Source organism: Myotis yumanensis, unplaced genomic scaffold (assembly GCF_028538775.1).
Source record: "Myotis yumanensis isolate MYYU_CA2020_CCGP unplaced genomic scaffold, mMyoYum1.0.hap1 SCAF_5, whole genome shotgun sequence".
NCBI lineage: Eukaryota > Metazoa > Chordata > Mammalia > Chiroptera > Vespertilionidae > Myotis > Myotis yumanensis.
The window spans coordinates 83,915,360-84,051,045 of NW_027223756.1; the positions used below are offsets into that span (position 1 = coordinate 83,915,360).

At 53.9% G+C, this 135,686-nt stretch overlaps 10 protein-coding genes across 20 annotated transcripts in view; 3 read left to right on the plus strand and 7 right to left on the minus strand.

Annotated features, from left to right (window-relative positions):
• The first annotated feature begins 951 nt into the window (after positions 1-951).
• Positions 952-3,404, plus strand: SWSAP1 (SWIM-type zinc finger 7 associated protein 1). The gene is made up of 2 exons (XM_070416085.1): positions 952-1,200; positions 1,874-3,404. Exons 1-2 carry the CDS (start codon positions 952-954, stop codon positions 2,375-2,377), a joined length of 753 nt encoding a protein of 250 aa, XP_070272186.1. The 3' UTR covers positions 2,378-3,404.
• A 451-nt stretch (positions 3,405-3,855) lies between these two features.
• On the minus strand, positions 3,856-8,987 carry EPOR (erythropoietin receptor). 3 transcript variants are annotated; one of them, XM_070416082.1, is made up of 9 exons: positions 8,587-8,987; positions 8,252-8,389; positions 7,660-7,795; positions 7,172-7,350; positions 6,938-7,095; positions 6,397-6,550; positions 6,225-6,312; positions 4,917-5,004; positions 3,856-4,823 (listed from the first exon to the last, which is right to left on the minus strand). In XM_070416082.1, the coding sequence occupies exons 1-9, from the start codon at positions 8,699-8,701 to the stop codon at positions 4,218-4,220; spliced, it is 1,662 nt and encodes a 553-aa protein (XP_070272183.1). In that variant the 5' UTR covers positions 8,702-8,987; the 3' UTR covers positions 3,856-4,217. The 3 variants fall into 3 exon arrangements, with proteins under 3 accessions (XP_070272183.1, XP_070272182.1, XP_070272184.1); XM_070416081.1 differs by having other exon boundaries at positions 8,243-8,389; XM_070416083.1 differs by lacking the exon at positions 8,252-8,389.
• Positions 8,988-15,183: 6,196 nt separating this feature from the next.
• RGL3 (ral guanine nucleotide dissociation stimulator like 3) lies at positions 15,184-32,293 on the minus strand. 3 transcript variants are annotated; one of them, XM_070416087.1, is made up of 19 exons: positions 32,227-32,293; positions 31,749-31,862; positions 31,022-31,245; positions 30,808-30,861; positions 30,481-30,695; positions 23,492-23,634; positions 23,192-23,407; positions 22,415-22,518; positions 22,253-22,337; positions 20,564-20,620; positions 20,368-20,454; positions 20,137-20,169; positions 19,934-20,055; positions 19,185-19,280; positions 19,024-19,092; positions 18,839-18,935; positions 18,055-18,177; positions 17,853-17,967; positions 15,184-17,057 (listed from the first exon to the last, which is right to left on the minus strand). In XM_070416087.1, the coding sequence occupies exons 1-19, from the start codon at positions 32,257-32,259 to the stop codon at positions 16,933-16,935; spliced, it is 2,112 nt and encodes a 703-aa protein (XP_070272188.1). In that variant the 5' UTR covers positions 32,260-32,293; the 3' UTR covers positions 15,184-16,932. The 3 variants fall into 3 exon arrangements, with proteins under 3 accessions (XP_070272188.1, XP_070272189.1, XP_070272187.1); XM_070416088.1 differs by lacking the exon at positions 20,368-20,454; XM_070416086.1 differs by having other exon boundaries at positions 19,934-20,169.
• Positions 32,294-32,484: 191 nt separating this feature from the next.
• Positions 32,485-41,115, minus strand: ODAD3 (outer dynein arm docking complex subunit 3). Of its 2 annotated transcripts, XM_070416089.1 has the most exons (14): positions 40,867-41,115; positions 39,987-40,312; positions 38,446-38,567; positions 38,255-38,332; positions 36,808-36,987; positions 36,598-36,699; positions 36,376-36,501; positions 36,056-36,178; positions 35,695-35,847; positions 34,642-34,802; positions 34,348-34,561; positions 33,651-33,806; positions 33,214-33,298; positions 32,485-33,060 (listed from the first exon to the last, which is right to left on the minus strand). In XM_070416089.1, the coding sequence occupies exons 2-14, from the start codon at positions 40,222-40,224 to the stop codon at positions 32,942-32,944; spliced, it is 1,857 nt and encodes a 618-aa protein (XP_070272190.1). In that variant the 5' UTR covers positions 40,225-40,312; positions 40,867-41,115; the 3' UTR covers positions 32,485-32,941. The 2 variants fall into 2 exon arrangements, with proteins under 2 accessions (XP_070272190.1, XP_070272191.1); XM_070416090.1 differs by having other exon boundaries at positions 32,487-33,060; positions 36,817-36,987; positions 39,987-41,115.
• On the plus strand, positions 40,859-51,356 carry PRKCSH (PRKCSH beta subunit of glucosidase II). Its single transcript, XM_070416091.1, is given in 19 exon segments — positions 40,859-41,061; positions 41,180-41,319; positions 41,517-41,633; positions 42,007-42,102; positions 42,197-42,254; positions 43,113-43,230; positions 45,042-45,171; positions 47,155-47,239; positions 47,937-48,015; positions 48,683-48,769; positions 49,040-49,225; positions 49,296-49,316; positions 49,318-49,390; positions 49,808-49,877; positions 50,092-50,181; positions 50,352-50,429; positions 50,512-50,611; positions 50,706-50,867; positions 51,004-51,356. Coding segments are annotated over 17 exon segments (1,611 nt in total). The 5' UTR covers positions 40,859-41,061; positions 41,180-41,243; the 3' UTR covers positions 50,853-50,867; positions 51,004-51,356.
• Positions 51,357-51,674: 318 nt separating this feature from the next.
• Positions 51,675-70,326, minus strand: ELAVL3 (ELAV like RNA binding protein 3). Of its 3 annotated transcripts, none has more exons than XM_070416093.1 (7): positions 69,947-70,326; positions 61,818-62,034; positions 61,494-61,597; positions 57,568-57,721; positions 57,194-57,419; positions 56,508-56,546; positions 51,675-55,041 (listed from the first exon to the last, which is right to left on the minus strand). In XM_070416093.1, exons 1-7 carry the CDS (start codon positions 69,953-69,955, stop codon positions 54,690-54,692), a joined length of 1,101 nt encoding a protein of 366 aa, XP_070272194.1. In that variant the 5' UTR covers positions 69,956-70,326; the 3' UTR covers positions 51,675-54,689. The 3 variants fall into 3 exon arrangements, with proteins under 3 accessions (XP_070272194.1, XP_070272195.1, XP_070272193.1); XM_070416094.1 differs by having other exon boundaries at positions 51,675-55,020; positions 61,818-62,037; XM_070416092.1 differs by having other exon boundaries at positions 61,818-62,037.
• A 2,301-nt stretch (positions 70,327-72,627) lies between these two features.
• Positions 72,628-89,237, minus strand: ZNF653 (zinc finger protein 653). Of its 2 annotated transcripts, none has more exons than XM_070416096.1 (9): positions 88,945-89,237; positions 83,598-83,641; positions 81,124-81,339; positions 75,881-76,492; positions 75,612-75,753; positions 75,385-75,496; positions 74,083-74,197; positions 73,226-73,325; positions 72,628-73,032 (listed from the first exon to the last, which is right to left on the minus strand). In XM_070416096.1, the coding sequence occupies exons 1-9, from the start codon at positions 89,235-89,237 to the stop codon at positions 72,855-72,857; spliced, it is 1,812 nt and encodes a 603-aa protein (XP_070272197.1). In that variant the 3' UTR covers positions 72,628-72,854. The 2 variants fall into 2 exon arrangements, with proteins under 2 accessions (XP_070272197.1, XP_070272196.1); XM_070416095.1 differs by having other exon boundaries at positions 75,573-75,753.
• Positions 89,238-89,702: 465 nt separating this feature from the next.
• Positions 89,703-107,287, minus strand: ECSIT (ECSIT signaling integrator). 2 transcript variants are annotated; one of them, XM_070416099.1, is made up of 8 exons: positions 107,207-107,287; positions 100,578-100,696; positions 95,788-96,205; positions 95,203-95,426; positions 90,988-91,045; positions 90,730-90,878; positions 90,472-90,577; positions 89,703-90,040 (listed from the first exon to the last, which is right to left on the minus strand). In XM_070416099.1, exons 2-8 carry the CDS (start codon positions 100,671-100,673, stop codon positions 89,790-89,792), a joined length of 1,302 nt encoding a protein of 433 aa, XP_070272200.1. In that variant the 5' UTR covers positions 100,674-100,696; positions 107,207-107,287; the 3' UTR covers positions 89,703-89,789. The 2 variants fall into 2 exon arrangements, with proteins under 2 accessions (XP_070272200.1, XP_070272199.1); XM_070416098.1 differs by having other exon boundaries at positions 107,180-107,260.
• A 14,091-nt stretch (positions 107,288-121,378) lies between these two features.
• Positions 121,379-128,082, plus strand: CNN1 (calponin 1). The gene is made up of 7 exons (XM_070416100.1): positions 121,379-121,520; positions 123,486-123,607; positions 126,085-126,151; positions 126,248-126,385; positions 126,548-126,658; positions 127,101-127,247; positions 127,327-128,082. Exons 1-7 carry the CDS (start codon positions 121,458-121,460, stop codon positions 127,570-127,572), a joined length of 894 nt encoding a protein of 297 aa, XP_070272201.1. The 5' UTR covers positions 121,379-121,457; the 3' UTR covers positions 127,573-128,082.
• Positions 128,083-131,379: 3,297 nt separating this feature from the next.
• The window catches only part of ELOF1 (elongation factor 1), a 6,163-nt gene continuing 1,856 nt past the window's right edge, over positions 131,380-135,686 (minus strand). For both annotated transcript variants that reach the window (XM_070413952.1, XM_070413953.1), the window contains exons 2-4: positions 132,513-132,646; positions 132,317-132,387; positions 131,380-132,011 (exon numbers count right to left, since the gene is read on the minus strand). In XM_070413952.1, the coding sequence (XP_070270053.1) occupies positions 131,947-132,011; positions 132,317-132,387; positions 132,513-132,628 (252 nt within the window). In that variant the 5' untranslated portion in view covers positions 132,629-132,646 and the 3' untranslated portion in view covers positions 131,380-131,946. The remainder of the gene's footprint in view (positions 132,012-132,316; positions 132,388-132,512; positions 132,647-135,686) is intronic.

The window sequence follows — 135,686 nt, forward strand, 5'->3', positions numbered from 1 at the left end:
GTATTTTGAGAATCTACAGCCGAAACCGGTTTGGCTCAGTGGACAGAGCGTCGGCCTGCGGACTGAAGGGTCCCGGGTTCGATTCCGGTCAAGGGCATGTACCTGGGTTGTGGACACATCCCCAGTGGGAGATGTGCAGGAGGCGGCTGATTGATGTTTCTCTCTCATCGGTGTTTCTGACTCTCTATCTCTCTCCCTTCCTCTCTGTGGGAAGTCAATAAAATATATTTAAAAAAAAAAAGAGAGAGAAACTACAATAACCTAGTCACTGTTCTGGGCGCTGGAGTTACCGAGTGAACAAAGCCGCCTTCCCCCTACCCCCTTACCTCTAGCAGGACCCAGGATCCCCCAGGCCAATGGGGAAGCAGTTGGAACTCCTCGCAGACCCTCGGGGACAGCGTCTGAGGTTTTGCACACAAATGTCCCTGAGTCTGCAGCCCCTGACAGACACTGGTGCCAGTACTCAGACCCAGAAAGAGAAGTACACAGCCTCTCCATCTCTCTGCTTCTCAACTGTCATCGGGTGACATCAGCAAAACCACAGACACATGCCCATAGCAATGTTCCTCTGCGACACCATGGGTTCCATTTCACAGGTGAGCAAACCGAGACTAGACCAGTGTGTCACCGATTCCGTAGGGTCTGCTCCCTTCAACTTCAACCTTACATCTGTCTCTTTAGCTGATGGGCTCACAATAATAGTATTCGTGCTGCTCTCCTCAGCAGACTCAACCAAGGGAAGGGCCTTTCCCCCTCAAACGCCCGTATTCCTCCCTCAACTAGGTTAATCATCCCTTCACCAGTGCTGGAGCTAGCAAAGGCGGATCTAACCTTGATGGACAGATCCATAGGCCAATGGGGAAGCGAAGTGCACTGTAACCAAAGAGACCTCGGACTGGGCGGGATTAAGGGCAGGAAGGGGCCGCCGATTGGACAGAGAGGCACTTGTAGATGGCGGAGACGCTGAAGCGGGTGCTAAGCCCCGGTAGGGCGGCCGGGCCCCGGGAGGATATGGCCGCGGAGGTTGGGCCACCTTTGCTGTTGCTCGGCGGTCCAGGGTCCGGAAAGACAGCGCTGCTATTCGCGGCGGCCCTGGAGGCGGCAGGGGAGGGCCGAGGCCCCGTGCTCTTCCTGACGCGGAGGCCTCTGCAAAGCCTACCCCGCCGGACGCCGGCGGCGCTCGACCCCCTGCGGCTACAGGTACTTGAGCCGGACCAGCCAGTGGCAGGGCGGATCGAGGATTGAGTGACAACTAGACAGACCAATGAAGGGGACAAAGGAAGGACGAGCCAGAACGGCCGTTCTAGGGCGGAGTCACGAATGAGTGGGGGGCGGAGCGGGGTGGGACTTGTGAGGTTTGTTAAAATTGAGTGAGAGGCTGTCCAATGAGGGGGCGGAGTTAGCGAAAGGCGGGGCCCAAAGGGTGGGATCGGAGCTGGTTAGGAGCGGGACTAACCCTGGTTGTTGTTAGGACACGAGTTGGCTCCCGGGAAGCCAGAGGCAAGGCTGGGGGTGGGTTTTGCGCAGAAAGATTGACCTAGAGATTTGGCAGGAAGACAATACCTTGCATTGAGGGCGTACGATCTCTTTTCACTGTAATCTTGCCACTATCGCTCAAAAAAAAAAAAAAAAAAAAGATACACCCTGTTCTGAACTAATACCGAACAGTAACGAGTGATAAATAATTTTTTTTAAAAGGGGGGGGGCAATAGAAGAATATATTCGACCACTCTAAGCTGCTTCACTTTGGAATCAGCTGTCTTGGGAGTGGAGGGCCTCCTCCAGGAAAGTATTGCAGGGAAGCAAGGCTGTGGAAGCCGGGAGCCGGGCTTGCTGTGCTGAATCGGGCCCTTTCCTTGTTTTCTTCCTCTAGAAGATCCGTTTCCAATACCCGCCCTCAACCCACGACCTTCTTCAGCTCCTGTGCTCTGCCCATGAGGCCCGGGGACCAGCCCCCTTCCTTCTGCTGCTTGACGGTCTGGAGGAGTACCTCGCTGAAGACCCGGAGCCCCAGGAAGCTGCCTACCTGGCTGCCCTGCTTCTGGACACAGCTGCCCACTTCAGCCACCAGGTTGGGCCTGGCCGAGGCTGTGGGCTCATTGTGGCCCTACAGACCCAGGAGGAAGGAGACAGTGGGGATCCCCTGCAGCTGTCGCTTCTCCAGAGGTATTTCCCTGCCCAGTGCTGGCTGCAGCCAGTGGCACCAGGCTCAGGACAGCGCTGCTTCAGAGCCTGCCTGGAGCCCGGCGGGCTGGGACCCAGGGCAGAGTGGCGTGTGGCTTTCCAACCTGATGGAGAGATGACAATCACCCCGTGGCCTACCCAGGCTGGTGACCCCAGCGCAAACCAGGGTCCAAGCTCTGGAGGCCAGCCTTGAGCTTTGGTTTGTGACCACCTCTCTCTGCCTGTTTCCATGGCTGGAATACTTACCTCAGGGACACATACAGATTTAAAAACCTAAAGAATGTAAAGTGCCTTTTCTCTTTCCAAAATAGCATTATCGTGTATATATTGTACCCTGTCAACATATTGTTTAGTTTTGCTGTTTTTAACTTTATAAAAAGAGTTTTATTAGAAATATAATCTTTGAGACTTCTTCTCCCCCTCAACATTGTTGCTATGAATTGGCCATTTTTAGTCCATTTCTTTTTTCTTTTTTTTTAATTTTCACCCGATGATATTTTTCCCATTGATTTTCAGAGAGTGGTAGGGAGGGAGGGAGGGAGAAACATCTGTGTGAGAGAAACATATCGATTGGTCGCCTCCTACATACACCCTGACCAGAACCAGCCAGGGATTGAACCTGCAACCCAGGTACGTGCCCTTGATCAGAATCAAACTCGGGACCCCTCAGTGGGCGGGCTAACACTCTAACCACTGAACACACCAGCCAGGGCTTTAGCTAATTTCTTTTTTCCTACCGTATATAATTCCAATGTATCTATCAGATTGACTTATTCACTGCTATGGGCATTCTTGCACACAGGTCCTGGTGTATGTGTGAGGGTTTTTACGCTACATACCTAGAAATTGAATTGCTGCAGCAGAAGGTATGCATATGTTCAACTTTTGTAAGTTATGCCAAACTTTTAAAAAACGGTTAAACTTGCCCTGGCCAGTGAGGCTCAGCTGGCTAGAGTATTTTCCTGTGCACCCAAGGGTCTCAGTTCAGGTTCAATTTCAGGTCAGGACAAATATCCAGGTTGTGGGTTTGATCCCTGGTCGGGGTGGGTACAGGAGGCAACTGATCAGTGTTTCTCTCTCACATCGATGTAGCTCTTTCCCACTCCCCTCCTCTCTAAAATCGATGAAAAACATATCCTCGGGTGAGGATTAAAAATAATAATAATAATAATAAAAAGTGTTTAAACTTGAACTCCATTGAGCCCACTTCATAACATTTGTTGTCATCAGAATGCTTCCTTAGAATGGGGCCTGATATAGAATAAAGCCCTGTGAATTAATGTTGTTACTGTTACTGGTAGAGACAAGCTAGCGGCCCATTAAACAGCTTTCCTCTCTGTGGGCACACAGCTAAACTACATTTCCAGCCAGCCATGGCTCTAGCTGAGGTCACGTGACCATTTCTGGCCACTGGAGCCCACTTCTAGGCTAGATCCTTAAAATGGCCCACAGAATCCTTTCTCTCCCTTTACTTGCTGGCTGGTTGGATGCAGAGGAGCTATCTAAAGACCCCAGGGTGACCCTGGATGGTGAAGCTAGAGACCAGAAGAGTCTCAGCTTCTGACTCATCCCAGGGATGGCTGCCCACCTGTTCGAATTGAGATATGAGAGAAACTACTTGTGTTAAGCCACCCAGATTTAGAAGTTGTTTGTTATGGCAGCTAGTGCAACTTACAGTGGTTAGTTCATTTTATTATGATTATTATTCAGACTTCCAAGTCCTGAATTTCAGACGGAGCTCACAGCCTTTTATACTGTTCCCCCTATAGCCCAAGCCGTAAGAACAGCAATATATCTGTCTATATCTATATATCTATACATATATTTATAGATACAGATATATAAAACAAAAAAATACCTGTACATTTACAAATACTGCAAGGCTGTGCCTTCCTGAGGATGGATTAGGCACAGAGCCAGATCAGAAATGCCCCTGGTCCTGAGAGAGGCCTCACCGACCCTGCCAGATAGGCCTTGGCCCTAGACTAGCACTGAGGTCATGCTGGGTCCCCCAGCATCTGAGGCCTAGAGTCCTAGGAGCAGGCCACATAGCTGGGAGGTGAAGGCTCGGGGGCTGGGACAAGGTTATTCTCATAAGGGTTGGAATAGGGGCCACTGGATGAGTCCCCCTTGACGCCCTGGGAGCCCCCTGAGCTGTAGTCAGTTGAGATGCCAGAGTCCGACACCACGAGGTACAGGTACTTTAGGTGGGGTGGGGTGGGGGGCAGCTCAGGGGGCAATGCCCTTGGGCGCAAGAGCTGGGAGCTGGGGTCCAGGATGGTGTACTCAAAGCTAGCCGGCGAGGCCCCCGCTGGTTTCAGGGACAAAACCGATGAGCAGGAGGATGCTTCTGAGCCTTCATCCATGGCTGCTATGTCCAAACTGCCACCAGACTGTGGGGGGTCCTCGCTGGGCGGGCTCCTGGGCAGCAGCCACTTGTCCAGCACCAGGTAGGTGTCCTGGGCATGCTCACGGCCCATTGGCTCCAGCAGGGGCCCCTCATCATCTGTCCCTGGCTCCACTGCTTGTGTCACCCCCCAGCAGCGTTCAGAAAGGACTTCCAGTGGGGTAGGCGGGTCCTCTGCGAAGGGGGTACAGGGGCTCCACCACAGACAGCCGTCATTCTGATACAGCCACAGCTGGGGAAACAGTACCAGCCAGCTCAGAAACCTGGGGTTTGGCCACAGGAGCAGGGACGCCACAGGCCCTGAGGGGACAACCGGACCACCTACCTGGAAGTTACCCTTGTGGGTGGTGAAAAGGCCCTCAAATTCACTCTCGGGGCTTGGGATGCCAGGCCAGATCTTCTGCTTCAGAGCCCTGGTGAGACCAAAAGAAACAAGTACATGGGCATGTGTCGCTGAACACACCTATATCCCCTCTGTATCCAGTCGCAGGGGCATAGATACTCCTCACCCCTGGTGATCCTGATGAAGGTAGAGGAGTGCACAGGGGATGGGGAGCAGGGGCTTTGGCTGAAGCATCTATAGAGACCTACAGGAAGGCAACTGAAACAGAGTTTTGAAGGATGTGTAGGAGTTCAATATACAGTGCCTCATGCCCCTCTAAACCTGGCCCAGCTTGCCTGGAGGTCCATTGTGTCACTTCTCTCACTCCTCCCCCTGGTTCCCCAATGCATTCAGTCTCTTCCCCACAGCCCTGCAGGCAACCCTGCCTACTGTCACCCCTATTACTTCATTCCCCTCATCACCCACCACTCCCTCCTCACACACTCTGTTCTAGCCATAGAGCTCTTGAAGCTGCTTCATTGTCCCAAGCTCATTCCCACCTCAGGGCCTTTGCGCAATTGTTTCTTCTCCCTGCTTTTCATGGCTGCTTCCTTCCAACCTTCAGATTTCTACTCTAAGGTCACCTCCCAGAGGTCTTCCCTATCCATGCTGTCATGTCCCCATATCCCATTTCTGTGATATCACTCATCATAACTTATAATCAAATATCTGTTGGTTCCCTTGTTTGTTGTCTGACTCAACTATGAGATCCACCGGGTCAGGAACATGTCTGGCTTGTTCTCCACTCCTCTTCCCTGTGCCTAATACATAGTTGACACTCAATATGTATTTTCTAACCAGATAAATGAACAGAGCCTTAAAAGGCAACTAGGAGATTGCTAAGCAGACGAGGCAGGAATCGCATGTGCCAAAGCTTGGTGGTGCGAAACCACATGGTATGTGCTTAGAATTACAACAACCCTCAGGAGGAATGGTCATATCATAAAGCGTCCGAAGAGCTTAACATAAGAGAAGAAACAAGGGCTTACCTCTTTCCATTAAGCCCATCTCGTTGACTTTACAAAAGTAAAGGAATTTGCAAAGGAATCTAAAAGGGGAAAACCAGATGGCTGTCCCCCAGCATATTTTAACTAAGAGTCTGAGCCTGGTCTGGCTTGCATCCCAGTCTGCCACTGACTCCTTACTGTTGACCTCGGGCAGGTGCCTGCCTCTCTGAGCCTAGGTTTCCACAAGGAAAGGGGGGACTTAGTGGGGAGGGGTCTGGATCAGGTGCCAGAACGGGGTGCTCACCGGCGGTGGGAGAGGAAGGCGAACACGGCCAGCAGCAGCAGGATGAGCACGAGGATGAGGGAGAGCGTCAGGATGAGCGGGTCCAGGCCTTGGGGAACCAGGAATAGGTCAGGGCAGTGGGCTTGCCCCAGGCTCAGCCCCAGCCCCCCTACACCCCTCCCTGGGGCCTCACCACTAGCTGTCAGCAGCGACGCAGGCTCCGACCAAGCGCTCCAGAAGCCGTCGAAGCTCGGCTCCGCCATACGCGCGCGCACCATGAAGGTGTACCGCGTTCCGCGCCGCAGGTTGCTCAGCACGCACTCGGTGCGGCCGTCCAGGATCTCCACCTGGCCGCGCGAACGGACACGGGCAGGTGGGGCGGACCAATCAGAGGAAGGAAGGACGGCGCCCGAGGAGCAATGAGGGTAGGAGGCGGGGCTCCAGGAGGGCTCGGGGCCAATCAGGATGGGGGCCCGGTAAACAGGGGCCCAGAGCATGGAGGGGGCGGGGCCCTGAAAGTGATCTAGGGTTTGGGACAGGGTTTAGGCGGGCTGGGGAGGCTTGGAGAAAGGGGTCTTGCGGGTGGGCGTGGAGCTGTCAGGGGCCCCAGGGCAATGGGATGTCGGGCGTCAGGGGCGGACCTGGAGGGGCGAGGCCGTGGTGACCGTCTGGGCGGGACTTAGAGGGGCTGTACCTTTGGGAGAGCTGGGGTGGGCAGTAGGGGCGAGTCTCACCTTCTGCGCGCTCCCTGACGCGCTGCCTGCGGAGATGTTCACCTCGTAGCGGATGAGGCTCGCCATGGGGGCCCCAGGAGGTGGGAGCCAGCGTAGTACCACGTGGCCGCCCTCGTCCGCCCGCCGCGCCTCTAGCTCCGCAGGGGGGTCCAGGAGCACTGCCGAGAAGGGCAGCTCCGGTGGGCGGGGACAGAGACCTCCCTCCATCCACTCGCCCATTGCCCGCGAACTTACCCACTTCGTTGATCTGGATGACTCGGCGGTAGCGTGGAGCACCGGACGAGGCCGCTGTGACGCGCAGCTCTAAGGGCACGAAGCTCGACGTGTCGGCCGTAGGCAGCGAGCACCAGAAGCGCACCGCTCCGCGCGCCGCGGGCGCCTGGTGCAGGCGGCACGGCTTCCACTGCTCACCCCTGAGTGAGGCGGGACCCGGGAGGGAAGGGAGCAAGTTGGGGGTGTTGACCGGGCCGGGTTCATTCTGGTCACTACCACGAGGGGGCGCCCCAGACCCAGGTACGCGACACCTTGGACCTGGTTGAGAGGTTGCTGTCCCAGCCCTGAGGTTTGGAGCCGCGCTCCACCGGTGATCACCAGAGTGTTCCAGCCCCGGCCACTAGGGGAGGTGTCAGTGCTGATACCGCGGGCTTCCCACCCGCAGGGGAGGTGCCGACCCCGCCCGCCCCGCCACCCTTGGAGGCGTTCCGCCTGCCCGTCGGACTTACTCGAGCTGGTAGGAGAAGCTGTAGTTGTCGGGGCTGACCCCCGCGCTTGCCGCCTCCTCCCAGAAACACACCAAGTCTTCCAACCGCTCGGTGAAGCACAGGAGCTCTTTGTGCCCGTGGGCCACCAGCAGGGCCGCTGGGAGGGTTGGGGGAAGGGGCAAGGGGAAGGGTCAGGGGAGCCGAGCCCAGTTTTCGGACCACAGCGCCCTCCCCCTCTTTCCCGTCGCCTGTGCAGACCGATAAGACAAAAGCCCCACCCAGCTCTCCACCCAGCAGCGCCCTGGAGGGGTACGCAGAGGTGGTGCCTCCCGAACTCCCGGGCCCAGGATACTTGCCTTATTGTTGCCCCCACACATACCCATCCATCCCGCCACCCGCTGAACTGAGCGCAGCGTTCAAGGCCTCGGTCTCCCGCAGCCCACCCGCCGCCCCGGCCCAGGACCAGCCAGCCCGTGGGTGTGTGTGGAGGAGGCGGGCCCCCCTATCGGACCCGGCAGGCTCCCGGCCTCCAGATAGCGCCAACCGTGCCCCCGCCCCCTCCCTCAACCCGGCGTCGCAGGGGATCTGGTGCCCGCACGCAAACCGTGTTTACAGTCGCCTGCGGCCCGGCCCCTGTGCCTCGAACCCGGGTTTTCCTCCCTCCCTCGCCGGAGGTCCGCTAGGTCCTCTCCCCCCAGGGACTCCAGACCGCGGAGCCCAGGCCCATTAGGGTGGAGCATGTCCCAGCTCCCTGAAAAGATAAAACAGGAGCCGTGCGTTTCTCTCCAGCGGTACCCCCAGAACCCAGCCCGGGGACTTGGCCCCCGCAGAACCGCCCTGGGGCTTCAGACACCAGCTCGGTCCTCAGGACCGAGGCTGACAGTTCCGGCCCCTGCATTGCCCTCCAGGACCGTGTCGGGGTCCATCCACAGCTCCATCCTTCCTTACCTTTGCTTTCAAACTTGGGGCCCGGGGAGTTAGGAGGGGGAGCCAAGGCGGCTCCGGTGAGCAGGAGCCAGAGGGAGCCGACTCCAGGCCAGAGCGGCGCTCCGAGGTGATCCATGATGCAGCCCCCACCGCGGGGGGCCCAGAGCTCCCTCTCCAAACTTCCTCCACCTCTGGCACAGTCCACAGCTGGGTCAGCAGTTGCCTCCACCGGACACAGCTGACCAGGCCCTTCCCGGCCAGGCGCCTCCAAGTGGCAGCTTCCCCGAGGGGGCGGGACCAGCAGGCAGCCTGGACTGAGATAAGGGGAGGCGGCAGCCCTGCCAGGCCCCGCAGGAGGAGGCTGGGGCCCTCTCGCCCCGCTGCCGCTTGGGGGTGGGGGCGGGAACCCCTCGGGGTTTCTGTATCGGAAACACTTTCTTGCTGTGTGACCTTGGGCAGGTGTCTACCTTATCTGAGCGTCAGCATTTTCATCTGTAAGAATTGGCTTGGCGTAGCAAACATTCCAAAAATGCAAGCTATTGATATTATCGCGTGAATTAACATTTCCCGGTCTGGGTAGAAATAAATAATAAAAGCGTCATAGTGACTAGCTCTTGAGTGTTTGCACAATGCTAGGCAGTGCCGCCAGACAGTATGTATGAAATGACTCTGTATTGGTCAAATTGTATATATTCTGGAGTATTAGATTTTGTGATTTTGCTTTTTGTAAAAAATGTACTGTTTACATCAGTATATTCGGCATTTTATAAGGAGTGTGCAGTTCTTTTAATAATGTGGCAAGTAATTCTAGAACAAACCATAAAAACTATTTGCTTGGGCTGAGCTTAAACGGGGGTAAACACCCCACAAAGGTACATGCCTGGGGAGGGGTGATACCTACCTGATTGCTCCTGCCAGCCCCAGATTAGCCCATTAAACGCTCCATTCCGCGGAGCAGGGTGATTGGTTCAGGGCGGGCATGTGATCCAAATGCAATCGATAAGCTCCCATCCTAGGACTTGACCGGGCCTTACTGGGAAAGGGGGTGCTGCTTTCTATTGGGCAACAAGGTGGTCAGATGGAGTAGCCAGGAACACCTTTGCCTGGAGGGAAGAAGTGGGCAGATGGTGAAGATAACATGGGCATTTGCACCAGCTGTTCCCTCTGCCTTGAAGGTTCTTCCTCTAAATATCAGGGATCACCCCTTCACTTTATTCAGGCCTTTGCCCACATGTCACCTTCTCAATGAAGTCCTCTCTGATAACCCTATTTAAAACAGCAGCCCTATCATCCCACACTCCCCACCGCCCTTAAGTGGCTTATTATTATTATTATTATTATTATTATTATTATTACTAGAGTCCCGGTGAACAAAATTCATGCATGGGTAGGGTCCCTAGGCCTGGCAGGTGATCAGGACCAATCGGGCCCTTCTGGCTGCTGGCAGGGGCCTTCCTTCAGGCTATCCTGGGGCCTTCTTTCATTCCACACCACTCCTGGTGGCCAGTGCATGTCATAGTGAGCAATCGAACTCCTGGTCTCCTGGTCGAACTCCTGAGGGGACACTTTGCATATTAGCCTTTTATATATATACTAGTGGCCTGGTGCACAAAATTCGTGCATGGGGTGGGGTGTCCCTCAGCCCGGCCTGCACCCTCTCACAATCTGGGACCACTGGTTCCAACTGCTCACCTGCCTGCCTGCCTGATCACCCCTAACCACTCTGCCTGCCGGCCTTCTCACCCCCAACTGCCTCCCCTTGCTGGCCTGATCACCACCAACTGCCCCCCCCCCCACTGACCTGATTGCCCCCAACGGTCCCCCCAGCCCCCCCAACAGCCTGCTCTCCCCCAACTGCCCCCCCTGCCGGGCTGCTTGCCCCCAACTGCCCCCCCCCCCCCGCTGGCCTGCTCACCCCAACTGCCCCCCCACGCCAGCCTAATTGCCCCCAATGGCCCCCCCACCAGTCCCCCTACCAGCCTGTTCTCCCCCAACTGCCCTCCTGCCAGCCTGCTCACCCCCAACTGCCCTCCCCTCCTGGCCTGATTGCCCCCAATGGCCTCCGCCACCAGCCCCCCCACCAGCCTGCTCACCCCCAACTGCCCTCCCCTCCTGCCCTGATTGCCCCTAACCGCCTCTGCCTCGGCCTTGCCACCATGGCTTTGTCCGGAAGGTCTCCTGGAAGAGCTCCCAGTCTAATTAGCATATTACCCTTTTATTAGTATAGATTTTGCATCCTCTGTGGGTAATATCATCTAATGTATAGGATGTTTTGTTATTGATTCACTGCCCTCGGTCATCTGTTTTGTTCATTTTTGTGTTCCCAGCACATAGAACAAAGACTGGTACACAATAGGAGCTCAAGAAATATTTGTTGGGGGAGGGGCGGAATATTTGTGAAGCAAAGATTAGAGAAAAGCCCCACTAAGAGATGTAAAGATACAGATCTTGTTAGTTATGGGGTAGAGCTATGCCTGAGTACCCTGCACTTATATTTTTTAATGTTTTTATTGATTTTAGAGAGAAAGGGCCAGAGGGAGAATAGGGAGGGAGGGAGGGAGGAACATCAATGTGATGATCAGTTGCCTCCCATACACACCTGGACTGCAGGACCAAGACTGGGCATGTGCTCTGACCTGGAATTGAACCAGCACCCTTTTGGTGCAAGGGAAGACACAACCAACTGAGCCACACTGGCCAGGGCTACCTGTGCACTTTCAAAAAACAAAGTGATTCAGAGAATCTCTTCCTCAGGAAATTGGATTTGGACCGTGTGTGTAAGAAAGACAGAAACTGTAAACTGTGATTCTGAGAAGCTAACCAGCCAGTTGTTAAGTGCACATGTTCTAGCACATCGCACCCCAGCCTTGCCACTTACCATGTCACCTTGAATAGTTTAACCCTCCCTAGTCCCAGTTTTTCGTGTATACAATGGGTAAAATAATAGTGCCTACTCCACAGTGTTATTATAAGGATTAAACGAGATAGATTATTAGAACAGAACCTGGTACATAGTAAGCACTCCATAAGAATAACAATTATTTTATTTTTATTGAGATAAAATGGACATATTACATTATATAGCAACTAGAGGCCAGGTGCATGAAATTCATGCACAGGTAGGGTCCCTAGGCCTGGCTGGCAATCAGGGCTAATCAGGGCCTTCCTTCTGGCTGCCAGCCAGGGCCTTCCTTCATTCCGCGCTGCCCCCTGGTGGTCATAGCGAGCGATCAAACTCCTGGTCTCCCTGTCAAACTCCCGTGGGGACACTTTGCATGTTAGCCTTTTATATATATAGATTATTATTTGCTTAAGCTAGTTCAAGATATTGTTATTTACATCCAATTAGTACTAAGGTCTTAATACTCATAGTAACCCCTCCCCCTTAAAAAGCCTGTAGAGTAGCATGTTGTGTACTGTAATCTGCCTTTTTAAATATATATATATTTTTTATTGATTTCAGGGAGGAAGGGAGAGGGAGCGAGATATAGAAATATCAATGATGAGAATCATTGATCGGGTGCCTCCTGCATGCCTTCTACTGGGGATTGAGCCCACAACCCGGGCATGTGCCTTGACCGAAACATGGATGATAAGTCACCAACCGAGGTACATGCCCTTAACCTAAATGGAACTTGGGACCCTTCTGTCTGAGGACTGATGCTCTTTCCACTGAGCAAAACGGGCCAAAGCTGTTATCTGTCTTTTTGTTTGTTTGTTTTCCGATGTTCTTTTTTTTTTAAATTAAATCTTTATTGTTCAGATTATTACATTTGTTCCTCTTTTTTCCCCCTATAACTCCCCTCCTCTCAGTTCCCACCCCACCCTCCGCCCTCACTCCCCACCCACTGTCCTCATCCATAGGTGCATGATTTTTGTCCAGTCACTTCCCGCATCTCCCACACCCCTTCCCCCCCCCCCCCCAAGCATAGTCAGTCCATTCCCTTTCTATGTCCCTGATTCTATTATAATCACCAGTTCATTCTGTTCATCAGATTATTTATTCACTTGATTCTTAGATTCACTTGTTGATAGATGCGTATTTGTTGTTCATAATTTGTATCTTTACCTTTTTCTTCTTCTTCCTCTTCTTAAAGGATACCTTTCAGCATTTCATATAATACTGGTTTGGTGGTGATGAACTCCTTTAGCTTTTCCTTATCTGTGAAGCTCTTTATCTGACCTTCAATTCTGAATGATAGCTTTGCTGGATAAAGTACTCTTGGTTGTAGGTTCTTGCTATTCATCACTTTGAATATTTCTTGCCACTCCCTTCTGGCCTGCAAAGTTTCTGTTGAGAAATCAGCTGACAGTCGTATGGGTACTCCCTTGTAGGTAACTGATTTTCTTTCTCTTGCTGCTTTTAAGATTCTCTCTTTGTCTTTTGCTCTTGGCATTTTAATTATGATGTTTCTTGGTGTGGTCCTCTTTGGATTCCTTTTGTTTGGGGTTCTCTGCGCTTCCTGGACTTGTAAATCTATTTCTTTCACCAAGTAGGGGAAGTTTTCTGCCATTATTTCTTCAAATAGGTTTTCAATATCTTGCTCTCTCTCTTCTTCTGGCACCCCTATTATTCTGATGTTGGTACGCTTGTAGCTGTCCCAGAGGCTCCTTACACTATCTTCACACTTTCGGATTCTTTTTTCATTTTGCTTTTCCGGTTGGGTGTTTCTGGCTTCCTTGCATTTCAAATCTTTGACTTGATTCTTGCGCTCCTCTGGTCTGCTGTTGGGAGTCTGTATAATATTCTTTATTTCAGTCAGTGTATGCTTACTTTCTAATTGGTCCTTTATCACACCATCGAGGGTCTCATTAGATTTCCTGTACATCTCATCAAGTTTATCGACAGCCTCTAGAAGTCTCTTGAGAGACCTCAAAAGTGTGGTTTTGGCCAAAACCGGTTTGGCTCAGTGGATAGAGCGTCGGCCTGCGGACTGAAGGGTCCCGGGTTCGATTCCGGTCAAGGGCATGTACCTGGGTTGCGGGCACATTCCCAGTAGGGGATGTGCAGGAGGCGGCTGATCGATGTTTCTCTCTCATCGATGTTTCTAACTCTCTATCTCTCTCCCTTCCTCTCTGTAAAAAATCAATAAAATATATTTAAAAAAAAAAAAAAAAAAAAAAAAAAGTGTGGTTTTGAATTCTATATCCAGTAGCCTGCTTTCCTCCGGTTCTGTCCTTTGTGGTCTGTTTCTTTGTCTTGGCATTTTTTTATGCTTCGCTGTGTTGATAGAGTGGCTTTCCGTGTTAAGTGTCCCAATTACCTGAGGTAGACACTCTTGGTGCACCCCCTTGTGGTCTCTGTGAGCAGTCTTGTAGTCAAGCCTTGATTGTTGTAGGTAATTACTACTTGACCTCCAGGCCAACTGGCTGTGAGAATCAGCTGTGTTTGCAGTGGGAGAACTTCTGTCCTCTAGGGAGGTGCTAATCTAGCCTTTGCCTGAGGCTATCCGGCAAATGGCTCTGTGCAGGGCTTGGGCGGGGCGGGTCCCACAGGATCAACAGGGCGGAGGAGGGAGCAGTTATGGCTGCTCTCAGTCCGTCCCCAGGGGCTCTGCCTCTCTGTCCCAGCAACCGCTGCAAACCTCGGAGGGACCGAAACCAGACAGTCCCGCTTCTCCCGTTTGAGTCTGGGTCCCTAGAGACTCGCCCGGGTCTGGAGCTCAGAGTCTGAGGCTCCCTCCGGATTGAAACAGACAACCGCGCCCTCAGCCACCAGCCCGTGCCACGCGCACTCCGCACCTTAGTATTTTACTTCAGCACTGCGCCTCCTCTGATTCTCGGTTCCTCCTAGTTGTAGAACTTCCACTCAGCCAGCCTTCCTGTGGTTCTGGATGATGTCCGTTCTGTCTTTTAGTTGTATTTTTGAAGTGGTTGTTCGAGGCAGCAAACTCCAGTGTTTACCTATGCCGCCATCTTGGTTTCTCCTGTTATCTGTCTTTTAACAGACCCTACATGATGCTTAGATTCTTCTATCTCCTCTCTTACCCCAGACAGGACCTGAGCATCCCCCATTATTGCTCCAAAGACAACGTTTAGAACCCTAGGGATTGTTTTATTGCCCATTTACCAGAATTCTCCCTTCTCCTAGTAACAAAACCCAAATGGAATTCAATTTTTGTGCCCTCCCAGGCTTCACTCCTGTGGTTTGAAATTTCCCTGCCAGCTCAAAGGATGGGCACAGGACCCAGGCCTGGCTAATTAGTATATCATTCCTCTCCAGTGGTTCTCAACCTCCCTAATGCCGCAACCCTTTAATACAGTTCCTCATGTGGTGGTGACCCCAACCATAACATTATTTTCATTGCTACTTCATAACTGTAATTTTGCTACTGTTATGAATTGTAATGTAAATATCTGATATGCAGGATGTATTTTCATTGTTCACGACCCACAGGTTGAGAACCGCTGCTATTGGTTCAATTGGTCCAATGGGCATCTGCTGGGGCCTTTTGCTGGGCCTGATGGGAGAAAGGGGTTTGTTCTCCTTGCATAGGAGGATGGAGATGGTGGGATGTAAGCCTGGCAATGCTCCCAGAAGGTGTGAGCCTGCCTTGGAGTGGAGCTATGTTACTTAAAATGTTCTTCTGGCTACTGTAATAGAAACCCAAATAGTGGTTCAAGTAAAATAGACATTTATTTCTCTCTTATGCAACAATCCAAGTAGCAGCAATACAATATGGCGGCTCCATGCTCCTTTCCTTTTGTCGCTCAGTTATTTAGAGGGTGTGGACCACCTGACCCCACAGGATCCACTCCACACAGCGGGAGGCAGAAGAGGAGGAAGGGGAGGACTACGCCTTTAAGAGCAGGACCTAGCATTTGCCCACATCCTTTCCTTTTACATCTCATTGGCCAGGACTTAGTCACATGATCACATTTTGCTGCAAAGGAGACTGGAAAGGCAGTTTTTACTCTGGGTGACCAGGTAAAAATCACTAGTTCTATCACCATAGACGGTGATTGGATTTGAGGGGACAACAGACAGTCTCATTCTTAGAGCAAAATTGGAGCCAAGAGACAGCAACAAAATCCTGACTTCTCTTCAGTCCCTGGATCCAACTGTACCTGAAGTGGACCACTGAACTTTTTAAATTACACAAGCCATTAATTTCCTTTATGCATACGCCTGTTTGAATTGGATTTTTGACCACTTGAAACATAAAAAATCTTCATTAATACAGTGGGGCCTTGACTTACGAGTTTAATTCGTTCTGAGACCGAGCTCATTAAGGAGCTCGTTAACTCAAATTACTCTATCAACTCAATGCAAAAAATCGGCCAAGAGACAGCTGGTATCTCAAAAAACTCATTAGTCGGAACACTCATAAGTCAAGGCCCCACTGTACAGTGAAATATAAAGCCCCTAGTTATTGTCCAGCACAGAGCAGAGTTCATAAGTGGGCATATTATTGTTCTTGCTGTGACTGTTGTAGATGCCCTATAGCTCACTCCATCTCTGCCTTCTTGACCTGTTTCTTCTTCTTTAAACAAGTAAAAATTACATATATATTTCAGAGAGGAAAGGAGAGGGAGAAATAGAAACTTCAATGATGAGCAAATCATTGATCGGCTGCCTCCTGCACATCCCCTACCTGCAACCCGGGCATTTGCCCTGACGGGAAATCCAACCATGACCTCCTGGTTCATAGGTTGATGCTCAACCACTGAGCCATGCCAGGATGGGCTCTACCTGTCTCTCCTTCCTACCCCAGTACTGAGAGACAAACTCAGCCCCACCTTTTGTCCTCACAGCCCTATTGACTCATGGGTGATGATGTTATTTGTCTCTGATTCCAATGGAATTTCATTTCTTCATCTCCCATACACACAGCAGAAAAGCAGCATATTACCCCAAAAATGTTGGGGGAGGGAGTCCTGAAACCTGTGTGTATGATAGCCACCCTCCCCCAGTGTCTGGTCATGCTTCACCCAATCCTTTCCTTAGGGTTCTTGGTTCTTTTACATTTTTTAATCTTAATGAAGAATGAACATGAGGCACAGGCACCAAACAAAGAAGACTGACTCCTGTTTCATATCTTTGGTCACTGTTTTCGTCTACTTCTGTCCATTGTGATGCATCTCCAACAGTTACAAGATTTCTCTAGGGAAGGGTCTGACCCCCAGTATGCAATAGAGCTCTCCACCAGCCACCCTGTGAGCTGAAGACTTTGGAATAGGGATCCAGTGCCAAGAGGGTCAGTGGGATGGGGCCCAGTGAAGGTGGGGGGAGGGGGCCACAGGGTATGGAGCACAATGGGCTCTACTGGGGAATGGGAGCTTTCTGGGAGAGGAGTGCCCTTCCTGCCCCCATCGTGATAGAAGCTGCCCATGGGACCTGTGTCCTGGAGGCAGGAGAGAGCCAGCTCAGGTCGGGGAGACTGAGGTTGTGTGCTGGGCCTCCTCCTTCTTCCGCCGCCGCAGCATGAAGTCTCCAGGGGCGGCTGGACTCATGGCATAGAAGACATTGGCGTTGTCAGGAATCAGGAGCTCTGGCCAGGTGTGGACATAATCATGAAGGGTCCGTACAACCGCATACTTCCCCCAGAGTCTAGACAACCTGTACTACAAGCTTGGGCAAACTCAGGCCACCCATCCCAAACAACTTCCTTCCTACCCCACCCTCTCCTCATAGCCGATTCCCAGCCAAGTTCATGCTGCTATTACCATGAACTTGGATAACTCTGACTTCCTACTTCCAGCCTGCACAATCTATGGCCCTTGACACCTGAGCCTCATATATTCCTTCCTTCCTAATGTCCGGCCTACTTCATGTCGTGTCCTTTAATATAGCAACCTCTTGACTCTCCCTTGCAAAAATTGAATAAACCTCCTACACTGAACAACCTCATGCTCCCCTACCCTGAATTTCAATACCTTTTGGCCTTCTCCTGTGCCAAGTTCAGACACCTTCAGATTCCCCAGGCTGAGCCTGGACAAACTCGTTTCCCCTTAAATTAAAGCCCAGAGCCCCTTCAGTCTTGCACCCCACCAAGTTAAGCCTGAGCAACCTCGTGATCCTATACATTTAAGCCTAGACAAGCTTCTACAGTCCCTCTTGTCTAACCCTGGGCAATCTCATTTCCCCATAATCCCAGGTGCCCTCTTGCCTTGCACTGAGCCAGGATAACCACATGACTCATATAATTGAGGAACAAATATTTTACTGCCTCTTACCCCCACTCTGTTTCATCTTATCCCTGCCCTGTGCCTGTACCACCTCCTGGCCCTATTAGGGCCATCTCCCAGCTGCCCCCCACCCAAGGCTCCGAGCTGTCCCTGCTCACCCTTTTCCCCAGGAAGGACCTGGAAGAGCTGGTAGTCACGGGCCCAGAACTGGGCCACATTGTGCTTCTGCAAGGCTCTCTGCACCACACTGGGGGCCTTGTCCTGACTCGTGAGCTGGGAAAAGGAAGTGGGAGGTCAGAGGTGACAGTCTGAGCCCCAAGGGCAGGGCTGCCCTCAGCAGGTCCCGGTCCCATTCCTCACCAGAATGCTCCGATACAGGTTCCCATGGTCATTGTCGATGCTAACTCGGATGACCCGGGCCTCTGAGCCCTGCTGCCCCGCGTGGGAGATTCCAGGACAGCTCAGGGTCAAGGCCAGGGGCAGCTGTAAGCAGTGGGGGATGGGAGCTGAGCAGTGGGAGAGCATTAGCCCCCTTCCTTATTAATGCATTCAACACATGCCCCTACACACCCAAAGCCGGGGACACACAATTAGGGCACATACACACAAGTCCACATCTGTGCAATCCCATCACATACAGACCTTCATTTCCTGTTACACACATTTACATGATTGATAAACACACACCCATGTTCACACACAAAATATCCTATGTACACAGAACAGAGAGCACATACATATGCTCACAGTTGCTGCATACATATAAGTGCATATCCATGAACAACAGCCAGCACATGGGCCTGTGGATATGGTGGATATTCATACCCACATTTCCGCTTCAGGAATGCAAATTCCTGGAGACACACCAATTCTAGCAAAATGTGGGATTGCACCATGGGCGAGCAGACACACAGGTCCAGATCTGAGCACAAGCCAGACGGAGGGACAATTTCTCAATCAGGGCCATGAAAATGTACATGGTCCCTTGGACAGACACCCCCAGTGCTGAGCCAAGCATGAGTTCAATCTCCTATGTACATGCCTGGCCTCAAATCACACACACACACACACACACACACACACACACACACACACAGCCCTGGGTGCCCACAGTCCCAAATGCACACACAGGCAGTCCTGGTACCTTGGTGCTGGGGCCTTGGGGCCCTGGAGAGGCTGGGGGACTTCCAGGAGGAGGGTCCCTCATTCTAGGACTGGATGGGGGAGACCCTGGGGACAGACTGGGAGAGACACAGAGCCTGAGGTGGTGTGGCTACCCTGACCTCTGACCCTGCCATCTCCAATTCCTTCACTAAACAGGATGCTCACCTGGAGGTGGGGGATGAGGGGTCCCCAGGACTCCCACCAGGAGAGGAGCCTCTCTCTCTGGATAGCTTCCTGAGGATGGGACAGGGGATGAGGCCAAACTCAGAGCCAGAAGCAGCCCCTGTCTCTGCCCCTATCTCCCCACCCACATTCCCAAGACTCACGCACTGAGACGCTTGGTGAGGCTGATTCGTCGCCGCACACGTGGGGAACTGGGACAGGAGGCGGCTGGTGGCTCAATGACACGGGAGACACGGTAGCTGAGGGGTCAAGGTGCAGATGGGGGCATTGGGAGACGAGAGTTAGAATCAGTTGGGAGCTGGGTTTGGACATTGTGGGGAACAGCCAAGTACTGAGCACCAAATACCAGGGTCAGAATAGTAAATGGGGTCATAAAGAAACTGGGTCTTATTCGGAATGAGATGGGGTGGCTTGGCTGGCAGGTCACACAGGAATTCACAGGTGGGACTGAGGAGTCAAACTGGGTCAAGAATAGAATTCAAGGTCAGGTAATCACTGGAGTCATGGATTCCCCAGAATGAAGGAAATAATTGGGATAGTTGAGTTGGACAGTCAAATATACATCAAAGTCAGAGTCAATTATTCAAAATTGGGGGTCAGTGATTGGGGTCGGAGTCAGATGGGGGTCATGAATGGGATCGCGGGTCAGATAGGGTCAGAGGTGGGAGGAAAACAGAAGGGATGGTTGAGTTGAAGTCAGAAAGTCAGATAGAGTCAAATTTAAGGTTGGAGGTCATTTGGGGCCCTCAATTGGGCTGTAGATAATGCAAGGACACAGGTTGGGGGTCAAGGCTCAGGAAGGGGGTGGCCTTAGAAGGATTTGGAGAGGTGTACAAGGTAAGCAAATCAGGGTCAGTCGAGGCAGGGCTGGGCCAGGCCTCAGGGTGGTCACCTCTGCTCCTCACTGAGCTGGCGCTGGGCTCGCAAGGCAGCCAGGATGGGCGGGCAGGGGCTCAGGCAGTAGCTCCGACAGCGCTTCTGCAACTGCTGGATTCGGGCCAGGATCTCCCACTCCTGAGGGTATGGTTTCTGAGACCTCATCCCTGCCCTGACCCCACCCTGGCCCCCCCCACACCCACCCCAGCGCCCACTCACCTTCCTCCTCTTCTCAAAGTTGATGAGATCCCCCTGGGGGAAAACTTTGTCTGAATTGGAGTCTCCAGGATTAAGGATTGATGGAGGGTCAAGGTCAGGGGTTGGGATGTCAGGAGCCCTACTGCACTAAGGGAGCTGGGGTTGGGTTTGCAGGCAGGGTCAAAGGTGGGATGTCAGGAGGCCACTGTGCTGAGGGCAAGTGGTACTGGGGTCAAGGGTCAGGAGTCAGACCTCTAGCATGTCCGGCAGGGCTGTGTCCAGCATAACCAGGTCCGTGAGAAAGGTGCCAAGGTAGGGAACCGGGCCTGGGGGCAATTTCTGTGGCCCCCAGAGCTCCAGTCACTCTCCACCATCACAGACCCCATCACGCTCCATCCCCTTCCATGAGGGTCCCGCTTGTCCCCCACCCCAAACTACCACCACTCACTGAAGGCAGGCTCCCTGGGGGCGGATTCTCCTCTTGGGGTCCCTCAGTGGCCTCCTCCTGTGGGCAGGAGAAGAACTGAGTAGATCTGGGGTCTCTCGGACCTCTCCTTCAGGGAAGAAGCCTCAATACACACCCATTTTGCTTTTATTTTTATTTATTTATCTTCAAATATATGTTTATTAATTTCAAAGAGGACGGGGGGGGGGGGGGCGGGGAGAGAGAGAGAGAGAGAGAGAGAGAGATATCAAGAATCATTGATCGGCTGCCTCCTGCATGCCCCACACTGGGGATCAAGCCCGCAACCCCAGCATATGCCCTGACCTGGAATTGAACCGTGACCTCCTGGCTCATAGGTAGAAGCTCAACCACTGAGCCATGCAGGCCGGGCCCATTTTGCTTTTAGCAATTACAAACCAGTTGCAAAGGTCACGCTCCAAGGAAAGTGAACAGGGGGAGGGAGGAAGGGAGCAGATCAGTGGTAGGTGGTAGGTCCCACTGAGGATGACTGGAGGTGGGGCTTGTGGGTGCCAGGGCCCCCAGGGACAGCCTCAGCACAGGTGAGAATCTTCGTCCCAGGTCTGAGGGACCAGGCCCTCAGGCAATCTCCTGGGAATGCCCTGAACTTGCCTTCATGGCATCGTTCTGCCTGGTTAATTATATCATTGCAGGGGCAGCTATCATTGCCCTGTGTGTCTCCCCTGTCTGGGCCTGATCCCCCCCGCCGCCCCCCAAGGGCAGGAACTGTATCTCTCTGGTTCCTGGCCAAGCCTCCTGGCATAGTGCCTGGTACACAGTAGGTGCTTAACGCAGAGCTCCTTGTTCCTTGAGATATTCATTCACTCACAGATATTAATTGAGAGCCTGCTCTGGGCCAGGCACTGCTCTGGCTCCTGGGGTAGCAGTAGTGAGTAAAACATACAAAAACACGCCTCATGGAGCAGACATCAGGGAGGAAGAGAGAGCAACAACCAAACTTAACATGTAATTAAGGATACTCAGAGATAAGAAAAGAACAATAGAGCCCAGCCCCATGGCTCAATGGTTGAGCAGCGACCTATGAACCAGGGGGTCACAGTTCGATTCCTAGTCAGGGCACATGCCCAGGTTGGGGGCTTGATCCCTAGTGAGGGGCCTGCAGGAGGCAGCCAATTGATGATTTTCTCTCTCATCATTGATGTTTCTATCTCTCTCTCCCGCTCCCTTCCTCTTGGAAATCAACAAAAATACATCCTTTTAAAAAAAAGAATGAGATGCTGGGGGCACAGGAGGGCACCTCGAGGGAACATCTGGGTAGGGACCTGCAGGAGGTGAATGTGAGGACTGTCCCATCTTCTCTGGACTCAGCCTAACACCCTAACTGCACTTAGAACCTCGGTCTTGCCTACAGTAAGTCTGATCTGTGGGCACACGTTTGCTAGTTTTGCTTATTAAAGTCAACGTTTTTTTTCACACTTCGCTGTGACTCTAGCCTTGAGTGACCTTTTCCTTGTAACTTCTGGTATTTGTTGAATGAATAAATAAGGCGGTTAGCGAGTGTGAACTATCATGAGGGCAGCAGAGGCAGTAAAAACTCGGCCTGCCCACACACAAGGACAAGGTCATTTCTGGGGTGCAGGGAAGGACGCTGAACCTTAGGACAAGGACAGCCTGTGCCTTGCCCACTTCAGGTCCCGGGCGGGGCCTCTGTACCCGGGAAAGAATCTCTCTGCTGCTGAGATGGTTGTTCTCGTCCGAGAAAATCTGCGAAAGTTTCCTGAACGTGGATAACGGTTCCCTGTGGGGGACAGGAGAGGGTCAGGGCTGGGTGGGTAGGGAGGTCTCGCCCCAGCTTCTCTCCCCATCCTTGCTCACCTGCTCACAGCGCCCCAGCTGCTCTTGAGCCGATATATGGGGTTCGACTGCAGGGCGGACAGGATGGCGCGCAGGGAGGAGAAGTTCCGCAGTTCCCTGCAGCGCTGGGGAGGGGGGGGGGGAGCGGGGGGGGGCGGGGCGCTCAGACCCCAAGCCTGAGCAGCTATAATCCGCCTCCGATGGTCTCCTGACTTCCCACCCCAGGTCCGACCACTACGACTGGCCCCACATCGGACAGGCTACCAGGACCATCTCCCGCTCCGGAGTCCCTCCCTCCCCCCTCAGCCCCTACTTCTGACCTTGGCTTCTGTCTCCGACAGTAACTTCTCTGTGGGCACTAGAGGCGCCCGCCGCATCTCTCCGGAGCCCAGACCCCTCCTCTCGGAACCCAAGTCTCAGGCCAGGTCCAACCTTTCCACTCCCTCTTCTGGCCACGCGCCCTCCCTCTCTCCAGGGCCCTCATTTCTGTCTCTTCCTCTCTGACCAGAGGTTCCTGCCCCGCCCCTACCTAGTCTTTACCGGGACCCCTGCCCCCTTCTCTGGGCTTTGGTCCCTCCTCCAGTCCCGTACCCGCCCGATCACACCCATCCCATCCTCTTATCCTAAGGCCTACCCGGCTCCTCGGCGTCCCCGGCCCCCGCCTGGCACAGCCTTGTCCTCGGCTTTTCCCTTGGCACCGTCCAGCCTCAATGCTGTCCACACCCCCAGACCCCAGTCTTGCGCCTTCCGCCCATGCCAGCCTCTCTAGGTACCTGGGCCCCGCCCCCGAACAGGCACCTGGGCAATGCGGATCCACTTTTCCAGCCGCTGCGCCCTCTGCGGGGCAGCCAGGCCCGGCGCCCCGAGCACAGAGCCCAGCACGCAGCCGGTCACCAGGTTGAACTGGGTCACGGTGGCGCGCACAGTTGGGGCGATGCCGGCGGCCCCTGGCCGGTCCCGTTGGGACCAGACGGAGCCCAGGCACTCGCAGGGCCGCACGCGGGAGAAGAGTTCCTGAAAGGGGGTGGGGGAAGGATCTGTGCTCAGCCGGACCTGCCCCTCCTCCCCACCCCCACGGCGCCCCTCCTGCACCCTCACCACGTCCATCAGAGTCAGCTGCTCAGCCACTTGGTCGACACTGAAGTCCAGGAGCTCAGGGCCTTCCTGCGCCAGCCCTTCCTCCTCTTCCAAGTAGCCTTCGGGGGAGTCTGGGCTGGGGGTCCGGGCAGTCCGAGGAGGCCCTAAGGGAACATTAGAGGGGGTTAAACTCTCCAGGGTGAATGCAGGACTGGCTGTGGGACCCAGGGCAAGTCCCTAAGCGTTTCTGAGCCTCACTGTCCTCACCTGGGAAATGGAGACCTCCCTGAATGTCTGTAAGGACTTAAAGCAACAGTAACGTTCACTGAGCACGTAGTGTGGTTTAACCCGATAATTTAGCACACTTACTAGTGAGCCAGGCACTACCTATTACCCACCTTCCTGGGGCGGGGAGGAGCAATTTGCCTTAAGTCAGTTCCGTAAATGACAGGGCAGGGATTTGAAGCCAGGTGCTCAAAGATCAAAGACTAGCGTAGAAAATAGAGCTTTGTGACTTTATTAAGAAAAAAATCATATATATATACCTTTCAGAGAGGAAGGGAGGAGAGAATCATTGATCGGCTGCCTTCTGCAGGCCCCACACTGGGGCTGAGCCCTCAACCTGGGCATGTGCCCTGACCAGGAATCCAGCCATGACTTCCTGCTTCATAGGTTGAAGCTCACACCAGCTGGGTTTGCCCTTTTCTTTTGGTGAGAGATGGTATAACTTTGTGGTTGGGCAAGGTTATTGTCAGAAAATGCCAAGTTCAAATTCAAACTTGTCCACTGGGCTTGCTGTGGGAACTAAAACAAGCCTTTAAACTTCTCTGCGCTTTCTTTTCTTCATCTGCATTCCTTTTTATTTGATCCCCCCTCCCACATTTCTTTTTAAAAAAATCAAATGAGACCATGCATACCAGGCTGCTGTAAAGTACAGGGGACACCTTAGGAGCTGGACTCCCGCTGCATGTGGAGAACTGTGCCACCCAGCCTCCAAATGTCCCTCCAAGGCATTGTTGTCCTTGTTTCTTTTGCTTGTTTTTCTTTTTCGTCTATTCTACTTTTTCTTTTTGTTCATGTGTGTCCTTGAAAACCCTGTTTATAGTAATCTGCACCTTGCACCCAACTATCTTGCTCATAAACACTAATTATTTTGGCTCCAGGAATGCAAGGACTGTGAAAGCCCTAACTTTGTTTTGTTTGCAAATTGCAAGTGTTGCTCAGCATTTTGGGAAATGATGTCACTAACATCTATGCTACTGCGTCTGCGTGGCCAGTGCACTCTCCCGCATTAGTAGGTGTTTGTGCCTCACGTTCACCATGATCTTATGACCGACGAAATTCCACCATGTCTTCTAGTGAGGCATGGCTAAGCACCAGCACAGCAATGAGCATAGTTCCTTGTGTAAATTGCTTTTGTTTCCTTTTTCCTTGGTATTACAGTTACAACATCATATTATTATTTTAAGATTATCTGAATGAGTCTGCTTACTTGTCTTTCATTTCAAATGAGGACAGGTGGCAATGCAAAATATTAGTTTAAAGAGTGGCATTGGGCCCTAACTGGTTTGGCTCAGTAGATAGAGCATCAGCCTGTGGACTAAAGGGTCCCAGGTTTGATTCTGGACAAGGGCATGTACCTTGGTTGCGGGCACATCCCCAGTAGGAGGTGTGCAGGAGGCAGCTGATCGATGTTTCTCTCTGTGATGTTCCTAACTCTCTATCCCTCTCCCCTCCTCTCTGTAAAAAAATCAACAAAATATATATTTTTTTAAAAAGTGGCATTGGGCCTGACTGGCGTGGCTCAGTGGTTGCGCGTCGACTTATGAACCAGGAGGTCACGTTTTGATTCCTGGTCAGGGCACATGCCTGGGTTTCCGGCTCACTCTGGCCGGGCTACATTTTTTTTTTTTTAAGTGGCATTGGGCCCTAGCCGGTTTGGTTCAGTGGATAGAGCATTGGCTTGTGGACTGAAGGGTCCCAGGATCGATTCCAGTCAAGAACACATGCCCAGGAGAAACCAAGATGGCGGCATAGGTAAACACCCGGAAATTGCTGCCTTCGACAACAACTTCAAAAATACTACTAAAAGACAGAACGGTCATCATCCAGAACCACAGGAAGGCTGGCTGAGTGGAAATTCTACAACTAGAAGGAAAGAGAAGAACACAGACTCAGAGGAGCTATGAAAGTAAAGTGCAGAGGGAAGCAGACAAAATGCGAAGACAAAGAAACAGGTCACAAATGACAGAAATGGAGGAAAGCAAACGACTGGATATAGAGTTCAAAACCATGTTTCTAAGATTTTTCAAGAATTTTATGGAAACCGCCAATAAATGTAGTGAGATCCTCAAGAAATCTAGTGAGACCCTCGATGTTGTGATAAAGGACCAACCAGAAATTGAGCATACACTGACTGAAATAAAGAATATTATACAGACTCCCAACAGCAGACCAGAGGATCGCAAGAATCAAGTCAAAGATTTGAAATAGGAAGAGTGCCGAAACCGGTTTGGCTCAGTGGATAGAGCGTCGGCCTGCGGACTGAAGGGTCCCAGGTTCGATTCCAGTCAAGGGTATGTACCTGGGTTGCGGGCACATCCCCAGTGGGAGATGTGCAGGAGGCAGCTGATCGATGTTTCTCTCCCGTCGATGTTTCTGACTCTCTATCCCTCTCCCTTCCTCTCTGTAAAAAAATCAATAAAATATATTTAAAAAAAAAAAAAAAAGAAATACGAAGAAGCAAAAAACACCCAACCGGAAAAGCAAAATGAAAAAAGAATCCAAAAATACGAAGATAGTGTAAGGAGCCTCTGGGACAGCTTCAAGCGTACCAACATCAGAATTATAGGGGTACCAGAAGATGAGAGACAGCAAGATATTGAAAACCTATTTGAAAAAATGACAGAAAACTTCCCATACCTGGTGAAAGAAATAGACTTCCAAGTCCAGGAAGCGCAGAGAACCCCAAACAAAAGGAATCCAAAGAGGACCACACCAAGACACATCATAATTAAAATGCCAAGAGCAAAAGACAAAGAGAGAATCCTAAAAGCAGCAAGAGAAAGACAGTCAGTTACCTACAAGGGAGTACCCATACGACTGTCAGCTGATTTCTCAACAGAAACCATGCAGGCCAGAAGAGAGTGGCAAGAAATATTCAAAGTGATGAATAGCAAGAACCTACAACCAAGAGTACTTTATCCAGCAAAGCTATCATTCAGAATTGAAGGTCAGATAAAGAGCTTCACAGATAAGAAAAAGCTAAAGGAGTTCATCACCACCAAACCAGCATTATATGAAATGCTGAAAGGTATTCTTTAAGAAGAGGAAGAAGAAAAAGGAACTCTTACCATTTGCCACAGCATGGATGGAACTAGAGAGCATTATGCTAAGTGAAATAAGCCAGTCAGAGAAGGATAAATACCACATGATCTCACTCATTTGTGGAATATAATGAACATCATAAACTGATGAACAGGGACTGATCCAGAGACGGAGAGGCATTGATTGGGCTGTCGGGCCTTGGAGGGAAGGTAGGGGAGGGTGGGGGTAAGGGGGGAAGATCAACCAAAGGACTTACATGCAAGCATATAGGTCTAACCAATGGACACGGACAACGGGGGCGGGGGGGGGGGGCGGTGAGGGCATGAGGGGGGGGGCATAGGGGGTAACGTGGGTATAAGGACACATATGTAATATCTTAATCAATAAAAAAATATATTTAAAAAAAAAAAAGAACACATGCCCAGGTTTCAGGCTTGATTCCCAGTAACGGGCATGCAGGAGGCAACTGATCAATGATTCTCTCTCATCATTGATGTTTCTATCTCTCTCCCTCTCTCTTCCTCTCTGAAATCAATATATATATATATACACACACACACACACACATATATATATACATACACACACATATATATATACATACACACACACACACACACATATATATATATACACACACATATATATAAAAGCAAGAGTATGTATGTATATATTTTTTAAGTGGCATTGGGGAAAAAATTGCACCTATATCTAATCAAACCTTCAGATCTTATAGCAAATATGGGGGATAGAGGAACATACCACATGTCACCATGAGAAAGCAAACAGGCAGATGCAGAAGAATGTGAGACACTGCTCAGGACAAATGACCCATTTTTCCCTATTGTCATTACATGAAAGGCAAAGGGGGCCTGTCATAGACTAAAAGAGACCCACGAAACACAACTGAATGCCTTAAATGGATCTTTGGGTTTTAGAGAAACAACTGTAAAAAAGACAATGTAGGGACAAATACGGGATTTGACTACAGACTGGCCATGTTTTGATATTAAGTAATTATTGCTGATTTTGTTGGAAATGATTGTGGGCATGAAGGTTATATATTTTTTATTTTTGTTAATCCTCACCTGAGGATATTTCTTCCATTGATTTTTTAAAATATATTTTATTGATTTTTTACAGAGAGGAAGGGAGAGAGATAGAGAGTTAGAAACATCAATGAGAGAGAAACATCGATCAGCTGCCTCCTGCACATCTCCTACTGGGGATGTGCCTGCAACCCAGGTACATGCCCTTGACCGGAATCGAACCTGGGACCCTTCAGTCCGCAGGCCAACACTCTATCCACTGAGCCAAACCAGTTAGGGCATCTTCCATTGATTTTTTAAAGAGAGAATGGAAGGGAGGGGGAGAGACAGAGAGAGAAACATCAATGCAAGAGAGACACATCGACCAATCAACTCCCACAGGAGCCTCAACTCCTGACCCCCAATTCCCGACCTGGTTGGGGATTGAGCCTGCAACTAAGGCAATTGCCCCTGACTAGAATCAAACCCAGGACCCCTCAGTCCGAGGGCTGACACTCTATCAATTGAGCCAAACCGGCTAAGGCAGCTGGTGAAATATTGAGAGCAGAGGAAGAAAAACACTTAATAACCAGAAGATGGAAGAATAAGATATACAGGGTGTGGTAAAAGTAGGTTTACAGCTGTTCATATGGAAAATAATACAATAATTAATAACACAAGAATAAACTCCATGTTTCATGAACTCACAGCTGTAAACCTACTTTTGCCCAGCCCTGTATATAAATAACTGAGTGTTTCATCAGGAGGGAGAAGGAGCTGCTACTCTGTAAAGGGGAGAGAAATGTGGCCATTACCTGAGGATTACAGGATGGGGATTAGGGATACGGATGCTTTCGTGATAGGGATCAGATGGGACACAGATGGGTGAAAGATGATACTTTATAAGCAGGATATATAATTATTCAGTCAACAAATCTGCATTGTTCCTGCCCCTGGGGACTGAGGTGGGGACAAAACCAATGAGTGCTATGCAGAAAAATAAGGCAGGTTCAAAGGGCACAGCGTGGGAGAATAAATTTGTTGGGAGGGGGCCAGAGAAGGCATGTCTGAAAAGGTGACAACTGAACAAAGACTTGAATGAAGTATATGTTAATCAGCTTAACAATAACCCACAACCGTCGGACCAACTTGAATGAAGTATATGGATCTTTTTCCCTCCTGCCCCTGAAAGCTCTCTACATCAGAAGTTGGTAGATTTTTCTATAAAAGACCAGACAGTTTGCTGACCCCTACTATACAAGAAACTATCAGTATGGCTTCTTGTACATATTTCATTATAAGTGGTACATCCTAATAAGTAAGAGTCATTGATAACAATAATAATGAAAGTATTACTCTTTGCCAGGCCCTCGTTGTTTGTATGTTTACTTGTCTACTGATTGTCTTCCCCAGGGAACTGAGAGCTCCTGCCACTGTTACGTGCATAGAGGCCAATGGCTAACTATCAGCTAAATGAATGAAGAGGCAATCAGGTAAGTTCTGTTATCGCCCCCATTTCACAGGTAGGGAAACTGAGGTTTATAGAAGTGAAGTGACTTATCCAAGGTCACACAGTCAGCAAATGGCAGGACTGGGATTTGAATCCAGATTTCTGTGGCTCCTAAGGTAAGTAGTAATGGAATGATTTGTAGTTAAAATGCAGGGCATTCTGAACCAATGATGGAGCATCTTTGTAGTTAGGCTAGAAGGGGGAGGGAGCTGCTAGATAAGTGCCAGTATGTAAGACAAAGGGTATTTTCCTCATTTTATAGGTTAGGAAACTAAAGCTCAGACAAGATTAAGAACCTTGTTTAGCCCAGCCAGTGTGGCTCAGTGGTTGAGCATCAACCCATGAACCAAGAGTTCACAGTTGATTCCAGGCCAGTACACACGCCCAGGTTGTGCCCAGGTTGTGGGCTCAATCCCCAGTAGGGGGTGTGCAGGAGGCAGCCAACCGATGATTCTATCTCTCTATCCCTCTCCCTTCCTCTCTCTCTAAAAAGCAATAAAAACATATTTTTTAAAAATAAAGAAAAAAAGCTTGGCTGGTGTTTCTCAGTGGTTGAGTGTCGACCTATGAACCAGGAGGTCATGGTTTCCCAGTCAGGGCACATGCCTGGGTTGTGGGCTGAATCCCAGTGGGGGCATGCAGGAGGCAGCTGATCAATGATTCTCTCTTCCTCTCCCTACCACTCTGAAATCAATCCTACATAATAAAAGGGTAATATGCAAATAGACCAAACAGAGACAACTGGTTGTGCAGGAGCTGCCCCCTGGTGGTCAGTGCACTCCCACTGCTCAGCCAGAAGCAGGATGGCGGGCGAGTGGAGCAGGCCGCCTCCCCAGCAGCGCTAAGGATGTCCAGGGATGTCCAACTGTGGCTTAGGCCTGTTCCTGGGCCTAAGGGGTCAGTTGGACATCCCCCGAGGGCTCCGGGACTGCAAAAGGGGGCGGGCCGGGCTAAAGGAGCCCTCCCCCCGCCCAAGTGCATGAATGTTGTGCACTGGGCCTCTAGTAAAAATATATTCTTTAAACAAAGAAAAAGAACCTTGTCTAAGATCTGTAGCTCCCTGAGGGGAGGAGCCCCCTGGGGGAGGTATGAATCAGGAAAGGCCTGCTCTGCTCAGGACACTATCCTTGCCCCAAACCCCTCACCTGCCGAAGCCTGGGGCTGCTCCTCCTCTTCCTGCTCTTGCTCAGCCTCCTCCAGGAAGTCTCTCAGCAGCTTCTCTGCTTCCAGGGCCTCAGCCCCCAGTGGGGCAGCCCAGCCCAGAAAGGTTCGGACTCTGCCCAGGTCTGAGTGGGCAGGGGGGTCCCAGAAGTCCTGAGGGTGGTCCCGCAGCCAGGAGCCCAGCACAGACACCACAGCCCTGGCCAGAGGGGCAAGGCCTCAGAGGCCAGCTGGGAGCTCTGCAGCCCCCACACCTCAGATCCGTCCTTTGACCTCTAGGACCTTCCACAGCTACCCACTGGGAAACCAACCTCAGGTTCTTGTTGAAGCTCAGATCTTGTCCCTCTGTCTTCTTGATCTCTACCCTGGAAGGAGCCCCCCAGTCAGGTGAAGAAGGGTGTCGGGAAGAGGGGGGATGCTTAGGAGAAGGGTTCTGAGGTGGGGAGATTTCCTGATTCTAAACCCAAGGGAGGGCCCAGTGAGGGTCTGGGGTGGGAACGTGGAGGTTTCGCCATTGGTACTGACCAGGGCGGCAGGGGCGGCGGAGGTGGTGGCAGGAGAAGGCCCAAAACCCGAGCGGTGGGCACAAAGGCCTGGTGGGTGGCCAAGAAGGCAGGGACGAAGACCGGGTCCTGCTCACAGTCCACAGACACCAGCTCCCGCACCAGCCGCTCCAGGTGCGCCGCCCTCAACATCCGCACCTTGCTGGTGCGGTAATGGAGGAAGGTGCTGGCATGGGGGCCGGGGGCCTGCGAGGCAGAGGGGTGATGATGCCTCAGAGGAGTGGCCCCTGGAGCACCCCTTTTCCAGCCACACCCGTTGCTAGCAGGGTTCTTGCATCTGACCCCGCCCACTCCTCGGAATCTGGCCCCTAGAGTTACCCTGCACCTCGCACAAATGAGCTGGACACCGCTGGCCGCCCGGGCCCTGGCCGCTGCCCCGCCCCTAGGTTCTCTCAGCTCTCCAGCTCCGCTTCACTGGCCGTCCCGGTCCCTGCCCCCCGCCCCACCCGCGTTCACCCGGCTGCTCCTAGAGACCAGCCCTCCCTCTCCAGCTCCGCCCCACTAACCCGGCTTACCTGGCCGCTGCCCGCAGGTCCCGCTCACGGAGCGGTCGACCTGGCCCACCTCACTCATCTACCCACTCCCTGGCCGCCCAGGCCCCGCCCGCCCCTCGGGCCCCAGCGGGGCTCTCCACTCCACCCGCCCTCCCCGGCTTCACCTGCCCCGCCCCGCCCTCCGGTCCCGCTCACCTGGCCGTCGCCGGGCCCTTCCCTCGGGCTCAGGCGCTGACTGCGCTGCCGCCGTAGGGAGACGCTGTACACCGCGCCGTCCTCGGTCTCCTCGCCCCAGTCCTGCAGCGGCGCCTGGGCGCGGGAGGGGGCTCAGGGCGCGCGGGAGGTCGGTCCGGCCGGGCCCCCCTCTCCCGCTGGGGCTAGGCCGGGCCTCCCCGGAGTGTGTGTAACTCGGGCTGGGCAAGTCCCCCGGCGCTGCGAGCACCCCGCTCCCGGCCCTGGGAGGATGGGGTGGCATGTGGGGGCGCCCCGGAGCCCAGCCTCCATCCCTCGGAGGAGCCACTTCACTGAGCCAGAGGACGCGAGGCCCCGAAGAGAATCTCGGGCGAGTCCGAGGGTCCGGCTCGCCGGGAGATAGGGTCCGGGGCACCGGCTCCTGGAGTCCGCATCGGGGGTCGCCAGGAATGTGGGGTCCCGGGGCCCCTGGTCCCCTTACCAGGGCGAGCTCCTTCCCTGCCGTCCGCAGCATGGCCCGCGCCCGTCCGCTCCGCAGCGCGGCTGAGTGAGGCGGAAGGGCCGCCGGCGGCGGGCAGCGGCGGGGCACTTGGGGGCCGCGGGGCGGGGCGGGGAGGACGGGCCGCGCGGGGGCGGGGCGGGAAGGGGCGGGGGACCTGCGGCTCTCTGATGCCCCCAGCGGGACCCCAGCACCCATCCAGACCCGCGGGCGAGGCCCCGGTTCCCCTACAGGTGTGTGTGAACCTGTGCCAGGGAAAGGCCCCCTCTCCAGGGAGGCCCCTGGCGTGCCCCCGGGGGTGCGGGACTCCGGACAGCCAAGCGGGCGAGGGGCTGTGTGCCCGGCGGGGGGTTCTCGGGGGGAGGGCTGGTCCTCCAGGTGTGGGCCAGTCTCTGGAGCCAGTGTTCCCCGCTGACGGGAGGGGCAGAGCCTGTGGCCCCGAGGTTGAGGAGCGGCTGTCTTTGGGGAGGTGCAGGGTCAAGGAGAGGCGAATACCCAGGAGGCTGGTCGGTGACCTTTATTTTGTGATTCCGAGGCCAGCGCGGCCGCCTGGGGATATTTATTCCGGGCGCCGAAGGCCGGCTCGCTCCCGGTCGGGCCGCTCGGCCCTTGAGCGGCCCCGAGGGCCGGTGGCGGGGCCCAGAGGGCTTGGGAGCTCCGCGGGGCCGGGAGAGGACAGGTGGGTGCGATGGCGAGTCTAGGACCTCCGAGAGCGGTTGCGCTTCTTGCTGCGAAAATCGATTAATTTCTGGGAGCGGATCTTGAGCTCCGCTCGAGAAACCAGGTCGTTGCTATCGTCCTCGGTCTCCTCTTCGTCTGGGGGGGGGGGGGGGGGGGAGTGAGGGGGGGTGTCCAGGTTCCCAGCCCTGCTCAGATTTCCCTGCCCAGCCTTTTAGACCCCACTTCACCTCCCACAGCCCGTTGCTCTGTTGGGCCCCCGCCCCCCCCCTTTCCCCCGCCCGTACTGACCAAAGAACTTGTCCTTGGGAATGGCAAGGGGGAAGGTGATGCGGGTGTTGTGCGCGGGCAGCTTTCCCTCCAGGTTGGAGTAGAACTGAGGAGGAGGGGGCGGGAGAGAAGACTGTGAGTGGGGCAGGGGCTACCGGGATATCCTGTTACCCCTTCCTCCCACTCCATCCCAAGATATACCCTGGTTCCATACAGCCCCTCTGCCAACTCCTGTTTAACTTTACTCGGGCCCAGCTGTGGCCTTCCTTCTCAGCATGCATCCTGATGCCCAGTCCCACCTCCTGTCCTCCCGCCGGGCCCGCCCCTGGTCCCTGGGGCCCCGCCCCTTGGCGTCTCGAGGCTCCCCCCCCCCCCCCCCGCCCCCGCCCTCTGACCTCCCAGTCCCATTCCTGGCCAGCGGCCTTCTCCCGGGAGAAGTGCGCCCTCTCCCTGGGTACCTCGCGATTCGCGATGTGGCGCAGCATCTCCGGAATGTCCTGTCTGTCTAACTGCGCCTGCAGCGCCAGCAGCTTCTCCTCCACCAGGCCCAGCAGCTTGGGCAGATAGTCACTGGCCTTGGGATCCAGCTCTTTCATAGCGGAGCCCCTGGCCTCCTGTGGCGGGGGAGGAGCTGTGTCAGTTCGGAGGGGTCGGGCCTCAGGCAGATTCCACCCGGAAGGGGCTTTTGCTTCCAGGGGTCCAGCCTTTGAAGGTGAGGGGCCACCCACAGGGGTGGTGCTATCCTCTGTAGGGCCGGGCTGCCGCTGTCTAGGGCCTTGGAACTTCAGATGCTGGACAAGGGGTGGGGGAGGTCTTTTTTTGAGGCAAGAGGAAAATAACCAGAGAGAAGCCATTGCAGGGATGACCTGAAGAAATGGCACCCTGCTGCAGACAAGGGGGGGCTTCTCCTGTCTCAGGGTGCTCCAGTATTGCAGCCGGGTCGCTGAGGTTTTGGGTTGGGGGACAAAGTGTGACTTTTCTCTGGGGGTGCGTCTTGAGGCAGCACAGGGTCTCTGAAGTCTTGGGCCACTTCGGAGTAAGGAGGTTACCCCAAGAACATGGGGTAAGGACTCCCTTCTAAGTGGGCTTCTGATGTTCTGGATGGGGCATGGAGGGGGGGTTCCTATCAATGGGGCTATGGGGCGGACACCCCACCTGAGGGGCTAAGTCCTGAGTGGTTCTGGGTAGGTCTTCCTCAGAGCTCTGGCTGCCCGCTGTGAGGTGGTCCAGCTTGCCCGCCAGGTGCTCCAGGCCCTCCCTCAGGATTTGCATCGCCCATACGGCCTGCTTCAGCTCGGCCTGGGCCTTAGCCTTCCGCTGCTGCTCTGCATTGAGGCTACTCTGCAACACGGCCTGCAGCCTCTGTTCACTGCAGAGAATGGAGAGAGAGCTGTGAGAGTGCAGAGGACCCTGGGCCCTCACCCTCTCCCTCCGGCACTGGGACCTCACCTCACTAGCATGGCCTCCCCTGAGTACTTGTGGTCTTCGAGCTCCTGCTGCAGCTGCTCCTTCTCTTGCTTCAGTTTCAGCAGCAGCTCCATGTTCTCATTCTTGAGCATCTCCAACTGCGTGAAGGTGTCACTCTGCGCCAGGAACCGCCGCACCACCGCCTAGGGCCCACCCAACCCCAGTCAGAGCAAGGGCCTGGACAGGTCCAGCTGCCACCCTTCTCCTGAACCCCAGGGCAAGAAGAGCAGGTGGCTGAGCTGACAGCTTCTGCATAGTGATGCGTAGGGACTCTGAATAGGACTCAGGGCTGTCTCACAGGTGGGTAGCCTGGGACAAATATTTGCTGAGCCCTTCCCTCTATCAGGAATTTGAATCAGCCAAAAATCAGTGTGTGAGGCAGGGTAGCAGTGACCATAGCTTCTTTCTAAAATCAAGGTGCCAGCAACATTCTGGGGAGTGGGGGGGAATCTCGCCCAATCCCATGAGGAAATACTGGCCCGCTGTGGGAGCAATCCTGCCACCAGGCCAATTTCTGAAAAGGCACTGGCCACAGTGCCTCAGATGACACCATAGAGCCAAGTCCTGGAACCCTCGGAGGTCATCCCATGAGAAGAATGGAGGGTTGGGGAGTGCCCAAAGTGGGGGAAACAGACTGGGGTCCAGCAGGATCACTGTTTGCCAGCAGGGAACATAGAGTCTTAGAAAATCTCAAGCAAGACATTGCAAAAAGGGGAACCAGGGCAGGGGTTTGGCTTGCCCAGGGCCTAGGGTGGCACTGGGCAGTTTGCTGGGCCCTAGACCGTGTTATAGGTGATGGAGACACAGGAGAGACAAAACTCCCAGCTTTCACAGGGCCTCCAGGCCAAAGAATTCAGTGTCAATGGTGTAAGACTGAACAGAAGGAGAGGAAATGGTGAGTACAGGCAGTGTGCATGGGTTCTGTTGTAAGGGGCAGCAGAGAAATGGAGCGGTAGCTGAAGGGTTGTTTTTTAAGGGAGCACGTTTGTGTGCTGAGGAGTTGATCCAGGGCACAGGGCTGCGGGCAGCACTCACGTGCGTTTCGGCCACGCCAGTGGCGTCCTTGACCTTGCCGAAGAGCATCTCCATCTGGTACATGCTCCAGCGCAGCTGCACATCCTCCTCCTTGGCCTTCCGGTTGTCCTGGATCGTATCTTCGGACTGCAGCAGCACGTGCTCTCGCTGGGTCTGCTCCAGGTTGAGGTCGGGTCCAGGGTCAGGTTGTGGACAAGGGCTTAGGACAGAGGCCAAGAAAGGGTATCTGGACAGGGGTCAGGGAATAGGTGGGGCCCAGTCTGGGGGTCCCGGGCAAAGGCTTAGGTCAGGTAAGGGCAACCAAGCGGGGATCAGGAGTGCGGGACAGGGCCTTGGTCCTGGCACCCCCGGGTGCACCCACCTTGCGCTCCATGCGTTCGTTCTGCAGTTTCTTCTCGTCTGCGAGTTTCTTGAACTCGGTTACATAGTGCTCGCGGTTCTTGCGCTCTCGGAACACAGTCTCCTCCAGATACTGCAGCTGACTCTGGAGGGCAGGCAGGGGGACAGCAGGACCAGTTGGCATCTACCATGGCTCAGGGTCAGAGCCACAGGCCCAACTGGGCCAGGTTGCAGGGTCCTGAGAGACAAATAGGAGTGGCTCTGGGACAGCTGCAATTCAGATGCTGGGGCCAGGAGACCGTGGTGTCTGGGTAGGATTCCCAGGGACCAGTGAGCTGGCACCTTGGCAGTGTTCTGGGTGTTGAGTGCCTCCTGGTTCACCACGCGCATCTCCTCCAGTTGATGTTTTGTCTTCACCACCTCACTCTCCATGGAGTCCAGACGGTTCTCGAAGTGAAGGCTCTCTTCCTGGGGTGTGAGGAGTGGGGTAGGCCTGTAACCACTGTCCCGGGCCAGGCTGGCCCTCCCACTTGCCTCCCCGTCCCCAGCCATTCTGGTCCCTACCTGTAGATAGGCCTTGAGCTGCAGGTACACATTGGTGATGTGTTCCGCCTCCTCCGCCTTCATCCGAGCCTTCTCCAGACGGTTCTCCAGGTTCCGCAAGATCTAGAGGGAAACAAGTCTGGGCTGAGTCCCCTCCACCCTTAGTTCCTCTTCCCCCCTAGATCAGGATCCCCTTCTTACCCGTCCACCTCCCAGCCCTCCACATCTCACCGGCCGCACCTTAGCCATCTCAGTGTTGCTATCTTGCACCTCTTCCATCTCCAGCTCACGTAGGCTGTGCTGCAGCTGGAGCTCCTCCAGCCACTTCTGCCGCAATCCCATCTGGTGCCGCAGACCATTCCGTTGCTTCACCTTCTCACTCAGCCGGTGGTCCAGGAGCTCCAGGGCCTGCTGGAGGGAGGGGAGCGAGAGCAGGGGTCTGAACCCCGCCAGGTCCTTCCTGCAGAGCTTCCTTCTCCCATATTTTGGTTCCCATCTATCTCTCTTGTCTCTGAACAGCGTCTGACCCTCCTCCTGCAGGTTTTCTATTTTGGTGGCTTCCAGAAGGCCATTCCCTGGTTTTCCGTCCACCTCCCTGTTTGCCCGTGCTTGTCTCCTTTGCCTTTGGAGAGACAGCCCCAGGCTCTTCTCTCCTCTGTCTACACCCACCCCCATCATGATCTCTTATCCAGTCTCAGGGCTTTAAAGGTCACCTGTACACTGAAGACGCCCAAATTTAGCCTTCCCCTGAAAGTCAGGCTCATGTATCCATATCTACACTGCCTTCCAGATGTGTCCACAGGCACCTCAAACCATTGTGACCAATTTGAGGACTTGATCTTTCTCCAAACCTGCCCTTCTCAGTCTTCCCATCTCTGCTCATGCTCGCTCTCCTTCCTTCCAAGTGCTCAAGTCTAAAACTGAAAACTGTCACCCCACTTCTTTTTCTTTTCCTTCTACATACAAGTTGTTAGCAGTTATCTGTTCTATTTCCAAGGTTGCCCCCGAGATTCTTTCTTCCTGTCTACAGCTTTCACCCTAGTGCCTCCAACACCATCTTTCACCAAAATGACTTCCTCCTGGCTTCCGCTCTCGCTCTCTCTGTCATTCCCCACTTACCGGAGCCTTAGCATATAAAACCCGCTCTCTTCATCATGGCCTGCTGCAAGATTCGGCTGCTGGTGACTTCCCTGACGCCCCTCCTACCAGGCTCCCCTCCCTCACTCCCATCTAGCCACACTGGCCTCCAACACTTTACACTTGTTCCTACCCCAGGGACTTTGCATTTGTTGTTCCCTCTGCCTGGGGCATTCCACCCCCCCTCCCCGCCGCTCTCCACCCCCTACCCCCAGATCATCTCCTGCCTGGCCCATTTTCAGCTCAAGCATCACATCGGAAAGAGAGGGGTCTTTGCTGACTCCCACCCCACAGTCAAAAGTGCAAATTCCTGTCCCAGTGGGGACTTGGTCTGGTTTTTTTCACTGCACGATCAACAATACCTAATACCATGCCAGGCACATGGCTGACATGTGATAAAAATTAACTGTGTGAATACATGAGTGGGGGATGGTAGGGAGACAGGACTAGAGGGGGAGGGGGAGAAGGGAGGGAGTCCTGTGGGGAGGGGACCCAGGCTGGAAATGAAGGAGATTGTCAGTGGAGAAGGGGTGGGGCAAACCTGTCCTGTCCTGTTCTTCAGGTATGGCTTCTCTGACTTCCAGTCCTGAATCACTGTCTGGACCACTTTCTCTTCTCCCTGCAAGGAGAGGAACCCAGTCACCACTTACCCAGGCCACCTCTACCTGAGGCAGTGCCCTGTGCTGGGAGTGCTGGTGCTGCCCCTGGAACCTCTTTTCCCTGCACCCTCACCTGGAGCAGGTCCCTCAGCTGTAGTTGCAGCACCCTGTTATCCTCATGTAGCTGGTTCATGGTTTCCTGATTCTTCTTGATGTTCCACTGGGTGCTCTCATAAAAGGCCTTCCGATCACTCTCTGGGGTCAAGTGATGTGGGCAGGTACAAGCAGAGCATCATGGGGGTGGGAAAGGCTTCCCAGAGGGATAGCCTTTTTGTAGTCATCAATTTAATATTATAATAATACTTTGCTTGGAGCATTTATTATGTGTTGGATGCTGAACTAAGAACTTTCCAGGTATAAAATACAGTATGCCAATAGGTGCATATCCACATCATACCCATTTTATAGATGAGAAGACTGAGGCTCAGGCTTATTAGATTGTTCAAGGTCACAAACAGTCTGACTCTTGACCTTCAACCACTCTGCAAGATTTCCCCTATTAATAATAAGACAATAATGGTTTACACCAGGATTTCCCAACCTCAGCATGACTGATACTTGGGATGTACAGTTATTTACTGTGGTTAGTTGCCCTGTGCATTTTGGCATGTTGAGCAGCATTCCCGACCTCCACCCTCTAGATACCAGCAGCACCCTCCCACCCCTAATAACGTGACAACTAGAAATGTCTTTAGCTCTGGCCAGTTAGCTTAGTTGGTTAGAGCATTGGCCTAATACACCGCGATTGTGGGTTCGATCCTCGGTCAGGGCACATCCAAGAATCAACCAACAAATGTATAAATAAGTGGAACAACAAATCGATATGATATCTCTCTCTCTCTAAATAATTAATTAATTATAAAAGCCTCCAGACTTTGCCAAATGTCCCCTGGGGAGCAAAATGGACCTCTTCCATTGAGAACCACTGGTTTGCAACTTATAGTGTTACTATGTGCCACTGCTCTAAGCACTTAACACATTTCAACGACCTATGGTGTTGTACTGTTATCCCCATTTTACAGACGGAGAAACTGAAAGCAATTAGGTTACTCTTAGTGCCCAAGATCAAACCATTAGTATATGCAGAGCCAGGGTTTGAGCCCAGAATGTCTGTCCCTAGAATCTATGTTTTTCACCACTCCACACATGATAGAGAGTTGAAATTACACAAAAGTATGAAATACAATCCAGTTGACTTCTGAGTCCAGGAAAAGCTTTTGCTTTTGTTAATCTTCACCCAAGGAAATTTTTTCCATTGATTTTTAGAGAGAGTGGAAAGGAGGGGGAGAGGCCGACAAAAAGAGAAACATGTGAGAGAGACACATCGATTGGTTACCTCCCCCAAATGCCCCGACCCAGGCTGGGGATTCAGCCTGCAACTGAGGTACATGCTCTTGACCTGAATCAAACCCCGGACCCATCAGTCAGAGGGCCGATGCTCTATCCACTGAGCCAACCAGCCAGGGCCAGGAAGTTTTATGAGATGAGTGTTTACCGCCAGCACTGATCACCTGGATGAATCTGTGAAGCACCCTGGCCACACCATGCCTGGTCAGAGGGCTGGGTGGACACTGCTGACTAGGGGCCATTTGATGCCCTTTGGAGCCCTCTTACCTAATACTTGTATCTTCTTTTGTAACTCAGCCATCTGCATTTGGAGAGCGACCTTCCCGGGGCTGGCATAGATGGGTCCCTTGGAATGGACTGGAGGCCAGGCCTGCCCCGCGACCTTGCCTCTAGGGCGGCTTTTGGCCTGATCTTGACTGCGCTTGGACTTGGAAGAAGTCGGAATCTGGTCCTGAGCAGGCACCGTGGCACTGGTGGCGGCCATCCAGCACAGGGGAGACGTCATGATTGGGTAGGGGACAAAGGCTCCAGGGGGCTGGGGGGGCGCCGGGGAATCGCCTCTGTCCGGGATCCGTCGGTTCGGGTTTCTGTGGCTGAAAAGGCACTTTCCTACCGTTTGGCTGAGCCTAGCAGCATCTCCCGATTGCTAGGTAACCTCCACCCCGCCTGCCTATGCGCTCCCATGGAAACCGTCCGCGTACGGCACCACTGCTCTCATTGGCTGGTGCTGCGGAGGGGCGCGCCCAACAGGGGGCGGAGCAGAGTCGCGCCGCCACACGGTGGGGGAGGGTTCTTTAGAGTCACGTGTTTGTCTTTTTTTTTTCCTCCTCCTCCCACCCCAAACCCACCGGGTGTTCGCGCGTTTTTCAGGAACTTTCTTTTGCGATTGTAGAACCCGCCACTCCCAAGATGGAGACACCTTGCGCCGCCATTAAGCGCAAACCTTCAGAACTCTAAGGCTTCGTAGTCCTATCCAAGATGGCCGTCCGGGTTCCGGCATCTCACGTGCCACTCCCAACATGGCGTCCCCGAGCCGCCGTCCTGGCGCTCAGCGTGTCACAGGAAGTGACGCGTCCACAACTTCCGCTTTTTTTCTGCTGGAAGAACTGTGGGCTGCTGGGCTAGGGGGGGCGCGGTGAATACTGACCTTTGCCCTTGCTTCGTGTAAGTGATGAATTAGCGGGCCGGTGGGAACCCCAATTTCCTGTTGAGGTCCCTGAGGGTGTGCGTCGGCAGAGGGGGAGGCTCTTCACTCCTTCGGCCTCTTGGCGGGAATTGGTTGGCTCGCTCTCCCCCCGCTGGGAAGCGGAGGTTTTGAGATCCCACCATTGAGACGGGCCAGGTAGGAAAGGTCTCGTCCGATATATTTTCCCATGAGCCCCCATTGCCCGGAAGCGATGGAGGAATCCAATTGGCTGGAGGGAGCCCTCGGCCGCTGACCGGCAGCTCCCTCCTTGCAGCGCGTCTGCCCGCAGCCGGCTTCCTCCCCCCGGGCCCGCTTCCGGCCCCCGAGCCTCTAGCGAGATGTTGCTGCTGGTGCTGCTGCTCCCCGCGTGCTGGGCCGTGGAGGTCCGGCGGCCTCGGGGCGTCTCCCTCACCAGTGAGTCCGCCGCCGCGTGGGGGGTCGGGTTGGAGGGGCCGCTGTGCTCCTCGGGGGGCACTTACAGCCTCTGGCCTCCGTGTCCCTGCCTCTGGGTGGGGAAGGTGGCAGCGCTCAGCAATGGATGGAAGCAGAGGTGCCCTTAGGTTGGGGGGCCTCTTCCTGCGCTGGGCTGAGTCTCTTGCTCACCCCCCCAGACCATCACTTCTACGATGAGTCCAAGCCTTTCACTTGCCTGGACGGCTCGGTCACCATCCCTTTTGATCAGGTCAACGATGACTACTGTGACTGCAAGGATGGCTCGGATGAGCCGGGTGAGTTTCTCCCCATCCATCCGTCCATCCATCCATTCATTGCACCGGTATTGAGCGCCTGGGCAGTGCCAGGCCCAGCACCCGCAGGTGGGAGAGAAGGCGGGGCCTGTGGGCGACAGGGACAGGTGAAGGCGGGGGAGGGGGGAGTTGGGGGGCCTGTTCTGAGGGTCTTGGTGAAGAGAGTCAGGAGGGGGCCTGGGAGAATTCCGTCTCAGACCTTGGGTGTGCAGCTGTCTCTCTTCCCCTTACTCGGCACCGGTCTACTTCTCTTGTGCCCTCTGTGTGCGTGTGTGTCGGGGCTTCTGTCGGGTGGACGTGAGGGGTAAGGCCTGCACACTCGGAAAACTCCCCTCCCTCTTCCTTCTTCCCCAAGGCACGGCTGCCTGTCCTAACGGCAGCTTCCACTGCACCAACACTGGCTACAAGCCCCTGTACATCTCCTCCAGATGGGTCAACGATGGAGTTTGTGGTGAGTGAGATCCCGCTGGCGTGGGGGAAGGAGGGGTGGGCGGAGGAGGAGGAGACACTGCTACGCCTGACGGTGCCCCCTCCTCTGCCCTAAGACTGCTGTGACGGGACGGACGAGTACAATAGTGGGATCGTCTGTGAGAACACCTGCAGGTACGGGGAACCCCCCCCCCCCCCCAACCCCCAGGACCTTGCCTTGCCCTGCCCGGTGAATCAGGCACCCTCTCTTTTCTGTGTTTGAGCATCGAGCGCTCAGTCTGTGCCAGGTGCCTTGTGAAGGCTCCCTCTGGCCGGGAAGCAGGTGCAGTCATGTGCATGTTCAACAGGTCGAGAAGCTCAAGTTTAGAAGGAGAATGACTTCTTCAGGGTCACGTAGCTAGGAGATAGCAGAGCTGCTTCTCGAACCCAGGACAGCCTGACTTGAGACTCCGTGCTTTTAATTGCTGCACTGGAGCAGGGACTGGAAACTGAAACGGCAGGCAGGTCACCTGAATGCCAGAAGCAGGCTGAGCATAAGGCAGCGGGAGTGGTGGGGACGGTGGCATCTGAAGGGGCAGCTGCCCTCGACTCCTGTCAGTTGAGGGCAGGTGATAAGGACCTGGTTGGTTTTTCAAGGAAAACGAATGTTTATGTATGTAAACGCTTCTGATTGAAGACCTTTTGTGTAAGCAGAGGGTTGATCACACACAGCGTGCTTACGGCCAGATTTCCCAGGAGTCTGTGATTCTGTGCTTTTCTCTCCTTTCTCGGGAGCCAACTTCCAGCCTCACCTCCCAGCATTCCCTACTCCCTTTCCTGACCCTAAGGTGGGCGAACCCTGTCCACTGTCTCCTCCCAAGGACAAGGATTTGGGGCTCCGAGGCCAAGAGCGTCTGGGAGATGGAGGAGGAGGGTTCGCTCTCTGGTCTTTCCCAATATGGTGGCGGCAGGTGGGGTTGAGCCCAGTTGGAAGAGCAGATCTGATGGGTCCTCAGTGCCCCCTGGTGGTGCCTGTGTGTCCTCTCACGCCAGGGAGAAGGGCCGCAAGGAGAGAGAGACGCTGCAGCAGATGGCAGAGGTCACCCGCGAGGGCTTCCGCCTGAAGAAGATCCTCATCGAGGACTGGAAGAAGGCCCGGGAAGAGAAGCAGGTGAGGGGCCCCGGGGCTGACCGGAGGCCTGGGGGCATGGTGTCCGCGGCCAGTTCCTGTCTGCGCCTTCGTTTTCTCGTTTGTCCACTTGGCGTGAAGCTGTTGGTTAGGTCGTTACCAGGTCCACAGTGGTGAGCACAGGCGTGGAGCGTCAGGTGGCAGCCTGAAGGGGGCTGGCGGAGTTCGCTGCCCCCCAGAACAGGAGGGGTGCCTCTGCACCCCGGGTCTGTGGGTCTGTTGTCTGTAAGGTGGGGCTGATGACTGTGTGACTAGGGAGGACTCCAGACCGTGTCAATCAGCCGCAGCTGGGCTAGTTCAGTAGGGTGTGTGCTTTGGGGGCCGGAGGAGAGTGTACCCCCAAGTGTGTGTCTCCCTCCCCTGCCTTCCATTCCCTTGGCTGTTTGATGGGTCAGAGTTCTCAGCACTGCTTCTGGGCTCCTGTTCGGCCTACTGAGCAAGGGTTCCAGCCCAGGGAAGGTTCCAGGTCTTTCTCCGCCATCCCCAGGGCCTGGCTACGGAGGACCCTGGGGCCGTGAGCTCCATCCTAAGCTCAGGGGGTAGTGGGGGAACTATGTGGTGAAGGTGTCTCCAAGCGACCTTTGCCCTCGTGGCGAGTTGGGAGGATCATAGCAGCATTCCACGCTGAGGTGTCAGCCGAGGTCTCAGGAGAACAGTGCTGCTGTGGGTGCTCGGGTAAGACCCTGCAGCTTGGGACCCAGTTCCTAGGCTGGAGCCCATCCCGCACACTCAGTCCTTCTTGAAATATCCACAGAGGCCCAGGATGTGCTGGGCACTGGGCATGAGGCTGGAAGCTCACCAGGAACTGCCTCAAGGGTGCATTGTCCGGTGGGAGGGACAGACGGACAGAACATGATGCCCAGGGTTGCTGGGCAAAAAGAAGACACTCTTGCCTGGTCCCTGGTCTTCGCGGCAGGAAGCAGGGAGACTTCCTGGAGGATGAGGTCTCCAAGCTGAAATCTGTGGGGGATTCATGGCAGCCAGGTAGAGTGCTCCAGATGGAAGGGGCGCACGTGTGAAGAACGAGGCAGAGAGCATTTGCAGTCTGAATGTTGGTTGTTAAGACAGTTGGAGCCTAGAGTTTAAAATTGCCCGGCTGGTGTGGCTCAGTGGTTGAGCGTTGACCTATGAACCGGGAGGTCATGGTTCAGTTCCCGGGCAGGGCACGTGCCTGGGTTGCCAGCTCAATCCCCAGTGAGGGGCGTGCAGGAGGCAGCCAATTGATGATTCTCTCTCATCATTGATATTTCTCTCTCTCTTTCCCTCTCCCTTCCTCTCTGGAATCAATAAGAAATATGTATATTTAGAATAGCAATAGGGCCCTGGCCAGTGTTCCCACTGGTCAGAGCATCGGCTCATGCAACGAAGTGTTATGGGTCCGATTCCTGGGTTGTGGGTTTGATTCCCAGCTGCAGTCAGTGCGGGAGGCAACCAGTTGCAGCGTCTCTCTTACTTCGATGTTTCTCTCTCTCTCCTGCCCTCCCTTTCACTGGCTCTAAAAATCAATGGGAAAAATATCCTTGGGTGAGGATTAACCAAAAAATAAAATAAAAAAAAGATAGCATTGGGGCAGGTGGAGCTGGAGAGGCAGCCGGGGCCTGGTCACACGGGGCCTCGAAGCTACTTTAAGGTGAGTGGGCCGCAGGGAACCACAGCAAGCGGGGGACCCAGGAGGGTGTGAGTTTTGGAAAGGTCCTGCGGTTGCCCCTGGAGTAGAGGCGGGGAGGTAGCAGTCTGTGAGGAAGAAAGTAGAACAGAAGGAAGAGCTGGCCCCTTGCCTTCTCCCCATCCAGCAAAAGCTCACTGAGCTGCAGACCGAAAAGAAGTCCCTGGAGGACCAGGTGGAGATGCTGCGGACGGTGAAGGAGGAGGCTGAGAAGCCAGAGAAGGAGGCCAAAGACCAGCACCAGAAGCTGTGGGAAGGTATGGCACAGGGTGGCCAGGACCAGCCCGGGCCCAGGAGACTTGCTCCTCGTCCATTTGTCTGTTTTTCCTGCTGCCTTTCTGGATCACGCGCCTCGGTGCCCCACGTGCCTAGTTATCTTCGACTGTGTGTTGGCCACCGTACTTGACAGTCATTTACAGGAGCAATTTGTAGCCTGGGATGAGGAGTCCTTCTCCAGAGAGAAGGGACTTTTCCTCCTGCCAGCTACGCAGGATTCCCAAATCCAGGTTCAGGCTGGAGCTCAGATCTGAGCGAAGGCTGGGTGAGTCCCCATCCAGCCTCGCGCCCCCTGAGCGGGCAGCCCCCTGGCGGCCACAGTGGCGTGTCTGCTGTTAGGCTCCCCACCTTGGACTGATTTCCATCTCCTTGGCCCCGCAAGTTCTCATCAAGACAGACACATCCAGAATTGGCAAGTCCTTTAGGGCAAAATCAGCCTCCGCATCTCTCACCCTTCCAAGTGCTTCGTTGCCCTGGCAGTTCCTCCTGCCTTGGTTGGTTTTAAGATGTTTCTATGCTGTGTTCAGCATTTTCTTGCCACTGGCAGGTCATGTCACCATTCCGGGAAATTGGAAGCCTTGGTCCTTGTTCTCAGTCAGCTCCGTGGGGGACACACTGTGGAAGCCGCATAGGAGGGGGCGATGGGACAGACTAGTCAAAGGACAGCACTGCTGGGAGGTTTGGAGGTGCGGCTCCAGCTGTTCCTACGCTGGTAGCCAGGAACTGGCAGCCCCCAAGCTGTTGATGTTCTCCATCTCCCTGGGCGTCTGCTGCGTTCTTCCTTCCCCCTCTCTCAGCCCTGATTTGTCATAATCAATAATTCAGTAGTTTATCGAACAAGTATCTGCTGAGTGCCAGGCACAGCCCAGTGCCAGCAGCACCGCATTGAACAAGATGGAGAGGCCGCTGCCTGCAGGGGAGCAGGTGCAGAGGCCCGAGTGATCGTGTCTGGTTTTTAAGGAGCAGCAGGCCAGCCATGTGGCAGGAGGGAGAGGCAGGGCGGGGACTGATGGGGCGGCCGTACAGGGCCTGAGGGACCGTGGAGAGGACTCGGCTTTTACCCTGAGTGAGGCGGGAGCCAGGAAATCAGGGGAGTGAGGGTCTACAGAGCCCCCTGCCCGAATCCCAGGGCTTGTTGGGTGGAGACGCGTGCAGGGACTCCCCCTCCTCCTCTCCTCAGTGGAGGCCGTGTCCCCACGCTCTGGCCTCCAGTCATCTCCTCTCCTGGGTGGTCTTTGGCTGACACCTTCCCTCTGCTTAGAAATACGCTCAGACCTCTACCGCCCAAGCCCCTCCCCTCCAGTGCCGGGAAGCCAGGCGGCCTCTCCTGCCCCGAGTGAACCTGGCTTCCTTGACTCTGTCCTGGCTTTCCTGTTCCTTAAGTCTGTGCACTCTTCCTCCCCCTCCTCCTCCTCCATGGCAGCCTCTGCTCCAGATGACAGTTTTCCTGCTTTTTCCTGGCGGCCCACACGCTCCTGCTCAGTGGGCCCAAGACCTGGTGCCTCTTCGGGGCTGGGACCCTGACCTCTGGCTTCTTCTCTCTTTGGTTCCCCAACCACAAACCCAGCGGTACCGGATGTAACTGCCCCTAGATGTCTCGGCCCCCAGACTCCCAGGTCACCCCCCTTGCCTGGTCACACTCCACCCCAGCCTCCATTCCCCACCCTCCATGTCGGAGAGAGAGCCTGGTGGCGTGCTGGGGTCTCTATTGTGGGGGCCTCCCAGACATGGCAAACCTGTGGCCTGGTCCCCAGCCGCCCCTTGCGTGGTCTCCAGCCCCTGCTTGTTTAGATCCGCGTCCCAGGGCTGTGCTGGGCTGCCCCCCACAGTGGCCTGGCTCAGGGCCCCAGGGCCCAGCATAGGGCCAGGCACACGGTCAGCTGCGTGGGGTGTGGGGGAGGGCAGGTTTCGGGGTGTGGGGAGCCAGTGGGCAGAGTGGAGGATGACAGCTGGCCCGTCCACAGAGCAGCAGGCCGCCTCCAAGGCCCAGCGGGAGCAGGAGCTGGCGGCCAGTGCCTTCCAGGAGCTGGACGACAACATGGACGGGGTGTGAGTGTCCCCGCCTGCCCCGGCCTGGGTCCCTCCCTCCCACCTGCCCTAGAAACCAGGCAGCCCACCACCTCCTGGCCATGGGCCTGAGCTGGTCCCAGGCTCTCTCACGTGTGAGATGGGCTAGAACAGGCCGGTGGTGGTAGAGATGGGGACACTGACCTCCCAAGGAGCTGAGTGAGGTGACGAGGGATCCCACTATTTCCAGGCCTCTGTGGTCAAAGGCAGACCCTTTGGACCCGGCTGTGCCTTTGACCCCAGGCTAATGGCTCAGTGGAGGGTGGGCTGCCGGGAACCGGGAGGCTGGGCAGGCGCCCTGGTGAGGACCAGGGAAGCAGAATGGGCGGGCGAGCCCTTCCCTGGTTGGTAGTGGTGACTGTGGGGGACAGACTGGCCATCGTGGTTGTGGGCCCCTCTGGGTGGAGGGCCCCGGGCGGAGGGCAGGTGGATGTGCTGGTGCTGAGGGTGGAAGGAATGGATGCTGCTGGTGGTGAGGAGAGGGTCTCGAGAGACACGGGTCCAGGTGTCTTAATCCCACCTCTGTCTGTCCCTCCTCGGAGCCTCTTCAATGTTGGAGAGACTTAAGGAAGGGATGGGAAGCAGGGGAGATCCCAGGGGTGGGGGCTGGAGGGGTCCTCACCCTAGAGCTCACCAACTTCCTGCTGCTCACCCGTGGGCTCTGCCTGCACCCCTGCAGGGTCTCGGTGGCCGAGCTGCAGACCCACCCAGAGCTGGACACAGATGGGGACGGGGTGCTATCCGAAGGGGAAGCCCAGGTACCCCCCTGCCCCCTGGCCTGGGACTCCTGGAGGGGATCGCCTCACGTGACTGAGGGCCAGGGGGGTGGCCAGGCTGGCTGTGGGCTGCTCCCACGGAAGGCTCCCCACTGGCGCCAGGCCAGGACTGCGGGCGCCTGGGCTCGGGTGGGAGCCAGGAGGGCAGCCGCCCAGCATCACTTCTCCCTGCCCTTTGGAGCCTGGGTCACGTGGTGCCACCGGGTGTCCGGTTAGGTCAGAGCCAGCTTTCCCACCCACGTGTCCCACTGGCTCCTCGTGTGTGCCCGGTGTGCACTCCTCACAGTCATGCCCTCGGCTCTGCACAGTGCGGACCTGCTCCTCCGTCCCTCTGTCCACCACGTCCCTGCTGGGTCCCTCTGTCCCTCCTTGGCCTCGGCCTCTCCCTCTGAGGGCCTAGCCCTCTCCTCCCTCCCGAGTCTCCAGTAGGTACCCCTGTCCCTCCCCTGGTGATGGGTTCCTCTTCCCACCGGCCTGTGCTGCCCCCTTCTGGTGGCTGCACTGCACTCATCCTGGCCCAGGCCTGGCCTTGGCAGTCAGCTCGCCCGCCCCTGGCCCTGCAGCCTGAGGTCCCCCTTTATAAGTGGCTGGGGAACAGGAGAGGCTCTGGAGGCCCCCATCTTGATGCCACCTCAACACACGCACACAGACCCTGCTCGGGGGAGACTCACAGACGGACCCTACCTCCTTCCATGACCGCGTCTGGGCCGCCGTCAGGGACAAGTACCGGTCCGAGGTCAGTGGGGGAGGGGATGCGGTCCTGCCCTCGCCCTTCCTCCCCAGCCCCCTGATGCTCACAAAGGAACTGCCTCCAGTTCTGGCACTGGGCCACCTTGGCCAGCTGGCCACCCAACCCCCTCCCAGCTGTCTGTCCCTCCCTCCAGGCCCCTTAGGAGGGGGAGGCACTGAAGCCACCCTTGGGGCAGTGGTGTGAGTGTGGATCCTGCCCCTGGGGTTGGAGGTAGAACCCCAGTCCACAGCACCCAGCACCCTGCACATCCACCAGGTTCTACCCACCACTCCGCCAGCACCTTCGGTGCCTGACCTCACGGACCCCAAGGAGGAGCAGCCCTCGGTACCCTCACAGCCCGTGGAGGAGGAGGAGGAAGAGGAGGAGGAGGAGGGAGAAGGAGAGACGGAGGAGGAAGAGGAAGAGGAGGAGGATTTCCAGGTGCAGGGGGAGCAGCCCAAGGTGTGTGTGTCGGGGAGAAGGGGTGGGGGACTGGAGGCAGGGTCACTCGCTGACCTTGACCCTTCCCCAGGAGGCCCCACCCCCACTCGCGCCCCCCCCAGCCAGCCAGCCCCACGGAGGACAAAATGCCGCCCTATGATGAGCAGACGCAGGCCTTGATTGACGGTGAGTGCTCGCTGGGCCTGGGCGGGAGGGGACGCTGCCCATACCTGTTCCCCTTGCCTTCACCTGTAGGCACCCAAGAACCAGGCCTGGAGGGGGCATCTGGGGCCTGGGGAGGCCAGTACCACCCCGGCCAGCCCCAGGGCCTCTCTGCTTCCTCACCGGGTGCTGCTTACTTGTGCCATCCTCATGGGTGGGGAGCCAGTGGCGCCCCAGGAGCCCTGGCCCTGATCCCTTGGGAGCCACGAGCCTGGGCGGTGGGGTGGGCTCTGCAGCTGGCGAGACCCGCAGGGCCTTCCTGGTGCGGTCTTCCCCAGAGCAGGCCTGGGGGCGGGGAAGCAGGCGTGTCCAGCCACCCCCCCACCCTCTTCCTGGATTTGGGCAGGGGCCCCTGACCTTGCCCCCACTCTACCCCCCCAGCTGCCCAGGAGGCCCGCAACAAGTTTGAGGAGGCCGAGCGGTCCTTGAGGGACATGGAGGAGGCCATCAGGTATGAGCGCGGGCTGGCTCCCCAGAGGTGGTGACGATAGGTGGTTGCCGAGGCAACTGTTGCTACCAGGCTGGGTGGCTCCTGAGGGGTGTCCCCAGGTGGCAGGGAGCCGGAGCCCAGCCCACACGGCCCTCCACTCATCATGGGGACGCCCAGCGCGGCCCTGAGTCGGCGTGGACACTGCTGCCCCTCACCACGTGGCCTTCCCTTGCAGGAACCTGGAGCAGGAGATTTCCTTTGACTTCGGCCCCAGCGGGGAGTTTGCCTACCTGTACAAGCAGTGCTACGAACTCACCACCAATGAGTGCGTCCCCCTCCCATCCCCCAGGGCGGGCGGGCAGGCGGGTGGACTTGGAGGGTCTGAGCCTGAGCAAGGCCACAGGGGGTACACACCCTCCCCCACCCCGTGTGTGGGGGTGTCAGGGGGGCTGGGGTCCTGTGTGCCCCACCCACCAGTCCTGTCCTATATGACAGGTATGTCTACCGACTCTGTCCCTTCAAGCATGTCTCACAGCAACCCAAGCTCGGCGGCGGCTCTCCCACCAACCTCGGGTGAGTGGGCTTAGGCGGAGCCCCCTCCCCCTTGGCACCCCCAAACCCTAGCCAGCCCACCCTCAGCACCCACTCTCCGCAGCACCTGGGGCTCGTGGGCTGGCCCCGAACACGACAAGTTCAGCTCCATGAAGTACGAACAGGGCACTGGCTGCTGGCAGGGCCCCAACCGTTCCACCACTGTGAGTGGGTGGGGGAAGGCGGGAGATGGGGTGAGCGGTGTGGAGGACCAGGCCTGGCAGAGCCCCCCCGAGCCCCACCTGCCCACCCCCCCAGGTGCGCCTGTTGTGTGGGAAGGAGACGATGGTGACCAGCACCACGGAGCCCAGTCGCTGTGAGTACCTCATGGAGCTGATGACGCCTGCTGCCTGCCAAGAGCCACCCCCCGAGCCGCCTGCAGACAGCGACCACGATGAGCTCTAGCCCTGCCCCGCCAAGGTGGACGGGGAGTGGGTCTGCCCGCCTGGACGGGCGGGGGGTGGGGGGGTTCAGTGGCCACGGTCTAAGGAAGACAGATCTGGGTTGGCACCACCTCTGCCCACTTGTGTTCCATCGTCTCTTTCTCTGGCCCCAGAACCTCAAGGCATGGAACGAGCCTCAGTGGTGCCACCTACCCGCCCATCTGGACGAAGGCCTGCCCCTCTGAGTCTCCTTGCCCTCCCCACAGGCAGGAACCGTGAGGGGCCCCCCCCGCCCTGCTCTTGGGGGGTCAGGCTGGGCAGAGCATTTGCCCAGGCCTCATGGGCCTCCAAAATGGACTAAAGGAGTGCACCCTCCCCAGGCCGTAGCCTGGTGACTCACTGCCGCCCCCCCCCCCTTCCCCCCGCTCCCCCCCTTCCCCCATGCCCCTGCCCATGGTGTCTGCCTCCCCTGCTGGTGGGGACTGAATAGACTGTGACCTTGAACAATAAATGATTCCCCAACCCATATGTGTCTCCTTTGCTTGGCTGGGCCAAGGTTGGGCACAGGGCAGAAGGCAGGGGCCACAGCTGTCTGCAGACCCATCAGGCTGGCTCCACGGGTGAGATGACCAAACCCGAGATGCACACAGACAGCAAAGTCGGGCACCAAGGGACAGATGGACCGTGGGCCGTGTCCGTCGCATTTCTCCCTGAGCCATCGCCCTCCCTCCGGAGTGTCTGCTGTGGGTTGGCCAAGGAGCTGAGATGAGACCCAGGCAGTCAGCCAGGGCCAACGGCACACAACGCTCCCGCCCACCGGCACACAGACACCCAGCCAAGGCTGTAAGATTCTGAACTTTTATTTTCTGGCATGAAAAGTACAAATAATTAAACAATTCCATGTAAAAGTCTGTTACCGCGGCCAGGCCTGTAATCCGGTAATAAATAGTCTAAATGCAACGCAAAGTTTTTTTGTCTTTTTTTTTTTTTTTTTTGCAGTTCTTTATCATCTCCAACATACGGACTGTCATGATGTGAAACCTTCCGAATAAATAACAGGATGAAGGGAGGGCTTTCGGGGCTGAGCCCCTCCCCAAGGGCCCTGCCCCTGCCCCCCAGGGACATGGAAGACCCCAGGCCCCTCCCCTGGGCCGGCCTCCTGGTAGGGGCTGGCTGGCTGGGCTGAGTTCTGTGTTTTAGAAAAAGAAGTGCAGTCCCAGTCTGGGGGTAGCAGGGGCCTAGGCCTCAGTGGGGGGGGTTTGTGTGGGGAGGTGCCCTCTCCAGAACCCAGCACCCCCAGGTCGGGGACAAACCCAGCCCTTATTGCTCACGGATGCCTCCGGCACGCTGCCCACGTGTGCACACGTGTCCCTGCGTGCAGGGAGGGCAGAGGGGAGAAAGCCCCAAGAAACAGAGGGAGAGGGAGAGGGAGGACCCGCGGGGGGCCTGCCCTGCTGGAGGGGAGCAGGGAGATCAGGACTTAAAACCACAAGAATAAATAGGTTCGTGTACCAAGAACAAGCTAGGGTTTTCACCAGCTAAATAGGACTGAAAAAATTCTCAAGACGAGCAAAAAGAATCCCATTGAGACCGGACGTCGCTGGCCAGGTGGGGGCCACCCCGGAGAGCGCACACGCCCCACCGCTGCCACCGGCTACCGTTCCTGTTATTAATAATTATTACTTTAATGATTCCACTTCCCCTTTATAAATAAATTAGGCATAACCACGTCTCAGCAAAACTTAAAGAAACAAAGAGAACATCGTGGTTCCTTTAAACTTGCAAACTGGATGAAGGAACAGAAATATACACAAATGTTCTTACAGGGCAACAAGAATAAATAGTTAACATAGCAATAAGTTAAAACTACAAGAAGCTAAATTCGGCAAAAAAGTACAAGAAAGTTAACTGGTGCCAGTTTATGTCTTTTTTTTTTTTCTTTTTTTAAATCTCTTCAGTGTTTTTTTTTCTTCTTTTTTTTGTTTTTCTCTTCTGTTTGTATTTTTTTGTTGCTTTTTAAATTTTTTCTTTTTGTTCCTTGCAGCAGAAGCTCCACAGACGTTTAATAACAAACACCAGGGAGGGTGGGGAGAGAGAGCTGGGCAGTCAGATGGGGCCATGGCCAGACACCAAAGCAGGACACCAGAGAAAGGTCAACTGAATCTAAAATCGGGGTTTGCAATTTTCAGTTCTGACTGGGCCCACTGCGAGGGGCGGGGGCTGCAGGGGCTCCCAGGGGCTCCCGCCTTGGGCTTCTGTTGGAATTTTTCGTTACAAAGAATGAAAACTAGGGGGATGGAAAGTCCAGACAGAAGCCAGGGCTGGGGCTTGGGATGGGAGCTGTGTCCACCGCCCTCACTCATCGGAAAGATGGAAAACCCCAACAAACTAAAAGGGGTGACGAGTGGATGGGGAGGAAAAGCGGGGCGGGCCCCTGGGCCTGTCCACACTGGGCCTGACGGGGAGGCCCTAGGGCGGGGGAGGCTCAGGGCCTGGCCTCGCCCTTGGCCTCACGGGCCAGGGCCTGGGCCGGGGGAGGCTCAGCCCCAGAGACGGCTCAGCCCCAGGGACAAGGGGTCCTTTGGCCTCAAGTATTGGGGGGTGCTGCCTCCAGCCCACCATGATGCCAAAAGTGAACGAGGTATCGTGTGTCTGGATGCAGGATGCTGTGTGCACGCCTGTGTTCACGGGCGGCACGGACCACTGATGAGCCAGAAGAGAGCTCTGCAGAGACCCTGGGGCAGGGCGAGTGGGGCTGGGTGCCGGGAGGGCTGGGCGCCTGGGTCCGAGGGAACTGTGGGCGTGTCTGTGTGTTCCTGGGTGTTGTATCTGTGACTGGGTGTCTGGATTTGTCTCCAAATGTATGTCTCCACTTTCACGTCTTCACGTGAGCGCGTGGACATATTTGCACGTCCGCTGTCCACCGTCACCTCTGTCCATGTCTGCCTGTGACACGTTTGTCCACGTCCACGTCTGATCGCTCCACGTTCACATGGCTCCCACTCCAGTCTGTGTGCGTCTCCGTGTCTGTTTGGCCAGTTCCTGTGTGTCAGGGTTGTCGCGTCTGTCAGTGCTGTGTGTTCCTGGGGGGTGTGTGTCTCTGTGCGGCCCCTGGGCCCCGGCCCCAAGCCCTGCTTCCCGTCTTTGCCCAGTTGGTAAACATAACCTGTCAAAATATTTTCTTTTTTTTTTTTTGTCTTTTTTTTGTGTTTTTTTTTTCAAGTTCAAGAATCCCCAGTAAAAATTCTCCACGAGGTCTTTTTCCCCTTTTTACAAAAATAGAGTTTTTCTCCCCCTCCCTCCCACCCCCCTTTTTTTTCCGTTTTGTTTGTCTCCAGCCCCTCACCCTGCTCCTCACAATGCACCGAGGGGGCCAGGATGCCCACACCCCTCATGTTTCGCTTTGTTGGGGATTTTTAAACCTGTCTCCTCCCCCCCTCAGGCTCACCTCAGCGTGGGGAGGCCTGGAGGGCACCCAGCACCCGCCCAAAACCATCCTGTGCAGCTGGTTGGCGGTTGGGTGGGGGCACATCTCTGCTTTCTTTTCAGCCGAAAAAAGAAACAAAAACCATCTCCATGAACAAAACCAAGACGAGAGAGTGAACAGCCCAGCCTGGGGTAGGGGCAAGAGGACGGGGTGGGGGACCCCAGGCACCCCCATTCCCTGCAGACCCTCCCAGCCGAGTGCTCACCCTGTGGCTTTGCAGGGGTGTGGGGCCTCGTGCCGTCCGTGGTCTGCCTGCGCTGTCTCTCTCGGGCCCCTTCTCCCTCTCTCTCTCTCTCAATCTCTCTCTCTCTCTCAATCTCTCTCTCTCTCTCTCTCTCTGCTGCCCGGGGAGGTGGGGAGGGCGGCGGTGGCTCAGGCCTTGTGCTGTTTGCTGGTCTTGAAGGACACCTGCAGCACACGCTCGCCCAGGCGGTAGCCATTGAGGCTGGCGATGGCCATGGCCGCCTCGTCGTAGTTGGTCATGGTGACAAAGCCGAAGCCCTTACACTTGTTGGTGGTGAAGTCGCGGATGACCTTGACGTTGGTGACCGCCCCGAAGGGCCCGAACAGCTGCCACAGCACACTCTCGTCCGCCTCCGGAGACAGGTTGTACACGAAGATGCACCAGCCGGCGCCCGTGGCACCCCCCGACAGGCCCACGCCCGCCAGGCCGCTCATGCCGTCGATGGCGATGGGCGAGAACCTGGCGATGAGCGACAGGGGACTACTTTGGGGGTCACGCGGGCTCTGCCCTGACCCCCGGCATGCCCCCGACCCGTGACCTCTGCTACTGCCATGACCTCTGATGGGGCCTTGACCCTGGGACTCTTGTGAGCCCTGCATTGTCCTGACACTGCTGTGACCTCCATCTGTCATCCCACCTTCAACCCCACCGCCCAGTCTTCACCCTGACCTGTCCCTTCTCCTAACCTCTGGTCCTGCCCTGAGCCCTGAACGAATCCTGACCCCATGACCTCTGGTCCTACTTGGTCCTTGGCTCTGTTGACCCTGACTACTTCCCCACACCCCTGGCCACATCTTCCCACCCAGCTCCTGCCCTGGCTCCCTCTCTGACCCCATCCTGCCCCTGCCATGTTGTCCCATGTGTCCTGCTGGCCGCCCAGAAGGGCAGCGCTGGGAGCCCAGGTGTGATGTGGCCATTTAGGCGCCTGCCTCCTGTTATTCGGGGCGAAGCACACCGTCACCTCCTTCGGAGCCTCCTCCGAGCCATGAGGAGGCCACCTGCTCCCCGTCCCGCTCCGGCCGTTTCCTGGGTAAACTGTGTATTTGCTATCGGCTCCCTCTTCCCTAAAAGGTTGTGTTTTCTGTGGGGCCCCCGCCCAGAACAGGGCCTGGTATACAGTGGGCACTGGCTCCACTCGACCGGGCGGGGCCGGAGCCTGAGCCATCCAATCTGAGCTTTTGGAACTAACCGCTCACTCTCGCCCAGGCCTCGCCCAGGCCATTCCTGCTGCCAGGAACTCGGCTTCCCCTCTTTGCCTCCGATGGCTGGGGCCCCTCTGGGTCCCATCACCCCATCTGCCCACTCCACCTCCCTGGTCACTGTGCACCTGTCTCCTTTCCCACTAGACTGAGATAATTAATAACAGTAACAATGACCTTCAGAGCAGCTACCTTTATTGAGCGCTCACTGTGTGCCAAGCACTGTGCTCAATATCATTTCATCTCCGCGGGGACCAAGCCTGGCTGGGCCACACCGGGACCCAGCCGCCGGCCAGGGCCAGTCCTCAGCGTGCGCTCAGCAGCTCATGATGCGATAAACTCAGGACGTTTGCAGGGTCAGGGATGTGGACAATGTCATGGGGGCCTTGGGGGCCCTCCGCGACCACAGGGCAGAAGGGGCAGATGTGACCCTCAGCAAGGACCACCAACAGTGCAGGTGGAACTCCCGCTGGACATGGGCACCAGGGGCCGTGGCTGTGACCCGGGCAGCACTGCCCACCCCTCACTGGGCTGGAGAGGGCCCTGGGCCCAAATGCTATAGCAGCTCTCTGTGGGCATTTGCTGGGCTCCACAGCCCCCACATCCCCTAATGGGCACGCTACCCCCGACAGTGCAGACATGGCTAAGCTGGCAGTCCTTGGGGGGAGGTGGAGAGGTGTCCATCAGGGCAAGGGTCCGAGAAGGGACCGAGAGGGGCTGGGGGCAGTGGGGTGGGGGCACTGTTACCTCTTGACTCCGTAGGCCATGTTGAGTAAGTTGTCCAGCCTGTGGAGCAGAAGGGGTGGTCACGGTGGCCTCCGGGCGCGTCCCCGGCTGTGGAGGCCAGCCAGCCTGCCCTCCCTGCCCCCACCCCGCAGGCCAACAGTGCCAGCCCTGCCCCCGCCGCCTGCCCGGCTGGACACCGCCTGGCACGGACCGTGGTCACTCCGGCACCGCCTCTTGCCTGCCCTGCCACATCCTCACCCTCCCTCTCCCGCCGCCCGCCACGCCCTGTAGGGCTCAGGTCCCCAGACATGAAGGTTAGATCCCTTCACCACAATGGCTGGGCTGGGCAGGGACCATGCCTCTGAGCTTCAGGGCCCCCATCCATCGCCTGGGACAAGACAGGCTGCATTCTCACGGGGTTGCTGCGCTGGACACAGGCGTGTGCCTGGCCCGCAGTACGCACTCATGGAATGTGCATGAGGAAATGGAGGCAGACAGTGGGAGTCCCGTGCCAGAGGGGGCAGCTCGAGCTGGACCTGACCAGGTGATTCTAAACCTGCGCTCGCTGAGCGCCTGCTGCATGGAAGGGCCTGGCCTCACACCTGCAGGCCCCCACGCTGCCCTTTTGCTGCCCTCAGTGGCCCCAGCATGTGGGCCTGTGCTGCTGTCCCTCGCCCTGCAGGCCTGGGGGTGATGGGGGGGCTCACCGGAAGCGTTGTGTCTGATGGTGCAGGGGGCCTGCATAGCGCCGGGCCGATGACTGGTAAAGGTGCGTGAGCAGGGCCTGCCCCGTCTTCTGACTTGGGTTGTTGGCAAACTTGACCGTGATGGGCTCGGCTGCACCCAGCGGCTTCTGCCCATTCAGTCCTTTGATGGCCTCCTCGGCCTCAATCCTCTTGTCAAAGCGGATGAACCCCACACCCCGAGACACACCTGCAGGGAGCCAGGGTGTCACGAGGACCCGGCCTCCTCCCCTGCGAGCCCCTCCTGCTCCCGATTCCCGCCCTGCCATTCCCCATTTCTCTGTTTTGGTGCCTCCACCCAGCGCCCTCAGCAGGTGCACCCTCCCCGGTGGCCTGACCTGTGACCTGGTCCACCAGGATCCGGGAAGTGATGATTCGACCGTATTGGGAGAAGAGCTGCTCCATTTCCTTCTGGCTCATGGTCTTGGGGAGCCCGCTGACGTACAGGTTGGCATCCCGGATGGATGCCGAGCTGGGTCTGGCATAGGACACCTGGGGAGGGTCAGGCGACAGGTGTGAGGGGAAGACCCATTTCGAAGAAAGGGGGAGAGAGGCCCCGTCAGAACCACCACCGAGTCGCAGAAACACCTCATCTGTTCACTCAACAAATATCTCTTGAGGAGTCACCGTGGTTGTGGCCACTGGGGTTTGGGGGGGAGGCCTGGCCATGGCCCTGTCTGCTTAGTGATGGGGGGACTTGACACCTGAGGTCAAAGGAGCCACACGCCTGGGGTCCCGTCTCCCTCAAGACCTCAGGGGCTCTTGCATCCCAGCTCATGCCCTCACGCTGGACACCCACCCCCGTCAGCAACAATGCCCCCCACTCCCTTGGAAAGTGAGCCTGGGACACTGACCCTTGTTTTCCCGACTGCACTGGGCCCCTGAGTCACCCAGGTCTTTAGCCACCACCTCAAACCTGACGACTAGCAAATGTCCGTTCCCAGCACAAATCTGGCCCCTCCTCTCTACACCTGTGACACCTGCCTCCAGGCTCCCGACTCCCCCCAGCTTTCCCGACTCTAATGGCAGCTCAGGACCCAGCCGCAGTCCTGCTGACTTCACTTCTCATGATCCAGAATCTGCATACTTCCTCCTACATTTTTTTTTTTTAATCCTCACCCGAGGACATGCTTTTTAACAATTGACCTTAGAGTCTGGTTGATGTGGCTCAGTGGTTGAGCGCCGACCTAGGAACCAAGAGGTCATGGTTCGATTCCGGTCAGGGCTCATCCCCAGTAGGGGACGTGCGATCAATGATTCTCTCATCATTGATGTTTCTCTCTCTCTCTCCCTCTCCCTTCCTCTCTGAAATCAATAAACATAGATTTTTTTAAAAACTGATTTTAGAGAGGAAGAAACATCCATACGAGAGTGAAACATCGATTGGTTGCCTTTTGCACGCAGCCCAACCGGGGTCAAGCCGCCACTCTTTGGGGGATGGGACGACACTCCAACTGAGCCACCCAGCAGGGCCTGCCTCCCACTTGCATCTCCCCACTTTGGACCGGTTTCCACCATTGCTAACCCCAACCAGGACGCAGTCTTCTGCCCTGGTCCCCACCCCCAGCCTCACCTCTCACGGCCGATCCCCACACAGCAGCCAGAGAGCACCGTGACCATCTGAGCCAGGTCACCTCACTCCTCTGCTCAGAACCATCCATGGCTCCCTCGTTCTTCCGAGTTCAAGTCCGTCCCATGGTCCACAAGGCCATCTACCGCCTCACCGCCAGCCTCCTCTCCACCCGCTTCCCCCTTGTGTTCCAGGCACACAGGCCTCATCCTGTTCCCCAAACACCAGGCATGGTCCTGCCTCGCGGCCTTTGCATGGGCTGTTCCCTCTGCCTGGAACTCTCTTCCTTTTTCTTCTTCTCTGGGTCTCCGTTGAAATGTCCTATCCACGTTACTTCTCTCACAGCCCTTCTCTTGGCATTAGACACGTTTTAGTACAAACTCCTTGCGAATCAGACACATGTGAGCAGGATCATTAGATTCGTGTCACTAATGGGTCCAGCCCAACAATGAAACGCTCTGCAGCTGTTCAAAAATGGGGGACGTGGACATTGATTTTCCTGAAACAGTGGTGGGTATTGTGAAGTGGAGGAAAGAAAAAGTCCATTTATAGAGCAGCGAGGATTGTGTGACCCCATCTCATTGTGTGTCTATCAATGTCCTGGGAACGTGGACTGAAGGGCCCACCCCTGCCCGGTGCTTACAGGGTGACCCGTAGCTGGCGGGGGCAGGGAGTGCCGTGACTCCTCTCCCTTGATTTCTGCCGATATCTATATTTCTATTGCTTCTAAAATAACCTCAGGGAAGATAGGGGTCATTGTCAAGGGTCTGGTTTTTGTTTGGGGCTGTGAGTTGTGAGGGCATGCTACTTCATTAGAAACAGCTAATTTAAAAACTAACAAAATGAATAAATTGGGCTGAGGGTGGATCAGGGTGAGGGTGCTCATGGGGTGGGGTGGGGTATTCTAATTAATTGTGCACCTGGGGTTCTCCAGAAAAAAACCACAACTACAGAAAACAAACACATCAGCCCTGGCCAGTGTGGCTCCATTGGCTGGGTGTCATCCCGTGCACCTAATGGTTGCAAGGCTCGATCCCCGGTTGGAGGCGTGCAGGAGGCAGCCGATCAATGTTCCACTCTTGCATCACTGTTTCTCTCTCTCTCCCAAAAAAGGCAATAAAAAATCTTTAAAAAAAAAAAAGGAAAACACATCCGCTGCTATTATTTCTGTAATGATAATTAAAAATCACGCCATGTATTTTACAATTTTTACTCCCCACCACAGGTCTGTGAACTTTGAGGGGTGAGGACGGGTTGAGGACTTGTTGATGGGTTGAAGTTGGGTTGACCAGAAAAGGGGTCTGAGCTCCTGGTTAGGTGTCATCTGAGGAACAGAGCAGGTCCTTCCATCATGTGAGCTAACCTGCCACCCCCCCGCCCCCCGCCACTAGGACGGTGCCTGGCACACAGTGGGGGGCTGGAATTATTTTGGGCAGAATCTGCTGGAACACATAGGCTGACCATACAACACAACTATTCTGGCAGACAGACAGACAGACAGAAACACACACACACACACACACACACACACACACGGCCAGTGTGCTAGCCAATGCACAGGCAGAGGGTAACACAAGGCCTCGGCCACCTTCATGGCAACGCTGAGGATCTTGGATAAGGATAGTAAGAGTCGCACATGCCTGTCATACCACCGCGCCAGCCTACAACATCACACATGTTCCACCCTGAGTGGGGCACCGGTAGCCATAACCACACGAACACTCCATCACAGCCAGACACGCCCATGAGGCCCCACCAGGTCACAGCCGAGTGGCAGTGTGTGACAAAGTGCCTGTCAAACAGAAAACGTCCCGCAGACGCAGTAACACACCCGAAGTCTACAACAGCTGGACCTATGTGACAACAGCCACTCACATCGCCACGGTGTCCAACAAACTCCGTCTCACAGAGGGTCACACACACAGGGTCTTACAGCTCAGTATAGAGCCCACCCTCATGCTTGGGGGCTTCGGGGTCTAGTTGGCCGAGAGAGAGCCCTTAGGTCACAACCTTGCCCCACCCCAGGGAGAGGAAGAGATTCCCACACCTCTGTTCCCATGGCGAACTGGGGGCCAGATGGGTGCCCCACCGGCCCGCCTTCCCCCAGGGTTCAAGAGCAGATTTCTGGGGTGGAGCCCAGACACTCCAGGCAACCTAGAGAGAGGAGTTTCCATGGCAACCCCCCCAGGGAACCTGGGCTCCCAGGGTCCCAGCTGCAGCTGCTGAGAGGGGAGGTCGTGGGGGGAGGGGCATTGCACAAAGGTGGGGGAGTGGCCCGCCCCTAATCCCGCCCTCCCAGACCCTAATTAGGCTCCAGATGGCAGATGGATCCCCACCCTTCCCCCATTTCCCTAACAAAGGCAGGGAGGGGGCTGCCCACTGGACCCCTGTCACTCTCTCCTAGTGCCAGTTGGAGGGCACCTCTGTGAACCCCCACAGAATGTGGGGGCTAATATTCTCCCCATTGACACGCGAGGAGATTGTGGTTCAGAGAGGCAAAGGCATTGGGCCCTGGGCTGGCTAACCAGAAAGCCTTGGGGGAGATTTAAACCCCTCCGGGGGATGAGCCGGGGAGGATGCATGGATGGCAGTGACGGGGTGGTCCTGGTGGGCAGTGAAAAGGGGACATGGGGACAGTCGGGATGGGCACTAACAGGATAGGGAGACAGGCAGCAAGGGGAACAGGGCACCCACCTTGATGGTCTTTGTCTGGAGTTTGAGGCCGTTGAGGGTGTTGATGGCTTTGTCTGCGTCGTTGGGGTCAGAGTAGTTCACAAACCCGTAGCCGAGGCTCTGCCCTGTGTGCAGGACCAGGTCGATGACCTACCTCCCTGGACCTGCCAGGATCCTCCCTGACCCAGGTGTGAGAGGCTGACCACCCCCTCCTCGTCCCCACCTGGGGTCACACCTGGCTCCTAGCCACACCTCAGAAACCTCCAGAGCACCACTGGCCCCATCACACCTGTCCTCGAGGCTACCACCTCCCCCGTCCACCGCCCCACCTGCCAGCAGCCACACCTGTGATCTTGTCCCGAACCAACTTGCAGGACTCAATGTCACCAATGCTGCCGAAGAGACTCTTGAACTCATCCTGGGTCATGTTCTGGGGCAGGTAGTTGACGATGAGGTTGGTTTTGCTGTCATCAGTGGCTCCGTTTGTACCAAGGAGCGGCCCATTGGGCAGGGCCGGGCCGGCCGGGCCCCCTGCCACCTGAGACTCCATGGCCCCGAGTATCTGCTGGAGACAACAGGCCACACCCACTCACGGCCCAGTCCCCAGGAGACCAGAGGAGTGAGGAGGGGCCCTGCGGTGATGGGTCACTCATGTCTGGCATGGGCTTGAACAGGGGAGAGGACCTCACATTATTCTAATAACCCCTTCCACTCCCTGAGCACTGAGCAAAGCACTTAACATATGATTTTACTGTGAAAAAATTCCACATATAAATGCCATATATGGCTCTTTGTATATATGTTTCCCTGTTTGTCTAAAACCAACCTGTGTTTTTTCAGAATAATATAATGAACACTTTTTTTTTTTTTTAATCCTCACTGGAGGATATTTTTCCATTGATTTTTAGAGAGAGTGGAAGAGAGAGGGAAAGACAGCATGAAATATCGATGTGAGAGAAACACATCGATTGGTTGCCTCCTGCATGCGCCCGGACCAGGGCCTGGGCTGGGGAGGAGCCTGCAACCGAGGTACATGGCCTTGACCGGAACCAAACCCGGACCCTTTGGTCTGCAGGCCGAGGCTCTATCCACTGAGCCAAACTGGCGAGGCCTGGAATGAACACCTGTGTCTTCGGAATAAGAAATACGACATTTCTATTAGCTTTGCAGCCCTTTCTCACACGTTTCTCCCTGCCCCTGTGCTTTCTTCTCCCACCAAAGGTACTTCCTATCCCAAATGTGTTGACATTTTTGCATAAATTTCCTACTAGGCATTTACACCCACAGTTTTTCCTCTTTTTTAAAAAAAAATATATTTTATTAATTTTAAAGAGAGGACAGAAGAGGGAGAGAGGGAGAGGGAGGGAGGAGAGAGAACATCGATGTGAGAGACAAACATTAATCCACTGCCTCCTGCGTCAGGCACCCTGACCAGCAATGGAACCAGGGACCCTTCGGTGCACTAATGACACGGAGCCACACCAGCCAGGGCACCTCCAGCTTTTCCCACTAAGCTTTAAATATATATATTGATTTCAGAGAGGAAGGGAGAGGGAGAAAGACAGAAACATTAATGATGAGAGAGTATCATTGATCGGCTGCCTCCTGCAGGTCCCCCTACTGGAGATGGAGCCTGCAACCTGGGCATGTGCCCTGACTGGGAATCTGTGACCTCCTAGTTCATAGGTCAACGCTCAAACACTGAGCCATGCCAGCTGGGATAAGCTTTCTCTTTAAAAAAAGTATAAACTTAACACCCTCAAACAATGACAGTTTTATTTATCTCCAATCTCTGTTATTTATTTTTCTTGTCATAGTGCAGGGGTTACAATGTCATAGTATCGTCTTTATTTCTGATTTTAAAGGAAATGTTTTAAACATTTCACAGCTAAATATGACCTTTGCTGTAGTTTTTTTTTTTTTTTTTTTTTTGTAAATGGCTTTTATCAGGTTAAGGATCTTTAATTTAAAAAAATAATGTTTAATTTTATTCCTAGTATCCAAACAATATATATTTTTAAATATAATGGATGTTAAAAAAATAAATTAAATAAATATAATGGATGTTAAATTTTACTGTTCTTTTCCTACATCTATTTTTTAAATTGAGATATAACTGACATATAAAATTATACTAGTTTCAGACATACAACATAATGACTTAATATTTGTATATATTGCAACATGATCACCACAATAAGTCCAGTTAACATCCATCACCATCCATAGCTACAAATTTTTTTGTGTGATGAGGACTTTTAATACCTACTCTCTTAACAACTTTAAAATATATTCTACATCTATTTTATATCTAAGGCCCACATCAAGAACTTTAAAGCCACATGTGGGCCCAGAAGGAGAGAGTGCTGGATTGACGGGTGTTGTCTGTGATGGGCATGGGAAGGTAAAGTGGCCAGCATTCCATAGGCCTTCTCTTACGACGTGGTTGGTGAGTAGGTCCCCTCCCCTGAAAACTCAAATTGATTGGCAGGGTCTTGCTAGATGAATTCAGTCAGCAGGTACACTTCATCTCAGTCATCCCTGACCCAAAATACAATACTGTGATTGTTCCCAAACAGCATCCCCTCTATGCCAGGCAAAAAGCAAAGCCCTCTACAGGCAGTTTTTCTTTTCTTATTCACAACTGCCCTAAAAAGAGGAGGGTTTTATTCCCTCTGCTTAGCATGTTATGGATTAAATGCTGTGCCCACCCATTCCATGTTGAAACCCTAACCCCCAAGGTGACATGTAGGGGTGGGGCCTTAGAGGCAATTAGGTCATGAAGATGGAGCCCACATGCACCGGATTTGTGTGCTACACAAAGGGACAGGAGAGAGATTACTTCTCCCTACACCATGTGAGGACACAGCAAGACAGCTGTCTGCAAACCAGCAGGTGAGCTCTCACCAGGAACTGAATCCGCTGGCACCTTGAAATTGGACTACCCAGCCTCCAGAACTAGGAGAAATAAATGTTTGTGTTTAAGCCACACAGTTTATGCCATGTTTTTATAGCGATCTGAGCTAAGACAACAGATAAAGAAAGTTGAGCATCGCCCTAGCCGGTTTGGCTCAGTGAATAGAGCGTTGGTCTGCGGACTCAAGGGTCCCGGGTTTGATTCTGGTCAAGGGCATATGCCCAGGTTGCGGGCTCGATCCCCAGTAGGGGGCGTGCAGGAGACAGCCAATCAATGATTCCCTCTCATCATTGATGTTTTTCTCTCTCCCTTCCTCTCTGAAATCAATAAAAATATACTAAAAAAAAAAAAAAAAAAGTGAGCATCAGTGATGTTTGGAAAACTACCAAAGACCATGCAGCCTATAAGTGATGGAGTAGGGAGGCAGGGTTTGCACATGCGTTTTTCTGATCCAGACTCTGTGTTTCCAATCCCACTGCCAACCTAGTGCTGCCCTAACATTTCCCAGCTGCTTCCTCAGGTATGCCACTACGGCTTCTGGGCCTCTGCTCCACTTTGCCAAAAACGTCAAATTACTGTCCTAGCGGCTTGGGAAGGATCTAAGCTACACGTGGGTGCGGCTGGAAAGCACTCTGGGGCCAGTTAGCATGTCTGCCATCTATGCCTCATGATCCTGCTATTGATAATCGTCCCGCTCCATTGAGCATCTACCATGTGTTAAGCACTGTGTGATGCACTTCAAGGCACCATTTCATTTATTTCTCTCAACCGTTCTTTTTCCCTTTATTGATTTTTAGAGAGAGAGGAAGGCAGAGGGATAGAGACAGAGAAACATCGATCCCATAGACACAGACAATTAGGTGGTGAAAGCCTGGACAGGGTACGGGGATGGGCTGGAAGGGGTTAATGGGGGGGGGGGGGGGGAAGGGGTCGTATGTAATACTTTCAACAATAAAGATTTAAAAAAAAAAGAAACATCGATTGGCTGTCTCCTGCACACCCCCTACTGGGGATCCAGCCTGCAACCCCTGCCCCCGCATGTGCCCCGACCTGGAATCAAACCAGTGACCTCCTGGCTCATGGGTCAACGCTCAACTGCTGAGCCAGGCTCTCAACAAGTTTGAAAGACAGCAACACATTCTCCATTTTACAAGCAAGGAAGCTGAGCTCAGAGGTGTTGAGTGATATCAATGGGGGACTCCATTTCAAACTTCCTGTGTCAGATTTCAGAGCTGTTTTTTTTAAATATATATTTTTATTGATTTCAGAGAGGAATGGAGAGCAAGAGAGACAGAAACATCAGATGAGAGAGAGTCATAGATCAGCTGCCTCCTGCACGTCCCACACTGGGGATTGAGCAACCCAGGCATGTGCCCTGACCGGGAGTCAAACCCTAACCTCCTGGTTCATAAGTCGATGCTCAACCACTGGGCCATGCCAGCCGGGCTTCAAAGCTGTTTTTAATGATTGTGGCCAATCCAGTGGGGCGGCTCTGCCACCTGGGAACTGTGTGTCCTCAGGGATCATCTTAGCTCTTCTTTGGGTCTCTCCTTCCTTTCCGTTGATTCTTATTAAAAAAGGGTGGCACAGAGGATCGAGCCCCCTGCATCTCCAGGGGGCTGAGATTGGCTGCCGGGGCTGCTGGGAGGATTATTCTGAAGCCACATCTGGGCTGAACAGGAACACATACTGGGGTGATTAGCAATGTCTGCCATAGGCACCGGGAGTAAACAATGACACACACTCCATGGACCTGCATCCCACTTCCTAACATTAACACTTTACGAGTAACGTGGCCATGTATTGAGTGCCTGTTATGTGCCAGACAAAATTCTTTGTGAGAATTTCCATGTTGAAACCCATCATTTGCCTGCTGTCCAACCTCGGACAAATCCTATCCCTTCATTGACGCTGTTTCCTCATCTGTTAAATGAAGAAAGAGTCCCCTGTTTTTAAAATTGATTTTAGAGAGAGACATTAATGTGAGAGAGAAACATTGCCTCCTGCACGCACCCTGACTGGGGATCGAACCTGCAACCTGGGTATGTTCCCTGGCCAGGAGTCAAACCCACCTCCTTTTGGAGTACAGGATGACACTCCAACCAACTGAGCCACACAGGCCAGGGCCCCAATCACCTCTTAATCCCCTCCAAGTTGAGTACAGCATTTGGGGTGGGGCAGAATCTGTAACCCAGTAGGCTTTGGGTTTGAACTCCAGAGCCCACTTTCCTAATGAAAAGGCCAATAATAGTAAAGATAATAACAGTAAAGTGAAGCTGAGCACCCACTCTATGCCACGCCCCAGGCATCACTACATATAAATCCGCTGTGTAGGCTGAGTTTACTACCCATTCAATTCAACAAATATTTACTGGGTGCCACCATGTGCCAGCTGCTGGCCCCCACTCCTCACTGTGTGTCCTCTGACACTCACATTGCCTCTCTGGACCTCTGTCCCTCCACTAAAGGAACGGAGGTCCCGTGTCTGGAGATAGATTCTGAATTCCTGCCCTGGCTCAGTGAGACAGGGTTCTGCAATCAGTTAATAATGCCTATGGGAGCCGGATGAGCATTCAGCAGTACACGGCCCTGTTTCAGGACATTCCAGGTTCCAGCTTTGGAAGCCCTACTATGTGTCTGACACTAAACAATTGCAAAGTTTTCACTGACTTCCCACAACCACAGAAAGCAGGAGGCATTGTCTCTACTTCTCAGATGGAAAAACAAGGGACAGAAGGACCTGTGACTTGCCCAGGGTGACTGCGGGAGGTGGTGGTGATACCGTCACGATTTGACTCCTGATCAGATAAGCCCAAAGCCTACTGGGTTACAGATTCCGCCCCACCCCAAATGCTGTACTCAACTTGGAGGGGATTAAGAGGTGATTGGGGCCCTGGCCTGTGTGGCTCAGTTGGTTGGAGTGTCATCCTGTACTCCAAAAGGAGGTGGGTTTGACTCCTGGCCAGGGAACATACCCAGGTTGCAGGTTCGATCCCCAGTCAGGGTGCGTGCAGGAGGCAATGTTTCTCTCTCACATTAATGTCTCTCTCTAAAATCAATTTTAAAAACAGGTGATTGGGCCGAAACCGATTTGGCTCAGTGGATAGAGCGTCGGCCTGCGGACTGAAAGGTCCCAGGTTCGATTCCGGTCAAGAGCATGTACCTGGGTTGCGGGCACATCCCCAGTAGGAGGTGTGCAGGAGGCAGCTGATCGATGTTTCTCTCTCATTGATGTTTCTAACTCTCTATCTCTCTCCCTTCCTATCTGTAAAAAATCAATAAAATATATATTTTTTAAAAAAGAGGTGAGTGGGTGATTTCTACTCCGGATCTTGAGCCTCAGCCTGTGAATCTCACCATCACCAGGTCTCCCTCCCGTCTGTGCCCGAGCTTAGTGGGATCAGTGTCACTTGCGTTTCCTCCATGGCTGAGCCGGCTAAGCCGCTAATGGGGATCAGATTGGTGGAGGTCACACCCACCCTGCTCCAGTCCGCAGCAAATGTATGGCCTGATATGACATGGGGATCACATGGACCTCAGAGGGCTGTTCCAGGTCAGGAAGAGGGGCTTAAAGAGGGGAGGGGGGCCTTGGATGGGGAGGCAGGTGCCCACTGGGAGCAATGGAACCTTCCTCTCTCCAGCTCTTCCTCTGGGGATCTCTTTCTCTTTTTCTCTCTCCTTTCCCACCCTCTATTCACCTCTCCTCTCTGAACAACTCTGTCTCCCCATCCCTCTCAATCTTTCTCCAACTCTTTTGCACCATTGCACATATATCTGACATACATATTATGCAGTGAACACACCTGCGGTCAGTTGCTGTGTGGATTCTCCAGTGTCTGACCCCCTTGGCCCCAGCTGCACCCCGGGGCCCCAGTCACAGTGACAGATGCTTGGATACCGGTGACAATAGGGCATTGAGTGGCTATGCATGGTGAGGCTGAGCCACCACGTGGTGCTAACTGAGCCTCCCACTTCTGGGCCTTTCTCTCTCCATGCAGGGCCCTCACTGTCTCAATTCATCCCCTCACTTCCTGCCAGCCTGTCCCTATGGCGGGTCTCTGCCTGAGTGCCCTCTATTGGAGTAACTGAGCCTCCAAGGCCCTCCAGTGACCTCTGACCACACCCTCTCCTCTTTGTGTATGTTTCCCTTTTTCAAAAGAGGGAACAGATCAGAGGAGAATGGATGTAGGGGTTCTGAGGGTCCCCAGGAAGCCACATTCACTTTCCTGAACTTGGATGAGCAGTGTGAGGCCCAGAGAGGGGAAGGCGTTGGCTTGAGGTCACACAGCAGGAAAGTATGGCCTCTCCAGCCTTATTTTTCAGAGGCAGGTGGGCGGGCTCCAGGGTCCTGCGGGGAGTGCTGAGCATCCCCCCACCCACTGTGCTGGCCAGGACTGAAAGAGGCCCAGGCACATACACATGCATATGCACAGCACACACAGAACCGAGACTGGAAGGGCGGAAGAAGGCCAGAGCGCTGGGACCAGACAAAGGACGCGCGGCAGCACCGGGAGCAAAGTGGCTCCACGGGGGCGGGGGTGGAGTCGGGGTTGGACGAGAACTGGCCAGCCCCGCCCCGGGAGACGCCTGGGATGCCTACAGGAAATCCGAGGGCTCGGGCGAGGCCGGGCCCCCGGGGCCCTGGGGGCGGGGCATAGATGGGCGGGGCGGGGCCAGGTCGGGTGTGGTCGGGCGTGGTCGCGCGCTGGGGAGCTGACCAGCTCCGTGGCTGCTGAAAACACCGGGAGCCGGGCGAGTGGAGCGGGCGGGCAGGCGCGCTCAAGGTCACCCCGCGGCCCAGAGCCTGGGCGGGGTGCGGCGCCAGGCCCTGGTCTAGGAGGCCTGCCTACGTCCCCTACCCATTCCGCGGGATAGAGGACCCAACAGCCGGGAAGCCCCCCCCCCCTCCCCGCGGGCCCTCCTCTCCCCTCCCCCGCCCACAGCCTGAAGCGCCCGCGCGATGCTATGGCCCGCGAAGAAACGCCGAGAAACAAAGAGACGCGGCGGTGGCGGGCCCGCGGGGCCTCCGGGCGCGCCCCCTCCTCTCCCCTCCCCGCTTGCCGCAAGGTCGACGGGCTCGAGGACGAGATGCCCGGATTCCGGGCGCGGCTGAGGCCTGGGGCGCGCTATCCGACGCCACCACCTCCCGGGGCTCTCGGGGCTGCCTTGACGCCGTGTCCTGGCCCAGCACCCGTGACTGGGGCCCTGCGTTTGCCTGGGCGGCCTGCGGGGTCCAGGCCTGGATGGAGGAGGTACCCGCCACCGCGGCGGCCCCTCCCCCATCCGGCATGCTGGAGGGGGCAATCACGCCCCCAGGGCGTCGTAGGATGCCCCGAATCGCAGCCTGGCTCCCCGAGGCCTCTCGGTCAGACTCTAAGCGCCCTCAGCACTCTGGGCGCGGCGCTGCCCACTCTCAGGCTCCGAGGATCGGTCCTACCCCCCCCCCCCCAAACCGGGCCTAGCGAGGCCTGGTCCTACCCCCCCACCTCCATCTCCGCGGAGCCGGAGCCTAGCCCCTTCCAGACGAGGTTCCCTTTCGGCGACAGGGGATACCTACAGTGACCATTCTTGTGTGCCCGGCGGGCGCGGTCCGTGCTGGGGGCGGCTCCGGGGGTCGCGCACTCGTGGGGCGCTCGATGCTCACGCCCGGATCCTACCCGGGCGGCCTCAGGCGCGGCCGCTGCAGAGGTGTCGGTGAAGGCGGCAGCTCCCTCGAGGCCGGAGGCGGGCCCGAGCCCGGGGGCGCGCGCGCGGATAACCGAGCCCGGAGTGGTCTGCGGGCGGCAGAGGATGAAAAGAGGGAGCGGGCGCGGGATGAGAAGGTCCCCTGCACGGCCCCGCGGGGCCCGGGGAGTTTGCGCTTTCCAACAGAGATCGCGGGGCTCTGCCTTTCGCCGCTGCCCCTCAGCCCGGCCGGTCGGGTTCTGGGTGCTCAGTCCTCTCCCTCGCCCGCCCTCCCTCCCACCCTCCGGCCCGCGCTGCGCGCTCCGCGATCTGGGCCGCGCCGCCGCCGCCCCCAGCCCTTTATATCTGCAGCTGCCAGCGCCGGCGTCGCTCATTGGCTGCAGCAACCAAGCCCCACCTCCTCGCGGCGCCCGACGGCGCGGCAGGTGGAAGCGAGCGCGCGCTGGCCCGGACTCGCTTTCTGGGGACTCTTGTTGCCAGATTCCGGCTCTTTTGACTCCGCGAACCCTACTTCCTGCCCAAGCACCCCTTTTAGGAAGGGCTTTCTAACCGGAAGACAGGGCAGGCTCTCCTCTGTCCACCACCTGGAGCTGGAGGAGCGAAGAGGGAGAGGAGGTATCCATTATACGACCTTCCCGAGGTGCTGTCCACAAGAAGACTGGAAAGGGACAAGGATCCAAGACTTCAATAGGCAAAGGCCTGGGTCCCCAGATTTGCAGTGACCAGGTGTAGTCTCCTAATGCCAAGGGAGGAAGGTGAGGATGGCTGGGGGTCCTACTCTGCCTGCAGAAGGAACTGGGACCCTGTGGGTTAGGTGTCTCTAGGGTTCAAAGGCTGTGGACTGGCACCCCACAATGCAGGGGCACTTGGCACTGCTGCAAAGTGGGGAACGAGGTTTGGGACTTAGGATTCAGGCAAACCTTGCTGGTGCCCTGCAGCCCTGGGACAACATAAACTTGGGGTGGGCTGATCTGCTAGGTGAATGTCCTGGCTTTCCGAGCTCACGATTGGTTCGCCCGCGGAGTCATCTCCCGCTCTGCTGGGGGAACCTGGACGCTACTAAGGCGATAGAAGGTGGCACATCACCTTTTGTGCATGTTTACGTCGGACGGCCTTCAGCACCACAGACAGCGGCCTGATGGCCCCTACCAGCGCTCTTGCGGGCTGGATAGCCACGACCCGCTAAACCAGAGTGGCAGCTCCCACCCTATCCTCGTCCCACCACTCCCTTTTAGCCTCCAGACTGTCCGAGAGTGTCGTCAAACCCAGAGAAGAGAGCCTATTTTGACCAATCAGGGACGGCCCTCTTAAGAACGAATTGCAGGAGGACACCCTCGAGGTTGAGCCAATGAGAACCCGAGCAGCAGAGCGCGAGGCCACGCTGATGGAAAGGGAAGCCAATCATAGTGGCCCGCACAGCCTGGGCGGTGGCGATGCGGGACCCCGGGTGGCCCTTCTAGGGTTTGGCAGGGCAATGTGGCTGTTGACTCTAGAGACCCCGAGCGATGGCTTGTTCCCCACCCCATGATCCTCCCGGCTCCAGTGGGATCAGAAGCTGGGCTTGGCCTGGAAGGGGCTACTCCTGGACCAGCAGACCCGACTGCGGTTCCCATGGAAACTGCTGGCTCCCGCTGTGCGGAGACAACTAAGAGGACTGAGCCTGGGGGGAGAGGGGACTCGCTCTTCCGCGCCGACACTTCTGTCCCTGGCTGGAGTAGACCCCGATTAGAAGTGTAAAATGAGGCTTTAGCTGCGGCCCAGCTCCAAGAACTGGTGAGGAGCTGGTGGGAGCTCCCCCAGGGCACTTTTCCTGCTCGCGGCCGTGGTCCCCCGGGTCACGTGGCTGTGGCCATACTGGCCCATGCAGCTTGTGCGCCACCTGGCGGCTGAGTAGCCTGATTTCACTCCCCCGCCCCTCTTCCCGGGCAGTGCACTGGATGAGGAGGTGGTCTGCGGGCGGCAGAGGATGAAAAGGTCCACTCAGTATCCTCCTCCAGGTAATGGGACCAGAGCAGCCAACTCCCTTCCCCCGCGGCTTCCTGTTCCAGGAACACTCCGAGCCCATTCTACTTCGGGGTTTTGGCACTGGCTGTTCCTTCAGCCTGGCACTTGCCTTCCTCAGCTTTCTTCTGATCTATGTTCAAGTACCACCTGACCACTGACCTAAACAGCACCCCCAAAAACGAATATACTATTTTCTGCATGGTGCTGGTCTCAGCCATAGATGTCTTAAGGGTTTACTGAACATCTCCTCAACTGGTCCCTGACCTCTCTAGGGTGGGGAATGAGTGACCCATGAGAAATTAGCACTGAGTCAGAATCGAGTCCTGGGAGATGTCAAGTGGCTTCCCTGGGTCCCCAAACCCCCAGCCCTGACCCTGTGAGGAGGGAGTGTTCAGGGTTGTCCAGGCAACCGAGGCAGAGGGAAAGGTCCCTGGTCTGCCCGTATGACTTCCCCTACCTCCCACCCTCACCCCAGGCCTTGCTCCGGAAGGGACCAGGTTGGAAAAGAGACCTCCTCACCCCCAAATCATCCAGGTCTAGGGGGAGGGCTTCTACTTTCTCACTCTTTAATCTCGCTCTGCTCTCGACACAGTTCCAGCAGTGCAGCCCCAATCGCCAGCTCCAGAGAAGGTGGGGGGGGGAGGACCAGCCCTGGGGTGAGGCAGGGGCATCACCTTCCGGCCTGCGGGGTGGTCCCCATGGTAGTCCGGGCCCAGTAGGCCCAGGAGTGGCATCAGAGTGGACAAATAAATAGGGACGGTCAGTGGTAGGGTGGGTCAGGCGGGTTTGTGGTCTGGGTGGCTTTTGAGAGTGTGGAACTTGATGCTGTCCAACTTCTCGAAACGCTTCCCGCAGCGCTCGCACGTGAAATTGTACTGCACCTCTGCTGTGTGCTTCTTCATGTGCCAGTTGAGCGAAGCACGCTGCCGGCACTGGTAGCCGCAGATCTCGCACCTGCCAGGAGTCAGGGCACAGTCAGAGAGGGCAGGGCCAGTCCCAGAAAGGGCTGGCGCCATCTGGGACTGGAGTGCAGATGGAATTTGGTATGGCAACCCCAGGGTGGAGCTCGCCTGTGGGACCTGCTCTGTGCTGGTCCAGGCCCGGATCTCCTCCCTCCTAGTACCCTCTCGGGACGCCTGTCACTCACTGCAGGGGTGTCTCGCCGGTGTGTGTGCGCCGGTGTACCTCCAGGTGGTTCTTCCTTTTGAAGGACTTGCCACAGGTCTCACAGGTGAATTCCCGGACACCTGGGGGAAACACAGGCTGAGGACTCCGCCCTTGGGGAGGGGGCTGTGGAGTGTCTCCGCTGCACTAGAGAGACCAAGGAGGGCACAGATGAACCAAACCCCCACACTCTCCAGGCCTGAATGTCAAGTCTAATAACCAGAGGGACTAAGAGAGGGGAGGCTCATGGCTGTTGCCCAGGAACGCCCCAGGCAGAGATGGAATGTGAACTCCGGTTCCTGAGGAGCACAGGGTGCAGATGGGTTTGAATTTGACCCCAATATTTGGACTTTGGAGCAATTTCACATAAAAATCCAAAGTTCTGGTCTCAAAAAATCCAAATCCACGCCCTCCTGCTGGGCACAGGCACCAGCGCTGGCCGCTATGTCAAGGAGGTGTTTGGAGCAGAAGGAACGGAGGTCCTGTCCCTAGCCTGATGCCCTGCAGGGTGGTTCAGCCCTGGACCTGCTCCAGCATGAGCTCTGCTTGCAGGAGTCAGGTGGCCAATGGGCCCAGCTCCACATGAGCTGTGACAGTCCGTGTCACTGTGGCTTGTGCAGCTCACTCTTTAATCTCGCTCTGCTCTCCTGACAGTTCCAGCAGTGCAGCCTCAGGGAGGTGCCCGTGGGCTCCAGGTTAAGTGCTTTACTGCCACCATCTCAAGCTAGTCCATGTGGGGGACAGGCAGAAAACTGAGAAAGGCAGTCCTGTGCCCAGGCTTGACCCTGCCTGAACCCGCTCTGGCTCCAAGGCCCAGGCCCCTGTGCCCTAGGGCCTTACCTGAGTGGATGATCATGTGTCGCCTTAGGTGGTTGGATAAATAGAACTTCTTGCCACAGCCAGGGTGAGGGCACACTTTGGTCTTCCCTTTTCGATGCACAAGGTTGACATGGTTCTGGAGACGAGAGGGGCAGGAGTGGTGCTGTGGATGCTATAGGGACAGTGAGGGCTGCTGGGAAAACTTCACTGGAGGAGGGAAGAGGGGTGCCCTTGTCCTTAGGATGGACTGCCAGCTCCGAGTTGGGGCCCAGGGACGCTGGGATCAGTTTTACTGAGCACCTACTCCAGCCAGGCTCTGGGTTAGGGCATCAGTGAATCTTGTCATAACCCCTCGAAGGGCCCTGCCATCAGCCCAGTTTACGGATGGGGAAACCGAGTCTCCAGAGGCTCAGTAGTTTGCCTGGTGTCTCACAACTGGCAGTGGCAGGGCTGGGACTGGATTCTAGGGCTGTCAGTCCACAGCAGGCTCCTTTGCCACGGTGCTATACTGCTCCCAGGGCCTGGAGCAGAAAGCCCTCAATCACTCCTTCCTTTGTCTTTTTTAAAATATGTTTTTATTGATTTCAGAGAGGAAGAGACAGAGACAGACAGATCAAAACATCAATGATGAGAACCATTGATCCCTGCACCCCCCACACTGGGGATCGCAACCCGGGCATGTCCCTGACCGGGAATCTAACCGTGACCTCCTGGTTCATAGGTCGATGTTCAACCACTGAGCCACGCTGGCTGGGTCTTCGTTTGTTCTTTAGCTCACTAGTACACCTGTAGCTTCAGTGCCCAGCACCAGGCTTGGCAATGGTAGGTGTTCAATATGTGCGTAATGAAAACATGATTTGGCAAATTCAAGGACCAACTTGTGACACCTCCTTTGCCCAGAGTGGGGATTTGATAAGGCCCTGTCTCTGCCCTTGGGGTGTCCCAGACCCAGTGGGCAACCTGCAGGTACGTCTTGATGGTACAGTGACCTGAGGCTTGCAGGCCCTACCACCCTGGGAGACCAGGGTGGGCCTCCTGGTAGAAGGGCATCCTGAGCCAAGAGGGTGGTGTGGGAAGAGGTAGTAGGAGTTTGGGCAGCTGGAAGAGCAAGAGTGTGGGGGTGCCTCCAGGCCAGGAGCAGGCAGCCACTGGGGATGCAGAGAGAGGCTGTGGCTGGTGAGGCAGGACAGGTATGCGGGAGGCGGGTGGGCATATGGGAGGCAGGCCTATGGCACCTGCTGGAGGGTGATGGGGCCCTCCACCAGCCACAGGCTGCTGGACACAGAAGCAGACCCTGCCCAGCCATTTGGGGGGTAGCCTCACCTGGAAACTACTGAGAGCCACATACACCTGGCTGCAGCCCTCGTAGGGACAGTGGAACATCTCGAGCAGGCCGTCGGCGTCCATCACCCGTGACCGCTTGCTCCTCCGCCTCCTGGAGAGGAAGGCCCATGGCATTAGGGCTCCCACCCCAGCCAGTCCTCACCCTGCCCCGCCCACCTGACACCCACTTCTCAGGCTCCTTGGGGATCTCATAGATGATGGCTGACATGTCACTGCCGTCCAGCTCCTCCCCGTCTGCCTCTGCCTCAGGCTCTGCACTCTCAGGCACTGTCGCTGCCAGCTCTGCCAGCTCTGGAGCCACTGGCTCCTCCTTCTCCTCCTTCTTAAGCATGTACAGGTCCTCCTTCTCTACGGGGTGACACAGGGCAGGTGTCCGTGGGGACTAAGGCTTTCGAGGAGCCCACTCTGGGGCCCCTCTTCGCCCTCCCCCTCCCAGGTACTCCCAACACCCCCAGACTAGCATGGTCCCCCAGACCTTTCTTGGTCTCCATGCCTGCCATGGTGGTGGGGTCCATAGTGCTGGGCTGGCTGCCCTCAGGCTCCGTCTGGGTGTAGGCTGCCACACCCTCCATCATGGTGCAGGGCACCTCGTCACCCAGGCCCCCGCTGGGCGCACTGCTGCCTGCTGCCACGTTGAGGTGGATGCCCTCAGCCGTGAGGGCATCGTAGCCTGGGCCTGCGATGATGATCACCTGAGAGCCAGGCACCATGCCTGGCATGGGACAGCTGGCTACCACCTCGCCCAGTGCCTCCTGGGGCATGTTCTCAAAAAGGGTGCCAGGGCCCGGACCCACTTGCATGGGCACTGGCACACACACCACGGTCTCCAGGGCTTCCGGCCCGCTGCCTGCTGGGTTGGGGCACAGTGCGGTGCCCTGCTCAGCCAGGCTCTCCACGTGGTGGACGTCGAAAGGGATGTGCACACCCTCTTGCGTGATGAGCCCACTGCTGCCCGCTGGGCTGGTGGGGGTCACAGCAGCGGCTGCTACTGTCGCCTTGGCTGGCTGGCCTCCAGGGGGCTCCTCAGAGTCAGAGCCAGAGCAGGAGCTGGATGAGTTGGAGCTGCCGGCCCCGAGGCCGTTGTCTACTGTGGTGACAGAGGAAAGGGATGGTTACAATAGTGGCAGCAGCAGCTGGTGTTGGTTGAGGGCTCACAAGGGGCTGGGTGCTGCGACTCCTCGCTGGCACGAACCGTGGTCACTTCTCAGTCCCCATCCTCCTCAGTCACCCCCGCTCCTCAAAGATGCTCTCCTCCCTTTGCCTCTGGCCCGCTCCAGTCTCCTGACTCCTCCCTGGTGGCTCCTTCTCAGCCTGTTTTGCTCTTAAAGGTCTGGAAGGTTCTAGCTGGGGCCTCTCCTGAGTGCTCCGATCAGATCACCCCAGGGTTTCAGTCGGGCTGATGGTGTTAAATCCTGCCCTGGTTCTGACACCAGCCGGGTGTCCAACAGTTCAATACAATTTTCACACTACCCACTTGGAGTTAGCGTCAGGCCCCAGAAGAATGACCCCACTTCAGATGCCAGCTGCAAGCCCCAGGCCACCTGTAAGGAGGCCACTTGCACTCCTGGCTATTGACCGGGAGTTCCCACGACCCCATGTTCAGGTTTGATAATTTGCTAGAATGGCTCATAGGACTCAAGAAAATGCTTCACTTCCAATTACAGTTTTATTATAAAGGACAAAACTCAGCAACTGCCGGATGGAAGAGATGCACAGGGCAAGGTACAGGGGCGGGGTCACGGAGCTGCCATGCCCTCTCCAGGTGTGCCACCCTCTCCATGCCTCCACACGTTCACCAACCCGGAAACTCTCTGAACCACACTGTTCAAGAGTTTTTAATAATCCGACCTCCAGGCCTGTCCACAGCCCCGGGGATGGGGGGTGGGGCTGAGAGATGCTGCTCCTCTAATCATGTGTTTGGTCTTTTTGGTGACCAGCCCTCCTCCTGAGGGACCCTACGGGTCCCTCCCTGAGTCACCTCATTAGCATAGAGCCCAGGTGTGTTTCATAGGGGCTCCTTCCAAAACGGGACTCATGATAACGAAAAGCATTCCTCTCTGTCAGGGAATTCCAAGGGTTTTAGGAGCTCTGTGCCAGGAATCCAGAACCAAGATCAAGTATCTGTTTTTATTGTGTTGCCACTTCCTATACCCTGGTGCTGCCATGTGAGCAGCTCCCATCCAGACCTCCTGTGGAGCTGCAGACTATTACGTCCCACTGCCTTCTCTGCTGACCCACCCCCCGAGGGGATCTCACAGGCATCTCACACTCCTCTCAGCAACTCTGGGCTCTGAGCCGCCTCAGGAAAAGCCTGCATCATTCATGGATGTCCCCGTCCCAGAGAGGGCAGCTCTGTTCTAGTTGCTCAGGCCAAGTCCTGGGGCTATCCTTGACTTCTCCCTTTCTCACACCTACTTCCAATCTGTCAGCAAAACCTATTGGTGCTGCATCCGAAATACATCCAAAAGCCAACAGCTTCTCCCACCTCCCCTGCACACGCCTGGTCATGGCCCCATCATCCCCAGCCTGAACCATGCAGTCCCTTCTCCCTGGTCCCCCAGCTCCCACCCTCATCCCCCACACAGTGGCCAGAGGGAGTCTGTGAGCACCTGCTTAGGTCATATCCTTCTTTGAGAAAATGCTCGTCACTTTCTGGAAAAGAGAGAGGCCAGCTGTTCCCCAAACCTGAGTCTCTTCCTCCTGGCACCCAAGTGGACTACATTTCCTAGCATCCCTTGTAGATGGGTGTGGCCATACGGCTGAGTCCCAATGAAATGTGATTGGTTCATGAACTTCCACCTCTGTTTCCACCAGCTAGCCAGAACTCAGTGGAGGCTGGAGCCACAGGACGGAAAGAACCTGGGTCCTGGGATGGAAGGCAATTTGCAGGTTTGTATATTTCAGAAGCTGGCCTTACTTTAGTTAATACCCTTCCCAGCCCTAGCCAGTTTGGCTCAGTGGATAGAGCATTGGCCTGCGGACTGAAGGGTCCTGGGTTTGATTCTGGTCAAGGGCACACGCCCAGGTTTCAGGCTCAATCCCCAGTAGGGGGCATGCAGGAGGCAGCCAATCAATGACTCTCACTCATCACTGATGTTTCTATCTCTCTCTCCCTCTCTGAAATCAATAAAAATATATTATAAAAAAAGAAAGAAAAAAAACTGTCAAAATATCATACAATGCTTATCATTAAAAAAAAAAATAACCTTCCCAATTCACTTGGCATAGCAGCCAAAGCTCTTGCTGCAGCTAACAGGGCTTGCACCTCCTCTCCAGCCCCACTGACCTCCCTCCTGTGCTCTGAGACACTAGACAGCTTTCTGCCTCAGGGCCTTTGCACTTGCCACTTCCTACCTGAACCCTGTTCTCTCAGACACCTGTACGGGCTCCCTTCCTTATCTTCATCAGACCCTTCATCAATGGTGTTTTTTTCAGGGAGGCCGCTGACCACCTTGTCTCAAATAGCACCCTTTTCTCTCTATTTCCCCCCCAAATACTTCCCATATGCTCTGGATTTTACTTGTCTACCTAGTTTACTGTCTGCTTCCCCTCTAGATGTAAACTCCACAAGGACACGGGGTCCCTGTGCACAGTCCCCAGTGCCCAGAGGCTATATGGTACACAATGAGCACACGTTTGCAAAAATGAATGACTCTCAGCCCAAGGCTGTGATGAAGGCCAAGGGGATAACATCTTACCCAAGCATTTGGTGCTAATGTACCCACACAGGGAGAAGCTGGGGACAGGAAAAATGAGTGATTGTCCCTTAGATTACACACTCGGGCTGCCTGGGAACCACCCATTCTCTACCCCTAGAGGGTCATGTGGAGCATGCAGGCTCTGGAGCCAGACGGTATCAGGGGAGGGGTCTCAGTGCTTGCTCTTCCAGCTGTGTGATCATAGGCGCCTTATGCAACCCATCTGGGCCTGGAGATACCTTGGCACCGACCTCAGGGAGTACTCTGGGTATTTAATGAGTAAGTACATGTAAAGGACTTAGGACAGTACCAGGCTTGGAGAAAGCACCCTACCAATGTTTTCCACTATCTTTATACCCAATTGCCCCGTCCATGAGGCAGGTCCTGGGATGGCAACAGGAACAGTAGGGGATCAGCCCCTCCTTCCAGCACCCTGTTATGGGATGAGCCCTGGCTGCACCTGAAGGAGGGGCAATCACCTAATGAGTTGGGAGAATAGCTGGGTGTCTGGGTCCCTGAGTGCAGCACTGGCTGCTAAGGCTGACACTGGATCTTGCTCAAGACGATAATAACATTCACAACAGAAATTACTGTGCACCCCTGGCTTCCCACAGTCCCTTGGGGGTGGGGGGGTCTTTTTACTGAGTGAGAGGTGGCAGGCTGCCCAGGCGCAGAGCAGGTAAGAGTGCTGCTTGAGGGAACAGGGCAGGCCTGGGGCATAGCACTCTCTCGCCGGCCCCCAGCCGCCACAGCAGACCGGGAACTGATCCCAGTGTTCATTCCCAAGGGCCCAGCCCCAGAAGCTGCTAGTATAAAAGTTAGGTTGGAGTGCAAGGGACTTCCTCTGGGTGTCACCCCATCCAAGCTGGATCCATCACCAGATGGGCCAGTCACGTTACCCCCAAAACCCTAGTTTCCTCGACTGCTCAGTGGGTCTAATGACAGGACTGTGGGGAGGACTCGGGGAGTTTTGGGGTGAGCCTGGAGCTGAGTATAGGACAGGGTGGCTGAGGGGCAGGTTCACACTGGGAACCTGACTGACACACAACGGGATGGCCATTGGCCAGGGTGCCCACCTGGAACACCTCTCGCCCACGGCTTCCCCTCACCAGCTGGGATGCCATCTGCTCCAAATGCCTGCCAGCTCGGACTCAGCCCTGGTGACTGACCTCACCCTCAGCCCTGGCAGGGCACCTGTCCACGGGCCTCACACTCCTTCTCACCACCCAGAGCATACCCTTGCTCCTCCACCAGGTCTTACTGGACCTTCGTAACTGAGTCCCTCCCAGTCCTGAGCTGGCAGCCAGCCCCTGGGTGTGACCAACGTGGAATGGCAGGAGAGGAGCAGGGACAGAGATGGGAAAGGCAGGGCAACAGAGGGTAGAGAATGAGAGATGCAAAGGGTGTGAGATGGAGGGGAGACAGAGAGAGACAATGTGGGGAGGCAGGGAAAGGAAGGAGACTGAAGACAGAGCAAGAGAGAGGACAAAACAGGGACAGGATGAGAGACAGAGAGCAAAGAACAGGAAGTGAGGAGAAGGAGAGCAGGATGGAGAGAGGGGAAGAGGATGAGACTGGTAGAGACAGACCTTGAACCCGAGAAAGGGCTGGAGGAAATAGAGGAGGAGGAAGAGGCCAGGAGAGAAGAGCCGCCCTGGGGAGTCTGAGGCCCAGCACCCATCCCTCCCTCCCGCTACTGAGCCAGGTTTCCTGGACCCCACGTCCAGCCCTGCCTGAGCCTGGCCTTGGGCACAGGTGCGCAAACCGCCCTGTGCCTCAGCTGTCTCTGTAAAGCGGGAACTGTGTCTCGGGATCTGTAAGGACGCTTGCAGGCTGCACCGAGGCTGCGCTCCGTCCCTGAAGCCAGCACCTGTGCCATCTAGTTGCTGAGAAGTTTATGATACTGGCCTAAGGCTAGCAAGACCCAGAAGGGCGGGCAGTCCGGGGCGACTCTCCCCACGAGGAGCTGTAAACCCCCAGGCACCGGAGGCCACCGTATGCCCTCTCTCTGTGGACCCACCTTTGTCACTGTCAGGGTCTGAGTCACTGAGTGGCTTCAGGGGTGAGTGCAGGTCTTGAAAGTAGCGGTGGCCGGCTTCACACTGCCACACGGCTGTGGTGTAGAGGCCGAAGGTGGGGTCCAGCTCGGCCAGGTGCGGCTCATATGGACAGCGGTGCTTGTGGTCCTCGTACCAGATCACCACATTCTTCAGGCAGTTCACGTTGCGCCGACGCCCTGTGTGCACGGGGCCGGGTCAGGCATGAGGAGTATGGCTGGGCCACTCAGGGCAGTGTGGCCCCTACAACCACCCGGGCCTTCTGGCTCTTGGGGGCTGAGACAACATCCTGAACCCTGTCCAGGCCTGTCCCGCTTATAGGTAAAGAAATTGAGGCTCTGCCGAACCGGTTTGGCTCAGTGGATAGAGCGTCGGCCTGCAGACTGAAAGGTCCCAGGTTCGATTCCGGTCAAGAGCATGTACCTGGGTTGTGGGCACATCCCCAGTGGGAGATCGATGTTTCTCTCCCATCGATGTTTCTATCTATCTCTCTCCCTTCCTCTCTGTAAAAAATCAATAAAATATATTTTTTAAAAATTGAAAACATTCTTTAAAAAAAAAAAAAAAGAAATTGAGGCTCAGAGAGATGAGACACCTGGAGATAACAGAGACTGTCCTCACTGGATGAACAGTCATATCAACAGTGGGGCGTGGCCATAGAAGGTGCAGTCATTGTTAGCTGCTTCTTATTGTTAGGATCAGTCCCCCGCCTGCCCCTGCGCCCACCCTGGCCTCCTACAGTCTATTCCTTCCAGAGACACCAGTGGACGCCTGTCAACACTTGAGTCAGGTCACATCCCTCCTCTGCTCAGAACTTTCCATGGCACCCACCTCACTGGGGGGAAAAGTCACACTCCTCCCAGAGGTTTACACATTCTTCCCAGTCGCCTGTCCTCACCTCCTCACACGCTTCCTCTCGCTCACTCCCCTCAGCCTCAGGGCCTTCTCCCTGGTCCAGCCTCAGAGCCCTTGCATTGGCTGTGTCCTCTGCCACCTGCACCTTCACTCAGGTCTTCCCTTGGTCAGCCATCCTCTCTTTCCTGTCCCTCTAGCGGACCTGACCTGCTTCCTTTCTCTCCAGGTAGCACTTAGATGCTATCTATGCTTATTTGTTTTCATGTTTCTTGCTCATCTCCCACACCAGATGTCAGCTCCCTAAGGACAGGGCCACTTCTCTGTGTGGTTCCTTCTGCATATTCAGCACCTACATATAGTAGGTGCTAGATGAGCTCATATTGTGTGTGAGTGGGGTGGGGGGAGGTGGGGATAGTGGAGCCAAACCACCAGGGTTCAAATCCTGTCTCTACCACTCCCGGGGGTTCCGGGCAAGTGACTTGGCTTCTCTGAACCTCAGTTGACCCCTCTGGTCAGGGGAGAATAAGGGTCCCCATTTTCTGAAGGCTGACAGGGAGGAGGTTAGAGAGTGAAGACCTTGACAGGGCACAGAAAGGGGCTGTGAGTGCCTAAGAATTGGTACCAGCGATATGTGTGATGATCCTGGTCCCTCAAGCAAGTGGGAAGAAGGTGTGCCTCTGACCTTCCAGGCTGGATGAGGAGTGGGCCCAGGAAAGGTCCTTGGGCCTCCAACACAGTGACAACCATGAGGACACTACCAGCAAGCCACCTCCTTAGCTTAGCACTTGCCTCCTTATCTTCATCCCCACCCCTTTGGGATTTGGGGTCACAGTCTTAGCTCACCTGGTCCCTGAGAACTGACAGTGGGAGGGGCTCACTGCCACCAGAAGGCTGTCCCTGGACAGCTGGCTCTCACCCTGTTGGACAGGCTCGAGACCCACAGCCCCAGTGCTCAGGGGCAGGAGGGACGTGCTCCGGGCCTCTGCTCTGACTGCCCACGCCCAGCTCCCCTTGAACCTGGCACACAATATGCCCTTTAGGCCCTGGCACAAGCTGTTCCCTCTGCTCTGCCTGGCTCTTCCCTGGCTGACTCCCACACACCAGCAGGAGAGGAGAGGAGCTAGGGGGACTACTTTGGAGACATGAGGACCTGAGCTTGCAGCCTGGCCCTGCCACTTGCCAGCTGTGCAGCCTGGGGCAGTGACTAGGTCTTCCTGGATTCTATATGTGTAAGATGGGGATGATGAGAGATGATGGGGGCACCCCTGCTGGGCACAGCACAAGTTCCTTCGGTGGGTCCCACCCTGGGCTGGGTAGGGCCCCTCCTCTGGGCCCCAGTGCCCTAATCCACCTCCCCCTTCCGTCACAGCCCTGCTCAGCCTGTCCCTTGTCTTTCCCAGGAGACTGTGGGCTCTGTGAGGGCAGGGCTGGGTCTGCCCTGTTCCACACAGTGCCTGGCACATGCAGGCTCTCCATAAATGGCCTCAGAGAATGAGGGAGCGAGGGAAGCAGGAAGGGAGGGAACAACAAAGCCAGGAACTCCCAACACCCACCCCTCCCCCCTGGCTGCAGCCCCACTTACTTTTCTTCCTCTTTGGCTTTTTGGGGACCTGCTCCCAAGGCTTCCTGTAACAGAGAGAGGCAGGGGGAGTGACGCAGTGCCTGACTGATGGTGAGATAATGACAGCTATCCTGCATCCTGCTTCTGGTTCCTGAGTCTGTTCTCATGGCCCTTCACTTGGGTTCTCTCCCACATGGACAACAGCCCTTAGAGGGGAGTCTAGTATCCTCACCCACCTCACAGAGTGGGAAACTGAGGCTCAGAGAGGTGAGACCACAAGCCCAGGGTCCCGTGGCCAGGGAGTGGTGAGGTCAGGAGAGGGTATAAAGTCAGTACCTCGTTCTGACCTCTCATGGCCCCATGATCCCACCCGCTAGGATCACACACCCTGTATAACCCTCTCCCCACCAGTAGGGCACGCCTGTGAATATGAAGGGATACCATTCCCGTGGCTAGGTGACTGAATTAATCAAGAGGGAACTTACTGAAGTGGGCCTGCTTTAATCAGAGAGCCCTTGCAAAGACCCAGCTGATATCAAAAATCAGAGGCCGAGGATGTGAGGGGGACTATGAGGGGCTGTGTAGCAAGGACCTGAGAACAAATGGCCTCTGGGAGCTGAGAGCAGTCCTGCCGACAGCCAGCAGGGCTACAGGGACCCCGGTCCTACAACCACGAGCATGTGGATTCTGCCAACACTGAGGGAGTCCGGAAGCCCTACCCTAGTTGAACCTCGAGATCGGTAGTGGGGAACCTTTTATCTGCCAAAGGCCATTTGGATATTTATAACATCATTCACAGGCCATACAAAATTATCAACTTAAAAATTAGCCTGCTATATTTGGTCAAACATTTAATTAACTCACCCCTAATGCCTTGGCAGGGCCAGGCCCAGGCCCACAGCCCAGGCTCTCCTGGCTTCCCACACCGGGACGGCCATCAGATCTGCTGGGTGGGTTCCCGACTCCACTCGGGCCACGTGGCTATGGCCCAGCACCGGCTCTACCCAGCCTGAGGGCAGGTCCATTGGAGCCATCTCTCTCAGACCTGGTAGGAGCTTCCCTCTGCCTTCCCGCCACCAGGCTTCCAGGTCTGCTCCCTTCACCCTGGCTGTTTCCTTGTTCTTCTAAACTGCAGCAGTAAGCTTTGTGACCCTGGGTGAGTGACCTTGCTGCCCCGTGCCTCAGTTTCCCCATCTGGAGCATGGAATCATAACAGCAACTTCCTTGTGAGGTTGGTATGAGGTTACATGCATTGTAAAAAGCTTGGTGCAGCTCTGGCAATTAGTAATCATTCAGCAAATGGTGACAATGATCATTATGATTATTAATATTATCACAGACCAGGCCCTGGAACACTGACCTCCCTGCTCTTACCACAAATTTCCTGACAGCCAACCCAGGGTCTCTCCTCAGCTCCACTGCCCATCCCCTCCATCCCCTATCCAGCCTGATAACAATTCTCAGCCCCCACACCTCAAGTTTGGTCCCAGGACAGCTCCTCAGGGCTCCTTTGTCCTTCCTGTCCCAGGCTCTGACCTCTGCCCTGGGATCTTCTCCCCTCTGTCCCATCCCAGGAGCCTCTACCCCCTCTAAGGGGCCAGGCTGCCAGATCCTTCCCCAAACCCAAGTCCAAACAACCATGCCACCTACAATCATTCAAGGCCTTGCCATGACTGGGGTGCTGAGAATGCCAAGTGTCTGTGGTGGGAATAGGCTTGGCGTTGGTCAGATCCCAGTTCAAGTCTCATCTCTGTTATTGACTGGCTGTGTAATCCCAAGCAGTGCCATCCCCTCTGAGCCTCAGTTTCTTAATCTGTGAAGTGGGATAACAGCAGTGCCTCACACACAGAGTTGCTGTGAGGATTACAGGAAGTCAGGCGACATTCTGACCTTAACACAGCGCTTTCTCCTTCAACCCAAACTACGTCCCCCCACTGCCTGCTTCTCCAAGTTCTACCATCTTCGTGACTCCCTGCAGTGGCCACTACCTGCACTTGAGGACAACAGTTGTTGAGGCTTTGCAGGGCCTGGCTGTACTTTCCTCTCAGTGGCCAGAACCAAACGGTGGCCAGCAACAACAGTCCCTTGCTCTCCTCTGCCCTTCGATTTCACTTTTGACTTGATATTCCCGCCAGCATCCAAACAAGCTGGTATTTCTAACATCTTGGGTTAAAATGACCTTGAGCCCCTCACTACCAACTTCTGCCCCATTCCTTGACCACTCTTGGACTGAGTTGTCTACACTCTTGGTTTCCATGTCTGCTCCTTCATCTTCCCTGAGGCCTTGGTCAGCGTTTTTCTCCACGATGTCACAAACGGCCCCGTTACAGCCACCAGGGATGGCGCCTCATTCGGCCCCCCAGTATTGGACCCTTAGCCTCCAGGACACCACCCCACCTGTTCCTACACCCGCCTCCCAGGCTGCTGCTTCCTCCTCATCTCCCTGACTTCTGGAAGCACAGAGAATGGCAGTGGGCTCAGACCTGTGTGCTCAGTCCATGTGCATCCATCACCATACCATCACCACCCTGGTGACTCCCACATTTGCATCTCCTGATTGGCTCTCTCCCCACCACAGCACCTCCACCGCCTTCCTGACACCCCATGTAGGAATCTCACGTGCAAGCTGTCATTCTGTCCCCCAACAAAGCCCTTCTCAGTTAACAGCAACTGCAACTTTCCAGGTGCTCAGGCTCAAACCTGGGGCACCTTTCATATCCACACCCATCAGAGAACATTGCTGGTCCCAAGTTCAACCTCTTCTCTCCATTTCCCTATGACCCTGCTCGGGGCCAGCCCCATCTTGGCTCACCTGGACCAATGGAGTCATCTTCTTCCTCCTGCCCTCCCCTCCCACAGTCTCAACATGGGAGTCAGGATGATTCTTTTGATTTTCTTGGTAGGAGTTTAAGATGTGAAAAGAAAAATGCAAACACATACAAAGCTAGAGAGAAGAGGAGAGTGAACTTCCTTGAACCCATCACCAGCTTTAATAACTGTCAACTCTTGGCCAACCTTCTTTCAACTCATACCCCACCCATTCCTCCCACCACACACACCCTGAGGAGTGCTTCTTTAAACATCTAAACCAGATACATGACTTCTCTGCACTTATAAAGGGAACTCAAATTCTGCACTTAACAAAGGCAAAAATAAAACCCACCGGAGCTCCCACTAGATTTTTTTCACTAGAAGAAAAAATCAGTCCTCCTTGTACCTCCCTGCCTTCGTCTTCTCCCACTCCTCATTGTGCTGCAGCCACACGTTCCCCTCACTGTACCATGTACATATCAGGGCACCAGACAGGGCCTTTGCACTTGCTATTCCTTCTTCTTCCAACACTCTTCCCCTGAATATCCGCACGGCTCGCCCTGGCCTCCTTCAGCTGTATACTTAAATGCTATTTTCTCAATGTGGCTCCACCCTAATACCCTATTTAAACTTCAAGCTCACACTCCTGATTGCTCTTCCCTTATTTCACTTTTTGTTTTTTCCATAGCTTCTATCAATCTCTCACATGCTACATAATTTATTGTTTCTTATCTGCAGTAGACAAGCCTTTGCACACTAGAAAAGCCTCTACCCTCTGCCCTTTATGTCAGCTCCATGAGGCAGTTATCTTTGTTTTGTTCATTGCTGTACCCTGGCATTTAATGAGCACCTGGCACATAGTAGCTGCTCATTAAACAAATGAAGAAACACTGAAAATTCCACTCTGACCATTGTTTCCCTTTTCCCACTAGCTGCTAGAAAGCACCAAGGCAAATTCTATTCACCATTCCCCCTTCATGCCTCTTGAACCCCTCTGGTCAGATTTCTATCTCATCATGCCACAAACTGCCCTTGTCATGTCCCCTGTGACTTAATGCTTCAATCCAACAGCACTGATGATGGCCTCACTGTGCCACTCATTTTTCTTTCTCTTTTCACCCTGATTTTAACTTCTGCTTTCGTGTTCATGTTTCACATCTCTTGAACTGAAATCCTTCCAGGTACAAGATAGGTTATAAATAATTGAACAACTGAAATAATTTGACCTCCTACTTCTGGTCATGGCTATTCCCTATAGGATATCCTTCACCCAGGTTAGTGTATTTTCCCAACTACCCATGGCCCTGGGCCAAGTTTTTGCCACACACTGCCTGGGTTGTCTCAGTGCCCCTGCCCTAGTCCTGGACACACAGCTCCTGCTCAGCCAAACCAAGTTTCTGCAAATACCACTTTCAGCTTAGGGCTCCCTCTGGCCAGTGGTTCTCCAGCTGCACATCAAGTCTCCTTGGAAGCTTTGCATAAAAAAACACAGGGTCTGCAGCTCCATTAGACTAACTGAATCAGAAATTCCAATAGTGGAACACTGGCTTGAGATTTTTTAAGCACCAGCATTTCCTGCCCTGCTCTCGGGCACATAAACCAGCCTGCCACCCTAAGAAGAGGTGGGTACAATTTCAGCAGAAGGCAGGTTGTTTCTTGACCCTCAGAATATCACCTCCCCAGGAGAAACATGCAAATGCGTGCAAATAAAAACTGGGCAGAACAAGGATTTTGTCACAGAACTGCTTGTAATACAGAACATCATCCTAACAGGTAATACCTGGAATGCTAAGTGCCGGCACTGTCTTAAGGCCTTTGCTGTAGTTTAACTCATTTAATCATCACATCAACCTATAAGGCTGGAAGCGACAAATTCCACCAACACTGCTCATCTCAAAATTCAGACTGCAAAGGCCTCTGCCCGCCACCTGTGTGGCTAACTCAGGGCTTCCTCTTCACCTGAGTCTCCCTGGGCTGACTGCTCCTCCGGAACCAAGAGCTTTAGGGGAATGCTGCTGGATTGTGAGGGTCCTCAAGGTACGTGGGGTCTAGGATTGTGGGATGGCACCACTCTGTCCCAGCTGGGGCGTCGGAGCCTCATGACAGGCAGGGCTGGGTGGCCCAGGGTGTGCAGTCACGCAGTCCACTCTCAGGCTACCTTGTAGGGGACGAGGCCTGGGAAACACCAGGGACAGTCGGGACCTCTGGCCACTGAGGCTCAGGAGGCGGGGCCGCTCTAGGGACTGCACAGTTAGAACGCTTGGAGGTGGAGCCCGTACCAGGATTGGTCAGCCAGCGCTTAGAGGGCGGGGCCAAAGGCCCAGGAGGCGGGTTGAGGCTGGACGCATCCTAGGATTGGGCGGTCAGAGCGACGGGAGGCGGGGCTCGAGCGAGGCACGTCCCAGGACCGGTAGTCGGAGACCCAGGCCGGGCCGCTGGGCGGAGCTCAGAGGTGCCAGGGGCAGAGCCTGGGCGGAGGGGGCGGGACCAGGCTCAGCGGGGGATGGGGGCGTCTCCCTCCCTCCCGCCCTCTCTCCCTCGGGCTGAGGCCCCTCACCCGTGCCGACCGCTCCGCTGGCCGCGCTCCAGCGAGATGAGGTAGGCGGCGAGCTTGGCGTCGCTCCAGCCGCTGCGGCGCCGCAGGTCCACCCAGGGCCCGTGCGCCTCGCCCAGGTACACGCGCCTCACGTCGTACTTCTTCCGGGACTCGAGTCGCCGCCGGGCCCGGTCCGACTCCGTGAGCCTCGGCCGGCCCCGCGCCTTGCGGCCCGCCGCGCCCTCCTCGGCCGCAGCCTCCCCGCCTGCGCCCGCCTCAGCCTCCGCCTCCGCCTCGGGCGCCCGCTCCGCCATCCCCCCCTCCCTGGTTACCAGCCTCCCCCGTTGTTAGGAGCCCGGCCGGAAGTGGCGCGCATCTTCCGCGCCGCCGGGAAATTTCTCTTGGACTCACTGCCCCGCAGCGCCAAAGAGAGACCGAGAGGAAATTGCGCATGCGCCCAACAAGCATGCGCGACAACCTAATCTTTCTGTTCAACTTCTCACTTCATAGAGATGGAGGGAGGAGCTGAAGGTTTGAGGGCAGCCCCGTAAGAAAGAGGCTGATGACCCCTAGACCTTGGGGGTGGGACTTCTGCGTCTGGATGCTGAACGCCTGCGGGCGATGACGGGTGAGGGTGGGAGTTTCAGGTGAAGGCAGAGGAGAGGCCAGGGATCTGACCTTTCTGTCAGTCCTGGACCCGGAGAGCCCTTGAAAAGCCCTACCACCAGACACTAAAAGGGCAGGGATGCCCCACCGCCGGATAGGAGGGAAGGCAGCCCTCAACCAGGAAACTTTTATTTGCTGTACAAAGGTCATCTCATGCTTCCACACCAGTCCAGGCCCGTGCCCCGGAGCCCGCTCGGGCCTCAGCTCTGGCCCCGCTGCTGTCGCTGCGTATGGTCTTCCTCTTCTTCCTGCTCTTGGGGTGGTGGCGGGGAGGGCTCCTCCAGTCCTGAGGAGGACGCCAGGAGCTCCCCAGTGGACCCTGTCAGGCGGAAGATCACGGGGATCTGGGCCAGGGCGGGGTTGGTCTCCTGCAGGCCCTGGATCCACTTGGCCAGTGTAGCCTGGTCATGGGCACCTGCCATACACATGGCGAAGACAGGGCCTTCTTCCACTGTTGGGAGAGACAGGCCCTCAGTTTGTGCAGGGGGGACTGTAGCCCACACCCTTCCCGGCCAAGGGCAGGGACTGGAAGCTTCCTTTTGGTTTTCTTGTGTATCCAAGTCTTCGCACAGGGTATGCACTCTGCCTCAACTGCCCATCCCATGATCACCTGTGTGATGCCTCCTGGTTCTTCCAGATTCCACCGCAAAGTCCTCCCGCTTCCCACCTGCTCCTCCCCAGAATATAACTTGCCTGTTCCCGCTCTGGCCCTGCCCTGGTCACACTGGGTAACCAGCACAGAGCCGCTCCACGATGGAGAAATGACAGGCCCGGAGCCCCTCAGGTGTGTGTGTATTTGGGCACCTGCTAGGTCTGCCTCAACCCCACAGGCCACACCTCATCCCATGCTGTATCTGGAGTCCTGCTCATCCCACTTTTTACCTTCATCGATGTCAAACTCATAGTCATCCCAGCCGCCTCTCCCATACTTCAGGTCCAGCTGTATCGGGTAGTAGAGGTTCCATTCCTCTGGAATCTCCTCCACTTCCTACCCCAGGAAGGGGCGGCGGGGGGTACAGACAGTCAGAGGCTCAGGATCTTGCAGCCTCCCCCCTACCATCACCAGAAACTGTCATCCCCACCCCAATCTGTGAGCCCTCAGGGCAGTGCCAGCCCACCCCTCACCATGTGGGCCCTTACCCTCTCCTCAGGGGGCACCAAGTCTGCTCTGAGGATGTGGTAGTAGACACATTTGTCGCGAAGCCACAGGGAGAAGGGCCCCTCGACGAAGAGAGGCCGGGCTGGGTTGTGGCGGGCCAGGGCAGCCTGCTGATCGGGACTCTGGATACCTGGTGTGGCAACATCCATACCCAAGGGGCCTGGGCTGAGTCCAAAGGCCCAGGGAGCCCACCCCGCAGGCCCAGTGAGAACCCAGCTGCTCTATACGCAGGGCCTTACCTACAATATGCTGCTCGGTGGGATCTGCTGTACCTGTGGAGTCTTTGGATGAAGCCATCTGCAAAAAAAGAATAGGAGTGGAAGCTTTTGGCCTCCAGTCCCTACAGAGGAACTGGGGAGAAATGGGGAAGGGGAATCCCCAGTGAATTCTGGGCCTCCTACATGTCACTCAAGCCTAACCCCTCCTCACTTGTATCCAATTCAGCCACTAACGTTTCAGATGCTCACACAGCTGGAACCCTGGAGGCCACCCACCTGCATTAAAATCTGGGCTCTGCCACGGGCTGTGTGACCATGTCCAACTCGCTGTACCTGTGCCTTAGTTTCTCCCATTCAAACGGGTAATAACAGCACTCACTTCAGGTGGTTCTAAAATGCCAAGAGCAGCCCTAACTGGTTTGGCTCAGTGGATTGAGCATTAGCCTACCGTCCGAAGGGTCCCGGTTCGATTCTGGTCAAGGGCCCGTACCTTGGTTGCAAGCTCCTCCCCAGCTCAGGCCCTGGTCAGGAGTGTGCAGGAGGCAACCAATCAATGTGTGTCTCTCACATCAATGTTTCTCTCTGTCTTTCCCCCTCTCTTTCACTGTAAAATATCAATGGAAAAATAGCCTCAGGTGAGGATAAACAAACCAAAAAAAGGGCACATATGCTTTGACTAAAGTATCTGAGAGTAGGCAATTGTTGGCACACATCATCCATCCTTTCAGGTTAAAAATTCATTGGATCCGTGGGCACAAACATAGAAGAACCACCAAGCGTATTATTAAGTGAAATCGGCAAAAGGCAAGAAGATGCAGAAAGTGTGTAATGCTCTGCCACTGGAGAAACACTTTCTTTTTTTATTATATTTATTGAGTGACATTGATAAAATTATGTAGGTTTCAAGTGTACAATTCTGTGATACATCATCTGTTTACTACCCAAAGTCCAATCTTTCATCACCATATATTTGAGCCCCTTTAGGAGAAATTTTTTTTTAAGTTTATTATTTTTATTTTTATTTTTTTAGTTTTAGAGGGAGTGGGGGAGAGAAACATCGGCTGCCTGGGAATTGAGCCTGCAAATCAGATATGTGCCCTGACTGGAAACTGAACCAGCAACCTCTTGGTGCATGGGTCGATGCTCAACCAACTGAGCTATACTCCTGGGCAGGAGAAATGCTTTTAAAAGTGTTTTTTGGGGGTGGAAAAAGTAAATGTTTTACTCTTGGACCCTTTTACTGGACAACATACAGTGGGACCTTGGTTCTAGAACTCAATTCATTCCAGAAGGCTGTTTGAGAAGCCGTTGTTTGAAAATTGAATTAATCTGTCCCAGAACCCTAAATGATTCCGTTTTAACCTTTCTTGTATACAGAACATGTCTAATGTACTGTTTAATCTATAAATAAACACTACTTTTCTTAAACTTTTCGAACCACTCCCTACTAGGTTTAAAGGAGTCACTTTCAGCACTTGTTCCAGGGGTGTCTTTTAAGTAGTCCGCATGCAGCATCTTTGCTTGTTCATATATCACGGCCTCTGAAATGCGGTGACTGGCTAATTGCTTTTTGGTTATCCAAATCAACAACAGTTTTCCTATCTCTTCAGTTGCTTGTGATCCTTGTTTCTTTCGCACCCTTAGCAACATTAGCTCTCTTGATGGCCTCTTTATGTTTTAAAATTGTGCTAAAATTGTTGCATTCTCTCCTTTGTTTGTTGCCTGAGAGATGCTTTTTGTCATGATGAGGTAATAGCATGAAAGGACTGTCAGGTCAAAAACCAAAGTTTGGTTCGAAGTTTCGTTCAACAATCGAGACATTTTTTCTATAAACAACTAGACTGAGAATCAAATTGTTCGAGATGGGAGACATACAAGAAACAAGGTTTGACTGTATTTATACTGATTTTTCATTTCAAATTTAACATCATGCCTGGCCAGGTCGCTCAGTTAGTTAGAGCTGTCTCAATACGCCAAGGTAGGGGGTTTGATTCCCGGTCAGAGCATATATAAGACTCAACCAATGAATGCATAAATAAGTGGAACAGCAAATAGATGTTTCTTTTTTTCCCTTCCTCCCTCCCTCTCTCTAAAATCAATAAAACAAATTTTCAAAACTTAACACCATGGAGTTTTTAAAAAATAACATTTGATTATATATCTTTTTCTCTCATGCTAAAAATCTTGGTTCCTATCAGCAGTAATACATGCACTTATTTGACTTGCCCATCAATGTATAGTGTTTTTTTTACATAAATAGTTTTGACATTACTACTACCATAATGCTATGGCAGGGGTCCTCAAACTTTTTAAACAGGGGGCCAGTTCACTGTCCCTCAGACCGTTGGAGGGCCGGACTATAGTTTAAAAAAAAACTATGAACAAATTCCTATGCACACTGCACATATCTTATTTTGAAGTAAAAAAACAAAACGGGAACAAATACAATGTTTGTATTTGCATGTGGCCCACGGGCTGTAGTTTGAGGACCCCTGTGCTATGGGATCAAGTTCAGGATTTCTCTACTGATCTTGTTTCTTAGAATACATGCCACTAAAGATGGACAGTCAGATGACAGTGACTGAGAAGATTTTTTTTCTCTTCTAAGTTATGCTATCAATTAGATATTTAGCTATATCCATTTTTGTTTCTAATTTTGGTCCTTCCCCCCCCTTTTTATTTTTACACATTTGCATAGGTAAAAAGCCAATCCATATTAAATAGACCCACGTCTCTCTTCCATTCCAGTTCTCTCTACCCCATCTCCTCGCCTACCCAGAGATTATCATTTCTACCCATTTCTGACTTATCTTTGTGAAAATAGGCATATAGGTATATGCACTTTCATATCCCCTCTCTCTCACTGAAGATGGCTGACTATACCACTGTGCATACTCCATCCTTTCACTTTGCCCTTTCCCCAAATCTCTGACTGAGGTGCCTCAGTCTGCATGCACAATTTGCTCTTAATGGATACTTGGATTGTTTCCATTCTAAATCTGGGTAGTGTCAGTGATTTTCTCATGTTTTCCACCTTTCTGTATGTATTTTTCATAATGAGCAGGGGGAAATGGAATATTTATGTACACAGTATATGCAAAAAGATATATCTGCTTGCAAACACATAGGATCTCTCTGGAAGGGGACACGGAAGTGAATTCCTCTGGGGGAGACGGGCTAAAGAGCAGGAAAGGAGAGAACTCTTCACTGTGTTCTTGTTTACTGTCTGGCTTTTTATTGCATTACTTTAAAAAATTAAGAAACGAGTTAAAAACTACCTCTGTCCTCTCTCACTTGGATGCTGCGTCGCCCACTATCCTACTCCCTTTGTCTTCTCCCCCCACTACCCAATTCCATCCACATGGCTACTAGAGGGCACTTTTGAAATTGCAACTCCTTCCAGAAACATGACATCCACACCATCCCTCCTCCAGGCTCTCTCCTCACCAATAGGTTCAAAAACAAGCTCTTTAACCCATCGTCCTTCTGGCCTCTTCTCCCCAACCCAGAGCCTCTGCACCAAAGGAAGACCTTTCAGCATCTCCCTGACCTTAAAGCCTGCCCCATGCTGCTCCCTCTTCCTGGAATATTCTCGCCTCTCCTGTCCTGCCTAAGCCAAGCTCACCTTCACCTCCTCCAAGAAGCCCTCCTGGTTCCCTGCCCCTTCTGGGCTACCATGGCCCCCACGGCTTCTCTATCTTAGAACCAGTGGCTCTGAGGGAAGCTGTTATCCAGGGTTGGCCTCCATGACCAGACCAATGCTGTGAGGGGCTCTCTTTGGATCCTGTGTGACCTAGCATGAGTGGGGCCCTCAGGACATGGGTGGGGATATAGAATATTTCATTCAGTCATTCAACAAACAACTGCTGAGCTTTGTGATAGACCCTGGGCTGGACCTTGGGAGACACAGGGGAAACTGAGTCAGTGATTGAGCAACCAAACTCAGTACGACATGGTGGTCAGGAAGGGGACCCTGAGAAAGAGACAGTGTTGTTGAGACGGGAAGAATGTGAAGTCCCCAGGGAAGAGTGTTCCTGACCGAGGAAACAGCGAGTGTAAAGTGTAAAGACCCAAGGAGGGAACAGGCAGGTTGCTCAAGGAACAGAAAGGAAGGCAGATGCCTGGATTATAGTGCATGTGGGGAGGGGAGTAGGAGCAGAGGTCAGAGGTCAAGCTGCAGTAAGGAGTGAGTAAAGGGGGAGCCCAGCCCAGGGTGGTATGGACAGGGGTGAATACCTGGTAGACGGTGACCCTGGCGCTGAGGTCAGGCTCTATGTGTCGCAGGCCCAACATGGCCAGGTCCACAGGGTCCTTGGGCAGGTCCCGGGGCACAGGGAAGGGGTTGACGTTCTTGAAGCGGGAGAACCACAGCTTCATGCGCACGAACTTGAGCATGGGGTAGCTTTTGCGCCCAAATATCTGAACCAGCAGGAACTCGGTCTCCTTGTTGGGCATCACCCCTGTGCCAGGTGGATGGCAGCAGAGCCTCAGGGAGGGGGCAGAGAGGGGAGACATGGGAGACAGAGGCCGTAGAGGAGCCCGGGACCAAGAGGAAATTGTGGCAAGGACCAGATGGAAAGGGCAAGAAACAGGGAGAATAGAAGTCAGGGAATTGATGCCAGAGAACAGAATCCGAGAGAATTTAAAGGAAAAGTCAGAGGGAGAGAGGAAAGCGATGAGAGCCAAAGAGAGATTTGAGAGAGACGGGGGAGGAGAGCAGGCAGACAGAGAGGACACACATCAGAGCCACAGAGGGATGTAGGGGCCCAGACCCAGCAGTGGGAGGCAGCCACTCCCCCACCCTGAGCCTGCTGGCCTCACCGTGGTTCTCCATCTGCTCCAGGACAGCAAGCCCGCACTCCTGCTGCCGTGGGTAGTGGACGAAGATTTTCTGGAAGACGTTGCGAGGCCGGAAGACCTCCTTGGGGAAGACGTCAAGCAGCAGGTTGTAGACAGCCAGGTCCTTTTCAACGCCGTAGTCCCGCATCTTGCGCAGGGCAAGGTAGATGAAGTCGACGTGGCCCCGCTTGTGCACGTTGTGCTGCCCAAAGTTCTGCACGGCTCGCACAAAGCTGGCTTTGTCCCGGGCCCCATCTGGCGCCGGCCTAAACAGCTCTTCGTGGGGTGACAGGGGCTTGGCAGGCTGCCGCAGGGGCTCAGGTGGCCTCGGGACCAGAGATGAATCAGAGCTGTGGGTGGCTACACTGCAGTGTAGACCTCGAGGGACCTGGGAGGGTACCTGGGGACAGAGAACCACTGCTGGAATCTGCTACCTCCCAGTGCCCCTCGGGGAATGCCAGGCTTGCTCTTTCCTGGGAAAGAGGCCAGTGGGCATCCCTAAAGGCTTCTGAGGAGGTAAGCTGTGGTTCCAAATCCAAGATCAATCACCATCACAGACTATGAGAACACAATGGGAAAACCTCCTCAGAGACAATTTGACAATATTCACGAGGACAAACACACCCCTTCTGTCACAGCAATCCTGCACCTGATATTTAAATCTGACATCTCTAAACACACCTGCACCACATGACTGTGCATCCGCTATGTCAGTGGAAATGGCCCCAGTGTGCATCAGCAAGGAAATGATAAAGCAAATGGCTATGAACTTGGACAAGAAGCACATCTGCTGCTCTAAGACACACTGAGGAGGTCTTGCGTTACTTGGGTGATCTTCAAGGTATACCATTAAATTAAAAAAAGCAGAGTGTGAAACTGTTTAGAGTAGGTTCCCATATGCATAAAAAAAAAAAAAAAATCCCCGCCCTAGCCGGTTTGGCTCAGTGGATAGAGCGTTGGCCTGCAGACTGAAGGGTCCCAAGTTCCATTCTGGCCAAGGGCACATGCCTGGGTTGCAGGCTTGATCCACAGTAGGGGACATGTAGGAGGCAGCCTATCAATGATTCTCTCTCATCTTTGATGTTTCTATCTCTCTATCCCTCTCCCTTCCTCTCTAAAATCAATAAAAATATATATTAAAAAAAATCCCCAAACTTACATACAGTAGATCATCATCATTTATGGATTCCGTATTTCCGAATTTGCCTACTTGCTAAAATTGATGTGTAATCCCCAAGTCAGTAACTTTCCTAGTCTTTCGTGGACACGTGTGGCTGAGGTTGAACAAGATGATGCTCTGCCTTCTTGTCTTGGCTCTCATACTGTCACGTGTCCGTTCAGAGGCTTACTTAGTGCATGTTTCTCACATCTTTTTGTTGGTGATTTTGCTACTGAAAATGGTCCCCAAACGTGGCACAGAGTGCTGCTTAGCACTCCTACATACCAGAAGGCTCTGCTGTTGCTTACAGAAAAAACACGTGGTAGATAAGCTTCATTTAGGCATAAGTTATAGTGCTGTTGATTGTGAGTTCAATGTTAATTAATCAACTATATATTAAATAAGGTCCCTTTAAAAAGAAATATGCATACAATAAGGTTACGTAATGATTGGTTGAGGAAAATGTGACAAGAGGCTCACAGGAACCCTACTCATACTTCACCTGGGAGCAAAGGTTTAGTAATCGCTAATTCAATGTATGCAGCAATTTTATAGACCATAATACTGTGAGTAATGAGAAGTGACTATATGGATAGACATACTTTGCATCTATGAAATATGTTTGGGAGGAAATATAATAAACACGTAAAATCTCTTGCCTTTAGAGCAGTGGTTCTCAACCTTCCTAATGCCGTGACCCTTTAATATAGTTCCTCATGTTGTGGTGACCCCCAACCATAAAATTATTTTCATTGCTACTTCATAATTGTAATTTTGCTACTGTTATGAATCATAATGTAAATATCTGATATGCAGGATGTATTTTCATTGTTACAAATTGAACATAATTAAAGCATAGTGATTAATCACAAAAACAATATGTAATATATGTGTTTTCCGATGGTCTTAGGCGACCCCTGTGAAAGGGTCGTTCGACCCCCAAAGGGGCCGCGACCCACAGGTTGAGAACCGCTGCTCTAGAGCTAAGTGGTGGCCAGACAAGAAGACAGACCCTTGTTGTGATGCAGCCTCAGAACTTTTAGAATTTTGGGAGGAACCAAGATGGCGGCAAAGGTAAATGCTGGTACTCACTGCCTCCCACAACCATATCAAAATTATAACTAAAATACAGAACCATCATTCAGAACCACCTGAAAGCTGGTTGAATGGAAGTCCTACAACTAGAGAGTAAAGAAGAAAGCACGTTGAGACTGGTAGGAGGGGTGAAGGCAAGGAATGGGCTGGTCCAACAGCCACATGTGGCGTATTTTTAATCCAGAGGGAGATCATCCCTGTAGAGGCCGCTGTGAGGAGCAAAGGGTCCCAGCTCAACACCAGACCCCCCGACGCAGGGTCCCAGAGCTCGGAAGAGAAGTCCCTGTAACTTTGAGCTGTAAAAACCAGCAGGGATTGTGGCTGAGGGACACGGAGACTGCCGGAGACCCAGATGTCCCTCTTAAAGGGCCGGGCATGAACTTACTTGGACTGGATACCTCTGAGCTCCAGTGCCAGGAGGCTTTGGGGGACCCGGATATATATGGGGAGGAACTGGATTGTCTGGCATCTTCTATCAGATGGAGGTGCTCACAGGGGTCATTATTCCTATGCCAAGACCTCCCCCATCCCAGAGCTGACTGGCAACCATATCTGAGTCCCCAACACTGTTTGCTTCACCCTGGTGATTCCCTGAGACCTGGCCCCATCCAATTGGCAGCTCTACCCAAGCTGTTGGCATCAGCTTTTCCACACGAATGGCCTGTCCTGGCTCAGGCTTAAACTCTGCTGAAATATCTCAAACAAGCCACAGCTGGTGTCAGAGTGCCCCATACCTATCAATAAAAGGCCCAAGCCTCAGCACCAGCACCAGTCTGCCTTGCTTCACAGCTGGGCCTCGCCTGGGCACTTGCAAACCCAATACAAATAGGAGGAATCTGCAGATCTCTCTTGAGCTCCTGCCAGGTGGCCCCAGGCAATGACTGACCTCCTGGGAGGCCCCAAAGCCAGTGCACCCAGTGGACAGCTCTGACCATACAGATTACAACTCTACACATCCATAAGCGACACACTCAAGGGGCAAACTCAATGAGCACCAAAGCCCCACTGAAGCAAGTCCTGCTCCACAGGGGTGTCTTCTGCACAGCAGCTCTCCCACTGTAGTCGCAGCTGGTCCCCACAGCCAATTGGCCTGGAGGTCAACTCCTCCCAGTGACGCCAACAGGAATCAAGGCTCAACTACAACAAGACTATACACACAGCCCACACGGGCGCACCTAGATGACCAGATCAGGTCACTGGGGAGGCTAAGCCACTGGGTCCTATAGGACACCCACTACACAAGGCCACTCTACCAACTCCAGGAGACATAGCAGCTCTCCAAAATGCAGAGACAAAGAAACATGTCACAAATGAAAGAAATGGAAGAAAGCAAACTACTGGATACAGAGTTCAAAACCATGGTTATATGGTTACTCAAGGATCTTCATAGGACCTTCAAGGGACTTGGTGAGACTTTTAAGGATCTTAGTGAGAATGTCAAAGACATGGAAAAGGACCAGTCAGAAATTAAGCATACATTAACTGAAATAAAGAATAATTTACAGGGATTCAACAGTGGACAGCTGCCTACATTTGTCAGTAAAGTTTTATTGGAACACAGCCATGCTCATTCATTATGTCTGGCTTGTGACAGAGTTGAATAGCTGTGATGAAGCTTGTGTGTCCTACAAAGCCAAAAATATTTACTCTAGGACCCTTTACAAAAAATTGTGCTGAACCCTGCTTTAGATGATAAACAACAAATTTCTTATTTTAATTTGAACTGAATGTTTACTGAGTATTCTTATGTTCCAGGCATTGTTGAGTACTGACTGTACCCTTTTACAGATGAAGAAACTGAGGCCCAGTGGGGTGCAGTGGGACGCCTGGTGTAACACAGCTGCCGAGCAGCAGAGCTGGGACTGGAGTCTCTTCTCTGCTGCCCCCACAGCCATCCTGAAGTCTTGCTTACATAAGGTGATGCAAAACAAATAAACAGACATTGATTTAAAGTGAAAGTGTAGGCAAATAGTACTACAAGTGGTATGTGCATAAGGAAAAAATCGAAAAGGAAGCTCTAGAACACCCAAAAGTGTAACCGCAAAGGAGATCATCTAAATTAAATGCATAGCAAAGGGCCTGGCACAGAGAAAGGGCTCAGTAAGAGAGCTTTTAACAGTATCACCACCATCATTGTTGTTTCAATCTATGGCCACTGATTGCCTTGGATCATCACTTTGGATAAGGGATGGAAGTTCAATTTTCTGCCCACATCCTTATAGGTGGATGTAGGAGGTATCCAGAGTCACCACTCAAATCTGGTTGGCTCATACATCCTTATTTTCAAATTCCCCCTCATACCTGTGGGCACCAGCACTTTTTAAAATAAATAAGAAACATTCAATTGGCCCTCAGAGCAGACAGGCCAGCCCAGACACGCCCCCCCGCCCTCCCCCCCTCCCCCCCCCCCAAGCTGGCTTCATTGGGTGGATTCTGAAGGGCTTGGGAGCAAATCCTAGGCCTGCCTGCCTCCGTCCCTCCCTCCCTCCACCCTGATGACTGCTTGGTTGGCAGTTACCTGAGAGAAGGGAGCTCCCGTGAGGGCAGCACCACAGACGCCTCTCCAGCCCCGAGAGAGGCCCCGAGCTAGCATGATGGCTTGGGCCCAGCTCATGCCTCTGCTTGTTGGACAACCACCTGGACAAGGGAGAAGAGACAGCATCAGCTTGGCACCCCACCCGCTAATGGAGATGAACCCCACTCTTGGCAGAGGCCACATTCCAGTCTGCACAGCTAACTCACCAGCCCCACTGCTTCCTCATCCACAGGATGGAGCTTAAATGACTGTTACAATCAAGGGTCCTTGCTTCACTATCTAGAGAAATTTGCTGCAATGGTTCCCCACCTTCCCTCCCAGGTCTTTTTTTTTTTTAATCCTCTTCAGAGGATATGTTTTTATTGATTTTAGAGAGGGAGAAAAACATTGTAGGAGAAACATTGATGTAGGAGAAACATTGATTGGTTGCCTCAATTGTACATGTCCCAACTGGGGATCGAACCTGCAATCTAGGTATGTGCCCTGACCAGACTCGAACCCACAACCTTTGGTGTACTGGACAGTGCTTAAACCAACTGAGCCATCTGGGAAAGGCCCTATGAGGTCATTTCTTAACTTTAGTCACATACCATACAGTCCACCCTTTTAAAATGTAAAGTTCCGGGGGGGAAAGGGGAACATATGTAAAACTTTCAACAGTAAAGTTTTAATTTTTTTTTTTTTCTATTTTTTCTTTTTTTTTTTAAGATTTTTTTTTTTTCGCTTAAAGTATTACAAAGGGTATTACATAAGTGTCCTTCCCCCCCCCCCCCCCCCCCCCCCCGCCCTTGACAAACCCCTACCCTCCCTTACCCCCCAGTGTCTTATGTCCATTAGTTATGCTTATATGCATGCATACCAGTCCTTCAGTTGATCTCTTACTCCCCTCCCTCCTGCCCCCCAACTCTCTCTGGCCTTCCCACTGCAGTTTGACAATCAGTTTGAGGCAGCTCTGCCTCTGTATCTATCATTGTTCAAAAGTTTGTAATGGTCTTTATTATCCATGAATGAGTGAGATCATGTGGTATTTTTCCTTCATTGACTGGCTTGTTTCACTTAGCATAATTTTTAAAAAAGTATAAAGTTAGCCCTAACCAGTTTGGCTCAGCGGATAGAGCGTCGGCCTGTGGACTGAAGGGTTCCAGGTTCGATTCCGATCAAGGGCATGTACCTTGGTTGCGGGCACATCCCCAGTAGGGGGTGTGCAGGAGGCAGCTGATCGATGTTTCTCTCTCATCGATGTTTCTAACTCTCTATCCCTCTCCCTTCCTCTGTAAAAAATCAATAAAATATATTTTTTAAAAAAAGTAAAGTTCAATCTTTTTTTTTTTTTTTAGTATATTCAGAGTTGTGCAACCAGCACTGTAATTTTAGAACATTTTGTCACCCTGAAAACAAAACCTAATGAAAACAAAAACATTAACCATCACTCTGATTTCCTTTCATCCTCAACCCTAGACAACCAATAATCTACCATCTCTATAAATATGCCTACTCTGGGCATGTCATATAAATGGAATCATACAATATACGTATGTTCTTTTGTGGCTAGCACCTTTCAGTTAGCATGTGTCCAAGGTTCATCCATGTTGTAACATGTATCCGACTTCATCCCTTTTAGTTACCAAAAAATGTCCATTGTCTGGATGTTTTATTTATCCCTTCATCAACGGATGGACATTTGGGTTGCTCCCACTCTTACTATAACGAATGCTGCTATGAACACCCATGTAGAAGCTTTTGTGTGAACATGTGTTTACACTTCTCTTGGGTCTACACTTAGAAGTCATATTGCTGGGATATATGGTAACTCTACTTAACATTTTGAGGAGCCCCTGAAACTTTTCCAAAGTAGCTCCATTTTACATTCCCACCAGCACTGTGTAAGGGTTCCGATGTCTTCACGTCCTTGCCAACACTGTCAGTCTTTTCGACTAGACATCCTGCTGAGTGTGAAGTGGTAGCTCCTTGGGGTTTGGATTTGCATTTCCCGAATGATTAATGATGTCGAGCATCTTTTCATGTGCTTATTGGCCATTGTGTATCTTCGTTGGAGAAATGTCTATTTAAATGCTTTGTCCATTTTTTAAAAATGGGTTCTCTTTTTTCATTATTGAGTTGTAAGAGTTCTTTATATATCCTGGATAACAGACCCTTATGATTTAAAAATCATTTCTCCCATTCTTTGGGTTTTCTTTGCACTTGTTATCATTGCAGCACAAGTTTTAAATTGTGATGAAGTCCAATAACATTTTTCTTTTATAGCTCTGCTTTTGATGTTGTCTCTAAAAAAACATGCCGAGCCCAAGGTTATAAAGATTTACCTCTCTCTTTCTTCTAAGACTTTTTAGCTCTTACATTTAGGTCTATGATCCACTTTGAATTTGTGTGTATTGTGTAACAAAGGGGTTCACTTCAGGTGGATATCCAGTTGTCCTAGGCCTGTTTGTTGAAGAGACTATTTTTTCTTCATTTTATTGTCTTAGCACGCTTGGTGAAAATCAATTGACCATAAATGTAAGGGTTTATTTCTGGGCTCTCAATTCTATTCCATTGATCCATGTTGAACCTTATACCAGTACTACACAGTTTTGGTTATTATAGTTTTCTAACTCAGGAACTGTAAGTCCAACTTTGTCCTTCTTTTATAAGAAGATTGTTTTGGCTATTCCTGGTTTTAGAATCAGCTGTCAATTTCTGTAAAAAGCCAGAGGGATTCTGATAAGGATGTACTGACTCTGTAGATTGATTTGGGGACTATTGTATCTGAATAATAATGTGAAGTCTCCTGATCCACACACATGGGCTGTGTCTTTATTTATTTATTTATCACCATTTATTTAGATCTTTAATTTCAACAATGTTTTATAGTTTTCAGTCTTTTATTTCTTTTGTTAAATTTATTTGTATTTCATTCATTTTTTTAAATATGTATTTTTTTATTTTTAGAAAACTATGGATGCGAGAGTGACACATCAGCTGCCTCCTGCACACCCCCTACTGGGGATCAAACCTGGGCATGGGCCCTGACTGGAATGGAACCAGTGACCTCTTGGTTCACAGGTCACTGCTCAACCTCTAAGTCACACCGGCTGGGCTTAATTTTGTTTCTGTACTGTTCATTGCTAGTATATAGAAAGAGAATTTATTTATTTTTGTTAATCCTCGCCCGAGGATATTTTTTACCATTGATTTTTAGAGAGCGGAAGGGAGGGGGAAAGAGAGAGAGAAACATCTGTTTGAGAGACACATGGAGTGGTTGCCTCCTGCACACTCCCAGACCAGAGCCTGGTATCAAGCCTGCAACTGTGGTTCATGCCCTTGATCGGAATCAAACGTGAAACTCTTCACTCCAAGGGCTGATGCTCTAAATACTAGGCAAAACCAACTAGGGGGAAATAAAATTTACTTTTACTTTGATCTTGTATACTGCAACTTTGCACAACTCACTTATTAGCTCTAATAGCTTTCTATTGGATTCCTTAGAATTTTCCATATACAATATCATGTCTTCTGAAAATAGAAATAGGCTTACTTCTTTCTTTCTAATCTGGATGTCTTTTATTTCCTTTTCCTGCCCAAGTGCCCTTGCTGGAACCTTCAGTACAATGTTGAATAGAAGTGGCAAGAGCCGCTTCCATGTGCTTCTCTTGATTTTAGGGGAAAAGCATCCAGTCTTTCATCAGTGTGAGCTGTGGGTTTTTCATAGACGTCCTTTATCAGGTTGAGGAAATATTGAGTGTTATTATCAGAAAGGGTATTGGATTTTGTCAAATGCTTTTTGTTGCATCTATTAAAATAATCGTGTGACTTTTGTCTTTTATACATTAACTGATTTTCAGATTTTAAATTAACCTTGCATTTCTGGGATAAATTCCATATATATAATCCTTTTTATATGTTACTAAAATTTGGTTTGTTAGTATTCTGTTGAGGATTTTTGTGTCCATATTCATAAAAAATACTGGTCTGTAGTTTTCTTTTCGTGCTTGTTTGGTTTGGTATCAGGTAATGCTGGCCCCATAAAATGAACTGGGAAGTATTAGATCATCCTCAGCATTAAACTTTCTCTAGCATCTCCCATCTTGACCTGAAGTCTCCCTCCAGCCTCTGTTTCACATCTCTGCTCCCTTTACAAAAAAGTTTTATCCTGAGAGGTGTCTACATACTATACTCCACTTATTCCAACCTGGCTGCTGCCCCCACCACTCCACTAACCCCTCCCTTGATGGTTTATACCAGGGGTGGGCAAACTTTTTGACTCGAGGGCCACAACGGGTTCTTAAATTGGACCGGAGGGCCGGAACAAAAGCATGGATGGAGTGTTTGTGTGAACTAATATAAGTTCAAAGTAAACATCATTACATAAAAGGGTATGGTCTTTTTTTTTTTTTTTTTAGTTTTATTCACTTCAAACGGGCCGGATCCGTAGTTTGCCCACAGCTGGTTTATACTCACCAAAGCCCGCGAAGCATGTGGCACTGGTGAGCCCCTCCTCCCACCTGCTTGACACGGTTGATTTTCTTCCTAGCACCCAGGCCTGCTTCTCACTTAGTCAGCAAGACCCACTTCCTTCTCTAAAGTTTGCCATGTCTGAAAACTTGACTGGACAGACAAATCACTGGGATCTTGTTAAAAGGCAGATTCTGAATCAGCAGCTCTGGGGTGGAGCCAGACTCCGGCTGCTTATCTAACAAGCTTCCCCAGAGATCCTGGTGCTGCCGGTCTGGAGAACACACTTTGGGTAACCGGGCTGCAGAATCCCACATTCCGGATTTGTCTGTCTACCACCCTGAGGTGTCATTCAGCTTGCTTCTCTCCTCGCCTTTGTGTTCCTGTAGGCAGCTCTAATGGTTCTCAAACTTTGTTCACATTAGAGTCATCTAGGAAGCTTTTAAAAATCCCCATGCCCAGATATAGTAAATCAGAATACCTAGAGGCAGGGCCTAGGCACCAGCATTTTAGCACACTCCAATGACTCTCACACGCAGCTAAGATTAAGACCCTAATTTATTATTTTATTTTATTAAATATATTTTTTATTGATTTCAGAGAGGAAGGGAGAGGGAGAGAGAGAGAGAAACATCAATGATGAGAGAGAATCATTGATCGGTTGCCTCCTGCAAGTCCCACACTGGGGATCGAGCCCACAATCCGGGCACATGCCCTTGACCAGAATCGAACCCAGGACCCTTCAGGCCAACGCTCTATCCACTGAGCCAAACCAGCTAGGGCAAGACCCTAATATACACATTGGCCACTCAAAGTGTGTTTCAGGGATCAGCTGCATTGGTATCATCATCTGGGAGTTTACTAGAAATGCAGAATCTCAGCACTAACCCAGACCTACTGAATCAGAATCTGCATTTAACCAGTGTCCAGGTTTCTTCTATGTGTGTTAAAGTCTGAGAAATGATGATCTACATGCTGATGGATCCAAATGTTATCGCCTAAGCTCCAGCTTTCATACCGAACTGCCACTTTGGCATATACCCAGCTGTCTCAAACTTAATTTGCGCCAAACTGATATCCCTGCTTAAACTTGTTTCCTCCCCATTCCTGGCCAATGACACCACCAATTCCTAGTCATTCAGGTCTAAAACCTAGGAGTCACTGCTGAATCCACTGTGTCCCTCACGCCCCCATTTAATCCATTAGGTAGTTCTGGTGACTACTTCCACACCGACCCCAAGTGCATACATTTCCCTCCATCTGCAGGCCAGCACCCCGACGACCTCTCTCCCAGGCTCCCACGTCTTCCCTTATGCACCTCCAGTCAGTTCTCCCCACCTTGACCATAGGGAGCTTTAAAAAATGTGAACTAGCCTGGCCAGGGTAGCTCAGTGGCTGAGTGTTGACCTGTGAACCAGGAGGTCACAGTTCGATTCCCGGTCAGGGCACATGCCCGGGTTGTGGGCTCGATCTCCAGTGTGGGGCGAGCAGGAGGCAGCAGATCAATGATTCTCTCTCATCACTGATGTTTCTATATCTTTCTCCCTTCCTCTCTGAAAGCAATAAAAACTATTAAAAAAATAAAAAGTAAATAAAATAAAACGTGAACTGAATTCAGTGTTCTCTGCCTAAAATTAATGATACATCACGCGTAAGATAAAATCAGACAGGGACTACTCCTCCAAACCCAATTCTTACAACCCCAGCTACACTTTCTTAAACAAGATAAATGTATCCTGGTCTCAGAACCTTCGCGCTTGCGTTTCCTTCTGTTTGGACAGTTCTTCCCCCAGATCAGGACACAGCTCGCTCCGGCCATTCAGGCCTATGTTCTAAGGAAAGAAAGGCCTTCCCAGACAGCAGCCTCACTCCCTGTTCGAAGCCCCCCCGCACCCCGATGAATGCATTTTTAGCAACTACTGGCATCGCAAACCACCCGTTCATTTTCATTTGCGACTTGTGCCAGGTCGGGCTCCTCCCCACCCTCGCCCCCCAGGAGATGGAGGATTTGTCCTGCCTTCCTCATTGCTGCGGCTCCAGCACCAGGGACAACACCTGGTCTACGGCAGGTGCCTAACAAGGCCACCGGAATGGACAGAACTAAGTTTCCACAAACTCTCTAACTTACAAACCTGAAGCCCGCGGCGGGGTGTACCTACAGCAGCTCTGCGGCGGGCCGCCGGGAGCCCGGGGTCGCTGGGAGACACAGGCGCACGCGGGCTCGAGTTCCGGCCGAGCGGCCCACCTGCGGCGTGCGCGCTGGAGACAGCCTCACCCTCTCGGAGCCTCGGCTGTCTCATCTGCAAAACGTAAGATTCAAGTCGTGAGAAGGCAGCGCACGGAGAGCGGCCTTCCCCGGCGCGTCTCCGCCCGCCCCGCCCCGCAGAGGTCACGGTGCCCTGGCCCAGCAGCCGGGCCCCGCTGGCGCCGCCCTCTCGCGCCGCCGGCCCAGAACGGGCCGCTCCGGAGCCCCGCAGCTCGAGCTCGCCTCCCCACCCACAACCGACCTACGAACGCGGGCGGCCGCCGACTCTGAGCCACTGCCATCTGGCCGCTGGGCGCCGCCATGTTGCCCAGAGAGCTTCCGGGTCACGGGCCGCCAGGGAGACAGCCAATCAAGAACGCGGGTTTAGAGAGGTCCCGCCCCGAAGGGAGGAGCACCAATAGGAAGGGAGGACGACGTGGGCGCTGCCTCATAATGAGCCAGCCCCTGCCCCGTATAAGGCAAACCGCATCCCTGACCTGGGGGTTGAGAATGGCCCGGGGAGGAGCGACGGGGTCGTCCCTGGGCCGGCAGCCTGTTGATCCAGGTGGGAATGAAATAGTAAAGGTGGACGTCCTCCCAGCGTGAGAAATGCAGTGTCCGGGTCCCTGGATTCGTACCTTTCCCTTCTGCGCGGCAGGTGCATGATCCCAGGATCATTCCTTTGCCTCCGGGCATGGCGACCTCAGAGAGGGTGCAGCTGGCATCCACCCCGACGGCTGCAGGAGCTGGGCAGCCGGACAGAGGAGGTACCTGGGGCGGGGACATGGCTACAGAGCAATGACGCTCCCTGCTGGTCCTCGTGGTGCCCCCTCCCGCGGTCCTGCCTCCTGACTTCGTCTTGTGCCCGCTTCTGGGCGCTCATCCAGCGCGTGCTCCACAGCCTCGGAGCGCCCTGCACTCACGCCTAGGCTTCCAGGTAGTGCGGGGGCGGGGTGGCCCCTCTGCCCTCATTCAGACTCCACCTCCCTCTCCTGGTGCCTGGCCACCCTCCTCTCGCCGGCCATCAGCGCCCTCGGGCGGTACCACCTGCTCTCCGTGGAGACTAACCATCAGCCTCACTCCATGAGTCAGCTGGGCCCAGGTGGATATTCCCCACTTCACTCTCACCCCGCCTCTGAGCTCCTGTGGGGGCGGGGAGCCGGTAACATGGGGGAGGGGGTGGACACTGCTGAAGGTCTTCAGGTGAGTAAGGAACCCCTCCATGCCAGGCCCCCAGCTACCCTGTACAGGGCGGTCCAGAGTGTGGGGGTGGTCAGTGGGCTCCATGCTCCCTTTGACCCACAGACTGTGGCTGATGCCTCTGGTAACCTGCTCCATGGTAGATGGGGTCCAGTTGGGTGGGCCCTGGGTCACATTCACTCAATCCCCTGCCCACCTCCCTCCACAGCTGGTGCTGATCCACTGCACCTAGGACATCATTTGTTCCTGAGTTAACATACAGTTTCTCTTTAGCTTTCACCACCTCCCTCAGATCCCTGGGACGCTACCTCTCTCCCCCTCCCCACCATGTATTGAACATCTCCTGTGCGCTGTTAATATTAGCTCCATGAGGAGAGGAAGATTTTGTTTGTTGTATATATTGTCCCTAGCATTGGGGACGGGGCCTGGTAGGTGCTCAATAGATGTTAGTTACAAAATGAATGAATGAATGTTCCTGATGCTCATCCCAATATTTAAACCCTAGGAACTGTCCCTTGTGATGGCCTCATGTGACTGCCTTCCACACACCTGACTAATTACCCTACCTTTGCGGGCCCCCCCCCCATCTTTCCCCAGTCCCAGGGTAGGCTGCACACTACCTGAAGACCTCTATGCCAGTTTGTGTCTGCTCTCAGCCCTTTGCCAATTTTGGGTACTTGGGTCTGGAGACATGTGAGCGTCTTCCTGCAATTCTCCTTGTCCTCCCTCACCCTGACTCCCACTCTCCGCTCCAAAATTGGTTGTTGAGTAAGCAAGCTGCCCCTGAAACTTGTTAGTGGCCTTACTGAGTGGTGTGCCCATGGTTGTAGTTGTACAGCTGGCATCACTGTGACGCTGTTTTAAAGTTTGAGGGGTTTTGACTTTGGCTTTGTGGACCTGGACATCCTCAACATTCTATGGATGTACTGTGTCACGCTGTCCAGGGCGTGAGGTGGGGAAGCCTCACGTCCCAGAGCCGGTGGGAAGGGATTGAAGGGATGTGGAAGAGCTCCCCTAAACCCTGCTGCAGACTTGGACTTAGGCCCAAAGTGGTGGAGGTTGTGCAGAGGAGCCTGAGGCTGTGCCCATCCCACAACCAGAAGGCTCATATTCACTCAACAAGCATTTTTAAAAAAATATTTTCTTACTGGTTTCAGAGAGGAAGGAAAAGGAAGAGAGAGAAACATCTATGATGAGAGAGAATCATTGATTGGCTGCCTCCTGCACACCCCCTACTGGGGGTTGAGCCTGCAAGCTGGGCATGTGCCCTTGACCAGAATTGAACCTGGGACCCTTCAGTCCACAGGCCGACGCTCTATCCACTGAGCAAAACCAGCTATGGCTCAGCAAGCATTTATTGAGTGCCTCCTTTGTACCAGTCACTGTTCTAACCCTGGAGAAACAGCAGTGAGCAAAAAAAGATTCCTGACCTTGGGTAGCTGGCATTCTAGTGGGGCAAAGACCCAAGTTCAATAGAAATGTTTTACAACTATTTGTAGCTTATAAAAACTTAAGTGCAACGGTAAAATTGTTTGTCATCTTGTTAACCTTAATCTACTTTTGAACATTGAACATATTACTGTCTGTAATTAATAACATTTTTTAGTCCCTTTTGTGTAGAGCTTGATTCTCTGTGTTCTGTGTATTAATTTAGGGATTTTATTTATGTCTTCTGTCATCCTGCCTTCTCAAACAAAACATCAAAATACATTCATTAATTCAACAAATATTTATACATATTTTAAAACAAATACGGGTTTTATGCTAGATCCAAACGGAAATATAAAATTAACTTGAAACAGGAAAATAAATTTAAGTTCTTCAAGTGCTTAGAATTTGTTTTCAAATTCATGAAGTAAACATGTAAAATGTGCCCAGCTGGGGTAGCTCAGTGGTCGAGCTTTGACCTATGAACCAGGAAGTCACAGTTCAGTTCCCGGTCGGGGCACATGCCCTGGTTGTGGGCTCCATCCCCTATCAGGGTATGCAGGAAGCTGCCGATCAATGATTCTCATCAATGATGTTTCTATCTCTCCCTCTCAGTAAAAATATATTCGAAAAGAAATGTAAAATGCTACATGTGATTAACAAGATGGTTGATATTAATAGAATAGGAGTTTTTAAAAAGTAAATGTTTTATAGCTTGAGCTGTGTGGCAATTACATGTGCATATATATGTAAAAATTCATTGAGTTATCTATTAATAGTTGTGCATTTTACTTTAATATCTCAACTTAAAAGTTTTAAAAAGTGATAATTGATTCACTGATCTGTAATTTGTATACTTTTCTGTATGCATGATATACTTTAAAATCCTATTTAAATACTTCACACCCATTAGGATGGCGATTATGAAAAACAAACAAACAGAACCTAACAAGTGCTAATGAGGGTGTGAAGAAAGTGGAACTCTTGTATACTGTTGGTGAAAATGTAAAATGGTGCAGCCACCATGTAAAACAGTATAGTGGCTTCTCAAAAAAATAAAAATAGAAATAGAGCTACCATATGATTCAGCAATTCCATTTCTGGGTATTTACCCAGAAAAACTGAAAGCAGGGACTCAATCAGATAGTTACCCACCATATTCACAGCAGCATGATTCACAATTGTGAAAGCACCTCAAGTGTCCATTGACAGAAGAACTAATACACAAAATGTGGTATGTACATACAATGGAATATTATTCAGCCTTAGAAAGGAAGGAAATTCTATCATTTTGTGAATAAAACAATCACAGAAGGACAAATATTGTATGATTACACTTACATGAGGACCCTAGAGTAGTCAAACTATCAGACAAACAAAATAGAATGGTGGGTGCCAGGGATTGAGGGAGAGGGGATGGGGAATTAGTGTTTAATAGTGACAGTTTTGGCCTTAAAGGATGAAAAAAGTCCTGGAGGTGGATGGTGGTATACAACAACATAATTGTACTTCATACCACAAATAAATATTTTATTTACTAGAGGCCCGGTGCACGAAATTCGTGCACTGGGAGAGGTCCCTCAGCCCAGCCTACGCCCTCTCGTAGTCCATGACCCCTCAGGGGATGTCCAACTGCCTGCTTAGGGACCCCTCAGGGGATCGAGCCTAAGCCGGCAGTCAGACATCCCTCTCACAATCCAGGACCCCTCGGGGGATGTAGCAGTGAGCCAAGCAGCAGGCAGTCAGGGAGGAGCCTGAATTGGGGCCTGGGGCTGCACCACTCACACTCATCCCGCCTGCTGTGTCTGCTGCTGCCACTTGGTAGGGCTGCCATGGCATTGGGAAAGGCTCCTGACACCAACACCGTGGTAGCTGCGCTCACCAGCCGTGAGCCCGGCTTCTGGCTGAGCAGCACTCCCCTGTGGGAGCGCACTGACCACCAGGGGGCAGCTCCTGCGTTGAGCGTCTGCCCCCTGGTGGTTAGTGCGCATCATAGTGACCAGTTGTTTTGCTATAACTGTTGCTTAGGCATATATATATATATATAATTTTTAGTAGTTTTTTTTCTTAAATATATTTTTATTGATTTCAGAGAGGAAGGGGAAGGGAGAGAGAGATAGAAACATCAATGAAGAGAGAGAATAATTGATTGGCTGCCTCCTGCACACCCTACACTGGGGATTGAGCCTGCAACCCAGGCATGTGCCCTTGACTGGAATCGATCCTGGCACCCTTCAGTCCGCAGGCTGATGCTCTATCCACTGAGCCATGCTGGTCGGGCACAAACCTATACATTTAAAATGGTAAATTTTATGTTATATATTTTACTACAATTTTTTAAGTCTCTTAAAAAAAGATAAGGTTAGATTGGAGGGGGGCTCCTGGGCTCCCCAAATAAGCTGTTAATAACCTGAGTGGGTTATCGCATAAAATGGGGACTTGGAAATGGCTCCAGGCGAGGATGATTATTTCCCCCATAAAGCCATTTCTGCAGTCCCTTGGCCTCCACGACGCAGGGTGCTGACAAGGAGACGCAGCCACCCTTGGGATGCTTCATAGACTCTGCAACCACAGCAGATCTGACCATCAAGGTTCCTGTGATTGGCTGATCTGAGAAGCGCTGCAGCCAATCAGCTACTGGTCCAGGATGGCTGGCACACCCCCTCCCCAGTACGTTGATAGCCATTTGGACAGCTGCTGGGAGCACTACTGCCCTCTCCTGGGCACCCCTCGCTAAGTTGCACAGTTAGCTCTGCTCAGCTGGGACGTGGGTGAGGGCACATGTGGGCAGTGATGGGGCAGCTGATCTGAAAACCTGGCTTCAGAGCTCCCAGTGCCCATTACCCTCTTGAGGCAGTTACAGCTCTTCTTTTCTTTTTAAAATATGATTTTATTGATTTCATAGAGGAAGGGAGAGGGAGAGAGAGATAGAAACATCAATGATGAGAGAGAATCACCCATTGGCCACCTCCCGCATGCCCCACACAGGAAGCCCATAACCTGGGCATATGCCCTGACCGGGAATTGAACAGGGACCTCCCAGTTCATAGGTCAACGCTCAACCACAGAGCCATGTTATTTACTTTGCAGAAGTACAAACACAAGCATTTACATGTTTTTGTATTTATTAACACAGAGCACAATGGTATGTGTAAACTATGTAGACTCTTTAACACGCAGTCCTCAAAACAACCCTAGGGAAAGCAGCAGCTTCACTGTGGAGGATCCTGGCAGACACCACCTATCAAAGGGACCGAGGGTAACATCACCAGCGATGAGTCATAGTAACATCATAACCCCCCCCCCCCCCCCCCCGCCCCGCTTCACGAGAACATCACCTCTCTGGTATCCTGGTATCCTTCCCAGTAATACCAAAACCTCAACCTAATCAAGACAAACCAAATTGAGAGACAATGTACACCATTACTGACCAATACTTCACAGAAGTGTCAAGGTCATGAGAGATTGAGGGACTGTCACAGACTGGAGGAGTCTAAGGAGACATCACCAAATGTGATGAGGGACCTTGGATTGCATCCTAAACAGAAAGAGAACGTGAATAGGAAAACAAGAAATCTGAATCAAGTCTGTAGTTTATTTATTTATTTTTATTTTATTTAGTATATTTTTATTGATTTTAGAGAGGAAGGGAGAAGGAGAAAGGGAAACATCAATGAGAGAGAATCACTGATCGGCTGCCTCCTGCACACCCCCTACTGGGGATTAAGCTCATAAGGTGGGCATATGCCCTTGACCAGAATCGAACCTGGGACCTACAGTCAACAGGCCGCCACTCTAGCCACTGGGCCAAATCAGCTAGGGCAAGTCTGTAGTTTATTAATAGAACCGTGCCAAGGTTAATTTCTTAGTTTTAATAAATTTACTATGGTTATGTAAGATGTTAACAGTAGGGGTAACTGGGTGAGGGTATATTAGAACTCTTTATGCTATTTTGCACCTTTTCTGTAAGACATAAAAACATTTTTTTTATTGATTTCAGAGAGGAAGGGAGAGGGAGAGACAGAAACATCAATGATGAGAGAGAATCATTGATCAGCTGCCCACTGCACACCCCCTACTGGAGATCGAGCCTGCAACCCGGGCATATGCCCTGACCGGGAATTGAGCCATGACCTCCTGGTTCATAGGTCAATGTTCAACCACTGAGCCGTGCTGGCTGGGTGTGTAAGTCTTATCTCAAAATAAAAAGTAATAATATAATAAATACAACTATGAAGCAGGTACTATTAATATGCCCATTTTTCAGAGGAGAAAATGAGGCACAGAGAGGTTAAGCCACCTGTACAGGGTCACACAGCCAGGAAGCACCAGGGTATGTCTCAAACCCATGGAATATGGATCAAGAGCCCTACTCTTAACCACAGCACCACAGTGCCTTTATTTAAATTAAACAAAACACTGCGTATTCTGCCATCATCTTTGTCTCTCACTTGTTCCTTGATACAGCTATAGGGTGACTTCTTATTAAAAAGGCTACTGAAATCAGTGTTCTTGCACCTAGCTCATTCTTCATGCCTACACTTTACTTCTAAGGACTATTCTAAAAAAAAAAAAAAAAAAGCTGGTTCAGAAAGTGTACTAAATAGGGTTCTCCAGAGAAATGGGACTAAATATGTATATAAATATATAACCTGGGACCCTTGGCACGATACTATTAATAAACTACAGACTTGCCCTAGCTGATTTGGCTCAGTGGCTAGAGCATTGGCTTGCTGACTGAAGGGTCCCAGGTTCCATATATATATATATGAAACCTATATATATACACACTAGTATACATACACACACATATATGTGTGCATATATATATATGTATATATATATGTGTGTGTGTATATATATATATATATATATATATATATATATACCATAGGGCAAAAGTAGGTTTACAGTTGTGAGTATGAGAAAGTTTATTCTTGTATTATTAATTATGAGTTACCATATTTTCCATATGAACAACTGTAAACTTACTTTTGCTCTACCCTGTATATATGATCTACACTAATAAAAGAGAAACATGGTAATTAGCGTACGACCGCTACCCTTTTCATTGGTTAATCAGTGAGTATATGCAAATTAACTGTCAGCCAAGATGGCGGCTGGCAGCCAGGCAGCTGGAAGCGAACATGAGGCTTGCTTGCTGTAGTGAAGGAGGACTCCAACGTTCCCCACCTGCACTGCCGGCCTCTGAGCTGCAACTCTAAGAAACTTTGTAACAAATATAGAAGCTAAACAAAACCCTGGGATCTCAGAGCTGGAGGTATACATTGTTTCGATTATAGAATGCAAACAAACCAGCGGAAGCCTCAGAGCTAGAGCCAGAGTTAAAGCTGGCCCAGAATAAAATTAAAAAAAAGAGGAAAAAAAAAGGAGCGGTTGGGAGCTTCAGTCAACAACCACCAGCCTGAAAGCAGCCCTCAGCCCCTCACCCAGACTGGCCAGGCACCCCAGTGGGGACCCCCACCCTGAAGGGTGTGTGACCAGCTGCAAACAGCCATCATCCCCTCACCCAGGCTGGCCAGGCACCCCAGTGGGGACCCCCACCCTGATCCAGGACACCCTTCAGGGCAAACCAGCCGGCCCCCAGGCCTCTATCCTATATAGTAAAAGGGTAATATGCCTCCCAGCACCGGGATCAGCGGAGCCTCGAGGCCTCCTGGCACCGGATCAGCGTGACAGGGGACAGCGCCCAAACCCCCTGATCGCCTTGCGACTCTGTGTGTGACAGGGTGCGGCGTCCCAACCCCCTGATCGGCCCTGCTCTGTGACAGGGTGCGGCGCCCTAACCCGCCCCCCCCACAGGCCCTGCTCTGTGTATGACAGGGTAGAGCCATAACCTCCCCATCGACCCTGCCCTGAGTGTGACAGTGGTGGCGCCTCAACCCCCTGATCTGCCCTAATCTGTGTGTGACAGGGGGCGGTGCCCTAACTCCCCTATCGGCCCTACTCTGTGCATGACAGGGGGGAGCTCCCCAACCCGCTGATGGGCCCTGCTCTGTGCATGACAGGGGGCAGCGCCCAACCCCCTGATTGGCCCTGCTCTGTGCGTGACACGGTACGGAGCCCCAACCCCCCTGATGGGCCCTGCTCTGTGCGTGACAGAGGGTGGCCCCGCAACCTCCCCATCGAACCTGCCTTGAGTGTGACAGGGGGCGGTACCCCAACCCCCCAATCGGCCCTATCCTGAATGTGACTGAGGGTGGCATCGCAACCTCCCAATCCGCCCTGCTCTGTGCATGACAGGGGGTGGCACCCCAACTCCCCAATCAGCCCTGCTCTGAGCCCAACCAGGGGCTGCACCTAGGGATTGGGCCTGCCCTCTGCCACCCAGGAGCAGGCCTAAGCCAGCAAGTTGTTATCTCCCGAGGGGTCCCAGACTGTGAGAGGGCACAGGTCGGGCTGAGGGACGCCCCCCTTTTTTGTGCACCGGGCCTCTAGTCCTATATAATAAAAGGCTAATATGCAAATCGACTTAATGGCAAAAAACGACTGGTCGCTATGACACACACTGACCACCAGGGGGCAGGCGCTCAACGCAGGAGCTGCCTCCTGGTGGTCAGTGCGTTCCCACAGGGGGAGCACCGCTCAGCCAGAAGCTGGGCTCATTGCTGGCAAGTGCAGTGGTAGTGGCGGGAGCCTCTCCCGCCTCCGTGGCAGCGCTAGGGATGTCCAACTGTGGGCTTAGTCGGACATCCCCCGAGGGCTCCTGGACTGTGAGAGGGTGCAGGCCGGGCTGAGGGACCCCCCCCCCCCAAAGTGCACAAATTTTGTGCACCGGGCCTCTAGTTTATATATAATATAGAATATATATGATTTATTATATATGATTATAACAAAATATATTTATTATAACAATGATTTATTCTAAGGAATTGAGTTACATGATTATGGAGGCTGAGAAGTCCAAGATCTGCAGTTGACAAGCTAAAGACCTAGGAGAGCCAATGGTATAAGCTCTAGTCTGGAAGCTGGCACAGGCTTGAGACCCAGGCACTGACACTTCAGTCCTAGTGTGAAGGCGGAGAAGACCAATGTCCCACCGGAAGGCACTCAGGCAGGAGACATTCTTTCTCCCTGGGGCTCATCCGTTTTGTTCTATTCAAGCCTCCAACTTGAATTGGAAGAGGAGGGCATATTGAGGAGGGCAGCCTGCTTTCCTAAGTCTGCCAATTTGAATGTTAATCTCATCCAAAAACACCCAGAATAATGTTTGACCAAATACCTGGACACCCTGTGTAGCCAACCAAGTTGACACATTAATTAACCATCAGAAAAGATAAGGATACTAGTCATTTTGCCCTCTCTCATCCACAACCTTCCCACAGCCTCCCAGGCACTGTGGTCAAGTATTCCGATTTTTGCCAGTCTTATCATCATCTTCCCACTGTTTTAAAAAAGTTCTCTTGATCTAGATGCTCTTCCTGCAAAACTTCCTGCAAAGTTCAAGGCTGGACCAGAGAATGGGCAGCTGTAGAATGGCCTGGAATAACTGAAGCCATAGCCTGTGAACCAACCTCCTCTCTGCCCTCCAGTTGGTCTTCTCAGGAGGTTTAGAATGCAAACACAAAGATGACCCCACCTCAACTGTCCTACGTCCAGCAGGTACTGGGAAATTGTGTCCGCCCTTGCCTGGCTGACGCGGCTCAGTGGTGGAGTGCCAACCTATGAACCAGGAGGTCAGGGTTCGATTCCTGGTCAGGACACATGCCTGGATTGCGGGCTCCATCCCAGTGTGGGGTGTGCAGGAGGCAGCTGATCAGTGATTCTCTCATCACTGATGTTTCTATCTCTCCCTCTCTGAAATCAATATATAAATCTGTGCCAGTCCTTTGTGTGTGGTTAACTAGCCACATCTCAGACAGACATGGGTTTGAGGGACCTGGTTTACTCACTTTAATTCTATTTACACACTGAGCATTTTTTGAGCACCTGCTATGGACAGGCACTGTACCGGGCACTGGGGATAGAGCAGTGAACAAGCAGAGCCCCGCCCCATGGAATTTCTTGCTGGATGAGATAATAAGCAAATGGGAGACGATAAGAAAAAGGAAGCAAGGAAAGGAGCTAGAGGGGGGAGGTGCTTGAAGATCACTTGGTAAAATAAAAGTTTTTATGGAGGCAGACATTTTAAGACAGGTGCAAACACTTAAGTGAACAGCTCCCCTCCCCGGTGCCCGCCCTCTCACAGCCGGTCTGGTGGCAGGGGATGCTGTGACTTTAGAGCAAGTGGTCAGGGAGGGCCTCTCTGAAAAGGTGACGTTAGAGCAGAGGAAGCGAGGAAAGGCCACGTAGGCTTCTTGTGGACATGTGTCCAAGTGGAAGGGACTGCCATGCAAAGGTCCCGAGGTGGGAGCTCCCCTCGGCACTGAAGGAAGACATGCGGGAGGACGGGGAGCTGTAGGAGCATCGTGACGGTGGGGTAGTGGCCTGGCCTCTCTGAACCTCCAGTTTCCTTATCTATAAATGGGGCCTAAGAGTGTCCACCCCCAGAGGGTGGCGGTGAGGATTAAAGGAGGTTGTGCCTGGCATGGAGTGAGCCCCCCAAAACAATAGCCATGATGGACAACAGCCTCTTCCTGTTTTCAGGAGGGAACGCTGGTGAGGAGGGGGCTGGCCAAGTGGGGCTGCCAGGATAGGCGGTTAAAGGGGGACAGGCGAGTGCAGAGGGTGTGCGTGTGTGTGTGTGTGTGTGTGTGAGTGTGAGTGTGTGTGTGTGAGTGTGTCTCTGTGTGTGTGAGTGCGTGTGTGTGAGTGTGTGTATGAGTGCGTGTGTGTCTCTATGTGTGTGTGTGTGTGTGTGTGAGTGCGAGTGTGTGTATCTCTGTGTGTGTGTGTGTGTGTGTCTATGAGTGTGTGTGTCTGTATGTGAGTGTGTGTCTCTGTGTGTGTGTCTGTGTGAGTGTGTGTCTGTGTGTCTGTGTGTGTGTGTGAGTGTGTGTGTCTCTGTGTGTGTGTATGTGTGTCTGTGTGTCTCTGTGTGTGTATGTGTGTCTCTGTGTGTGTGTGTGTGTCTCTGTGTGTGTGTATGTGTGTCTGTGTGTGTCTGTGTGTGTGTATGTGTGTCTGTGTGTGTGTCTCTGTGTGTGTGTGTATGTGTGTGTGTGTGTGTGAGTGTGTGCGCGCGCGCTGAGGGTCGGGAGGTGTGTGGCTCCCTCGGGTTGAGAAGTGCCAGGGCTTTGACCTGAACGAACCCTTTGGGGAACCCTGTTCCTTACACGATCGCATCTTCTCATTCGATGGGAAACGGAGGCGCCGAGGCCGGGGCGGGAAAGCTCCCGAGGGGCGGAGTGATGGGGAGTCCCGAGGGGGGGCTCGGACCCCGTCTCTCTACTCCCACCGACCGGGCGGAGGCGTGGAGGGAGGGAGGGAGACAGCGTGACCCAGAGACACAGGGACGGAGAGAGAACAGAGGACACGAGGACAGAGGCAGCGGCAGGCGAACGCACAGCCCCAAGCGAGACCAAGGCTGGGCGGCGCGGGCGGACGAGGAGCGACCTGGACACAGAAAGGCAGACACAGAGACGCGGGCCGGGCTCGGAGGGAAGGGCCGGCCCGGGAAGGCCGCCCGCCCGCGGGGACACCGGGCTGCCCCGTCGGCTGCGCTGAGGGCCCCCGCCCCGCCCCCGCCGTGCCTGGGCCGTGACCTCAGGGCCCGCGCCGAGGCTATAAATGGCCAGGCGGCCGCGGCCGGGGCGGCGGTGAGTCAGCGCGCGCGTCACCGCCGCCGCGTCCCTGCCAGGCTGCCCCGCCCGTCCCGGCCGCCAGGGGGCGCCGGCCGCCAGGCCGCCGGGCGCGGGTCCTCGCATGCGCAGTAGCGAGCTGCGGCCGGCCGAGGGCCGCTCTGCGCCGGCGGGATCCCGCGTGGCGTGTTCGAATCCTGGCTCTGCCACCTCGTGCTGGGGGCCCCGGGCCGTCGGCTTCTCTTCTCGGTGCCTCCTCTCGACCCCACTTCATCAGGCTGTTGTGAGGAATGAGTTAACAGACCCAATGCACTTAGTACGTACCAGGAGTTAACTGTTAGTTCATTCCTGTAGGTTAGTGTACCTTCCACATGCCACCACTGGTCCCTGGTTGCCTTAGCCCAGCCGTTCTCAAACGGGGCGATCTGTCCTCCTCCCCCAGGATCATGTGTCCATGTCTGGAGACATTGCTGTTTGTCAAGACTAAGGGAGTGTTACTGGTATCTGGTAGCAGAAACCCGGGATGCTGCCCAGGACGCGCCCCACCAGGAAGAATTATCCAGCCTGATGACAACAGTGCCCGCCGAGGTTGAGAAACCAGCCTTTGCCTCTTAGCATTAAGGACAGGGACCTGGGTTCAAATCCTGCTCTGCCATTGGCAAGCTGTGTGACACTGGTGAAGTGATTCCACACCCTGTGCCTCAGTTTCCCCATCTTTAGATTGTGTATAATAACAATGCCCACTCTGAGGGTGTTGTGAGCATTGAGTTGACACATGTACAGTGCGTGCAACAGGGCCTGACATAAGGACTGTTGTCATATTAGTATATCACAGCTGTGCCTTTAGCATATGGCCAGCCAATGGGATGTCCTTAACTTATTAGTGGATGGTACATTGCTGGCATGTCAGCCAGGTGTCACTAATCTGGCCTTGACATGCGTGGCATGCTGTGGGCATGTCACCCTGTGGTCCAGGGTGATATACTGGCTAGCTGGGGCTGCTTGCAGGTATTCCCTCCAGGTCATCTTGGCTGGGACAAGGATGTATGGGGATGTCCATGGCCGGAAACCTGCTAACACATTCAACCCACAGGTAGATGGGGAGGGTGAGATCCAGGATCTTGCTCCCCCCAGGGTCTTATGAGGGGCTGCAGGAGACAGAGGTGGGTTGCCAGATTCTCAGCAGAAAGGACTGCTGTTCCTTGAGCTCTCCCCTATGCCAGGCACTGCACTGGTCACGGCAGAGGCCTTGCTTCTGCTGATTCTCACAAGGCAGGCATTATTAGCCCATTTTACAGATGTGATAGCAGAGGCTCAGAGAGAAGGGAGTTGTCTATAGTTAAGGGCTGTTGGTTTCTGGAGTTAAACCGAGGGCAGTTTAACTATCACGAGTGGCAGTTCTGCCTCAAGACTGGAGAGAGACACGGAGAGATGGCGTCAGAGATGCCAACAGCCTCTGAGACAGACACAGGGACTGGGAGACCCAGCCAGAGGCCCGGTGAACAGTGGGGGTTGGGGAGGAGTAGGGTAAGGTTGGCCTCTGTCTGGCTAAGCCCCCCACAAAAGAATAACCCAGGCCGCCCCCCTAGGTGGAAACAATGACACAATCAGCTCCCAATACCAAGGCCCTGACATCACGAAAGGGGGGTGGCCAGGGTGGGGGGGGGCGCCCCGCCCCTTGGCAGGCCCCTGTGGCCAATGGGACGGCCTTGGAAGAGGCCCGGGCCGCCTCCGTAGCTTCAAAAACGTGTGAGGAGGGAAGAGGGTGCAGACAGAGCCTCAGCTGCTGCAGCGTCCTCAGAGCCACTGCCACCACCACCACCACCACCGGCCAGCATGTCCTCTGCCCATTTCAACCGAGGCCCCGCCTATGGTCTGTCAGCCGAGGTCAAGAACAAGGTAGGCTAAAGGGCCGCCCCTGGTCTGGCCTAGACACCCTGCCAGGCCAGAGGCCCCGCTCTTGGGGTTCCCTGGACGCCCTCCTGCCTGTCCCATGTGACTTGGAACCTGAGAGGGAAGAGGGACAAGTATACCATAGAGGTTGCCTTCCTCCCCCTCTTGAGCATCCCAGAGCCCACAGCTGCTGCTGGGGGGAGGGGGGAGTGGGGGGCACGCAGGGAACCACAGGCAAACAGAGCGGCCATTCCACTGTGAAGACCCCACTTCATCAGAATCCCCCGTGAACCCTTTGTTTTCCTGGGGGGCTGGGGGAGACTTGTTGATCATCCCCACTCCCCCAGGCTGACAAAGAAGTTGGGGAGCACTTGAGAGCTGGGGTTACTGGGAGGTGAAGCCTAGAAAGTGAAGGGAGAGGAGGCAGCTGAGAAGGGCAGAGTGGGCATTAGACACAGGGCAGGGTTCTCCTAATTTCGGCATTAGGAAGGCATTGAGACATGACCTTCATGCTATGGATGGGTAAACTGAGGTTCCGAGTGGAGAGGCAAGTAGCTAGGGTCCTACAAAAGGGAGGTGCAGAGCTATGCCCTTGGCCTCGCCCCCCTTCTACACCAGGATGGGGTCAGCTTCTCCGAGGGAGCAAACTTGAAGTCTCCAACCCACTGGAATGCCCCCATGAGGCCTGCCAGGGGAGGAGTCCCAGCCCCATTCCACAGAGGGGAACACTGAGGCGCAGGACGGCTTTTGCCAGGGAGCGAGGAAGTGTGGAGCTAGTATTGGAATCTCGGTTGGGGATCCTCGTGGCTGGAGAAGAGAGCAGGTGGGGGGCGGGTGCTCATGCGGGAGACACATCCCAGTGCTCCCCGCCTCTGCCCCCCCTTCCAGCGCCGGCCCAGGAGCCCAGAGGAGCCGCCATGCCATATAAGGAGGCCTCAGGGAGCCCAGCCCCAGGGCCGTGCTATATAAGGGCCGGTTTGCTTTATAAAGCCAGGCTGGTGGGGAGGGGGGTAGCAGGGCCTGGGCCAGGTGAGGGGTCCACTCTCTTCCCCCGCCCCCTCCCCCAGGAGAAGGGGCAGTCAGGTCCCCCAGGGGCTGGGAGCCTGTCTGGGCTGGAGGCCGAGGATTCTAGAGAAACGGAGATTCTGGGAGCCTGGGACAGGAGAGAGACAGATGGGGGAGGGCGAGCCAGGGGTGAGATAAGCCTGAGACTGGGATGGAGGGGTAGAGGGGGGAGACAGACGAGCCCCACCCCCACTGGAGGCCGGGAACCTTAAGTCCGAAATGGAGAGTGAGCCACAGATGGATGGTGGGCCCCACCCCCAGCCAGACTAGGAGAGATGGGGACAGGCCACAGGGCCAAGTAAAGACAGACACAGCTGGGGAGAGACACAGGACCCCGGGAGTGGGAGAGAGACAGAGAAACAGACACGGCGCTCGCTCGGAGCCAGAAGCAAGACCGAGAGGAGGCCCGACCCTCTGCCAGAGCTGGAGCCCCAGATGACGACCTGGAGACAGACAGAGATGCAAGACAGAGCAGTCCCCTGCAAGGCAGCATTCAGGGCACCTCCTCAGAGCTCCTCCCCCTTCGCCAGAGGCTCCCAGTCTTCCAGGAAGGGGGGTGGCTAGGAGGGAGGGGGTGACGGAGAGGAGGCAGGGCCAGGGAAAGCAAAGCCCCAAGTTTGGCCTGGAGGGGAAACCGGGAGGCCAGGCACCACCCCCAACTCAGAGTATCCCCCTCTCCACCCACCCGTTTGAATTCTTGGTGCCAAACCTCAGAATGCCCGGAATGGCCCCCTGGGCAGGTGCCACCTCAGCCCTGGCCCTCCGCCCCCTAAGGCACCCCCACCCCCACCCATGGACACTGGCAGAATTGCCTTAGTTGGGAAGGGATAGGGAAGGAGATCAGGCTTAGGGAGCAAAGCCTGCCCCCCAAATCCTCACCATCATCTCTGTGCCCCCCACCCCCAGCTGGCCCAGAAGTACGACCTCCAGCGGGAACAGGAGCTTCGAGAGTGGATTGAGGGGGTGACAGGACGCCGCATAGGCACCAACTTCATGGACGGCCTCAAAGATGGCATCATTCTTTGCGAGTAAGTGGGGCACTGTTGGCCCAGACTCTGCCTCGGGCTCACCCCCAACCGGTATTCATTTCTCCGCCTCAACCCCTTCACCGGCCATGAGCTGGGTTGAGCACTTTCTATCTCAGACCTTGAAACAGCCCTCCTCTTAGATGGCAAATAGTCACTGTGCCCATTGAACAGGAAAGAAAACTGAGGCTGATTCAGGTAAAACCTCACCCAAAGTCCCACGCAACTCCAACGGAAATGACTCCAGATTCTAGCATCTTCACCACCACGCGCACAGGCCCATCTATGGCCTCCAGCGTCCCAAGAAAGAGGTCACAGCTAAAAGACAACAGGCAACATCGCTGGCTTGGTGACATAGGGATGTGCCACAGTAATTTAAGTAGGCTCTGATTTTCTGCTCTTCTCTGAACTCAAATCACTGAGAAAGATGCAAACCTAAAAAAAAAAAAAGATGCAAGTCCTCACAGCTCCCAAGCCAATTCCAGATTCAACAACTCCAATGCTGGGCGGGGCCTGAGCCCAGCAGAGGTCCTGTCTGTATCGCTGAGTCTGACCCAGGGCAGGTGACTGTGAGGACCAGAGTGTGCCCTTGGGAATGTTCCTTACCCAGCCCTAGTGCTGAAAAGGGCGCAGACAGGAGTCTCTCGCTCTACAATATCCACTGGGGACAAGGAGTAGGGAGACAGCCTGGTGTCCCAGCTCAGTCAGGGCTGCTGGGCCTTAACGAGTGCAGAGCCATCCTGGCTGGTGTGGCTGCGTGGTTAGAGCATCAGTCCTTGGACCGAAGGGTTGTGGGTTCAATTCCAGGTCAAAGGCATGTAACTGGGTTGCAGGTTTGATTCCCCGGCCCCGGTTGGGGTGCATGCGGGAAGCAAACCATCGATGTGTCTGTCACATTGATGTTTCTCTCTCCTCTCCCTCCTTCTCTCCCTTCCACTCTCTCTAAAAATCAATGGAGAAAATATCCTCAGGTGAGGACTAACAAACAAACAAAGAGTGCAGAGCCACTCACCCACTCGGTCCCTGCTCACCCGGCATTGATGGAGCCTCCGCCATGTGTCAGGTGTAGGCCCTGGGACAGTGAACAAAGCAGCCTCGGAGCTCGCAGGGAGCTTTAGTCCTAGCGGGGAGATGGGTTCCACAATCCATGGGACAATCACATACTTGCTCATGGTGGGAAGTGACGAGAGAAGAGTCGTGGGGGAGGAAGGGGGGGCGGGGCGGGCGAAGGCAGCTGCTTTGTGCAGAATGGTCTGGGAGGTCTTTGAGAGGTAACATTGCCAGAACCCTGGGTGAAGTGAGGGAGGAGACCAGGCGGGTGTCTGAGGGAAGAGTGGGCCAGGCAAGGGGGCAGCCAGTGCAAAGGCCCTGAGGGGAGTGGCTGGCACCGGAGGATTGGGGAAGTGGAGGGGTCGGTCGGGGCCGGGTGACATGGGGCCTGGTAGTTATGCTAAGGAGTTAGGAAACCATGGGAGCATCTGGAGGTGGGGAGTAACTGGAATTGTTTTTAAAAGGCCATTCTAGCTGCCAGAGGAAGGGTCTGTAGGGGGTGAGGTGGAAGCTGGGAGCCCGCTGGGAGCCGCTGGGGACTCCTCGCAGGGCGGTGGGAAGCTGTGGCCTTTGGAAGGCAGAACCAGAGCCTTGCTGAGGGGCTGGGTGTGGGGCGACAGAAGGCAGAGGAGAGTCAAGGACAAGTCTGAGGGCGTTGCCTGTGCTCTGGGAGGGTGGGTTTCCTGAGCCGGGGAGAAGGAGAAAGTTCTGTGGGCAGAGGCGGGTGTCAGGGGTCCGGGTGGGTGCGTTGATTTGACACATCCGTGTATGGAGCTGGGTTGGAGAGGAGGAGGCCGGGGCTCCAGGGAGATGCTGGGGAGTGGCTGGCATGTCAGTGGCATTTGAAGTCAAGAGACTGGATGAGGTCAAGGGGTGAGTGTGGCAGAGAAGGTGAGGCCTGAGCTGCAGGCCCTCCTTGGTGTACAGGAGGGAAGGAGACCGCACGGACTCCAGGAGGTGGGGCGCACCAGGGGACCCCCACCTTCGACAAGGAGACTGACGGACAGAGTAGCTCCTGCGCTTGGTTTCCCGTCTCTCCCCCTCGCCCCCCCGTATTTTTATTGATTTCAGAAAGGAAGGGGGGGAAGAGATAGAAACATCAATGATGAGATTCATTATCGGCTGCCTCCGCACGTCCCCCACTGGGGCTTGAGCCCACAACCCGGGGAATGTGCCCTGACCAGGAACCAAACCGTGACCTCCAGGTTCACAGGTCGATGCTCAACCACTGAACCACACCAGCCAGGCTGGTTTCCCACCTTGGTCCTGCCTGTGTTTTGGGGGTGTATTTTGGTGAGGGATCCAGGTGAGAGTGACTGCAGTGGGAAACAGCAACATGGATGTCGCCTCCTGACCTCTCGTCCTGTTGGGTTGGGCAGGGGTGGGGCAGCAGGGGTCACCTTGTCACTCCTCTCCCCTACTCCTTGTAGGTTCATCAATAAGCTCCAGCCAGGCTCCGTGAAGAAGGTCAATGAATCGACACAAAATTGGCACCAGGTGAGCCCAGACTCTTAACGCTTTCAACCCCTGGCCACAGCCCCTCAGCACCGCCCTCTGCCTCGCCCCTGCCTTGACTGCCCCCTGCCTCTCCAGCTGGAGAACATAGGCAACTTCATCAAAGCCATCACCAAGTACGGGGTGAGGCCCCACGACATCTTTGAGGCCAATGACCTGTTCGAGAACACCAACCACACCCAGGTGCAGTCCACTCTCCTGGCCCTGGCCAGCATGGTGAGTGTGGCTCCACGGGGGGCATGGGCAGAGGGGCTGTGGGCGGTCTGGGCTGGAATTCAGGTGGGGCCACTCGCATCCCTGAGCCCAGCGTGGGTGGGAGGGGACCGTGCAGCCCGAGGCTCCCTCCTCAGTCCCTGCCCCCCTCCCTCCCTTCCCCAGGCCAAGACGAAAGGGAACAAGGTGAACGTGGGTGTGAAGTATGCCGAGAAGCAGGAGCGGAAATTTGAGCCGGAGAAGCTTCGAGAGGGGCGGAACATCATTGGGCTGCAGGTACTGCCCTGCCCCACCCGAGTCTCACTGCCCGGCTGGAGGTGGAGGCGGGAAGGCATCCTGGTCCCTGCGGACTTTGGGGACAGCGTATTTGGCCTTGATCCTCTAACTCTGTACCTGACCCACTCCCGCAGCAGCTCTAGAAGGCAGGCTGTTACCATCAGACCATTTATATGGAAACAGGCCTGGAGAAGCTGGCTCAGCTGTTAGGCTCTCCCAGGTGACGAGTGGCCAAGCTGGGACTTGAACCTGTCAGTCAAGCCTGGGTGCTCTGAGCCACTCGCTGAGCTGTGACACTTTCTCTGGGCCTCGGCTTCCTGTGTGTAGCCTGAGTGGAAACAGTGCCTTGTTAGAGGCCTGTGAGTGTCCACGGGCATCGGCACATGTGTGGTCTGTGGTGAGGCTCTGTAACCTTGAAGTGCCTCTCCTTCTGGATCCTTAGATGGGCACCAATAAGTTTGCCAGCCAGCAGGGCATGACGGCCTATGGTACCCGGCGCCACCTCTACGACCCCAAGCTGGGCACGGACCAACCCCTGGACCAGGCCACCATCAGCCTGCAGATGGGCACCAACAAGGGAGCCAGCCAGGTGTGTGGGGGGCCATGGGGTGGCTGGTGGGGCTCTTGCCCTTCGCCGTGCCCACGGCCTGACTGCGCTGCCTCCGCAGGCCGGCATGACGGCTCCGGGGACCAAGCGGCAGATCTTCGAGCCGGGGCTGGGCATGGAGCACTGCGACAGTCTCAACGTCAGCCTGCAGATGGGCAGCAACAAGGGGGCCTCGCAGCGGGGCATGACCGTGTATGGGCTGCCGCGCCAGGTTTACGACCCCAAGTACTGCCTGACGACCGATTACCCCGAACTGGGCGAGCCTGCCCACAACCACCACCCACACAACTACTACAATTCTGCCTAGGGCCCTGGGCCTCCCGCCCTCACCCCCAGGGAGGCTGGCTGCTGCTCGGCAGGGCCTAGCCCGGCCCCGCTAACCCCTGCCCCCTGCATGGCGCCCTCCAGCCCCTGGCACCTGCCTACAGGGTTAGCACTGGGGGGAGGAGCAGACTGGGGGGTCTGTGTGTGGGGGGGAGGGGGCTCTCCTCCCTGGAGCACTGCAGGGTCCAACATCAAGCCAGGTGTTCCCAACAGCATCCAAAGGACGCACTGAGCAAAGCTACCCCAGCTGCCCCCCACTCCCTCACAGGTGGGTTCCCCCCAGGACCAGAAGCCTCCCAAGCAAAGCCCCCAGAGCCCAGGCTCAGCCTGCCTCCACCCCATTCCCACAATGGGAGCCAACTGCATGCCCAGAGACCCAACGGACACACGCGGTTTGGTTTGCAGCGACTGGCGTATGTGGATGTGACAGCAGTGTTTGTAATGCGAGCACTTTTTCTATTTCACTGGAGCACAATAAATGGCTATAAAATCATCTGAAGACTCAGGTTGCTCTGTCCTGGAGCCTGTATGGCTCTTGCACATGCACAAACAGCCTTGCTCAGATACCCTGTATTGACCAAACACCCTTCTGCACAGGCACACATACTCCCACACACTCTATACACACGGGCTCACAGCCACTCGGCTGGACCCAGGACACACGGACATGTACTCACACACACCTCTTGGTGGATATGGTGTGCACAGGCTTGCTGCAGCCTTAGAGGCACCTACAGATACTCACACATGCAGTACACACTCCCACATAAAAAGACACGTAACTGCCGAGACCGGTTTGGCTCAGTGGATAGAGCGTCGGCCTGCGGACTGAAAGGTCCCGGGTTCGATTCCGGTCAAGGGCATGTACCTGGGTTGCGGGCACATCCCCGGTGGGAGATGTGCAGGAGGCAGCTGATCGGTGTTTCTCTCTCATCGATGTTTCTGGCTCTCTATCTCTCTCCCTTCCTCTCTGTAAAAAATCAATAAAATATATAAAAAAAAAAAAAAAAAAAAAAAAAAGACACGTAACAACGCACCCTCTCACATATGCACACAATACCCACACACACATGCTCAGTACCCATGTTGTGAGGAAAAACCAAGGTGCTGGGATGGGCTAGATGGGACAGGTGACCTTGGGCAAGTCACTTCCCCTCCTCAGGTCTGTTTTTCCATCAGGAAAATGGGGACAGCAAGGCTCATGGGCAAGCTTAAATGACTACACCAAATAGGATGTTTGGCACCGACCAATGGACAAGCTGGGTCCTGGAGGTCCCTGTGGGCAGGGGACCGTTAGTCCTGGATTGCAATGTGTGGAGGGTGAGAGGGGACAGGACAGTGGGCGAGGATGGGCATTTCGGGGGCCCAACTTTACTGACTGGCAGAGCAGTTGAGTAGCTGACAGAGGGCATGGCTGTCTTATGCGCCAGGCTCACTCTGCCCTCTTCTTACAGCCGATCCCAGTCTCGCCTGCCATTCCAGGACCCTAGAAGTCTAGCCAGGCCCCCAACCTCCCTGTTTCAGAGGGGACTCTGTTCTGTGACGTCGGTCCCAGTCATCCCTCTTGCAAGCCACCAACTGTCAGGGTTCCAAGGAGAGGATGCAGCCATGCAGGGGTCACAGCGCAGCCTTCTCTCCTCCCCTCCCCAGGGCAGGGGATAGGCTGGAACTCGGGGGATCTGCAGACAGACATCAGAAGACCTACATGCAGATGATTTAGCCCTTGGGGCCTTGTAAACTGGATTCCAGGCACTCTTGGCCTGGCTACTGTGAGTCCTGCTCCCCGAGGGCCAGCTCTAGAAGCTACGCTGAGGATCCACGCCTGGCTCTGGGCCCTGCCTCCTGTGGAAAACAGCACCATATTAGCACTTGGTCTGTGAGACTGGGGTGGGCGGGCCCTGGACCCCAGAGGCAATCCCACCCAGGCCCGTCCACCACTTGGCCCATGACCACTGTCTCCTGTCTGGACCAAACCTTCCCTGGGGCCTTGGCAGGGAGGTGGGAGCACCAGGAAGGAGTATCTCAGGGCAGGGTGGACTTCAGGGGGCACATGCCAGACCCAGTAGCTGGGCCTGGGTGGTCAGGGCTTCCTGCCAGCTCAGCATTTGACTGTTCACATCCCTCAACATCCAGGGTGGATTCTAGTCGCTCAAAACAAACGAGGCACCTCCATCCACAGTGTGGCCCCTGGAGGAAGGTTCCATCATCCTTCCCATTGCACCAGTGAGAAATCCAAAGCTCAGGGCCCCTGCTGCTCAGGCTCAGGAGGCAGAGCTGGACCTGCCGCAGGCTACTGAGAGTCAGGACCTTCATAACCAGGAGGCCATCCAGGGCACTGTGCAGTGCCCAGGTGCTCACCATCAGCCATGCTAAGATGTGTGCTTTTCCCAACACCACCAAGCAAGGAACTCAGTTCCGACATTACCTGGAGATAGTATCAGATCCCACAGAATAAGGGCTCGGTCCTACAAGCTGATCCTCCCCCACTTCAGCTGCCAATTGCAAGTCCAGGTGCTTGTGACCAACTGGCTATAGATCGTTCAGTCCTCAGAGAAACAGGTCGCTTATAGGTTTATTATAAAAGGGCATAAGCCAGGAATAGCCTGATGGAAGAGCTGCACAGGGCAAGGCTGGGGAAGGAGAGTGGAGCCGCCATGCGCTCCATGCCCACCACCTCTCCAGTTCACCAACCTTTTTATTTAAATTTTGAAATTGAATTTATTGGTTGATAAAATTACATAGGTTTCCCCATAGCCAGTTTGGCTCAGTGGATAGAGCGTTGGCCTGTGGACCAAAGGGTCCCAGGTTCAATTCCGGTCAAGGGCACATTCCTGGGTTATGGGCTTAGTCCAAAGTGCAGGAAGAAGGCAATCAATGATTCCCTCTCATCATCGATGTTTCTCTCTCTTCCTCTCTGAAATCAATAAAAATATATTTTAAAAAATTATATAGGTTTCAACTGTTCACCAAATCTTACTGAAGATTTAGAGAGCTTAACCTGTAGTCTCTCCCTGACCCTTCCCAGAGGTGGCCGGGAGTTCCCCTCAGTAATCTAATCACCTGATCTTTCTGGTGACCAGCCCCATCCTGGGTGATTGCACTGGAAATTCCAAGAGTTTTAGTAGCTCTGAGCCATGAACAGGGACAAAGATCAAGACATATTGGACCACACCCCTGCATCTGGCTGGTACCTCCAGCCTTCGAGACTCCTCACCAGCCTGGGACAAGGCTTCCTTTAGGACCCTTACTCTTCTCCAGAGCTCCCCAGCCCCACAAAACCAAGAACTGTCCTCTCAGCCTGCACCCTGGGTGGTGAAGCCAGGCGTCCTGGGTTTAGGGACCAGCTGTGCTGCCTTCTGGCTGTGGGACCTTGGGCCAGTGACCTCCCATCTCTGGCCTGTTTCCTCACCTGCAAGCCTGGGGCACCTGCCTCACGGGGTGGCTGTCGGGACAAGGGGGTAAGGCAGGCAAGCCCGAGAGAAGCCACTGCAGAGGGTGGCTCCTGAGTTACCTCCGTCAGCCAAGAAGCCTTCCCTGACCCCCTGCTCCACGCACCCCAGCTCTGTTGCCCTATTTCTCACTGAACTAAATTCTTGCCCACGTCTGTGGGGTCATCGGAGTTCCTTGCGCCCAGCACTGCCACGGTTTTACCCTGGATGCTTGTCTAGTGGACAAATGTTGGGCAGTTGGAAGGAATGACCCCACCCCATTTCCAATGACGTGCCAGGCCTCCCTCTCCCCCCTCACTGGGCCCGAGGGGCTGACCAGAACCCAAGAAATCAGACAGGAGTCTGCGTCGGCTGCTTTATTTGAGGACTGGTGACTCACAGTCCCCAACCCAGCCCCTTCCTCCTCTATAAAAGCAACTACACATGAACCGGGGCCCCCCTGCCAGGGCCCAGCCAGGGGCCAGTGGTGCTGAATCCCAGGCCACAGTCCTTGGAAGGCAGAGGAGGCGTGCAGTCCAGTTCACACGGGCAAGGTGCTGGGAGGTGGGTGAGGAGGCGGAGAGTCCTGAGGCTCTCTGCTGGGCTTGCCCTCCCCCAGGATGTCAGGACATTGGCCCCCGGAGAAGCCAGGGCTCCAGAGCCAGGGGGTCAGGGGCCGAAGGAGGGAGCAAGTCAAAGGCTTTTGGAGCCAAGGGAGGCAGTTCAAACCCCCGGAGCCCCCTGCCCATGAGCACACCCCCATGGCCACACTTGCAGTCACACATTCGCATCCACATCCACTCCATACACAGGCAGGGGCTGCGAAGGCCCTGGACCCACACCCTGGACCTCAGGAATGTCTCTGGATTGGTACCCAGCGGGCTGGTCCTCGGCAGTGAGTCTGCAAAGGGGGTGGGTCCTCTGTTTTGCTACTGATTGGCGGCCTCACAGGCATCTATCCAATCACTATACACGTCCACTGGTTCTGACAGATCTGAGCCGTTGGAGTCAAGGGCAACTGCCAGCATCCGACACCTCCCCTTTCCCGTATACACCTCTGTTGCTCACGATGTCAGCCAGACCCCTACCCTGCGCACTATCACCCGCTTAAGCAAGCAGGTAGCACCCATTCCTCTGGGTGACCAAGGCCCTGCACAGGATACACAACGAGGCCCGGGATGCAAGGGCTTATTCTACCCCTGCCCTTGGTGAGGAGCCTTTGAGCAGCCCACCCTGGGCAGGGCAGCCCTGACCACCCCATCCCCACCCCCTGGATAAAGCCCAGTTTCCCAAGGATACACGTGATGGGTGTCTGGAATTCCTCTAGGCACACGGTACAGGAGATGACTCCGGTGTTACGGGCACGGTCCCTGGAATGGAAGGAGATGGAGGGACTGATAAGCAAAGAGGCCTGTATCTAAGGGGGAGCCAATTCCCGCCTGAGGGCGGGGGAGGCCCCGTGAGGCAGGATTCCTGGCCCCCACCCCTCGCTCACATTTTCACGTCACAAGATTTCTCGTGGTTGCAGAAGGGGCAGGTGAACTGGGTCTCTAGAGTGCCTGTCATCTTCTTCTTGGGGGGTGGCTTTCGTTTTGACTTTCTGCGCCCCATGTCTGCAGGAGGGTGAACCTGTGGGGGGAGGAGGACAGATGTCAACGACTCACGGGACCCAGGAGGCCCTGCAGCGGCTGGCCCACAGTGAAACGAGGACTTGCACAATGGCTCTCTCAGGACATCAGACAATTCCAGTGCACTCTGGGTAGAGGGGGTGAGAGCAGGTTCTAGATTCTAACCCTGCCCCAACCCCACTTACTACATGACCTCAAGTAGGTTACTTAATCTCCCTGTGCCTCCGTTTCCTTATTTATAAGACAGAGATGAGGTTGCTACCTCAGAGGGGCTGACAGAATGCACTGTATATGGCCCATCCATCGCTGGCACCTACACAGGAGGCCACTGTTCCCGGTGAGGGTAACACGAGTGACTGACAGGCCAGTTGTCCAGGGCTGGGCAGAGCCGAAGTGCTCTGGAGCCCATGATTTTAGGAGCAGCTGCTCCTCTTATCAGAGGACATGCAAGGACCCCCCCAGGAGGAAAGACACTCAAGGGATTTGACAGAGCCTCCGACAGGCTCCCTGGGCAGAAGAGGGAGCTACTGGACAGAGAAGCCTACCCACAGAAGAGGGGCTACTGGACAGAGAAGTGTTTCAAGCGGAGAAATGCCATGCAGAAGGCTGAGGGGCAGGTATCTGAGTGCTGGGCTAGCGGCTGGGGACCAGGCCAGTGGGGGAGGGGCAGGTTGAGGAGGGAACAGACGGGAAAGTTTCAAGTGTTTAGCTGGATCCTGACCGCCAGGGAGAGAAACAACCACCCCACCCTGTGCTTTTAAGGGACTGAGGAATACGGGTCAAAAGTCTGGACAAAGATGGAAGTCAGAACTGGGACAGGGCTGTTTGGGGAGGAGAGAGCAGCTGGCAAGACTAAAGAGACAAATCAGTGGAATGAGTGGGTATGCGAGAGACGGAGGAGTCCAGAATGACCTCCAAGGTTGTGATGGGCGGGGTTGTGTTGAACACAAAAGAACAGTCTTGGAGGCAGAGACCACTGAACGAATCTCCATGCCAGGCGCTGGGCTCAGGGCTCCGCATTCACCATTCCCGAGCCTTCCAAGGAGCTCCCCCTCCCTCCCAATCACACTCTGTCTTTCTCTCTCTCCACTGCTGGTTCTAGGATCATTCCTCCATGACAGGGGAGGTTGGCAATCTGCCAGAAGAAAGGCCAGAGTTTCATTCATATTTAGCAATCACTTTCTATGTAACATCCTCATTCATTTTTAAAAACATATATTTTATTGATTTTTTACAGAGAGGGACAGAGAGTTAGAAACATCGATGAGAGAGAAACATGGATCAGCTGCCTCCTGCACACCCCCTACTGGGGATGTGCCCGCAACCAAGGTACATGCCCTTGACCAGAATCGAACCTGGGACCCTTCAGTCAGCAGGCCGATGCTCTATCCAGTGAGCCAAAATGGTTAGGGCACATCCTCATTCATTTAAAAAAATGTTTAAAGCCTGGGCAGCCTGGCTCAGTGGTTGAGTGTCAACCTATGCATCAGGAGGTCACTGTTCGATTCCTGGTCAGGGCACATGCCCAGGGTGCAGGAGGCAGACAATCAATGATTCTGTCTCATCACTGATGTCTCTATCTCTCCCTCTCCCTTCCTCTCTGAAATCAATAAAAATATATTTTAAAAAATTTTTTAACTTTTCATTACAGTTTACATCCAACATTTTGTATTAGTTTCAGGTGTACAATATAGTTAGACAATCATATACTCTACAAAGTCTTCCCCCGATATTCCAGTACCCACCTGGCACCATACAGTATTACTGACTGTATTTCCTAGGCTGTACTTTACATCCCCATGAATATTTGGTAACTACCAATTTGTATTTCTCAATTCCTTCACCTTTTTCACCGAGCCCCAATCCCCCTCCCCTCTGGCAACCATCAGTCTGTCCTCTGCATTTATGAGTCTGTTTCTGTTTTGTTTGCTTGTTTATCTTGTTCTTTATTTTTATTTAAATATATTTTATTGATTTTTTGCAGAGAGGAAGGGAGAGAGACAGAGAGCTAGAAACATCGATGAGAGAGAGAAACATCGATCAGCTGCCTCCTGCACATCTCTCACTGGGGATGTGCCCACAAGCCAGGTACATGCCCTTGACTGGAATCGAACCTGGGACCTCTCAGTCCGCAGGCCGACGCTCTATCCACTGAGCCAAACCAGCTTCGGCTATCTTGTTCTTTATATTTCACATATAAGTAAAATCATATGGTATTTGTCTTTCTCTGACTTATTTCACTTGGTATAATACCCTCTAGGTCAGTGGTTCTCAACCTTCCTAATGCCACGACCCTTTAATACAGTTCCTCATGTTGTGGTGACCCCCAACCGTAAAATTATTTTTGTTGCTACTTCATAACTGTAATTTTGCTACTGTTATATCTGATATGCAAGATGTATTTTCATTGTTATAAATTGAACATAAAGCATAGTGATTAATCACAAAAATAATATGTAATTATATATGTGTTTTCCGATGGTCTTAGGCAACCCCTGTGAAAGGGTCGTTCAACTCCCAAAGGGTCGCGACCCACAGGTTGAGAACTGCTGCTCTAGGTCCACCCACCCTGTGGCAACATCCTCAATCTTAACTGAGGATGCGTCCAAGTCACTGAGTCAACAAAAACAGCTGGCAGAGAACACCCACAAGTCCCCAGGACCACCCATGTGGCTTCCCTCCTTTGCCTTGGACGAATATCCTAGGTCCACGTAAAAACAATTTGTGTCTCTACTAGATCATTAACAAACATACTCCCATCATTAAAAAACAAACAAACCACCACAAAACAAAACACCTTCTTCTCCGCAGGTGTTTCTAGTAGAGCTGTTTCCCTCCCATTCTCTCTCTGCCACCTGCCTCACGCTGGGGCAGTCCCCACCCCTCAGGGCACTGGACAAACTGGTTTTCTCTTCCTGCCCTTCCCATGGGACCCTCAGACCTGCACTCTTACACCCCTGATTCCCTGACAGTTCCTTTCACTCTCAGCTGCTGCTGACCTCCCTCGCCCCCCAATTCTCTAATGAGGAGCCCACCAGCTC

What these genes read in the sequence shown, in the direction of transcription:
- ECSIT (XM_070416099.1), bottom strand. Translation starts at nt 100,673, where the DNA reads ATGAGCTGGGCCCAAGCCATCATGCTAGCTCGGGGCCTCTCTCGGGGC. An exon ending in CACCGAGCAGCATATTGTAG is followed by an intron (nt 90,879 to 90,987) that starts GTAAGGCCCTGC and finishes TTGCCACACCAG; the next exon opens with GTATCCAGAGTCCCGATCAG. An exon ending in TGGTGCCCCCTGAGGAGAGG is followed by an intron (nt 90,578 to 90,729) that starts GTAAGGGCCCAC and finishes TTCCTGGGGTAG; the next exon opens with GAAGTGGAGGAGATTCCAGA.
- ODAD3 (XM_070416089.1), bottom strand. Translation starts at nt 40,224, where the DNA reads ATGACGTCTCCCCTGTGCTGGATGGCCGCCACCAGTGCCACGGTGCCT. An exon ending in AGCTCAAGGCCTATCTACAG is followed by an intron (nt 36,502 to 36,597) that starts GTAGGGACCAGA and finishes CTCACACCCCAG; the next exon opens with GAAGAGAGCCTTCACTTCGA. An exon ending in TCCCAAGGACAAGTTCTTTG is followed by an intron (nt 33,061 to 33,213) that starts GTCAGTACGGGC and finishes CCCCCCCCCCAG; the next exon opens with ACGAAGAGGAGACCGAGGAC.
- CNN1 (XM_070416100.1), top strand. Translation starts at nt 121,458, where the DNA reads ATGTCCTCTGCCCATTTCAACCGAGGCCCCGCCTATGGTCTGTCAGCC. An exon ending in GATGGCATCATTCTTTGCGA is followed by an intron (nt 123,608 to 126,084) that starts GTAAGTGGGGCA and finishes TACTCCTTGTAG; the next exon opens with GTTCATCAATAAGCTCCAGC. An exon ending in TCCTGGCCCTGGCCAGCATG is followed by an intron (nt 126,386 to 126,547) that starts GTGAGTGTGGCT and finishes TCCCTTCCCCAG; the next exon opens with GCCAAGACGAAAGGGAACAA.
- ZNF653 (XM_070416095.1), bottom strand. Translation starts at nt 89,237, where the DNA reads ATGGCGGAGCGGGCGCCCGAGGCGGAGGCGGAGGCTGAGGCGGGCGCA. An exon ending in CAGCGGAGCGGTCGGCACGG is followed by an intron (nt 83,642 to 88,944) that starts GTGAGGGGCCTC and finishes TCTCTGTTACAG; the next exon opens with GAAGCCTTGGGAGCAGGTCC. An exon ending in AAAGCCAAAGAGGAAGAAAA is followed by an intron (nt 81,340 to 83,597) that starts GTAAGTGGGGCT and finishes CCGTGCACACAG; the next exon opens with GGCGTCGGCGCAACGTGAAC.
- SWSAP1 (XM_070416085.1), top strand. Translation starts at nt 952, where the DNA reads ATGGCGGAGACGCTGAAGCGGGTGCTAAGCCCCGGTAGGGCGGCCGGG. An exon ending in TCGACCCCCTGCGGCTACAG is followed by an intron (nt 1,201 to 1,873) that starts GTACTTGAGCCG and finishes TTCTTCCTCTAG; the next exon opens with AAGATCCGTTTCCAATACCC.
- EPOR (XM_070416081.1), bottom strand. Translation starts at nt 8,701, where the DNA reads ATGGATCACCTCGGAGCGCCGCTCTGGCCTGGAGTCGGCTCCCTCTGG. An exon ending in CCCCAAGTTTGAAAGCAAAG is followed by an intron (nt 8,390 to 8,586) that starts GTAAGGAAGGAT and finishes TTATCTTTTCAG; the next exon opens with GGAGCTGGGACATGCTCCAC. An exon ending in GCCTTCCTCTCCCACCGCCG is followed by an intron (nt 5,005 to 6,224) that starts GTGAGCACCCCG and finishes TGGTCTCACCAG; the next exon opens with GGCTCTGAAGCAGAAGATCT.
- ELAVL3 (XM_070416092.1), bottom strand. An exon ending in CATCAGACACAACGCTTCCG is followed by an intron (nt 56,547 to 57,193) that starts GTGAGCCCCCCC and finishes TCTGCTCCACAG; the next exon opens with GCTGGACAACTTACTCAACA. An exon ending in ATGGCCTACGGAGTCAAGAG is followed by an intron (nt 55,042 to 56,507) that starts GTAACAGTGCCC and finishes CCCCCAAAGTAG; the next exon opens with TCCCCTGTCGCTCATCGCCA.
- RGL3 (XM_070416086.1), bottom strand. Translation starts at nt 32,259, where the DNA reads ATGCTGCGGACGGCAGGGAAGGAGCTCGCCCTG. An exon ending in CCCCAGGGAGCCTGCCTTCA is followed by an intron (nt 20,455 to 20,563) that starts GTGAGTGGTGGT and finishes TGGGGGCCACAG; the next exon opens with AAATTGCCCCCAGGCCCGGT. An exon ending in CCCTGCCGGACATGCTAGAG is followed by an intron (nt 20,170 to 20,367) that starts GTCTGACTCCTG and finishes GTTTTCCCCCAG; the next exon opens with GGGGATCTCATCAACTTTGA.